Consider the following 141267-nt stretch of genomic DNA (forward strand, 5'->3'; position numbering starts at 1 on the left):
AGATTTACTATGTTTTTACCTATCAATTACTTTGCAATCAATGAATTAATTGCTTTTGAAATTCAGTCACAGTTATTAACTCGGCAAACACAGCAGCCAATAGCACACAGCAAGGCTCACAAACAGCAAGCGAGATGAATGATGAGTAAATCTGTTTATTTTTGGTGGTGTTAGTTGAAGTTGGAATATTGTCCAAGACACCAGGAGAGCCTCAAATAGTGTTTTGGGATCTTTTATAATCACCTGAATATGCAGACAGAGCCTTTGTTAGACAGCACCACACTCGAGTTCTAAGTCTAATCTTTTGTGTCTGTGTTTTAGAATTTTTTTGATCAGCTCAGTCAAGATCCAGACTGTTCAGTTCAAAACTGTGATGGATGAAGACCACTGATTTCATAATCCACTTCAGAGTCCACTCCTGATAAACCAAAGGCATTTTCTGTGCTAAACAGTTTTTGAATTCAGCAACTTTTATAGCACAGTGAATTAAGAATTTAGTGGTAGAAAAGTGAATCATTTGAATTAAGTGACTTTGAACAAAGCGTAAACTGTATCAGGATTTCTGCAAGTAATGTTTTTTATAATGAACTTGGTTCATTTAACCCTTGGGTTTAGCGATCTCTAAGCATTTCCCTCAATTTTACAACTGTGCCAGGATGATACATGGGCACCATGCCTGTGGCCAATGCATAATACTTCTAATTATCTGCTAAAATGCAGGATTCTGCAATTAGTATTTAAATGGGCTTTCAGCGAAAGCTTTGTGAGTTGGGGGCTTAGTCAGCCATCTTGTCACCTCAGCTCTGTGTTGAAGATTTAACATGAGCAGCCATGCTGATCTGGCTTAATTTTATGCATACTAATGTATCACGGTGCTTTGCAATTTCTTGTAAAAATGATTAAGCTGCTAATTAAAGCTGTTTATAACTTGTTTCTCTCGATCTAAGCCATCAGCCACCATGATAATTAACATGCAAATTACCTCAGGGGAGCAAAGTCACAGGGGTCCTCCGCTCTCAAACGTCTGCAAACTGATTTAATTATTGCCTGAATACCAAAACATCACAATTATGAATGGTGGCATTTGTTTTAATGGGCAATCAGATAATTATCCAAATGACATTTTGAAATAAAAAAACTTTTTTAGTTTAATTTTTATAGCTAGTGGCTAAGATGATGAAGTTACATCAAACATTGTGATGTGCAATTTACTTTATCCAATGATGATAAACTTGGTGGTACTAATAATTGGGCTTTAGATAACATCCGAGGGGCATATCTCGATTGAGATTAAAGACAATGCAGCTACATTTGGAACGAAGGGCACTTAACACTCCACCATACACAGGCAGAAGAAAACTACCTAAAGGTTGAGAGTCTGATGACGAGCCCCATAAAAGTGGTGTTGGTGAAATGTGTAAGTAATTAAGGCTTGTGATTTAGTTTGACTTTTTTTTTAAGTCCCTTGCTTTTTTCCTTGAGTCTTAGTGATGTTCAAAATAAAAGAACTGTCTTTTATTGATTATCTCTGAATTTACCCCAGCTTTTTGGGGGGCCTATTTCTCCTCAGTTATTTTCTCCTTTTTTTACACTAAAAATAAAATCTGAAAAAACTCCAAAAATTAGCAACAAAAACTGACTTTAATGAACCTTAAATGTGTGATTGCCTCCAAATTTAAATTTAAATTTGCATCAAAGGGGTACTGTGGATTTTTGGTGTTTGGATTAAAGTGAAGAAAATAAAAAGGTAACTAACCCATAATCCAGAGACAGATCCAACGCAACCTCAGTAAATGCAGAGATATATCCAAACTCAACTCACCAAACTCAAGAGAAACCTAAAATCACCAAACACAGACACAAATCCAGAAACAAACTGGTCTAAGGTTAGTAAGGTGAGAGATAGAGCTGATCTGAGGCTATCAACTCATGCAACTAATGCAAAAATAGAACCAACCCAGGGTCAAAAGCCCAGAGTCAAAACAACCCATTCTCACCATAATGGCTGTTTATCTGGGTAATTGCAATGAGGCTCTGGAACTCCAGAATTACTGTTTATTTGGAAATTAAGTACATGGAATTACATCTACAGCACAGAAATAGACCATGCGGCCCAACTGGTCTATGCCGGTATTTATGCTCCACTCGAGCCTCCTCCCGCCCCTCTTCATCTAACCCTATCAGCATAACCTTCTGTTCCTTTCTCCCTCATCGTCCCCTTAAATGCATCTATGCTATTCACCTCAGCTACTCCTTGTGGTAGTGATTTGCACATTCTTACCACTCTCTGGGTAAAGAAGATTCTCCTGAACTCTCCTTTGGATTTATTGGTGACTATCTTATATTTAAGGTTCCTAGTTCTGGTCTCCCCCACAAGTGGAAACATCTTCTCCACATTTACCTTATCAAACCCTTTCATAATTTTAAAGACCTCTATTAGGTCACCCCTCAGGTTTCTCTTTTCGAACACCAGCCTGTTCAGCGTTTCCTGATAAGTATATCCTCTCAGTTCTGCTATCATCCAAAAGCACAACAGGATACAAGAGATGCAAATTGATGAACTGGCTAAACTTCTAATTTACAGCGGTCAACCAGCATATGAAGGTTAGTTATTGGACTATTTTTCTTCATTGTTTATTGTTTACTTTTCTCAAACATATTGCATTTGACCGTAACAAAAAATTGCCGGAATCACAACTTCCAATGGGATCAGGATTGGCAGTGCCAGTGGAAATGCAGTGAGGGGGAAAAACCTTACTGAAAATCACATTAGCTTTCAGATCGGGTTGAGTGCCTTTGTCACATTGAAATTAGCCCACAACTCTTTCCCCTCCTCAAACTAAGGTTTGCCAAACACTGATTAAGTCACCAACTTTTTAAACTGTGCTTTTTCAACCTGTTTGATAATAGCTGTATAACTTAACGTCACAGGTTTTAATTGTTCCTCCATTGGGTGTAACTATATTGAGAATCAGTTGCAGATTCTAGTTTTTTTTTTCAATTTTCTCTCCTATCAAAGGTACTAACCTTCACTGCAGGACAGTATCATTTGTACTCTGATATCTCACTCAAATAGCCATTCTTCATGTGTGAGCCTAGATAGTAGCAGGTGGCTATTACGGTGGGGGGCATCACTGCCAAACCCCAATCCTATCCTCACCTGATGTCCACACAGGCACACCTCCTGCAGCATTGCGATTAGGAGCATGAGTCCCAGGTGAATCTTTTTTTTCTCCTTCTTAGTCAGGGGAATGAAGGCCAATTGTCGCTCCCTCACTGCCACCCTGGCTGAGATCAACTAAGTCAGCACAGATCAAGACATGAATTCCAGACCTTTGTTTATTCACTGCCATTACCAACTGAGCAATTGGAAGAGCTTGCGAGAATTTATTTAATTAGATAATAAATCCTTCACCTCTGATCAAAACCCATAGCATAAAGGAGTTGCAAGCTCAGTGTAGATAATGATGAAGAGTAGGGTTCCTGCCTCTGACTGACTGTAGGTTTCTCTGGTTTTATGATGCCACATAAAGAAGCCTATGATGTCATCAAGCAAGAGGATTTGGTTCCAATGATGAAACAATCTTACACAGCGACATCATGAACATGTATAAATTGAGATTTTATGTTGTGAGTCACTGCAATTGCCTTTTATTGGACCAGCTCAATGTGATTGTCATTAGATTTTGGGATCATGTAGATCCCTTTCATCAGGTGAGATGAATACCTAATATGGGTAGCGGTGTGTGTAAAGTTTATGCTGTGTTAGATCGGATCATAGCAGCAAAGCTTGGCAACTATTTTTACCTAAAGGGAAAAACCACAGTGGGTTGAGAAAGAAATTGGAGTGGTCAACGATGAAGCTATATCCAAAATGCAATTCATACGTATACAGAAACTGCAAAGACTATCAGTCCCATAAAGATGCTAAGGTTACAGCCAATTCAGAACAATTTAAGATGCTTTAAAAAGGTCAGTTACATCTTTAAAAAGGCATGAATAAAATATTTGGCAATTTTTTTTTGTATTTGGTGTCAAAGAGCCATTGGTCCTTTTGGTCACAATGACATCACACACAATTGTGTAATGTTTCAACGTGTCTTCAGGCCACATGTCATGTGTGTGATCAGAGAAGGTTTGTCAAACTATTTTTACTTAGGTGGTGCACCCTTTAACTGTAAGAACCGCACAATTTCATTTTTGTCAACAGAGAGCTGTGGGACAGATTTGACCAGTTAGCCCTCTCAGCACAGAATGTCACATGGCAGGGGCACGAATCGTAATAATGGGCCCGGAGATCAGTGCACCCAATTCACAGCCTGCCCGACTTTCCATCCAATTAATTTTAATGGGTGAAATATCAAGTGGGTCACAAATTCCTCACCTCCATGCCTAATATGCCAATTCGTGCTTCTGTCACATAGCGCTCCAAGCCTGGAGTGTGAAATGGTAAAATCTACCCCAGAGAATCTGATTGACGAGTACTGCAGGACATAAGAAATAAGAGTGGGGATAAGAAATAATAAGGGTAAGAAGACACTGGTGGGAGTGGTCTACAGGCCCCCAAACAGTAGCCACACCGTAGGACAGAGTATAAATCAAGAAATAATAGAGGCTCGTAAGAAAGGTACGGCTATAATCATGGGAGATATTAATCTTCATATTGATTGGACAAAGCAAATTGGAAAAGGTAGACTTGAGGAAGAGTTCTTAGAGTGTATAAGGGATGGTTTCTTGGAACAATATGTTGTGGAACCAACCAGGGAGAAGACTACTTTAGATCTGGTAATGTGTAGCGAGGCTGGATTAATTAATGATCTCGAAGTGAAGGATCCTCTTGGGAAGAGTGATTATAACATGGTAGAATTTCAAATTCAGTTTGAGGGTGAGAAATTAGGGGGGAGAAATTCAGTATCGCCCCATTTGGGGCGCAATTATCGGCCGGGCGCAAAGATTAGCGCCTGGTGCTAATTATCGCCTCCGACTGCAAACTTGGCTTTTATCGCCCCTGGAGGCGATTGGAGCGCTAAATCAGGTGCCACACACCTGTCTTAAGGCGCAAAGGCTGAGGAGCGAGGCGTTACCTCAGAGCGCTGGCGAAGCTCATGTGATGTCAGTCAGCAATGAAACAGAGACACAATGGCGCCGGCCAGTTCTTAAAGGGGAGGGTCGATCTTGCTCTCCATCCACACCCTGCTCATTGCAGCCTTGAATCTTGGCCTGGAGAGACCTGTACATCAAATCTGTTGGAAAGAACAAAGGAGAGGCTCAGAGTGCAGCCCCCATATTCTCTTTTAAATCGATGCAAGGAAGATCAAATCAGAAAGAACCTGCAAAGTGCTGCTCAGTACCCAAAACTCAACACAGCTTTGAATATCTCCTGCAGTCTCTCTCTCTCACTCAGAATGTGTTGGGAAAAAATTCGCCAACAAAAACAGGCAGGAAGCAGTCGCCTTTAAATAGCGCTCCCCTAGTCCCTTCCTGACTGCAAACGTTCCCCTCAACCTGTCGTTGCTAGTGACAGGTGGTAAGACAAGGGGCGCCACTCAATATCCGGTCCGGGGCGCTACCGGGGCGTTGCACACTCGACTAACGTCACGATTTGCCGGCGCAGGAGATCGTGGCGGTAGTGTTTAGCGCCGCCGCAAAATGTCTAATTAATTTCGTGAGCGGCGCAAACATCGCCGCGCACGGGCGCTAGTTACTTTGCGCCCCATTAGCGCCCTCTTAAGGCATTAATGGGAGGCGCAAACCAACTGAATTTTTCCCCCTAGGTCTCAAACTAGTGTCCTGAACTTAAATAAAGGTAATTACAAAGGTATGAAGGCAGACTTGGTTAAAGTGGACTGGGAAAATAGATTACAGGGTAAGACTGTAGAAAAGCAGTAGCAAACATTTAAGGAGATATTTCATAATTCTCAGCAAAGATATATTTCAGAAAGAAAGAAAGACTCTAAGAGAAGGATGAACCATCCGTGGCTAACTAACGAAGTAAAGGATGGTATCAAATTGAAAACAAAAGCATACAATGTTGTGAGGAATAGTGGAAGGCCAGAGGATTGGGAAATTTTTAAAAACCAGCAAAGGACAACTAAAAAAATGATAGAGAGAAGATAGCTTATGAGAGTAAGCTAGCAAGAAATATAAAAACAGACAGTAAGAGCTTCTACAGGTATATAAAAAGAAAGAGAGTAGCTAAAGTAAACGTTGGTCTCCTAGAGGAAAAGTCTGGGGAATTTCTTCTCTCAGAGGGTCGTGAATCTTTGGAATTCTCTTCCCCAGAGAGCTGTGTAGGCGGAGTCATTGAATATATTTAAGGTGGAGATAGACAGATTTTTGAAAGGTAAGGCAGTCGAGGGTTATGGGGAGCGGGCAGGGAATTGGAGTTGAGGCCAAGATCAGATCAGCCATGATCTTATTGAATGGCGGAGCAGGCTCGAGGGGCCGAATGGCCTACTCCTGCTCCTACGTTTTATGTAATATGACATGGTGATTGGGATAAAACCTATTTAAAATGAAGCAAATCTGTTAGAGTGTGTGGAAATTAGAGTGCAGCCTTTGAAAAGCCTGTTGTGACTGAAGACTGCAGCAGCAGGCTGGTGAATCAGTAGATAAATAAGGAACAATTTATCAGAGTATGATGATGATCAAGAGGAGGAGGAGGTGGAACACAGACACAACTACCTCCTTGTGAACTATGGTGATAATGAGGAAGACGAGGAGGATGATGAACAGGAAAGGTGAATTTGGACTGAAGCCTACCTGTGAGTTCCTGCAGAGACCTCCTGCACTGTGTTCCTCTGACCCAACCGTTTTCAACTTCACCCCTTGCATCACTTACTTCTACACTCCCATGCATCAACTCAGATACTTTCAACTGGGGGAATTAGATAGTGGTACCGGGGGATTAACAGAATATGAGGGGAGAAGAAGTGGGATGTGGGTCAAGATGTGCCATCTTACCAGTGGAGGCTGGAGGAGTAGGCTGCCCATGTCTTCAGAGTTGTGGGACTCAGTACTTATGGGGTCTTACCTAAACGGAAGGATGCAACATTGGTGGCCATATCTTCAGCTGCCTGGAATTCCCTGGTTAAACCTCTCCGCCTCTCTACCTCTCTTTTAAGATGCTGCTTAAAACCTAGCTCTTTGACCAAGTTTTTGATCACCTGTCCTAATATTGCCTTATGTGGTTCGGTGTCAAATTTTGTTTGATAATGTTCCTGTGAAATGCCTTGGGACGTTTTACTACGTTAAAGGTGCTATATAAATATAAGCTGCAACATCGTAGCTACGTGCAGATTCTGAGGTCAGTCTCTGAGGAAGAGCAGCAACAACTTGAGTCCATAGCTCTCATTTCAGGCAACATCTGGGAAGCTTTTTTTTTTACAATGTAGACATCAATGGTATCTTCAGTGGAATCTGCAGCAGATGATCAAATCTGAGAGGTGGTCAAGGACCAATCAGTGCCTGCACCACCATGAAAGCACAGATCACAACTCTGCTGTCAACAGAGAATAGTTACCACCATGCCGACCACGGTGGCCGCAATGCATGCTACTGTCTCTCGGGTCTTTCAGGATCTGATGGTTACCAGATTGAGCAGCCATTCCAATGTTCAGTGGAGACACAGATCCAGGACCTAGTGGAATGGTGATGGCTGGAGTCCATGTGCCCAATACTGTCATCTTCTAGGACAGCAGTACCTGTCAGGCCTCTGGCTTTCCCTCTCAGAGCACCTCACCAGTGGAACACGGGAGGTAATATCAGGCTGGTCATGAACAAATTCCAGAGCTGCAGCTGGCAGCAGCTCCCTGCCAGGAGCAAGCTGCCACAAGAGGAGCCCCATATGCCTTTTGTACAAGGTGAGCAACCTATGAAAAGCACTAAAATGTGAAAGAAAGTCACCTTTAGACACCCAATAGAAGCATGATGTTAGGAAAGAATAGATTGGCTTGTGTTCACTTCGGATTTTCATGTATTAAAATAGAATGTGCAAGGTGGTTAGAGACACACAGGAAAGGGTGCAATTATTGATGCTGGCTTATTCAACCAGGTAATAATAATTGGCACTTTCATGGAGGAATATAAAGGGCTGCCGTGTGGTCATGTTCTAGGCTGCATACTAGATTGAAGGATTGTTCCTTTATTTGAAGGTGGAGAAGAAGGAGGTAATGCACTGGTGTCAAAGGTAGACTGTGTTAAACAGAAGCGAAGACTTTGGGGATGAGATGTGCTCTGATGCCCCTTGCAGTCATCACTGAGGAGAGCCCTCTGTGAAGTCCTCTCCTCCATGTACTTCTGCCTCCCAAGCAGCTAAGGCCACATCCCCAGGATTGTCCATGTCCAGGTCTTTTTATATAGTGAAGTCATGCAGTGCACAGCAGACTTCGCCTATGCAGGACAAGCTGGAGCATACTGCAGAGGCCTTTCTGACCTAGCAAGGCAGCAAAAACACTCTTTTCAGGCCCTGATGGTCCTCTCATTGGCCACTCTTGTAGAGACGTGTGCCTTGGTGTAACACTTCTCTGCTGATATTTGGGCTACTCTTAGCGGCGTCATCAGTCTTTCAGATGAAACGTTAAACCAACACCCCATTTGTCTTCTCAGATGGACGTAAAAGATTCCATGGCACTATTCAAAGGAGAGCCAGGGGAATTCTCCCCCATGTCCTAGTCAACATTTATCTGTTGACCAACATCACTAAAACAGATATTCTAGTCATTAATTATCTACCTATCTATCTATCTCTTTTGCCACTCACTTAACAAAGGTAATTTTCTGACAGTGCTGCTTGGGAGTGGGGGGGAGGGGGCACGAGGAGAGTTTGGACGAACCCCTTGCCCACTGATTTCCTAAGCATTAATGTCAATGCTTAGAAAATCATAGGCAGTGTGCATCCAAATTTCTTACAAACACTGCTGGCATGTGAAGCTCCCACTGGCAAAGTTGGAACATTAGCCCCAGTGCTTATGATTTGTTAATTAGATTTCAACAGCGCAGGCACGATGGGCTGAATGGCCTCCTTCTGTGCTGTATCATTCTATGTGGGGTTGAAGTTCTTTTTATGTTTGTTGCTGTGGTTTATTTTCTTCTCTCTTCTCCAGAAGGAGCTGGAGTATGGCTCACAGGATCTAGCAACCATTTAGTGCCTCGCCCAAGTGCCCATTCACCATGTGTGAGCCAAGACACTTAATGCTAGGATGCTAATCGACCGCGGTGGGTATCAGAGTTGAGCCAATATCATGTGCCCACCATACTTAGATAGTGATGAGGAGTGAGATCCCTGACTAATTTTTCCTCTTCCCTTCCCTAGTCCAGGGACTGAGGCTAATTGCAGTACGATAACTATTGCCCCGAATACGATAACTATTACCTCAATTAGCTCATTTCAAAAAATAGTTCAGTTTATTTTGTTTTCCCCCAATGCTAATCATTCACCATAATTGAATAATGGAGGGCAAGTAAAATACCTGCAAGCACATATCAATGAGGAAATCCCAGTCACGTGACCATTAGTTTGTGATTGGCCCTTAATGGCAGTGTATACTGTACAATAAATATTTATCTGAAACCTAAGTGATCAGTAAGTGGTATGTGTAAGCATTCCTGTGATCTTTCTCATCTAACAATTGGAAAATTTCAGCAAGACACCTGTCACAGAGCCACGTGGTGGAAAAGGGGGACCATTTAAAGGGGGCAAAACTTCAGAAAATGTTTAATTTAAGATCTCAGATTAGATTGAGGCCTTCAAGCAACGAGGGCTGGGAGCCATTGTAGAGGAACAGATGGTCACTACTAACCCCTCTCTCTCCTATCAGTGGACCAGCAACCACTGCCTCAGGGTGTGCTCCCTCCCCGTCTCCTGGTGGTTCTTGGAGTCAGTTGTTGGAGAGATAGGAGACAAGGGGGTCAGCTAGTTTTCCTACTCCTGCCCTCCCCACTGTTGTTAAAGTTCAGTGGGGCGGTCTGGGGTCAGGCAGCATAGTGTAGCCCAATGGTTTTTGATCATTGAGAGGGGAGGAGGGAATGCTGTCTGGACAATAGCAGACCAGGAATAAGTTTTGGGGATGTGAGAATGGATGAATATAGTCTGGATTTTGCTCGATTCCCTTTGAGCATCAGGGATTATTTAAGAAGAAAAATCGCTCAGGAGATTAAGTGGGTGGGGTTGAATCCATGATTGGGTAGATTGTACATGGTGTGTGGAAGAAGCTTGATGTGTCCAATAGGCTTTTCTTGTTGCATCTTTTCTTATATTCTAGATAGAATAATGTTCATATCGTTCTCCCTTTAACCCAATTTACGTGACAAAAGGACATGTTTCCACTGAGAACTATGTTTATTTTCAGGTGAATGGTGGAAAACATGGGAAGTTAAAATCCAGGTGGCGGAAAGAATCATTGAAGCTACAACTACCAACAGGATCATGAGACTACTTCCAATTTTCTACGTATATGCTTTGTACCTGTTGCCGCAGCTCAAAAGCACAAAAGTGGTAAAGATAAATGATATGACTATGATTAGATACAAATCAGTTGTAGGCGTGCAAGAAGGTCACCAGTTTACAGCAATTTGCAATCTCAGTAAGGTTGCATCAGAATCAGGCACCTTTGATATTGAGTGGGTACGAACCACGGATGGCTACACCTTGGAGCGAGTGCTCCATCACACATTCAGTCCTAATGAGGAAGCAGTCCAATATCTGACTGAAAGAGTCAAAGCAAGAGTGCGTGACAGCTATCTCAATGCAAGTGTCTCCATCTTGAACATTAACCCAGCAATAATTGAGGACAGTGGGAAATATTTTTGCTCTGTCAATGGGGTCGAGAGCCTCGCCATTACTCTCTTTGTTTGTATACCATTTAAGGAAATGCTTATAGACTATGAACCTAAAGAAGTAGTGGAAGGAACCAAAGTGGCAATAAACTGTGCGGCTAAGGAAGGATACCCTGAGCCCTATGTTCAGTGGGTTGCTGCAGGTGATGATATTTCGCAAAAGGCAATCACTATTATGGAAAAACTACCCAATGAAACATTTGATGTCAAAAGTTCTCTTGTGGTCAGAGTCAAGAGGGGAGTAAAGTACGTCTGCAGCATTTGGAATAAGTACATTGAAAACTTGTTGGTGGATTGGGTGTTGCCTTTGCCAAGTACCACAGTCTACACACCATATAAGGACATACTAGGAATAGTTGGAAGTAACGTTGAGCTAATTTGTGATGTTTCTATTCCGGAAAGTGATCCGGTCACCATTGCTGAGTTGGGTTTTTACTGGGTCAACAAGGATCCAAACAGCAAGGAGCACTTGGTCTATTCTTTCATAAATGAAGAGGAAAATCTAGTTGGTCAAGATCCAAGATATGTGAACCGGGCTTTCCTGTACTGGGAGGACTTTTTGCATGGGTCTCCAGGCCTGAAGATACAAAACGTCTCGATTGAGGACATGGGAGAGTATATCTGTAGGGTTAAAAATAAAGAGACGTTAGTTGGTGAAGATCTTTTGGAACTTCGAGTAGCAGCACCCTATAGTGATCCAGTAATCACATATGGAAAACACAACACTAACAACTTCCGCAATGTGTTTCTCATCTGCCACACTGAAGGAGGGTTTCCTCTCGGAAACATCAGCTGGCTAGCAAGTAATGGCAAAGATCTCACCTCTCGCTCAACAACAGTCATGAAGGTGTCAAATGGATATTTTGATTTCAGAAGTGGGCTGCATGTTTCAGTGGCCGAGGGAACTCGGTTCACCTGTGTCATATCGAACCCTTGGCTGTCAGACAAACCAAGCTCAACAATAACTTTTGTTGGTTAAGAAATGGTGGCTGCATCTATATTTACTGGCTTGTGGAATATGTGTTTGGAAAAATGTTGTATTATTTGTTATTAAATGATTGAAAATGCTGCCCCTTGTAGAATAAGAGCATTAGCTGTCATGGTTCATTGATGCTTCCATTCACATTGCACTCCTTCAGTGGACACAGCCACAGATTCTCTTGCAATGTACTGGCTGAATCATCACACTTTGATCCTCCTAATGCCCTTCAATGGGCAATGAAAATCTTGTTTCAATTCTCCACAGTGGGGTATATTTTCAGCTTGCCGCCTGAATATAAAACTGGCACTGTGGATCAGCTGCCCGTTATAGCAACCATCCAATTTTAAATTTCAGTGGATGGAAATGAAAATTGGATGGTTTCCATAATATGCGGTCAATCCACCATGTCAGTTTCACTTCCGGATGGCAAGTTGAAAATCTAGCTCAGTTTCTTTGCGTCTCTCACAAGTCTAACCACTGCTCCCATCCCTTAACTTCTGATGGTTCTACTTTTTAATCCTTCGTCAGTTATTGATATTTTTGGCCTCACTATGTCCTCTAACCTCACTTCTTCCATTGCTAAAGCTTGGTTTCCTCTTTTTCCCTCAACATCTCTTAACTCTTTATAAAACCCAAGCCTTAATACTTCTGCCATATATGACTCGCACTCCTGTACAGGATACAAGACAAACTTGTTCTGCTATGATCCCTTTCTCACCCCCAGCCTCCAACCTCTTACTCTCTATTGCAACCTATTCTATTAATGCTACCAGTCAGTGATCTTCTGAATTTCCTTTATTGTTCCTCCTAATCTGCAAATACACCATCTTCCTCCTCCCTACTTCTGAAAATATACTCTTCCTCCTTTGAATACTTTTGTTTAAGAAAGACTTGCATTTATATAGCACCTTTCACGACCTCAGGATGTCCCAAAGTGCTTTACAGCCAATGAAGTACTTTTTAAGTATAGTCACTGTCGTAATGTAGGAATTAATCCTCCCTACATTCTCATTGCATTGAAATCAAGACTCATTGCACCATATCCTAGTCTAACAGTCTTTTCCAGCACCTCAAAACTGTGGAACCTCTAACCTCCCTCATTCTGCCCTTCCTCCTACAATCATTGGGTTTTAAAATACAAGCTTGGGATAACATAATCACTGGATGCTCTTTTATTTCATCACCTCTTTCACTCTTCTCGATGTTGATGATGCACTTGAACCTTCAATCAGGCTTCTCATAATAATTAAAAAAATTATGAATGAAAGAGTTTCCATCATAAAAATTTGTGACATAAAATGGCACCAAGGAAATTAACCTAAGCAGAAAGTAGCAATAAAAGAGAGGACAATAAGCAGGAAGTAACAGAATGATCATGAGGAAGTGATAACCATAGCTGATAGCAAATATTGTCAATAGGAATTGACAACAGGAAGTGACAAAAGAGGACAGAGAGCAGGAAGTGACAACAGAAGAAATTGTAGGTAGCAGTGATAGTAATAAAGAGAGTGGACAGGAAATTACCCCAAAAGGGTGGGCAATAAGAGGGATGTCCCCATTTTTTATAGTGAATAATCCTCAATCCTTCCAAGAATTTACCAGTTTCTCAGAAGTCCAAGATACTGCAATAGTTTATTTGCAAATCCTTCATGACCACTCTGCAACCTCTTCCAACCCTATTTCCCAGTTCTCACTCTCTAGTCTTCTGACTCTGGCCCTCTTTCCATTCCACATTGGTGGCTGAGCCTTCACCTGCCCCAACTCTGCACTCTGGAATTCACTTCCTGAACACTTCCCCCTAACTTCATAAATCTCCTCCAAGTCTACCTCTCCGACCTAGTCTTTGGTCACTTCTTCTAACTCCTGCTTGGTACCTATTTTCCTCATTCATTTGTGAAGCACCTCGGAATAGTTTGCTAGATTAAATATACAAGTTGTTGAAATGTGATGCTGGAACCAGAATACAGTTGCAAGGGTAGACAATCCTGGAATTATCAAGAAGACCCTACTTTAAGTGCCACGTCTATTATTTTTTTTAAAGAATACTGGTTCTGCCTTCATGTTGTAAAAATTGATTCCACATACTCCTACTTTTATGAATGGGGGAATACAAAAGAGACAGCAGTCTGGTGTACTACATTATGTAGCTCCTGGTTATGCTAGGACATACATTTTGTTTCATGGTCTGCACGAAAAATGCAAGGGCTGAGTGGCCAGCACTATCACCCATTAAATCCAATTTAAAAGCAACTTATGTTGCAAGGGTAGCTTGCATCAATTTTTCAGTGGAATAGATCACAGAGGAATTACATTATAAGATATGGTTGCACAAGTATTCCAGTACATAGGATTACATCGGATATACGGCACAGAAACAGGCCATTCGGCCCAACCAGTCCATGCCGGTGTTTATGCTCCACTCGAGCCTCCTCCCGTCTTTCCTCATCTAAATCTATCAGCGTAACCCTCTATTCCCTTCTCCCTTATATGCTTGTCCAGCCTCTCCTTAAATGCATTCATACTATTCGCCTCAACCACTCCTTGTGGTAGCGAGTTCCACATTCTCACCACTCTCTGGGTAAAGAAGTTTCTTCTGAATTCCCTATTGGATTTCTTGGTGACTATCTTATATTGATGGCCCCTAGTTATGCTCTTCCCCACAAGTGGAAACATTCTCTCTGTATCCACTCATCAAAATTTTTCATAATTTTAAAGACCTTTATTAAGTCACCCCTCAGCCTTCTTTTTTCAAGAGGAAAGAGACCCAGTCTGTTCATCCTTTCCTGATATATATATACCCTGGTATCATCCTTGTAAATCTTCTCTGCACCCTCTCCAGTGCCTCTATATCCTTTTTATAATATGGCAACCAGAACTGCAAGCAGTACTCCAAGTGTGGTCTAACCAAGGTTTGATACAGGTTTAGCATAACTTCCCTACTTTTCAATTCTATCCCTCTAGAAATAAACCCTAGTGCTTTTTTTTTTAATGACCTTGCTAACCTATGGTGCAACTTTTAGTGATTTGTGTATTTGTATGGTGTGGAGATGCCGGTGTTGGACTGGGGTGGACAAATGTAAGAAGTCACACAACACCAGGTTATACTCCAACAGTTTTATTTGAAATCACAAGCTTTCGGAGCGCTGCTCCTTCATCAGGTGAAGTGGAGAGATGCCTATAGACACAGATTATATAGTCAGAGAATAATGCCAGATGATTACAGGTAATCTTTCTAACTGCCATTTATCATACCTCGGCAGAGAGATAATCACAGCAATCAAAGGTGTGAATGGTGTCCAAACAGGTCAGTCAGGAAAACATTACATCAAAGAACAATAAGGTGGGGTCACAAGGGGTAAAATGTTGTAGATGCTGGGGTCTGTATGAAAAACAAAAAACAGACAAAAAACATTTTCTTTGCTGGAAATCACAGCCGGTCCAGCCGCATCTGTGTAGCAAGCTTGTGATTTCAAATAAAACTTGGACTATAACCTGGTGTTGTGTGACTTCTTACATTTGTGTATTTGTACTCCAAGATCCCTTTGTTCCTCTACCCCACCCAGACTCGCACCCTCCAAGTGATAAGTGATCTCCCTATTCTTCCTACCAAAATGTAATACCTCACATTTATCTGTGTTGAACTTCATTTGCCAATTATTTGCCCATTCTGCAAGTTTATTTATGTCCTCCTGTAATTTGTTGCAGTCCTCCTCAGTATTGACTATCCCCCCCAATTTGGTATCCTCCGCAAATTTAGAAATTGTGTTTTTGATTCCAAAGTCTAAATCGTTAATGTAAATTGTGAACAGCAATGGTCCCAGCACTGATCCTTGTGGAACACCACTACCCACCTTCTGCCACTGTGAATAGCTACCCTTTACTCCCACTCTCTGCTTTCTGTCTTGAAGCCAGCTAGCAATCCATTCTGCTACTTGTCCCCTGACTCTGCATTCTCTGACCTTATTCATTAGTCTATTATGGGGTACCTTATTGAAAGCCTTTTGAAAATCTAGATAAATTACATCTACTGCGTTACCATTGTCTAGTCTCTCTGTTACCTCTTCAAAAAATTCAATAAGATTGGTCAAGCAAGGTTTTCGCTTTTGAAATCCATGCTGACTATTCATTATTATACTTTTCATTTCTAGATGTTCTTCTATTCCCTCCTTTAGTAGGGATTCCATTATTTTTCCTGCCACCAATGTTAAACTGACTGGTCTATAATTCCCTGGACATGTTCTATCCCCCTTCTTAAATATAGGTATTACGTTAGCTATCTGCCAGTCCTCTAGCACTACACCTTTTTCTAACGAATGATTAAATATGTGTGGTAATGCCTCTGCTATCTCTTCCCTAGATTATTTTAAAATGCGTGGATGCAATCCATCCGGACCAGGGGTTTTATCCTCTTTGAGTTTGATTAGATTATTTAATATATCCTCTTTTTTTATTTTAGATGCACTTATCTCATTACTCATCTCATCATCCAATATCATGTCCACCTGTTCTATCTCCCTGGTAAATACCGAGGCAAAATAATGATTGAATATTTCTGCCATCTCCCTATCATTACCAGTGGTATTGTCCTGCCTATCCCTTAATGGCCCTATTCCCATCCCAACCTTCCTATTTTTTTAAATTGATGTGCCTGTAAAATATTTTACTATTTTGTTTTATGTTCCTTGATAATTTAATTTCATAGTTCCTCTTGGCCTTCCTAATTTTTTTGGACTTCTCTCCTAATCCCTTCATATTCTCCCTTATCATGCACTCCTCTGCTGTCCATGTACTTAATGTATGCCTCTTTCCTCACCATCAATTGTTCCTTTATGTCTTTATTCATCCATGGAGTCTCAATAGTGTTTATTTTGTTCTTTCCTTTTAGCGGAATATATTTTTCCTGCGCTCAGTTGAACACCGTTTTAAATGTTTCCCATTGTCGTTCTACATCGTTGTTTGCAAAATATTGTTGCCCATTTTATCTTCCCAAGTTCTATTCTCAGCCCCTCAAAATCAGCTTTTCTCCAATCTATTAACCTGGTTTTTGTCATACTTATGTCCTTCTCTATTATCATTTTAAAGCGTATTATATTATGGTCACTATTGGTACATGTAACCGAGCACTCAATACTTTGAAAAGAGGAGACTTTAAGATGGCTTAATTGATGTTTTCAAGGGCATATAAAGGAAATTGGCATTTTGTTTTTGCTATAGCAAAGGTTTTGAAATACAATTTGAAAATGAGGATGTTATGAGTGAGAAGGGCTGTCAGGTCAGGCCAATTGTTTTAGCCAAAGGGTACTAGATTTGTCAAGTAAGTTGCAAGGGAAGTGAATGATATAAATGGTTGTGTTTCTGGAGAGAGTGGATTGAGGGATACAGTAAGGAGAAGGGTAGATTGGATTATTCTAAGAAAAATGTCTAATGACCTTTCCTTGGTCCTTAAGTTCTTTGGACTCGCACGCCATAACCAAACAGGATGGGTAAGCCCTCACAACCAAGAGAGATGAGGCCAATATAATGTTTAACAGGAGTTGTAACAGAGTTACATCCACATGCTGCCAACTACATTCGGGCAAGTTGGAGGATCACCTCTGCTCCTGAGCTTGGCCAAGGTGGCCATCTACAGGTCCAGGTTGGACACAGCCCGTGGGGGTGGTCACTCTGGCTGCCTGCCTCTCTTTCGTGGACATCCACACCCGGGTGGCCTTGAAGAAGGAGAATGCGGTTCCCTTGAGGCCTTCCGCGACTGGTGGGCACCACAGGGACTGGAGTGTTTACTGGACACTGGGAATAATATTATTATTTAATTCTATGAGTTTCCTTTGTTTTATGGTTTTGTTCCTCATTAGTTGTGGCCCTCTAAAAAGGGGACACTTTTGTTTGATGACACTGGGGCAACCCAGTGTCTCCTTATTGGTTTATTTAGAAAAGGCATACTTAATTCAGTCTTTCCCACAATGAGCACTATCTGTTGCTTTTTTCATTTCATCACTGTTTTAATATTCAAATGTAATCAACACTTTGTTATTATAAGATGGCAGATTGTTTCATACAGGTCAAAGCTGAAGGTTTTATCTCAAGCCAGACAAAGATGGTGACGTCATTTATTTGACGTTCAGGACATTTTTATGCAGAAAAGCAATTGCTGGCCAAAAGTCTGCAGTGACACAGCCTGGGAGAAGGCTGATCCCTCTGTCTCTGCCTGCTCTCCCAGTTAAAGGAGCCTCTGTGTGTGTGTGTGGCTCTGTCTCTGGTTCCAACTGAATCCTCTGCACTGCAAATCGCTCCAAGTAAGTGACAGTTAGTCTGGTTCAGGATGACAGAACTATGGCGGAGTCTGTGAGAGCCTCGTAGGAGACCTTCAGCAGCACCAAAAGAATCCCACCAAACTGTAACTATTGAAAACGGCTGGGGCAGACTCACTGCGGCTCCCTGCAGTTTTTAATCTGCATGATCACAGTGAGAATCTGTTCAAATTATAAAGTGGTTTTCTGTTATTATCTTAACTTTACCTCACTACAGTGGGCAGAATATTAAACAACCTTAAAGGGATATTGCCATCTTTGTAAAATGGCTGGCATGCAATTCTTTCAGGGTTTGTAAGCAGTAATGCAGTGACACCATTGTAAAGCCAATCATGTTTTCCACTAAACATTTTGCAGTTTTACCCCTTCCCAGTTTCTTGGCCATCCTCTCCTGAAGGCACTGGCTCCTGCTGGGATATGCTTGCGCAGGAGTGGCTATTCTCCCACACCTCAACTAAGAGGCCATTCTTCCCTTGTGAGCTTAGGCAGTGAGTGTGGGCAGGCTATTTGAATGTGGAGGGCATCACAACCAAGCCCAATTCTGTCCTCATCTGCCACATCACAACTTTTCACAGTTGTCCGCAGAGTGCTAAGAGTTAAAGGGGCACTGGCTTCATTGAAAAGCGTTTGGTAAGGCTTTTTTTCCCCCAAAGACAATAATGTGATGATGCAGTTACCTACAAGATTTCAGTCTGGCTCAAAGATATTAGTGCATCAATTGGGGCATGATCTCCTTGCAACACAAATGATATAAAGTGACTCAGGCTCCACTCCCTTACTTCACAATGAATACTGCGTCTTTAATGTCGTGTTACATTGCCCCTTTAATGTCGTGTTACTCTGCCTCTTTAATGTCGTGTTACATTGCCTCTTTAATGTCGTGTTACTCTGCCCCTTTAATGTCGTGTTACATTGCCCCTTTAATGTCGTGTTACTCTGCCTCGTTAATGCCGTGTTACTCTGCCTCTTTAATGTCGTGTTACTCTGCCACTTTAATGTTGTGTTACTCTGCCTCTTTAATGTCGTGTTACTCTGCCACTTTAATGTCGTGTTACTCTGCCCCTTTAATGTCATGTTACTCTGCCTCTTTAATGTTGTGTTACTCTGCCTCTTTAATGTCGTTACTCTGCCTCTTTAATGTCGTGTTACTCTGCCTTTTTAATGTCGTGTTACTCTGCCTCTTTAATGCCGTGTTACTCTGCCTCTTTAATGCCGTGTTACTCTGCCTCTTTAATGTCGTGTTACTCTGCCTCTTTAATGTCGTGTTACTCTGCCTCTTTAATGTCGTGTTACTCTGCCACTTTAATGCCGTGTTACTCTGCCTCTTTAATGTCGTGTTACTCTGCCTCTTTAATGTCGTGTTACTCTGCCTCTTTAATGCCGTGTTACTCTGCCTCTTTAATGTCGTGTTACTCTGCCTCTTTAATGTCGTGTTACTCTGCCTTTTTAATGCCGTGTTACTCTGCCTCTTTAATGCCGTGTTACTCTGCCTCTTTAATGCCGTGTTACTCTGCCTCTTTAATGTCGTGTTACTCTGCCTCTTTAATGTCGTGTTACTCTGCCTCCTTAATGCCGTGTTACTCTGCCTCTTTAATGCCGTGTTACTCTGCCTCTTTAATGCCGTGTTACTCTGCCTCTTTAATGCCGTGTTACTCTGCCTCTTTAATGTCGTGTTACTCTACCTCTTTAATGTTGTGTTACTCTGCCTCTTTAATGTCGTATTATTCTGCCTCTTTAATGTCGTGTTACTCTGCCCCTTTAATGTCGTGTTACTCTACCTCTTTAATGTTGTGTTACTCTGCCTCTTTAATGTCGTATTATTCTGCCTCTTTAATGTCGTGTTACTCTGCCTCTTTAATGTCGTGTTACTCTGCCTCTTTAATGTCGTGTTACTCTGCCCCCTTAATGTCGTGTTACTCTGCCTCTTTAATGTCGTGTTACTCTGCCCCTTTAATGTCGTGTTACTCTGCCTCTTTAATGTCGTGTTACTCTGCCTCTTTAATGTCGTGTTACTCTGCCTCTTTAATGCCGTGTTACTCTGCCTCTTTAATGTCGTGTTACTCTGCCTCTTTAATGTCGTGTTACTCTGCCTCTTTAATGTTGTGTTACTCTGCCTCTTTAATGTCGTGTTACTCTGCCACTTTAATGTCGTGTTACTCTGCCTCTTTAATGTCGTGTTACATTGCCCCCTTAATGTCATGTTACTCTGCCTCTTTAATGTCGTGTTACTCTGCCACTTTAATGTCGTGTTACTCTGCCTCTTTAATGTCGTGTTACTCTGCCACTTTAATGTCGTGTTACATTGCCTCTTTAATGTCGTGTTACTCTACCCCTTTAATGTCGTGTTACATTGCCCCCTTAATGTCGTGTTACTCTGCCTCTTTAATGTCGTGTTACTCTGCCTCTTTAATGTCGTGTTACTCTGCCTCTTTAATGTCGTGTTACTCTGCCACTTTAATGCCGTGTTACTCTGCCTCTTTAATGCCGTGTTACTCTGCCTCTTTAATGCCGTGTTACTCTGCCTCTTTAATGCCGTGTTACTCTGCCTCTTTAATGTTGTATTACTCTGCCACTTTAATGTCGTGTTACTCTGCCTCTTTAATGTCGTGTTACTCTGCCTCTTTAATGTCGTGTTACTCTGCCACTTTAATGTCGTATTACTCTGCCTCTTTAATGTCGTGTTACATTGCCCCTTTAATGTCGTGTTACATTGCCCCTTTAATTTCATGTTACTCTGCCTCTTTAATGTCGTGTTACATTGCCCATTTAATTTCATGTTACTCTGCCTCTTTAATGTCGTGTTACTCTGCCTCTTTAATGTCGTGTTACATTGCCCCTTTAATTTCATGTTACTCTGCCTCTTTAATGTCGTGTTACTCTGCCTCTTTAATGTCGTATTACTCTGCCTCTTTAATGTCGTGTTACTCTGCCTCTTTAATGTCGTGTTACTCTGCCTCTTTAATGTCGTATTACTCTGCCACTTTAATGTCGTGTTACTCCGCCTCTTTAATGTCATGTTACTCTGCCTCTTTAATGTCGTGTTAGTCTGCCACTTTAATGTCGTGTTACTCTGCCTCTTTAATGTCGTGTTACATTGCCTCTTTAATGTCGTGTTACTCTGCCTCTTTAATGCCGTGTTACTCTGCCTCTTTAATGTCGTGTTACTCTGCCCCTTTAATGTCGTGTTACTCTGCCTCTTTAATGTCATGTTACATTGCCCCTTTAATATTGTGTTACATTGCCCATTTAATTTCATGTTACTCTCCCATTTTAATATCACGTAAACCAAAATTATAGGCTTCAAACTCACTTTCTGCTATAATTTGAATGTTTATAATACAGAACTGTATTTTGCTTGATTGTCACATCATTATAACAGGTTTATATTAATGTACAGTGGATTACAGAGAAGCATACACAGCATCGTAATAAACACCTGTCGAGTGATTTATGGGATTGGCACCTGTGTCTATGTTTTGAAAAATTTATTTTTGTTTTCTTCTTTTCTCCTCCCCCCATTTCCCGAAGAGTCGTGCTGCTTCACAGTCCCAGGGGTACTCGCCACTTGCCCTTTCCCAACTGCCCAGTCTTCATGTGTGAACCTGGACAGTGAATGCTGGCAGACTGTGAACATATAGAGCATCTGTGAGCTCAGCTCAGTTGCTTCTGAGTCAGATCATGGGTTCAATCTCCATTCCAGGATTTAAGCGCATAATCTAAGCCGTCATTTCAATGCAATACTGGTGCCTTGTCAGTGTCACCTTTTTGGATGACACATTCCACCGCTGCCCATTTGCCTGTTCAGATGGACGTAAAAGATTCCACGGGCCACGGCACTATTCAAAGAAGAGCAGGCGAGTTCTCCTTATGTCCTGGCCAATGTTTATCCCTCAACCAACACAAGCAAAAACAAATTAACTGCTCAGTTATCTCATTACTGTTTTTAGGACCTTACTGAGTGCAATTTGGCTGCTGCATTTGCCACATATACTAAGACCATAAGAAATAGGAGCAGGAGTAGGCCTGCTCCACCATTCAATAAGATCATGGCTGATCTCCTACCTCAACTCCACCTTCCCGCACTATCCCCATATCCCTTGATTCTCTTAGTATTCAAAAATCTATTGATCTCTGTCTTGAATATAATAATCTCAGTGAATGTACTTCAAAAGTAATTCAAGTGCTGTGAAGCACTTCAGGACATCCTGAGGACAGGAAAGGCACTGAATTCATGTTCTTTCTTTCTTTGTCACAGTCGAGCCTGATTCTGTCCTCACTCGATGTCCACTCACTCAAACTTTCCACAGGGGTTAGTGGATAGTGATCTGGAGTGAGAACCTTGGCCGATTTCCTCTCCTTAGCCCAAGGGCATTGAGCCCGATTGCAGTGACCCAACTACTGCCGCATTAAGATCAGTGTCCAGGTAAAGGCTCCAATTTCCAGCCACAGAAGATGGTATCATTATATGTTGCCAACAATATAATTTCAAATTGACTGAAGATATATATATTACTACTAAATTGCCAGTGGCATTGCCTATGGTAAGTTAATTAATGAATATAAGTTAGTAACAGAGTTGGGAGAGAGACTTCAGAAACCTGTTTCACAGAGCCGCTTTAGTGGACACAACCTACAATTAATTTGTACTGATTGGCATAGCAAGGAAAATGTTGACATAGCAATTCACAGCAATAAATGTTGACCAACAAGCATGGCCAAAAATCAGGATAACAGGAAGTAAGGCTTGTGGATAGGAGGTGCGTTTGTTATACAAGATTGTAATAATAGAGAGAAAGCACACAGGTATATGTAATGTCTTGCACTGTAGCTAGCTTGTGTAATGAGCATTACCTTCTGTGGGCTTTTCTTTGGAGGTGAGTGTTAATGCAGAGTTGTCTACATCAGGGTGTAACATATCAGCAACAACAACTTGTATTTATATAGCACCTTTAACATAGTAAAATGTCCCAAGGCACTTCACATCAGCAGGAATAGCATAAGTTGCACTGGAACACAAGCAGCTGCATTTATTTTTAAGAGTGGCCACTGTTGAAGTAAGTGAACTTCGGGTGAAGGGTTGGTATCGGCTCTGATGCCCCCCACTGTCAAATAGCCTGACATTCAGTCACTTTCTGGCCTCACACATGACACTTGGGTGAGGTGCTGGAAGGCTTCTATGGAACCTATGTCCAACATGAGCCAGCGCCTTCAGGAGATCATAGGGAAGGTAACAAAGCTCAAACCTGCTTCCATCTTTTTAACCAGCATCAGCTGTGGCACAGTTGGTAGTGCTCTCGACTCAGAGTCAAGGGGTTGTGGGTGAGTTCCACGCCAGGGACTTGAGCACAAAATACAGCCTGACACTCCAGTGCAGTACTCGGGGAACGCTGCACTGTCAGAGGTGCTGTCTTTTGGACTGGACATTAAATCAAGGTCCTATCTGCCCTCTTAGGTGGATGTAAAAGATCCGATGGCACTCTTTGGACAAACAGCAGGGGAGTTCTCCCTGGTGTCCTGGCCAATAGTTATCCCTCAGTCAACATCAATGAAACAGATTATCTGGTCATTATGGGCTATGGGCCCCAACAACATCATGGCTATCGTGCTGAAGACTAGTGCTCCAGAACTAGCCGCGCCTCTAGCCAAGTTGTTCCAGTATAGCTACAACATTGGCATCTATCCGACAATATGGAAAACTGCCCAGGTATGTCCTGTCCACAAAAAGCAAGACAAATCCAACCCAGCCAATTACCGCCCTATCAGTCTACTCTCAATCATCAGCAAAGTGATGGAAGGTGTCGTCGACAGTGCTATCAAGCGGCACTTACTCACCAATAACCTGCTCACTGATGCCCAGTTTGAGTTCTGCCAGGACCACTCTGCTCCCTACCTCATTACAGCCTTGGTCCAAACAGGGACAAACGAGCTGAATTCCAGAGGTGAGGTGAGAGTGACTGCCCTTGACATCAAGGCAGCATTTGACCGAGTGTGGCATCAATGAGCCCTAGTAAAACTGAAGTCAATGGGAATCAGGGGGAAAACGCTCCACTGGCTGGAGCCATACCTAGCACAAAGGAAGATGGTTTTGGTGATTGAAGGTCAATCATCTCAGCCCCAGGACATCGCTGCAGGAGTTCCTCAGGGCAGTGTCCTAGGCCCAACCATCTTCAGCTGCTTCATCAATGACCTTCCCTCCAACATAAGGTCAGAAATGGGGATGTTTGCTGATGACTGCACAGTGTTCAGCGTCATTCACAACTCCTCAGATAATGAAGCAGTCCATGCCCGCATGCAACAAGACCTGGACGATGTTCAGGCTTGGACTGATAAGTGGCAGGTAACATTTGCACCACAGAAGTGCCAGGGAATGACTATCTCCAACAAGCGAGAGTCTAACCACCTCCCCTTGACATTCAACAACATTACCATTGCCGAATCCCCCACCATCAATATCCTGGGGGTCACCACTGACCAGAAACTTAACTGAACCAGCCACATAAATACTATGGCAACAAGAGCAGGTCAGAGGCTAGGTATTCTGCGGTGAGTGTCTCACCTCCTGACTCCTCAAAACCTTTCCACCATCTACAAGGCACAAGTAAGGAGTGTGATGGAATAATCTCCACTTGCCTCAAGAAGCTCGGCACCATCCAGGACAAAGCAGCCCATTTGATTGGCACCCCATCCACCACCTTAAACATTCACTCCCTCCACCACCGGCGTACCATGGCTGCAGTGTGTACCATCTATAAGATGCACTGCAGCAACTCGCCAAGGCTTCTTCGGCAGCACCTCCCAAGCCCGCGACCTCCTACACCTAGCAGGACAAGGGCAGCAGGCGCATGGGAACACCACCACCTCCAAGTTCCCCTCCAAGTCACACACCATCCTGACTTAGAAGTATATCAGCGATCCTGCATTGTCACTGGGTCAAAATCCTGGAACTCCTTCCATAACAGCACTGTGGGAGTACCTTCACCACACGGACTGCAGCGGTTCAAGAAGGCAGCTCACCACCACCTTTTCAAGGGCAATTAGGGATGGGCAATAAATGCTGGCCTTGCCAGCGACGCCAGATCCCATAAGCGAATTTTAAAAAAAGATCAAATTGTTGTTTATGAGACCCTGCCGTGTGCAAATTGGCTGTTGCGTTTCCCACATTGCAATGGTGTCCTCACTTCAGAAGTACTTCATTGACTATAAAGTGCTTTGGATCGTCCTGAGGTTGTGAAAGGCGCTATATGTATCCCTCGCCTTTCTTTTCTTTCAAAGTGCCAGACAGCAACACTGAGCAGATCTATCAATGTAACTGTAGAGGAAGATGGGTTGTTATTATTTAATGATGGGGGCGATGATCTTGTTCCCATTGGACTCTAATGGCAAACCTTCAATTTGGCTCAGACAGGAAAGCCAGCGCCGCTTTGTGTTTATTTGCAGCCATGGCAACGGGAGGCACGTGGTGCTGAAATCCATCAGCTGGCTTGTTGCAATTTTGTGTGGAAGCGAGAGGTTCCAACGGGAAGGGGGAAACCCCCGACAGCAAGGCACCTGACATCGAATTGGATCCGAAGACCGCAATTAATAAAAAAAAACGTTGCACGCAGCATAGGAACAAGGCTTAAAAGATAAAGGCGGAGCCTGTTCTAGCAAAGCTTCACGTCCGTCTATGAAATGTAAACGCCCTTAGCTGATCTGCTCGAGAGGTGAGTGTTTTTAAAAAAAAACTTTGTATCAGCAGCCATTGGACGGCAGAAAGGTCACCCTGTTCAACCGATGGTAAAGTGGGGCTTCCGGTGCGGTCATTCGTCAACTCCAACAGTCCCGTTGATGAACTATTCATTGATTCAAAAAGTTCTAATCAGGAATGTGTTACCCGGACATAACTGGAATGTAAATAGTGGAGGGGGAAGGGTTACAGATTTGCTTGCAGTGCAGGCAAGGGAAGCAATGGAATAAGAGGCAATGCTGCCTGGCCTGCTGAATTTTTCGTTATTTTTATATTAATGTATAAACACTGCTGGTGCTCATTGTAATTCGGTGATTTTTTTAATTCGTTCCTGGGATGTGGGCGTCGCTGGCCAGGCCAGCATTTATTACCCAGCTTTATTAAAGGGAGGGGGGTGGCATCAGATCGTGTATTATTCTACTGTTCAACTGGAGCGTGAAATCTGGTCTGTCCCTTTAACAAGGTTCACTTGCTTTGAATAGGCACATCCTGAAGTCAGTTGGCGATTGAACATATCTTGAGGGCAATTGTGCCTCTCTCTAGATCGTCCGGTGCTTATAAATACCCAGCTACGAAAAACTAGCAGGGCTTGTTTGTTTATATAAACACACACATACTTCATGTGACATCTGAAGTGTGACAGCTAGCGAAATTAAAATATTACAGTATGTGTACTTTAGTAAATATTTTACAAACTTTGCCCATGAACAACATGATGAGGTCAAAGCAGTAATTCTGTGATCCCGTGCCCCCTGGCAGAGCTGCAGTATCGATGCTCTTAAAAACATAATGAATGCTGCTTATTTAATTTCTGTGTAATCGTTTAAAAGATTTCAGTCATATGACAACCATTCTGTGCTTATAAAAGGGTTCTATGTAATGCTGCTGCCTGCTGTTTTTGTAAATACTCATTAAAATGGATGAGCTGCAAAGTGGCTCCTGAATTGGAGCCAATTTTGAAACCCTCCTATTTATGTGAATTGGGCCTATTTAAATTAGTCCGATTAGGCACTTCTGACAGACAGGGGCCTGTACAGCTGGTGAAGAGTACAAAGCCTGAAAGCTTGAGTATAAACTATGGGATTATATCGGTAAAGTTTTGCACCCAAGTACAAATCGCCCTTCAGAATTAAGCACCACTACCGTATCCTAATAGTGTAGAGAACGAGCAGGAATAGTACCATCTAAGTGAGCGATTTGGTGAAGGCTGTGGTTCACTGCCCAGAGTAATGACTAACTCTTTCATCAGCCCCCAGATACACTCCTCCCACGAGTACTCTCTCTCAAAATTCCCCACGCCCCCCAGATGATCCTTGCCAATATACTTGTTTCTTGTCCTCCAGTCCGTTGACTTCAAGATTCTTGTCTTTGCCTTCAAATTTCCCCCGTCTCGCTCAACCCTGCATGAGCGCCCTCGTCCAGAGATATGTCCCAACCCTCACCTCCACACCGAATTACTGCTCCTGCCATTTCAGCATTAGTAGCCAATCAGTCACACTGCCCTTGCTCCATTGAACACCCTTCTAAAACCTTTCCTCCTTCAAAAGCCTTTCAAAACCTCTTTGTTTGTGAGTTCAAGTCCTACTACAGAGACTTGAGCACAAAAATCTAGGCTGACACTCCAGTGCAGTATTGAGGGGATGCTGGAGGCCCCGTCTGCTCTCTCGGGTGAACGTAAAAGATTCTATGACACTATTTCGAAGAGTGGGGGGAGTTCTTCCCCGGTGTCCTGGCCAATGTTTATCCCTCAATCAACATCACTAAAACACATTAGCTGGTCAGTATCACATTGCTGTTTGTGGGAGCTTGCTCTGCACAAATTGGCTGCCGGGTTCCCTACATTGTAACAGTGACTACACTTAAGTACTTCATTGGCTGTAAAGCGCTTTGGGACGTCTGATGGTCGTGAAAGGCGGTATATAAATGCAAGTCTGTCATTTTTCTGATTCCCTTGGCCCCATTATAAGGTGAAATACAGTTCCAACTTGGAGTCCAACTGCTTACCCTATTATAATAATGGAGGACAATCCAATCTGGGGGTCCTTGTTGCCAACCTGTTTGTCTAAAATGGAGCATTGAAGCGAGGGAGATTCTTCAGTGAATCTGTTAAAAGCTCTCCACCTGCATTAAAATCAGCTGATTTAAGTTTCTGCGTCATCAGTCAACCTGACTCTCTGAGGGTGAGGGTAATCTTGAATCTACCGATTTCAATGGGTGAGGTCACAGCTGCTGTTAACTGACCCCCCTGAAGAATCCTGCATTCCCTGCCAGTGCAAAAGACAGGATCCTCCCCCAAACAGTAAATTCAATGTATGTCAAGCATCCTCACAACTCCTTTCATTCACAGGAAAGAATATATCAAGGGCTGTCTGTCCTATGAGCCATCTGTTTCTTGTAGAGATTGTTCAGTGATGTCTCGGACGAGTCTGCCATGCTGAAGGGCTTTGTACCTTCGTATACAACACAGGTTTATGTACAGACTAGAGGGGGAGGGTAGAAGTTAATGGTAGGTAACTGAATTAGTGTGTTATGATAATCTGCACACACTCTGGCATATTGTAGAATGTGCTATTTAAGTGCTAACATTTGGATTAAAAAGGGAGTGAAAAATGACAGCATCTGAGCAGAGATGAGTGATAAATCACATGCCCTCATTATTGGGCTTTGCGGTAAAGTGGAGGGCATAGACATTATACACCAGCCTCTCCTGCCGTTTGGGTCCCCTATATTTTTGAAGAAACTGTTGATGGTTTAACCCAAATGTGATTTTATTTTCTTGTAGAATTAAATGCCTTGCATTAGATGGGGTTGATAAAAGTTTAAAATAAGTTGGAAGCGTTCACTTTTTAAACTTTGCTTAATACAGGCTTGCTATTTATTATTAGTCTGTGTTCCATCACATGTAAAAAGTACGTAAAAAGATTAGTGAAGACAAATGTAGATCCCTTAGTCAGAAATGGGAGAATTTATAATGGGGAGCAAGGAAATGGCAGAGCAATTAAACAAATACTTTGGTTCTGTCTTCACGGAAGAGGACACAAATAACTTCCCAGAAATGCTAGGGAACCAAGGGTCTAGTGAGAAGGAGGAATTAAAGGAAATTAGTATTAGTAAAAAAATAGTGCTGGAGAAATTAATGGGCCTGAAAGCTGATAAATCCCCAGAGCCTGATAATCTGCATCCCAGAGTACTAAAAGAGGTAGCCATGGAAATAGTGGATGCTTTGGTTGTCATCTTCCAAAATTCTATAGATTATGGAACAGTTCCTCCAGATTGGAGGGTGGCAAATGTAACCTCACTATTTAAAAAAAGGAGAGAAAATGGGTAACATCAGTAGTAGGGAAAATGCTAGAGTATTATAAAGGATGTGATAACAGGACACTTAGAAAATATCAACAGGATTAGACAAAGTCAACATGGATTTATGAAAGGGAAATCGTGTTTGACAAACCTACTGGAGTTTTTTGAGGATGTAACTGGTAGGATAAGGGAGAACCAGTGGATGTGGTGTATTTGGATGTTCAGAAAGTCTTTGATAAAGTCCCACATAAGAGATTAGTGTGCAAAATTAAAGCACATGGAATTGGGGGTAATATACTGGCATGGATTGAAAATTGGTTAAGTCAGGAAACAGAGAGTAGGAATAAATGGGTCTTTTTCAGGGTGGCAGACGGTGACTAGTGGGGTACCGCAGGGATCCGTGCTTGGGCCCCAGCTATTCACAATATATATCAATGATTTGGACGAGGGAATCAAATGTAATATTTCCAAGTTTGCTGATGACACGAAACTAGGCGGGATTGTGAGTTGTGAGGAGGATGCAAAGAGGCTTCAAGGCGATTTAGACAAGTTGAGTGAGTGGGCAAATATATGGCAGATGCAGTATAACGTGGATAAGTGTACTGTTATCCTCTTCGGTAGGAAAAACAGAAAGGTAGAGAATTACTTAAATGGTAATAGATTGGGAAATGCTGATGTACAAAAGGACCTGGGTGTCCTTGTACACCAGTCACCTGAAAGCAAACATGCAAGTGCAGCAAGCAGTTAGGAAGGCAAATGGTATGTTGGCCTTCATTGCAAGAGGATTTGAGTACAGGAGCAAGGAAGTCTTACTACAGTTATACAGCGCCTTGGTGAGACCACACCTGGAGTACTGTGTGCAGTTTTGGTCTCCTTACCTAGGAAAGGATATACTTGCCATAGAGGGAGTGCAACGAAGGTTCACGAGATTGATTCCTGGGGTAGCAGGACTGTCGTATAAGGCGAGATTGGGTCGACTACGCCTGTATTCTCTTGAATTCAGAAGAATGAGAGGGGATCTCATTGAAGCATACAAAATTATTACAGGGCTTGATAGGATGGATGCTGGGAGGATGTTTCCCTTGGCTGGGGAGTCTAGAACCAGGGGCCACAGCCTGAGGATAAAGGGTAGGCCATTCAGGACTGAGATGAGAAGAAATTTCTTCAGAGGGTGGTGAATCTTTGGAATTCTCTACCACAGAAGGCTGTGGAGGCTCAGTCATTGGGTATATTCAAAACAAGTCGATAGATTTCTGACTAGTAAGGGCATCAAGGGATATGGCAATAGGGCTGGAGAATGGAGTTGAAGTAGAAGATCAGCCATGATCTCATTGAATGGTGGAGCAGGCTCGAAGGGCCGAATGGCCTACTCCTGCTCCTATTTCTTATGTTCCTATTTTTCTATGATCAGGATCAGCCTGATGGAGAACTGGGCACAGACAGTAATATGTAGGTATGCAATAAATGGCAGTCGAGCATCCGTGGAAGTCAATAGAAATGGTGACGGGGCCTCGATCAGTGGGAATGGAAGAGAAAACAGCATTTTGAAAGACCGTCTTTGATAATTGTACTACTGGAGAGTGAGAGAATTGTGCTACCTGTGTTAAGAAGACAACTTGAAGATTTGTCCATATGCTGACACAGCAGCACAATCATTTGCCTTAATCATTGCAGTTTCTTCTCCCCACCCTCCCAAGTGTCAGCTTGGCTCCGTATGTAGCACTATAGCCTCTTAAGTTAGAAGGCTGTGGGGTCTAAACACCACTCCTGATTTGAGCTGGTAGTCTAGGCTGACATTTCAGTGCAGTACTGAGAAGTGCAGCATTGTCGGATGTGCTGTCTTTCAGATTCGAGATTAAACAGATGCCCTGCCTACTGGTTTAAGTGGGTGTTAAGGATCCCATGACCCAATTTGAAGAACAGCAGGGAGTTCTCCTGGGATCCGAGCCAAATAGACGATGAGGACATTGAACTAAGTTAACCAACACTACCCAAAAAACAGATGAAGTAATCTATCTTTCATTCATTCACGTTAAAAACCCCTCCTATTTAGGAATCACGCTTGATAGCACCCCGTCATATTGACAGCATCTCCAGAACCTTGGGAAGAAACTAAAAAGTAGGGTCAACTTGATCCAGAAACTTGCCAGATCCGCATGGGGAGCAGACACTCAAACCCTGTATGGCAGCACTCGCCCTGGTGTACTCTACAGCGGAGTACTGCTCACCTGCATGGCTATCAAGTCCACATGTTAAATGCGTTGATGTCCAGCCGAATTCTAATGAGAATTATCACTGGTGCGCTTTTATCGACACCAACACCTTGGCTGCCTGTGCTTGCAAACGTTGCACCACCACACTGTGAATATGCAGTCTCCAGAGAATACAACCACTACACCAGCAAGACATGCTGACCCAGGCCGAACAACCTGCCACCAACCCATCTCAAATCTAGGTGGCCATTTTGGACTGTCGCAGAAGCCCTTCAGCGATCTCCCCTCAGCCTTGATGACCGATGGCGAAATGCTTGGAAGAACTGTGACATACGGAATGGATTCCTTAGAGGACCCCACAGTATAACCTGAAGGCTCAAACCTTCCTCGCAAACAGTGGACAACCATCAACCGCCTCATAACCGGTCATGGTAGATGCTGACACCTTCTCCATAGATGGAAGATTAAAGCATCCCCATCATGGAATTCCTAATCCGACCCTGGAGCACATCGTTGAGCATTGCCCTCAGGAAATTCGCAGGCAGCCTACAAGAGATCCACGCTGTTGCACCAGAAGCTTTGGCCTGGATATCTGACTTGGATATTGACATTTGCTTTGCTACCATACAAAAGATTATTCAGTGCGCTTCAAAAAGTTGTGCATTGCATGGTGATTTTGAGGTGTTTTGGTGGCGCGATTAGGTGCTAGATTCAAATACTTCGTTGTTATAATCAGTCTCGTCACTTCTCGTTTCTTTTTCCTTCTGTTGTTAGCTCCATGCCCTCCTTGTCCAAATAATTGAAAACTGCACTAATTGTATGGCTGAAGCTGTGAACTCCACTGTTGTGGAATCAGGAGTACAAACTCTGAACCCTGCATGACACACAGCATCAAAATCTGCACGTGTGTGTGTGTGCCATTACACCACCTCACCCCCCTCACATACCTTGCTGGATCAGCCTGACCTGTCATAATCCTTAAAGAATCAGCTCTTCTGTCCAAATTGTCTCCAAGTGTTGGTCACTTTTAAATGCTTATCTGAAAGTGCCTGGGTTTATTTCCTGGAATTATAACTGGAAAGCTTATCGGCAGGAAATTGCACGTCAGAGATTGACAAAATGAGAGAGAAGTGACCGGATTTGGAGGGAAATAAGTCTGAATAGTTTGAAAGTGATGCCAGAGGTGATTTGTTGTATTTATTGTTTGAAGATGTACATTGCTGGCTGTTGCTGAGATCATTTGGAGGTACACTGGCAGCTCTTAATAGGAGTCCATTAAAGAAACGATTGGAAACAGGTTGCTAACTTGCCTAATGGCTAAATATGGTGGTGTACTAGGTCAGACACACAGGGTAGGACACCTGATCTGTGCTGTTAATTGAGCTCATTCATCGGAGCAGTTGGAGGGCTAGACCTGGACTTCATGCCCTCGGCTAGTCGGTCATTGTCCCCGGTCCTGATTATCCACTGACTCCGACTGGAAAGTGTGTGCAGACATCAACTGTGGATTGGATTATGTTGGGCTGTGATGCTCTCCAGTCGAATAGCCTGCTGACAATCGCATTCTAGTGTTTCACATGAGCAGTCACTTGGGTGAGAGTCCGGAGATCTGCTGGTGGATGCAGCACCATTCCTCAAGATAGTGTGTGCCTTTGGGAAAGGAAGGGAAAAATAAGTTGTTTTTTGCTAGCTGGCCATCAAGGAGCTAAGACATAAAAAGTTTTCTTAAACTACATCATTAGTTACAGTTTACATCGGGGGGGGGGGGTCTTAGTATATAGTAAAAATATTAAAGGGGCATGGTCTTTACAAAACATTTCGCAAACTTTTTGATTTTAATTGGAGATGGAGAATAACTGGAAGAAGGTCCATGTGTGTGTGTCGCTTTCAGCACAGTAACAGCAAACAATTTAAAGGGATTGTGTCTGAGCGCGCGTGGAAAAACATTTTCTTGTGACGTGCTGCCAAACAATGACGTGAATCACTGCTTTTCTGGCTCTACCTCGCTGAACAAATAATTTGCCAAACACCTTTTCATGAAAATGTGCTCCTTAAATTGTTTTCTTAAATTAGCAGAATTATTACAATGTTGGTGATTTTACTTTTTAATTGAAGGGTTTGGCTCCTTTTTAACTCTTTCATGAAGATGCTTTGTGTTTATTCAAATGTTATTGCTTCCTTACTGTGGCTGAGAGTCAGTGTGAAGATGTTGTGCAAATGTACATACTAATGGACAATACCGTCATTGCTTTGAGGTTTATTTTGTGCTCATCAAGTTTTGGGGATCTCGCGCTGGAGAAATAAACAAGTTCCTATTTTCAGGTACCTAATCTTGGCATCAAGACATTCCAGATGAGGTAGGGCAAATGTGCCTCATAAGCTCAACCCCCTGCACTAAAGTGACCTTTTTTGTTGCATTTCCTATGGCAGCTATCCAATAGCCTGAGATTACCAATTTAGTGCTGAATTAACAGCAATTTAGGGGCAGATTTAGGCTGCAGATGCAAACTTACTTTATCAAGTGTGTTGCAAGTGCTTTGAGTTTTACTCCAAGCTCGACTGTTCCAGCTCCCCTGGCTGACCTCCCATCATCCACCCTCCATAAATTTGAGTTCATTCAAAACACTTCTGCCCATATCTTAACTTGCACAAAGTCCTGTTCTCGCCATCACCCCTTTGCTTGCTGATCTACATTGGCTCCCGGTCCAGTAATACCTCAATTAAAATTCTCATCCGTGTGTTCAAATCCCTCCATGGCCATGTCCCTGCTTTATCTCTAACCCTACAATCCTCCACGAACTCTGCAGACCTCCAATTTCAGCCTCTTGTGCTTCCCCGATTGCCTTTGCTATACCATTGGCAGCTGTGCCTTCAGCTGTCTGGGCCCCAAGCACGAACTCCCTCCCTAAATTGCTCTGCCTCGCTCCCCTTTAAGACGCTTCTTAAAACCTGCCTCTTTTGATCAAACCTGTCCTAATATCTTATGGCACAGTGTTAAATTATATCTAAACACTCCTGTGAAGTGCCTTGGGATGTTCTACTACAACAACAACTTGTATTTATATAGCGCAGTTAATGTAGTAAAACGTCCCAAGGCGCTTCACAGGAATGTTGAGTCAAAAATTTGACACTGAGCCATGTAAGAAATTAGGGCAGACTTGGTCAAAGAGGCAGGTTTTAAGGAGCGTTTTAAAGGAGGAAAGAGAGGTGGAGAGGTAGAGAGGGTTAGGGAGGGAATTCCAGAGCTTAGGGCCTTGGCAGCTGAAGGCACAGCCACCAATGCTATGGCAAAGGAAATCTGGGAAGCACAAGAGGTGAGAATTGGAGGTATGCAGAGTTCTGAGGATTGTAGGGTTACAGAGATAAAGGAGGGGCAAGGCCATGGAGGGATTTGAACACACGGATGAGAATTTTAATTTTGAGGCGCTGCCTTAACGTTCTACTACGTTCAAGGCACTATATAAATGCGAGTTTTAAAAAAAATAAGTTACATTGTGTTTGAAATTCCACCATCAGTGCCGTTTACACCAGAACGCTAGCCAAAACGAATGGGTTAAGCTGCTGTGCCGATTTATGTTGTGGAAGGTAGGAAGATTACAGCAGTCTCTTGCCTGCAATGTTTTATTTGCAAAAGTGCAGTGGTGTCTGGTGATAGCTTCAACCGTCTGTCACCTGGAGACCGTTCCATTCTCCGTCACTTATGCCTATGTGTGATTGTTGAGCGAGTCTTGAAGTCAACTTTGTCTTTCACGACCTGACTGTTGCCAAGAGACTGCTGATCTTCTGAACGCTTCAGGCTTGCAGCCCTGAGATAAAGTTAGCACGATGATGTAGTTGGGTTTAAAGGACTGTCCAGAATCAAGGAACTCTTCTTAGTTAAGGCCATTGCCTAGTGAGAAACTGAGCTATACAGATAAGGCCTCCATTTCTATCCCAGATCTGTTCAAAATTAGGAACGCTAGTAGAATTCGGCCTCCCAACCCATCCCATGGAGGCGGAGGCCTATGGCAGTGACCCCAAGTTGAGATCAGAGCACTCCTATGCTGGTCTGTATTTAGCTCAGTAGCTTTGAGTTCTAACCTTTAAAATTTGGTTTTGATGGTAAGGCTTCCTCTTTTAAAATAGAGCAGCTTCCTCATTTTAAAAGGTTTGTCAGATAGCTGATTTCCCCCCTCATCTCTTGTCTCCAACATCTCTCACTCTGCTGTAGCCTTTCTTGTCTTTTATGGTCAATGCTCTGAAGTGTAATCTCTTATCCCTTCAAAGCTCCAAACTGCCTTGCATCCCTTCCTCCTCACTAGTTGAAATCCAGAGTCATCAAAAGTCTAACTCCTTTCTTTCCCACGGTCTCACCCCTAATCCTCCTCCAACCTACAGGCTTTTAAAAAACCTAACTTGGCGTCACTTGATCCCTGCTCATTGGGATCTCTGGTACTCTTCAGTGCTGGTGGTGCTATGGGTCTTGCACATAAAATGACTGTTGCTGACTCAGGAAGCAATGGTCACCTAACTGGCGGTGTGGGAAACCGACAGCATCGGGTGGAAAGCCGGTTTTACCCCGCGCCCAAGACTTAAAATTGGGCGGGAGTAAAACCAGCGCTGCATCCGATCCCGGTCTTAAAAACCTGTGGTGATTTATTTCTACAGATCTAATCTGCAGATTTTGCATTTTTCTTTTGCAGGCACGGAATTATTTGCACACATGGAAATCTCTCTGGAATGCCCGTGATGTCGAAGCAGGAGCTGCCGGCCCAGCTCTGCGCCGAGGGGGACCAGTACCTTGCGGGCGGCTGTCCGGCCAAAGCCACCGCCTGTTACACCACAGCTTTCAGCCAGAGCGCCGAGGCGACCGTCCGACACCTGAAAACTCTGGGGGAACGCGGCCTGGGCGACGTCGTGGCCGTGTTGGAGAGCTGGTGCGCCGGCCAGAGCTGGCTCCCGATTCAGCCGGCGGGCAAGGCGCCCGTCAGCGCCGGGGTGGCCGCCGTCTTCCTCTCGACGCTCAGCCCCGGCAACCTGGCGGCCTCGGTGCTGAGGATGGAGGCGCTGCTGAGGAGCGGGCGGCACCTGGAGGTGGTGAGCCGCTGCAACACCTTGCTAAACGCCCACCCGGCGCACTCGCTGGGCCTGCTGCTGACCCGGGCCCTGGCCTGGGTCCTGTCCCGGACACACTCGGGCAACGGGGTGGTCGACTACCTGCAAGCCTTCGTCAAGCGGCGGGAGGAGACCGTGGCGTTCGTCACCACCCGGCAGAAGGGAGACTTGCCGCAAATCGTCCGGGCCTTCGGCGACTACATCTCCCAGCGCGAAGAGGGCGCTGAAAATGGCGGCCGCGACGACGGCCTGCTCCGCGATTGCCGCCGTTTTCTGGCGGCCGTGGCGCCCCGTGACGTCAGCGCGCCAGGGACGTGCGCCGGCGGCTCGTCCCGCGATTGGCGCCGATCGGCCCCTGACGTCAGCGCGTATCGGGCGTGCGCCGCGCGCCTGCTGGGGGAGCGGAGGTTTGCGGAAAGCGCGGCAAAGTGCAGCGCGGCGCTCAAGCTCTTGGCGTGCCTCGTCGCCGAGGCCCAGCCTGAGCCTGAGGAGATCGCTCGGCTCCTCATCGGCCGGGCCGCCGCCCACTTCGCCATGGGCAACCGCCTGAGGGAGGTGATTCACGACCTGGCGACGGCCTTCGAGAGCTGCCCGGGTCTCGCCAGCAAACACTTGGAGCAGTTCTTCAGCGCTGGCGTCGTCGTCGAGCAGGCCAAGCGGTTCATCGAGGTCCAGTTCGCCGAGTACAAGGAGACGGTGCGCTGCCGGGCCGAGCTGAGATCGGACGGCGGGGCCGACCTCCTCCAGCCCGTCCTGGAAGCGCTCCGGTTGGTGCTCCACCTGGAGCCCGAGGCCAGACGGGACCTGCGGATCCGCCTGGCCGACTGCGAGCTGCTCTCGGGCGACGCCGGGGGCGCCCTCCGGCTGTGCCAGCGCCTGCTCGCTTCCGATCCGACCACCTACCACAACACCATCCTGGTGCTGCGCGGCTTCTGCCACCTCCACGCCGGCCAGCACACGCGGGCCCTCGAGGACTTCCAGGCCATCCTGGAGCACGAGCTGCCGCACCCCGGGAGCTGCGTCAAGGCCATGTGCGGCCGAGGCCTGGTGCGAATGCTGGCCGGCAGCCCCTACCTCACGGCTCTGGACTACATCACCGCCAGCCGCCTGCGGCTGGACGAGGCGGCGCTGGTTGTTAAGTCCTACGTTCCCTGGAACCAGCGAGGCCTCCTGTACAAAGTGCTGCAGGAGGAAGGGCAGAAAATCCTGCAGAAAAAACCCTCCAGCCCGTCAGCCAGGAAGAAGAGAAACGCAGAGCGTGGAAACCAAGGCTATTTTTTCAAAGAAGGGTATAGCTTTTTAATAACCAATGTCAATGCATTGATTTTTTAAAAACCTGTATCATTCAAGTTAGATTTCTTCCAGAAAATAACATTTTGGGTTGCAGGATATGAGTACTTTGAGACATGATGTCCAAAGCATGCTACACTTAGCACATGTAAGGTGACTTTGGAACTTGGCTCTCCACCACTAGGGGGTTACCTCACCTCATGTCTGGATCTGTTGTAGAAAAAGAAAGACTTGCATTTATATAGCACCTTTCACATCCTCGGGACGTCCCAAAGCACTTTACAGCCAATGAAGTACTTTTGAATTGTAGTTGCTGTTGTAATGTAGGAAATGCGGTAGCCAATTTGTGTACAGTCAGGTCCCACAAACTGCAACAAGATAATGATCAGATAATCTGTTTTAGTGATGTTAATTGAGGGATAGATATTGGCCAGGACACCAGGGAGAACTCCCCTGCTCTTCTTTGAAATAATGCCATGGGATCTTTTACATCCACCTGAGAGTGAGATGGGGGCTCTGTTTAACGTCTCATTCGAAAGATGCCACCTCTGACAGTGCTGCTGACTGCATGACAACAAGCTGTATTGGGGTCATTCGCACAATGAACACTGCAGTGCTCCACTCCACTGGTCGTTCACTCTCGTCGTTTGAGTACAGACAGAAGCTTCTGCTTTCCACTAACATTAAAAACATTGAGTAAGTTTGAAGTGCCCAGGGGTCTGTCACGCTTGGGTTGAAATGCACTGGATCATCATTGATGCTGGGGTTAGTCTTGCAGGCTAATGTGAAAATCACATTGTTGGCCTGTATGAATCCCATGGCATTACCTAGAAGAATGGAGTCCTCTCGTCAAAAACAGATTAACTGCTCATGTACCTGATTGCTTTTTGTGCAATTTTGCTGCATGCAAAATAATCCTTCAATTTATACTTTCAAATCAATGTGTAACTGGTGATTTTATTTTTCAAAAATCAAAGGGTGTGCAGCCACCAAAAGGCAGCTCAGTGCTTCATTGTGAAATCGCCTTTACTGTACCCCATCCTGTGGAAAAATCTGGAATTGTTTCCAAGTTCTTCACGTAAATTAGTTGCTTTTGGAGAGCAGAATATGTTGCAGCAATTCTGCACCAGCAAGGTCCTACAGACAATAGCCTAGTGGGAATGTCCTGAAGGGAACCTGCCATCCCTACCTAGTCTAGACTACATGTGACTCCAGTCCCACTCTACATGGTCAACTAGCGCTGGGCAATAAATGTGTCCTTGCCAGCGGCGTCCACGTCCCGAGAACAAATCTAACAATAGACTGTCAATGTTGGCTAGATCTCCTGTTTGTCTTCCAGTAGTGCCATATGGGGCTCTATAAAAGCCACTGAACAGGTGGACAAGGCCTCTGCTTAATGTCCCATCAGAAAAATAACACCTTCATACAGCTGTTGGTACTCATTTGGACTTTTGGCCTACATTTAAGGCTTGAACTGGGGCTTGAACCCAGAAACTTCGAACCCAGAGGCACAAGTGTTACCAACTGAGCCAAGCCGATCTCTGAGCTACTTTGATATCAAATGAACTGTATGGAGGATGGGTGGCATTGTGGCTAAACCCCCAGTTACATTGTGAAGTTGCTTCTAGTGACAAATGAATTTGAACTGATTTCTTGCTTTCCAAATTCACTCCATTTGTATTGAATGTGGATTTGGAGATTGACAGCAACACTTTTATTTAATTACTATATAGGTGTAGTTGGTTCAAAATCACACCTTTCCCAATCTGCCTGTGAATCTTCCTCAATGCTGGGGATAGTCCCGCAGGCTGCTAATGTGGAAATCACGTCGTTGGCCTGTATAATTCCCATGGCACTACCTAGAAGAACAGGGCTAATGTGCAAATCACGTTGTTGGCCTGTATAAATCCCATGGCACAACCTAGAAGAACAGGGGGTCCTCTCGTCAAAAACCGATTAACTGCTCGTGCACCTGATTGCACTTTGTGCAATTTTGCTGCATGCAAAATAATTGCTGTGTTTGTCCACACATCAACAGTCCGTGCACTTCAAAGTAATTCCTTGTATGTGAAGTGCTTTCGAATATAGTAAGCTGGAAGAGACCATGGGGTTGATCTAATTCACCTTCTCGCTGTTCTAGAAGTTGTAATAAATGTGTTTCTCTTCCAGGTACTTCTCCAGTTTGACCTTTGGTGAGCTATAAGCTACTTTCCCATGCAACCCTCCTTGTATTCTAGTCCACAAACCAACCACACTCTCAATGAAGTAATGCTTCCTTTCATTCCACCTAATTCTATCTCTCTTCAGCTTAGACTTCTGTTCCCTTGTTCTGATATCCCATATCAAATCGTTCTAATTGACTCTCCAAGTCTTATTAATTTGACTTCCTCAATTGTATCGCTCCTCACTCTTTCTTTCTCTCCAGCAAGGAGACTCATCCTCCTTTGTTTTATTCTCTAGTTCACCAATCATTCTACTCTACTTTATCTTTCCTGCAGTGAGGGTTCCATAGATTCACAATACTCCCAGGTGTGGCCTGACCAATGCTCTATAAAGTGACCAGATTACATCCTTTTAAGAACGTAAGAAGTAGGAGTAGGTCGTACAGTCAACCGCGCATTCATTAATGGCTGAACTTCTACATCAACTCCACCTTCCTGCACTATCCCTTGATTCCTTTAGTGCCCAAAAATCTATCAATCTTAGTCTTGAATATACTCATCGACTGAGCACCCACAGCCCTCTGGGGTAGAGAATTCCAAAGATTCACAACCCTCTGAGTGAAGACATTTCTCCTCATCTTGGTCCTAAATGGCCGACTCCTTATCCTGAGACTATGACCCCTAGTTCTAGACTCTCTAGCCAGGGGAAACAGCCTCTCCACATCTACCCTGTCAAGCCCTCTCAGAATCTTGCATGTTTCAATGAGCTCACCTCTGATTTTTCTAAACTCCAGAGAATATAGGCTCCTTCTACTCGATCTCTGCTCATAAGACATCCCAGGAATCAATCTAGTGAATCTTTGTTGCACCCCCTCTAAGGCAAGTATATCCTTCCTTGGGTAAGGAGACCAAAACTGTGCACAGTACTCCAGGTGTGGTCTCACCAAAGCACTATATAATTGCAGTAAGACTTCTTCACTCTTGCCTCCTGGCAAGGAAGGCTAACGTACCATTTGCCTTCCTAATTGCTTGCTGTACCTGTAACCTTTCTGTGATTCGTGTACAAGGACCCCCAAATCACTGAATTTCTTAGTCTCTCACCTTTTTAAAAATATTCTGCTTTTCCATTCTTCCTACCAAAGCAGACAATTTTACACTTCCCCACATTTATATTCCAACTGCCACCTTGCCCAATCCTTTTGCATCCTCCTCACACCTTACTTTCCCACTTAGCTTTGTATCGTCAGGAAAATTGGATAGATTACACTCCGTCCCTTCATTTAAGTCATTAATATAGATTGTAAATAGCTGAGGCCCAAGCATTGATCCTTGCGGTACTCCACTTGTTACACCCTGCCATCCAGAAAATAGCCCCTTTATTCCTACTCTGTTTTCTGTCTGTTAACCAATCCTCAATCCATGCTAATATATTGCCCCCAGTCCCATGAGCCCTAATCTTGTGTAACAACCTCTCATGTGGTACCTTTGTAGGATGTCTTCTGAAAGTCTAAATTTGATCTACACTTTTTTAAACATACAATCTAATGTATCCCATTTCCTTTCTTGACAGCAGTTGGACGTTGGTTTGATGTCTTTTGTTGATGGATTTATCTGCTAATTTCCCTTTCCTGATTCACCTTTGTCAATATTTCCCCATTAATCCTATGGTCTTTAAGTCCCTAGTCATTTTATGAGAGATGAACAAGTTGCTTTAGTATTTTTCTTTTTTCTCTCTTAGTCCTGAGAATTCAGAACAGACTGGCAGGATGGATAGCCACCATTTGCCATTGGTCTCTGGAATCTGGGATCGAGAGCACCTCACTATAGTATTCCATGCCTCTCGAAGTATATACAATGGCCTAGAAATTCACTATGGCCCCGCCAGCTGCCTAGCGCCCAAAAGTTAGCGCTGGGCGGGAAGCCTATAGCGATCATCAGATATTCATTGTTAGTGCCCCAATTCGGAAGCGGGCGCTATACCAGGGTGTGCCCGCCTCCGCTTGGTGCGCTGACACTGAATATCAGCGCTCTTGGCGCCGCTGCGCCAGGCGCTGCGCAGCGGCAGGCTGCGGTACTGCAGGCCTCCTCCTCTTAAGGGGGAGCTGCCTGCAACGGGGAGTTCGCCGCTGGATAGTGCCGGCAAATGAGCCCGGCACCACGGAGAAGTGCCGGGCTCGCGGAAAGCAGCCGGCAATGCCGCGGGGGGGGGGGGTGGAGGAGGCTAGGGAAGGAGGTGCGGGCAGGCGGCCACCGCAAAAGCGGCCGGCCGCACCTTCCGCTTTAAAGCGCCCCACTAAGGCAGCAGGACGGCCCTGTTTTCTGGTCGCTGTTTGCGGCCGCTTCGGAGGAGGCGGCCGCAACTAAATATGGGGATCGGCGCGGTTTCGGGGCAGAACCGGGGCACTGCGCACACCGATGACGTCATCGGTGCCGGCGCAGCGCTAACGGCTACCGCCGCCAATACCGCTGCGCTGAATATCTGCGCAAACTCATTTTTGGCGCAAAATCACCCTTTAGGCGTTAACTGGGCGCAAAGCTGGCAGCGCCTTAATGAATTTCTAGGCCATTGTCTCCTCTACATATATCATTGCCTCTCGGGGCAGCATTATCTATAGAGGCAGCATTTAATATGAAGTGTTTACCTGGCATAGAGCCTTGCCTGCTGGGAGCACATCGGACAATAGCACGTGTACTGCCCACTATTCGCCATCCATTAAAGAGTAGAAAATGACATGATTGCTCCTATGAAAATCTGATGTATACTCCCAGTCAGTGAGGGTTCACAATCCCGAGTGTGCATTCCAAATATTGGTCTTTTATACTCGATCCAAGGCCAGTAGGTATAAGGCCACAATACAAAAAAATGCTCTGACCTGACTAGTTAGGCTGAATGACCTGTTTCTGTGCTGTATATCCTACATTTGATGAGTTTTAAAGGAAAAAGAGCCTTGATTATTAAATCCCAACACATTTGTTTTCTCCTAGAGATGCATTGGGTGTTCATTACTTGGCCTTGCTGCTGTTGGAACTGGACCCATCAGACGAGGTCTCCCGAATTCTGTCCGCAGACGCCCTCTACCAGCTCGGTCGGACCGAAGAGGCTCATAAGACACTGCTGGTATCGCTCGGCAAGAACTCTCAGCGTTCCTCAGTCCTGGCTCGGCTTGCCCTGCTTCAGCTGAGGAAAGGCTTTCTATATGATGCCAACCAGGTACGGTAACGGGTGCTGTAGGAAGGTGGAATCGGGGTGGTTAGCGTGAGGTGTTGTCCAGCTTGGTATTCCCTGGTAGCAGCAGTTTGTTATTGGGAAAGAGGAAATGCCTCTGGTGGCCTAATCAAAGCTTTCAGAATTTTAAAGCAAATTGTTGATGCACAAACCCGTAGACGTTTACAGCACAGAAGGTGGCCATTCGGCCTATCATATCTGTGCTGGTTCTTGCTAGCGCAATCCAAAAGTAACTGCACTGCCTCACTCTCCCGATGGCCCTGTGACTTCCTCTGCTTCAAATGTTTATCCACTCTTCAACAGTGCTCCCTGCCTTTACCACGCCCTGTGATCCATCTTCAACAAGCATGTGTATGAAAGTTTTTACTAATCCCTCTGCTAAGTCTTTCGAATTCAGATAAGATGTTCGAATCGTAGGGGACACAAATTAAAATGGATTAAAGTTTGGATAAACAAGGGAATTTGGGGGGTGCTGTTTCACCCAAAGGGTAATCGAGTCCTGGAATTGAAGGAGATTGAAGCAGGCGGTATAAATGTGGTCAGAGACAATTAGACGTGTTTGTGGAGAGAAAAGGGATTGACTGATATGGTGAGAAGGGAGGGGTAGGTAGAGGTTGATCTATGACCATTAAACAGACTCATTTGAACCTAATGGTCTTTCCTTATTCTGAAGGTTCTCATGATTTTACTTCTAGCAAGGCTGCTGGTTTGGAGATTTTATGGGAGGAGAATGGATGAATTGTGGAATGGGATCTCCAAATTAAAATCTTGGAATTGCATGTGCTAAAAAAAGGTTGTAATTTATTCATTTATGGTACACCAGTAGCTTTGTTGGGGAGTGGAACGTGAATCTTTTGGCCACAAGATGGCAGCAAACCTCTGGTTATTTCTTCAGGCAGCCAAAGCTATTTTTTTCCCTCAATTGCTTCATCAACTTGAATATTTAACTAACCAATTCTGATTTTTATCAATAAATGCAATGGACATGTGATCATGAGTTTTTGGAACACTTTGGCTGTGAAATAGGTTATAAAGAATTGCACTTGTCTGAATTTTAAGCCTGTTGGGAAGGACTGAGTTAACTGGAGGGAAGGCTCATGGGTGAATTGGGTATGGATTGCAGATTTTCGTCAAAATAGAGGGTGCAGGTAGTTGGCTAGTCTGTCTGAAGGTATGGGTGCCCATAGAATGGTAGAGGGCAGGTTACAATATAGGAGATATGGGCCCTGCAGTAATGGTACCGAGGAGTGGGTATAATCTAGGGCTGTACAAAGAAAGAAAGACTTGCATTTATACAGCACCTTTCACAACTTCGGGACATCCCAAAACGCTTTACAGCCATTGAAGTACATTTGAAATGTTGTCGCTCTTGTACAAGCGAGCATCGAATTGTACTGAGGGGTGTGTAAAATGAGTCCGGGCACCTGTGGAAATGGCATTGCGGGGTGAATTGTACATTCCCTGTCATTTCCAGCAGGAAATCTCTGAGGTTGTGGGGGAAGCGGCGGCAGTGGGGAGCCAGCAGAGTGACTCCTGCAGAATTTCCAGCCCAAGTATGTTTATGTGCAACTCGGGCCACCGACTCCAAGGCTCCATATTGGCCATACTGAAGCTCCAAACTCTACACACCACTGGCTCAGCAACATTAAACTCCAACGGACTGCTCAGGCTGTACCAGATGATGTGCAACAACCTCGGTGTTCTGCTTGACCCGAGCCTGACCTTCCTGCCCCACACCAGGGCAGTCTGTTCTTCCACCTCAGTTACTTGGCTTGTATCTGTCTCTAACTCTTTCCCTCCAGTGATCAATCTAATCTACACCTTCCCTTACACTCTCCTCACTGGCCGCCCTTCTTCCAGCTCATCCAGAATTCTCACTTGCACAAAGTACCAAACCCCATTACTTCCATTCTCTACATAGCATTCCTGTACCAAACCATCAATTTCATCCTCCCTTTCAAATTGCTCCACCATCTAACTGCACCTCATCTGAAGGATCATCTCAATTGAAAGATTGAGGCTGTACCCTATGATTCTGCATTACTACTCCCCTTTAAGGTCACAACTCTGCATGCTCTGTGTAGCTTCCCCACTCAACCCTGTGCTCTCTGCCTTGCTACTTTTCCTTCCCTATCTTAACAACCTTCTTAAAAACTCACCTCTTCAACCAGGCATTCACTCCCACCTCACCACAGACTTTTGCAATGTCCTCCCAACCCTCCACCACAATTTGTAAAGTCCTGCTGAGATGTCCTTTTGCCATGAGGGAAACTGTACAAATACAATTTGGTGCCCTCTGCTGGGAAACCTGTGGAAGTGAGCAATCTGCATGGGTCCAAGGCCTGCTCCAGCGTGTTACACTCTCTATTGTCACAGCATGGCACTCCAACCATATAACTCCATTCAGTGCTGCTGCCAAATCAAAATTGCTGGGACATCGAAGCAGGCTGCCTCAGTCTTGCTTGTCTGGCTATGCTGATTGTGGCTCACCGCTATGAATGTGCAGGCACGGTGGCTCTTTCCCTGCACAGTGTGTAATGGAGCTCTGATTTGTCAGGAAATCTGGAGTGCTTATTGTGTGCAGACTTTTTCAAGTATCCAGTGTCTGCATCAAGCACTCCCAGGTCAGGTGTGGCACAGCTAGAGGCAGAATAAAGCTCTCTCTACTCTGCTCCAACAATGTGCCTCAGAAAAGTGCCCCCTACTGCACCAGTGTGCCATTTTTCCATTTACTGCATCAATCTGCCCGAGTGCCAATGCCAGTTAGTGCCAAATTACAGGCAGTTTTGTGCCCTTGCCTATTGGAAACTAAAATTCACATCGGCCCCTTGGAGCCAACAGACATGGAAGACTTTTATCCCATCAATCAGGGCTGGATTTGAACTCTAATACTGAGGTGAAAGACCAGTGCCTATCAGGAGGAATGCTGACTAGGCCCCTGTGCAAACTGCATGCCGTTCCTTCAAACCGTGCCATGGGGTCTTTAACGTCCACCTGTACCTTCAAACGGGACCTCTCTAACATCTCCAAAGAAAGGCACTCCAACAATGCGGCACTCCCTCATTACTGCACTCGAATGTTGGCCTAGATTCTGTGCTCCACTGATGGAGGAGGGCTTGAACCTACAGCCTTTTAACTCCGAGGCAACAAGTAGGAACTTTTTCCGCTACATTTGGCATAGGAATTGCTGGACGGAGAAAGACCACGGCCCATCTAGTGCGCCTTCTCCCATCCTGGAAGTCGCATGGTACAACAATAATGGAGCTGTTGACTAATTATGGCAATCAATCTCTATCAATTAGTCTACAATGATACCAGGAAAATCTCTGGTGAAATTTGTGAACCATAAGTCCAAAGTCACCTGTTTCTCCCAAGCCTGTCACAAGCACTGTGACCAGAGGTGTTATAATAGTGGTAGTTCATTGTGCTACACCTGCAGCATTAGCAGTGATGACTCCAGGATGCGGGCACATAATATAGGCCGCCCCTCCGATGCAGTACTGAGGGATTGCTACATTGTCAGAGGTGCTGTCTTTGAGCCAAAACATTAAATTGAAATCCTGCCTTCCTGTTCAGATGGATATTAAAGCAGTAATGGGGAAAATGTCGGGTTATTATTCTAGAGATCAAATGGGCCAAAGAAGTGCTCCTCGTCCAAGCCAATTTTACCAATATTTACCCAACCGGCAGCTCCAAGGAAATAACAGACTCTGAACCAAGCTGATATTTTTTGAAGATTTCACCTCCAGTACTATGATGCTGTAAAAATGCTAACGCGAGTTAGATGTCAGGAGGAATTTTATTCCTGCAACACTAGACACAAAAGGCATCAAGGGGTATGGGGAGAGAGCAGGAATATGGTATTGCGCACTTGTGGACCCAACCATGATACAGCGTCTGATGGCCAATGTCTCAGCTTCCATTGCAGCACAAGCAGAAGCTCAGACTGAAGTCATGCAAGCTCACCTTGTTGCCATCAATGGCTACAGTCACCAGTGTTGAAAGGGGCTTACAAGATGTCACAGCAGTCCAGCTATCTGTCCTCCAACAGATTACAGGACGGATTACAGGACGACCGAGGGAGTGGCAATGCCCCCGTGGAGCACGAACCTGATGTCCTTTCTCCGGATGACTGCAGTCGTCCTCCCAACACTGCCACTCTGCCAGTGGCTTTGCTGTTGCCTGTCAGCCAGCCAGCCCAGACTGCTGCCGCCCATATCTAGGTGGTGGTGCAGTCTAAAGCCAGGCCTACTAGACCCAGAGCTGCTCAAAGTCGTCCTGCAAGGCCACCTGCAGTCTCCCCCACTTAAAGTCAGCACCCACCCACCAGCCATGCTGCAGGCACTGGGGTAGCACTGCATAGGAACACTCGGACAGGCAAAGACACACAGAAGACAGGCACTTAGAGAATGCACAAGAGTGATTTGTTGAGTTTTGTATAAAACATTGGAATGTTTTGATTTATAAATTTGGTTTGGAATGCTTGTTTTGTGTTGGCTTTTATTGTGGCCAAGAGGACACTGTAGCGGTCAGTAAGAGAGGGAAGGTAAGGTGTGGGACTGTTGGTGAATGGGGAATTGGGGTTGCGTTCACTGGTACCGAAGTCGGATGAGCCAAGTGGATAACCCTTGTCGCCCAGTAGCCACCCTCTGGTTTGTCGTGGTGGCTCAAATGCAAATGATACACCGGACTGCTGCAGAATGAAGGCATAGTGGCTGCTGTCGGGATACCGAGCATTGACTTGCACGATGCGCTGAGTATGGTTGCACACCAGCTGGACATTGAGGGAGTGGAATCCCTTCCATTTGCGGTACATCTCCGAGTTCACATGCAGCGCCTGCTAAGCAACGTGTGTGCAGTCAATGGCATCCTGCACCATGGGGAAGCCTGTTAGCCTAGTGAAGCCACGCGTTTGCTCCACCTGCTTCTCTCTGGCAAGAGAGAATTAAATGTGTTCACCTCTTTGCATACAGAGCCTCATTGACCTCCTTTATACAACAGTGAACTGAGATGTTGCAAATGTCGCCTGCTCCAGCCTGGAAGGAGCCTGACGCATAAAATTTCATGGCCACGCTCATCTTCACAGCCACTGGCAATGGTGTCTTCGTCCTGCTTTGAGGCTGCAGGTCTGCCTGCAACAGGTGGCAGATTTTAGTGAGCACCTCCTTTAGTGAAGCGGAAATGTTGCATGCACTGTTCCTCACGGGTTGAGGTTGAAGTAGGAAAAGTGCTCCCTGAAGATCCTAGGTGGATATGGCCTCCTGCTGAGAGCCTTTGTCCCCTTCGAGCAGCTTGTCCTCCTGTGTGTCGCCTCTGCTCATTCTCCCTATCGTGCTGCAGGCCAAGGGGGATTCAAAGTACAGCACCCATGCGTGGGAGCAACTGGTCTGAGCAGAAGCCTTGAAGTAACCTGCCACACCATTCCCTTGAGACTTCAGCAACTTCAAATAAGGCACCAAACCAAGAAACACCTCTACAAACTCTCCAAGAACCAGTAGAAATCAATCCGCAACTAACCTGAAATCCCTTTTTAAATAGCACTGGTGGGTGGGTGGTGGTCCTTCCTGCTGCTGAACGCATGTTCAGCTGTGGGAAATTGAGAGGGCGTTAGCTCCAACATCAAGGTCGAAAATGGCGCGATCTGTGTACTCTGCATACTTCCGGCATACGCTCCCTGCATCGACGCAAATGACCTCACCAAAATGGCGTCCAGCACGGCACGCACCAGAAGTGCGTGCGCACTGCGTGGATGCCATTTTGAACACAAAACGGTACTGTAGAGCTGAAAAATTGGGAGCTATGGCACCAAATTTATAGGCCTCAATCTTAGGGTTGCAAGTCCGGTTGTAAACGTCCACTCTACACAATTTAGTCAACTATGTACAGGTAGACTATCCCTTATCCGCAATTCCGAAATTCGAAAACCTCTGAAAACCGAAAGTTTTTTCGTGGAGCGTAACTAGAGTATTTATGGTCTATATTTATCCCACTATTTAATTTACCAAATTATTACTGTACAAATAAACTGTAATACTATTTATAGTCTTTATTTATCCCACTCAGTGTGAATATTAAGGTTCGCTGCAGAAATATTAATGTGTTTGCTTAAGGGGTGCTGCCAGACCCCCGCTAGGGTGTTACATACTGATTCTGAATACCATTCTGAAATCCGAAAAATTCCGAATTCCGAAAAACATCTGGTCCCAAGGGTTTCGGATAAGGGATAGTGCACCTGTATTAGGATTTTCAGAGGGTGAATATGATATGGAAAGGACATACAGAAGGCCCCCACTGCCTCCTTTGGATCAGCAAATTGAAGGAAAGATTTGATAGAGGGGGTATGAGAGGGATCATGGGATTAAATATTTACTCGACGCTGGGACTGGCCAGGTGGTCCTTAGCGGTTTTTTCAGATCCTGTACATTCTTATAATTAATTTGTGTGTTATTTTGGTGATTGTGTCAGGGTCTTCACCAAGTTCTTTGAGGTCTCAAAAAAAAGTTTCTTTTTTTTTTGTAGCTAATAAAGAAAGTTATAGAGATCGGTGATACCTCGTGCCTCCTGCCCATAATGGACATCTTTAAGTCAGAAGATCGAGACCTAATGCAGAGACACTGTCACTCCAGTGCCATGTCAATCCTACAAAATAAGGAAGGCGACACATATGTAAAGGAAGCAGTGGCCTATCTCTCGCTGGCCATCATTTCATCAGGTTAGTGGCAGAGGTCTGATTTTTAAACTAGACCTGATCAATGAGATTACATTTGGAGTAGTAGCCTAATCCTGATCCAAGAATGACTAGATGGTGATGGGGGGCAACTAAAATTCACAAAAAAGGAATCTAAGAATTCTTGTGAATCTAAAGAATAGATTGGAAACTTAATGATCTCAGATGAATATTTTTCAACCAGTTCAAAAACTGAGTCCATAGTGACAAATTTACCCACAATTCTTGGCAAAAAAAAAGGTATTCTTATTGTGTCACCTTGAGCACTGTAAATCGGTGAGGATAGAGTGCATATTAGGAACTTGGGTACAGGGGTAGGCCATTCAGCCCCTCGAGCCTGAACCGCCATTCATTAGTCATGGCTGATTTGTACCTCCACTCCATATCCCTTGATACCATTAGCTAACATAAGTCTATCAATGTCATTCTTGAAAGGACCATTTGTCCCAGCAGCCTCAGCCTTTTGGGGGTGGGGGGGAGAATTCCAGATTTCTACTACTTTGTGTGGAAAAGTGCTTCATTTCCCTCCTAAATGACCTAACTCTAATTTTAAGATTATGTCACCACCCCCACCAGTGAAAATAGTTTCTCTGTATCCACCCTATCAAATCCTTTTAACATTTTAAACACCTTTTTAGGGAGACAAGAAATGGCTGCGAGGCACTCGTAGATTAGAGAGCACAAAATTTAGTGAAAGGACTACCTAGCCTTTCATTCAGTATTTTAAAATTATTATGTATATATAAAATGAGCCATCCAAATCAGATTCATTTCCTGGGCTGTGCTGAGTTAGGTGCCCTAAGCTGAGGAAAGTGGTAGGGGAGCTACCACTAGCTTTGGCGTCCCCTGGCCCAGGCAGAGGAAGAAACATTACCAAGATCTTGCACAGCTAAATCATTTCCCTGTGATTCTTCTCAAAGTGCATGTGCATGTTGGGCAAGGACAAGATTGGACTTGGCTGAGATGCTTTCACGCCCCTCCCAACCCATAAACTAATAATTGCTAGCATTTTCCATGTAGGCTGGCACATGAATAGCAGAACAAGGTACCAGAACTAGAGCTGTATCCCAGTGAGGGTCACTCTCTTCAGAGAGGTTTTAGATCTCTTGTGTTGTTTAAGGTCTTCATAAATAGATATGAATATCCAGACCTGAAATTGCTAATTTAATCGAACATTCTTTTAGCAGTTAGTGTTCATTTGCTTTGAGTAATGGGTTTGCATATGGTTCCAGGCTATCTGCAATTTAAGATTACATTTATAGATGGTAACTGCAGTGTTTGATGTCAAGTCCACCTCTGAAACTGTCTTCTTTCACCTCTGAGACATCACTATCCTTAGCATGCCGCCCTTCCCCACCCCCCCTCACCACTGCTGAAACTCTCATCCATGCTCTTGTCACCTCCAGCCTCTTCCAATATCTCCTTTCCAGTCCTGAGTTCCATCCTACAGAAACTCTTAACTCAAAAGGACTTCCACTGTCCACACATTGTCTTGTTCACCTGTCGCTACTCTTCTTGTCAACCTCCACTGGAACCTCATCTCTCATTGGCTTACTCTCATCTTCAAATCCGTTCAGAAACTCTGCATCTTCAGGAGAGACGGTAATTTCTGTCAGTTTTGCATGAGGGTGTGAAATAACAGATACTTTTTAATATGGAAGAAGTTCTCTTTGGCGCAATGAGTATTTGTTATCTCGTTTCCTTAAGCGAGAGCAGAAAAAGTTCAGCATATATTCTCAAACACACTGAACACATGGGACATCTCTGCTCGTAGCAGGGTTGTGATTAATGGAGTGTGTCTGTTCTCTGTTATTGTTGGACACCATGAAGGTCTGCTCGCCAGGACTCCAAGGCAAAACGAGCTTTGATTTGTAACCGAGTTTGGGAATTCCAGTGTCATAAAGCATGTCTACTGGTGATTTTTAACAAATGTTTTCCTTTTTTGCTGTGTTCCACTCTGTTACCCTTGAAAATGTTCCTCTGAAGCTTGCTTTAAAGGCCACCCAGCGGCCTTAGAGAGAGAGAGGGGCTACATTTTATTAATTCAATCCTTTGCCAAACATTTTAAACTGAGCTTTGTATTTTAAAGAAACGTCAGTGAAGAGCTATGGCTGATTACTGCCAGATTCCACTGAAGTTGAAAAGAGTAGGAGGAAAGATGGGAAAAATCTGGAAGTAGCAATAAAATGATGCCCAGCTTGTGTTTTATCCAAAAGGGAAGTGATGGGGAAGAAAAAAAAGATAAAACTCGAGTGCTTATCAAAATGAGACATTGGGAGGGAAGGTTTAAAATAATATCTGACAACTACAACAGGCAGTGAACATCCTCTGGGAATTAGTATCTGAGGGGTAATCCCGGATGATCCAAGCAGTTAAAGGTATAGAATCCCCTTAACCTCTGACTCTTAAAGCGACTGCTTTTCCTTCTGCAGTACATTTTAGGTTGCATGTAAAGGTAAATTTTGCGAATGCATGTTCCCAACACTGCCCCTTGCCCGCTGGGAGAGCATATTGGGGAATTGTGTGCCCCCCCCCCCCCGCCCATCTCATTCATTCTGATGGCTAGAAAATTGTGGGAGGTGAAAATATGGGCAGATTCCTAATCTGACTCTTGGATGGTGTGACTGCGCACCGGGTATGAATTTGTAATCATCATCTATGAAGGATATTGGCTTTTGCTGCACATCTATAGCATACAAGCCAGCTCATCCCACCCAGAATCTTGGCAATGGATTGTCTTTGTATGAAGTGTTAATTTGAAAGAGCAACATTCCCAGCTTCAAGGAAAATGAACGTACTGCTCTATAATACCCATGGAAGTGAGACTTCTCCAACTGATGGGAAACCAATTCCATCCGATTGAAATTGAGACATTGGTCCACTAAGTGGTCAGCAACACATCAGACCTTACTTAACTGAAGTAAATGAATGCCATTTACTAGTTATTTTTAAAATTGGGAAACTGGTGAAGGGTCAATCCCATGATGCAGGATGCCACGAAGGTTGCAAAGGGAAGACATGAGGTGAATCAAGGAGATGGTGATTAGATGGTGTCAAGTTTGGTTTTATAAAAGCCTGAAGGAAGTAAGGGCTCCCATAGTTTTGGAGTAGAAGATAGTGTGATGAGTCATTTCAATACAGTGAAGATGCAGGAAATATGTGTTGGATGATGTATCTGGAACATAAGAGGAAACAGAAGGGCCATTAATAATGGTTTCAAGAAAATAGCGGAAGAGAGAGGCACATCTTTTAGTCTCCAGTGTGTGTCACTTGTGTCGTTTTTCCCCCTATCTCTTTTTTTCTCTCATCCTCTCCCCCTCCCTTCCTCTGTCCTTTCATCACAACCTTTCTCTATTTTATGAAAATACTTCTGTGGTCTGTTTTGGAGGTGGGAGCAACTCCCAAAAAATCAGAAGATCAGCCAAGTAAACTTGTCAACAGTCCATAGAGCAGGAGCGTCACTGGCCCAATAACTCATTCATTCACATCCCACTATGGGTTAAATTACAAGAATGGCATGTATACTAAATTCCCCACCTGACTCGAGCCCTGAGTGGCACTGGGTGTTCCTTTCCTCCAGGAAAAGGCATCAAATTCACATTGGTATTTGTCAACCTGACCTTGTGTTTTATAACCAGTTGATTTTACTCTAGCCTGGAGTTAGACTCATGCACTGTATGACCTTTGAGTTTTGAAGTATACAACATCAATACAAAGAACTGTGACCTATGTTTATCTGCCTGTCCAGTGTTTTGCCCCCTCAATGGAATGCTGTTCCACAGTCACACTGAGACCTCACCAAATAGGCATTCTTCCTGCAGGAGCCTAGATGGTAACTGCCAGCATGCTATTCACCTGAGAATCACAACAACCAAGCTCAATTCTGTCCTTACTCTGTCCTCACATGTTGGGAGTAATTCCGTGCTCCAGGCGGTGAGTTGTACTGACAGAGCGCAGGTCAGAGAATCAGGGCTGCTGTGTTGTAGCCCTCCCTCTGATCGTTGATACCAGTGAGTACCACTCCCACTAGGACAGTAGGATCAGGGAAGATACTATTGTTTCCAGTAGGAGTTGCTGGGTAGTTAACAGAAGCAGGGCCCCAGATATTTTTTTTTTAACCCCACCCTGTAAAGGGGACTAAGACTAATTATAGGGCCATCAACATTGCGCCCCTGCCTTAGGTTAGCAAATTCCACACAGACAAAGGATTGAGTCTAGAACCTCCTTAGAGTGCATGTACTGCGGTGAGTTTACCAAGTGAATCTAGTTCAGTATAAATGTCTGTCTTATCTATAAACCCTACCTACCTATTTATGCTGTGCCCTTGTGTGTGCCCATAACTAGTTAAACTCTAGTGCTAAGTTATACTGTTTAATCAATCATACTATTACCTCTGTAAAATAGCTGCGTTGTTATGGCTGACCTGTTTGATCTGGCAGATTGCCGGACTAATTTAATCCCCTTCTAATTGATGTGTTTATATAAATACAAAAGCAACAACTGAATTCTAAGTAGATCAGAGAAGATTAACCTTGGCACCCTCATACTGGAGGTAGGCAGCAAAATGAAAGCTGTCAGCATTTGTTTAAAAGAGGAATGATGGACACAAATGGAAAGTGTGTCCTATACAAGGCTGCTCTAGAGCGTGCAGAGATATTGATATCTCTGCTTCACACTAAAGGATTGTGAGAATGTTGAATTCACTGCCTCAAGGTACCAAATACAGAATCATTTGAGATGTTTAAAAGAGAAATAGACAGTTGCTTGGGAAGTAAAGGTTTTAAGGGATCAAGAGAGGGTGGGAACTGGGACTAACCAATAAATAGATGCGGGTTTGAAGGGCTGTAGAAGTTTGCAATACCGAAGGAGACCATTTATCCCATTATCTTTGTACCAGCTGTTTTTAACAGAGTAATCTGGAGCTAATCCATTGCCCTGATCTTCCTCTGCATCAAATATTATTGCACTTTTCTCTTAAGATGCAATGGTCTCTGCCTCAACCATTCCCTGTGGCAAAGCATTCTGTGCCCCAGCAACCTTCTGCATAAGAAAAAAAAATCCCTTAACCTCTCTCCTCGCTCCCTTAGTGATGGTTAATTAAAATTGATTACCATTTGTCACACTCCCCAACCAGAGGAAGTAGTCTCCGCCTCCCCACCCCCATCTAAAGCCGCCTTATAATTTGTTAATCCTCGTAGTCCCAGTATCTCAACAGCTATTATCTCTGATCCCTGGTATCACCCTGGTGAGTTTTCATTGTATGCTGCCTTGAATGGTCTACTTGACACTGTCTGGGCTCAAACATGAAGTATATCTACTTTAGAGAGACACAGGAAGGCAATCGGTTGCCTGTGGAGCCACTCCCAGTATGTTTGATTTGCTCTCTGGATGTGGGCAATGCTCGCAAGGCGGTGTTTATTTCCCATCCCTAGTTACCCCCGATATGATGGTGGTGGTGGTGGGCCTTCTTGACCCAGTGACAAAGGAATGGCAGATACATGTCTAAGCCGGGATGGTGTGTAACTTGAACAGGAAGTTGGCAGGTGATGGTATTCCCATGACGTTGCTGTTTTTGTCTTTCTCGGTAGTAGAGGTCATAGAGCTGGGAGATGCTGTTGAAGTAAGCTTAGCGAATTGCTGCTCAGCATCCTGTAGGTAGTACATACTGCAGCCGCTGTGTGCTGGTAGTGGATGTTGAATTCAATTGTTGGGGTACTGATCAAGCAGATCATTTGACGTGAATGGTGTCAAGCTTCTCGAGGATTCCTGTGTCTGCACAGTCCATGCCTTTGAGAAATGGGAAGACTAATTGGGATGAGAAAACAAAATTTTAAATAATGAAAGGATGGGCAACAGGGAGTTAATAGAAATTTCTATGACCAACTAACCATAAATTAATTGTAATTTTATTGCTGTTATGTAATGCAGCCAGACTTCCTTGTGGAGGTACGTATTGCATCTTGGTATATTTAGCACTTTTTTTATAAAAGAAAATATGACCTCATCAAATCAAGGAATGTTGATGCCAGGAAATGAAACACTTTGCTATTTCAGGCACCCAATATCGGCATCAAGCACTCCCAGGTCAGCTCCTTGAAGCAATTCTCATTGTGTTAAAGTTAAAACTTACTGCACTATTCTTTCCCAGGACCTCAAAACTGGATCTTTTCGCCTCCCTTAATCTTCTCTTCCTTATATAACCTGCGCACTTTTTGACGCCAAGCTTGCTGTCATCTGACTACTATTTCTTGATTTAGCTTACCTTCTCGCCAACTTTTTTCAACCTGGGTGGTTCCTGCACTTTTTTTAATTGCATATATCCCAACCAACTGCAAAGTAAGGCTTCCTCTGCTCTGTTCCAGCCCCACAAGAGAACCCTCACTTCACCAGTGTAAAATTTCTATTAGTGAACACTTGTTCTTGTGATGTCTCTAATTGTGATTAGTATAAAATTAGTGGCTGTTTTGTTGTGGCCACTGATTGCCTAAAGTCCCCTACAACCAGCAGAAAGAAGAGCCTTTCATCCTATTGGACTGGATTTTAACCTAGGTCCTAGGGATGGAAGATTTTGGGCTAAAAATTCCATTGCGTAGCGCTTGTTGTTTGGGTGCAGTTTTTTGTCGAACATGGCGTCCAAGCCACATGCGCACAATTCTGGTGTGGGCTGTGCCAGGCGCCATCTTAGTGAGGGTGTTGGCGCTGGGAACGTGTGCCAGAAGTATGTAGAGTGGGCAGATCGTGACGTCAACCAGCACTGCCATTTTTGTCCTCAACGTTGGAAGTAACACCTCGCACAGCTGAACATGCTGCAAGGACCCCCTACCAGTGATATTTAAAGGGATCAACCACCATTCTCCAGTCAATTGCTGATCAATTTCTACTGGCTGTGTAAGTTTGTGGAAGCGTTTGCAACTTTCAAGAGTTTGGTGAGGTGACTGGAGTGGTGCTGCTTGTGGAGAAGGACTTGCTTCTGACTTCAAGGGTTCTGGTCAGACCACTTGCTCCCAGTCATGGGTGCTCTAGTTATCATCCCCCTTGGCCTGCAGCATGACCGGAAGATATAGTAAAGGCAGTGAAGAGGAGCAAAAGCTGCTCGTAAAACGAGGAGAAGGAGAAAGGCTCTTGGCAGGAGGCTTTACTCACCTAGGCTCTTACCTCAACCTGAGCCAGGAGCAATGTGTGAGGCATCTGCGCTTTACAAAGGAGGTGCTCACCGAACTCTGCCACCTATTGCAACCAGACCTGCATTCTCACACCAGGGCAAGGACAGTGCTGCCAGTGGCCGTGACAGTGACATGGCCTTGAATTACATCACGTTGGGATCCTTCCAGGTTGGATAGGCGACATGTCCCAGTTCGCTGTCCACTGCTGCATAAGAGAGGTGACAGATGCTCTTTATGCCAGGAGAGGGGAGTTCATTGTCTTCTCTCTAACCAGAGAGAAGCAGGCAGAGCGTGGATGTGGCTTTGCCAGGATAGCAGGCTTCCCAATGGTGCAGGGCGCCATCGACTGCACGCACGTGGCTTTGCGGGCACTGCATCTAAATGCTGATATGAACCGCAAAGGTTACCACTCGCTGAATGTGCAGTTGGTGTGTGACCATGCTCAGCACATGATGGCGAATGCCTGGTATCCTGGCAGCAGTCGTGATGCTTTCATTCTGTGCCAGTCTGCTGTTCCCTCAGTCTTTGAGCCACCATGACAAACCAGAGGGTGGCTACTGGACAACGAGGGCTATCTGCTGACCATCTGCCGCATGACTCCACTCTGTAACCCAACCACACGTGGGCAGCATGCGTAAAATGAGAGTTATACTGCCATATGGAATCTGATACAGAAGACCATTGTAGTCCTTGAGCAACGCTTCCGCTACCTGAACCGCTATGGAGGAGCCCCGCAGTACTTGCCAGTCTCCAGATTCGTCGTGGTGTGCTGCATGCTCCACAACCTCAGCATCATGAGGGCACAGCCCTTGCCACTAGGTATACGGCAACCAGCTGAGGAGGAAGCAACCCACACTGCCCCTTTCTGCCCGAGCTGTTCGTGATCAACACATCCGGCGGTACGAGTGAACACAGCCCCAATTCCCCATTCAATAATAGTCCCACACCTTACCTTCCCTTTATTACTGACCATCACAGCATCCTATTGGCCACTATGCTAAAATAAAAGCCACCACAAAAGAAACATTCCAATCCAACTTTATCCATCAATCCATCCAATGGAGCCTAACAAAGTCAACTAATCACCCTTGTGCATTTGCTTTAGTGCCTGTCTTCAGCGTGACCTTTGTCTCCTACAATGTGCTACCCCCAATGGCAGCAGCATGGCTGGTGGAAGGCTGCTGACTTTCAGTGGAGGAGACTGCAGATGGCCTTGCAGGACAACCTCGAGCAGCTATGGGCCTAGAAGGCCTGGCTGCGGACTGCACCACCTCGGCATCGGCGGCAGCAGTCTGGTCAGGCTGGCTGACAGGCAAGGAGAGTGGCAGTGGTGGGAGGATGAATGCTGTCATCCTGAGAGAGGACAGCAATTTTGAACTCCACGGAGCCACTGCCACTCTTCCCTCTTTCCCCCCCCCAGGGCAGGGCCTCGGCATCCCTAGTCGAAGGACAGATTGCTGTGGCACCCTACAAGCCCCTTTCCACATTGGTAAACCCAGCCACGATGGCAGCAAGCTGAGCCTGCATGAGAGCAGTCTGAGCTTGCATGACTTCAGCCTGAGCTTCTACTGTAGCACTTGTACGTAGGGTGGCTTCTGCTTGTGCTGCAATGGAAGCTGGACATCAGCCATCAGATGCTGCAAGATGGTTGGGTCCACAGGTGCACTAATGGATCTGCCCACCCCTTCCATGCTGGAAAGGATGGGCTCCAAGCTCTGCGCAAAACCCTGTGTAAGGTTGGTGCCGGACTCCTCCATGCTCCTTGACATTGCACTCGGGCTCTCTGGCAGGCCTGCTAATGCACCAAACATTTTGTAGTGCACACCCATCAGCGTTCTTCTGTAGGCCACCTCATCGAAGTTCTCATCTGAGTCCTCTGCAACAGAACTCATGTGTGACCTTACTCTCCGGGGAGCTGGTACCTGCACTACCCTTTCCCCCTGCCTGACTGAAGCTCACTCGTGCCCGGTGACTCAGCACATGCCAATCCCACCTCTAAATCAGCGCAGTGCCAGTATCTGTTGGATCGTGTAACTTCTTCACCACTCTCCTCCCTCTTCTACAGCTACTGGCTGAGCAGGTTGGATTTCTTGGGTAGCTGAAATGAGAAAGGCACAAGGTGAGGAGAGTGGGGGGAAGCAAGAGGTGCATGTTTACACCATGTGCAGCTTGTAAATCAGAAGAGATTGTGGGATGAGGGGGAAGTGCGATGTGAGAGAGGATAACGTATGAGGATACTGGCATCTTGTACTCTTTCAGCCCCACCGCTGGCCACAGGCTCAGCCATACCCCTCCCAAGAATGGCCAGCACCGTCTCCTCCAAAGGGGTGAGGTGATGCAGGCGCGCTTGTCCCCTGCCGACTATGTACCACCTTTTCCTGTAAGAGAAAGGGAAGTGTCAGTGAGTCACGGAGTGTGGTGCAATGTGTTTGGGTGATGCAGCTGTCATGGTTGAATAGTTGACAGTGTGTGTGAGATGTGGGTGTAAGGTTTACAGCAGTGGCAAGTGTGTGAAGGTGAGGTGAAGCTATGAGTGTGAGTTGTGTTTGGTAGAGATTGTTGGTAGCTGTGTGATGGGGGTATGATGCATTGAGCAGTGTGAGAGGCTCGTGGTGCAGATGGTCGGATATGGCAATTGGTGATGAATTTACTGACCTTGACCACTCGTGTGAGGTCATTAAACCTTCCTGCACTGCCTCCAGATCCTTGGCTACACTGCTGGCATTCACCACAGTGGCTATCTGCTGCCATTGCACTTTGCACTGTTGCCAGGAGGGCCTCCTGGTCTTCTATGGAAAGAGGACACCTCTCCTCCTATTGATCTCCTGCACCAAGGCCTCCAGTGCTGCATCGGAGCACCTTGGTGCACGCTCCCTCCACTGCTGTGCCATCATTAATTGATTTTTTGCACAGTCTTCCTCTGCCAGTTGACTGATGATCTGCAGGCAGAATGCACCTGCCCTTTAAGAGGTGCAGATTGCTTTTAAGTAGTGTAGGCTAGCTTTAATTGGTGCTAGCCTCGCACAAACTTGGGCCCCCTGCTGAGTGTTCAGCCCCTCAACAACGCGTTCAGCGCTGGGCTGAATGCCCCAATCATGCAAACGAGCAGGCCGCATGAAGATCGCGTGCTACCTGCTGTCCTCCAAACGGGCACCGGTTATTGGCACATTGCGATCCCCGCGGCGATTTTCGGGGGCAAACTAATTTCTAGGCCTTTGTTTTTAAAACTTAATTTCTACCCATCTTTCCACGTTAACTCCCCCACCCCCAAGCCAAAGAGGGCAAATGGCAAATATATCACTTGTTACCCAGCACCTGCCAATATCTCTGCTTATCCTTCAATTCTACTTCTGGGTAATGCCTAGCATCCGCTTGGCACCTGTTGCCTCCGCCTCCTCCCTGCCAGAGATCAAGTATAAGATCAAGGCTTTATCGTAAGTCTGACTATTCTGTTGTACAGTCCTTTTGTAGCCTAACACAACACCCTACTATGGAGAAGGGAGGGTGCTGTAGTTAATCGTTGATGTGCAATCAAATAACTGAGCCAGAATCGTTTCTTAAATTAACCCTTTGTGCATTGACCAACCTACTCATGTCTCAAAAACCCTTGCATAATGAGGATGATCTGTATTTAAAAACTGTTTATAAAAAGAACAAGAGAAGGTTTCATAATTTGTGGTGTTAAAATTGGTTAGAAGGTGAAAAGTTCAATTTTTTTGATGCCAGACTGCTACAAGAATCGTTATTGGACCCCCTGAAAGGATCTGCTACTGGATTGAGAAGCACCTGGACATAGGTTGCTACAGGCCTTAGCAAATGAGGCTAGCCATATGAAAACATACAGCCTGTAGTTTCATTTAAGATGCCATCTGCTACAAAGCCTGTTAAATATTCAAGTCTGCAGTATATTGATAACCGCAGAAATTATTGCAAATAATCACCTCACTACTGGGAGCATACCCTGGTGTTGCCCAACATCCGCGCCCCCCCCCCCCCCCCCCCAAGGATAGTGCATTATATTGGGCCTCTGTTCAGTGTTCAGACTTGGGTCAATCATAAGACAAATTCCTGATATCTGAGAGGGAGGGAGGCTGGGAAGATGAAGTGTCAAATTAATGCAACATTCTTAATATCAGGAGGCAAAAAGGGTCTTCCAACTTTGCACAGCTTCACTGGAACTATAGACCAGTTAGCCTAACATCTGTTGTTAGGAAGGTACTTGATATACCTATCAATTCGTCCAATAAAAAGCGACGAGTTAGGAACGTAACTAAAGGTTTTTATTGACTAAATAACAGAGCCCACCCTCGTGGGTGATCGGGTCCAACAAGGAGGAATACCAGCCAGTCGACTACCTTTATACCTGGGCAGGTAGGTGGAGCCATGGGCGGAGTCGGAGGTGGTCAGCCCAGGTATAACAGCGCGACAAGAGGCGACCTCGTATCGTGATACAACAGTGATAACGGTGATAACAATACAACAGTGATAACTATAGTGTAACGATAAAAGTGGTTTACCACATTCACCCCTTGTTTAGATTTGAGTCCGGCGGGGTGAAGTGTACTACCAGTTCTGGTATGTCAGTCTGTCCGGAGGCCTCGTAAGCCTCTCCGATCGTCGCAGTGGCGGTGCTGCATTATCCGGTGTTAGTGCTGGTGTCTGCGTGGTCGGCGAAGGCTCGTGGGGTTCCGGCATGCCGTCTACCTGGGCTGGAATTGGGGGGGTGGTGGGGGGGGGGTAAAGGTGGTGTCTCCGGAGTGCCCGAGGGTACAAGGTCTCGTAAGGAGACAGTGTCCTCCCGCCCGTCTGGGTAAGCCACGTAGGCGTACTGGGGGTTGGCGTGCAGGAGGTTCACCCTCTCGACCAGGGGGTCTGTTTTATGGGCCCTCACGTGCTTTCGCAGCAAGACGGGCCCCGGAGAGGTCAGCCAGGTTGGTAGAGTGGTTCCCGTAGTCGACTTCCTGGGGAAAACAAACATTCGTTCATGGGGGGTGGCGTTAACGGCAGTGCAAAGTAGTGACCGGATGGAGTGCAGCGCTGTCGGGAGGACTTCCTGCCAGCGGGAGGTTGGGAAGCCCTTAGACTTTAAGGCTAAGAGGACGGCCTTCCATACCGTCGCGTTCTCTCTTTCCACCTGGCCGTTCCCTCGGGGGTTGTAGCTGGTGGTCCTACTTGCTGCAATACCTCTCGCTAGTAGGAACTGACGGAGTTCCTCGCTCATGAAAGAGGAGCCCCGGTCACTATGTATATAGTTTGGGAACCCGAACAAGGCGAAGAGGTCGTTCAGGCATTTAATGACCGTGGTACTGGTCATGTCTGGGCAGGGGAAGGCAAAGGGGAAACGGGAGTACTCATCAACAATGTTGAGGAAGTACACATTACGGTCAGAGGACGGGAGGGGCCCCTTAAAGTCGATGCTCAGGCGCTCGAAGGGGCGGGTGGCCTTGATCAGGCTTGCTCTGTCCGGCCTAAAGAAGTGCGGTTTGCACTCGGCACAGGTCTGGCAGTTCCTGGTTATGGTCCTGACCTCCTCGATGGAGTAGGGCAGGTTGCGGGCCTTAATGAAGTGGTAAAGTCTGGTGACCCCGGGGTGGCAGAGGTCGTTGTGGAGGGTCTGAAGTCTATCACTTTGCGCGCTGGCGCATGTAATTCGTGACAGAGCATCGGGGGGTTCGTTCAGCTTACCTGGCCGGTACAAGATATCATAATCGTAGGTGGAGAGCTCGATTCTCCACCTCAAGATCTTGTCATTCTTGATTTTGCCCCTCAGCTTGTTATTAAACATAAAAGCGACCGAACGTTGGTCGGTAAGGAGGGTAAATCGTTTGCCTGCCAGGTAGTGCCTCCAGCGTCGTACCGCCTCCACAATCGCCTGGGCCTCCTTCTCGACCGACGAGTGTCGGATCTCAGGGCCCTGTAGGGTCCTTGAGAAGAAGGCCACCGGTCTCCCCTCCTGGTTAAGGGTGGCGGCTAGGGCGAAGTCGGATGCATCGCTCTCGACTTGGAAGGGGATGGACTCATCCACAAGTGGCCTTGGCAATGTCTCCCTTAATGAGGGAGAAGGCTGCGCACGCTTCCTCCGTAAGGGGGAAGGATGTGGACTTCATGAGGGGTCTGGCTTTGTCCGCATAATTGGGCACCCATTGGGCATAGTAGGCGAAGAGCCCCAGGGTTCTCTTAAGTGCCTTAGGGCAGTGGGGGAGGGGTAGCTCCATGAGGGGGCGCATTCTTTCGGGGTCGGGGCCGATGAGTCCGTTCTCTACTACACAGCCAAGGATGGCAAGGCGCGAGGTGTTAAACACACATTTCTCCTTATTGTAGGTGAGGTTCAGCCGTTGGGCTGTACGGAGGAATTTCTCCAGATTCACGTCGTGGTCCTGCCGGTCGTGGCCGCAGATGGTGACGTTATCTAGGTAGGGGAATGTGGCCTGCAGTCCGTTCTGGTCAACCATCCGGTCCATCTCCCTTTGGAAGACCGAGACCCCGTTGGTGACACCGAAGGGGACCCTAAGGAAGTGGTATAGGCGCCCATTCGCCTCGAAGGCGGTGTACTGGCGGTCCTCGGGGTGGATAGGGAGTTGGTGGTAGGCCGACTTAAGGTCGATGGTCGAGAATACGCGGTATTGTGCAATCTGATTGACCATGTCAGATATGCGGGGAAGGGGGTATGCGTCCCGCTGGGTGTATCTGTTTATGGTCTGGCTGTAGTCGATGACCAGGCGATTTTTATCGCCGGTCTTAACGACCACGACCTGGGCACGCCAGGGGCTGTTGCTCCCCTCGATGATGCCCTCCTTCAGGAGACGCTGCACCTCAGAGCTAATGAAAGCTCTGTCCCCAGCGCTGTACCGCCTGTTCTTGGTAGCGACGGGTTTGCAGTCGGGGGTGAGGTTAGCGAACAGGGAAGGTGGCGGCACCTTGAGGGTGGATAGGCTGCAGGTGTTACGCGGTGGGCGGTTTAACCTTTGCTGGTTGTCGACTGTGAGTGGGGGGAGGGGTCCACCGTATGCTAGGGTTACACTTTGGAGGTGGGATTGGAAGTCCAGCCCTGGTAGGACGGCAGCGCAGAGCTGGGGGAGGACGAGGAGTTTAAAGTTTTTATACTCTGTACCCTTAACCGACAAGGTCACAGCACAGTAGCCGCTAATGTCCGTGGCGTGGGACCTCGATGCCATCGAGATTCGGTTGCGCGTTGGCAGGACAGGGAGGGAGTAGTGGCTCACCGTGTCTGGGTGGATGAAGCTCTCCGTGCTTCCGCTGTCGAACAGGCAGGTCGTGGCGTGGCCGTTTACTTTGATGTCCATCATCGACTTGGACAGGTGGTGTGGGCGAGCTTGATCCAGAGTGACGGAGGCTAGTGTGTAGGTAAGCGAGTCGTTGTCGTCTGCGGGTGAGGCGGTCGTCGGGTCCGGGGGCCCGGTGGCAGTCGGGCGTGGTGGGTAAAATGGCGTCTCCCACGAGGTAGGACAAAATGGCGGAGAAGATGGCTGCCCCCATAACTCACATGAGGCACTATTGGGGTCGGTTGCCTTGATCAAAGATGGCCGCCCCCATGACTCACGTGTGGGGATACTGGCCTCAGTTGCCGTGAAAGAAGATGGCCGCCCCCACAGTTCGCATGAGGCACTGCTGGCCTCTGAAGATCCGCTCCTGCAGGCCTTAGAGAAGTGGCCTTTCTTCCTGCAGGTTGCACAGGTAGAGTTCCTGGCTGGGCAGCGCGACCTCGGGTGCTTCTCCTGGCCGCAAAAGAAGCAGCCGGCGGCCCGATCGCGGGTGCCCGATGTCGGAGCCGGTACCGGGGGTGGCGGGCCCGGTCGGGTCCGGGACGCCGACGCTGAGGTAGGTCCCGGGGGCGGCGCTGCGAAGGGTATTGCGGTAGGGGTCGGGCCCGAGTCCCAGGGTCGCGAGCAGTACCTGGAAAACGCCTCCTGGTCCTGATGGGCCACCTCCAGGGAGAGAGCGAGGGCTTCAGCTTTGTCCAGGTCGAGGTCTTTAGCTTCAAGCAGTCTTTGCCGTGAGTAGTCGGACCGTAGGCCTTTCACAAAGGCATCGCGGATATTATCTTCCGTATTTTCAACAGCCGTCACCGCTTTAAAGTCACAGTTCCTGCCGAGTGCTCTTAGCGCCCGTAAAAATTCAGCTACAGACTCTCCTGGCTGTTGCGGGCGGGATCTTAGGAGGTGCCTGGTGTACATGTAATTTACCGGGCTGCGGTACTGCTGTTTCAGTAGGTTGATAGCGGCCTCGTATGTAGTCGTATCCTGGATGAGTGCGTATACTCTCGGGCTCGCTTGGGCGTTCAGAAGTCTTAGTTTGGATCTCTGCGGGGCGCCGGATTCTTCCAGGTAGGATTCGAAGCAGTCCAGCCAGTGTTTGAAGTTGAGGGCTGAGTTTGCTGCCTGTGGGTTTAGATCCAGGTACGGTGGTTTGAGGGCTTGCAGCCAAGCCGGCTGGCGTGGCTGGTGTAGCCCGGTGTCTGAAAGCTGCTGTGGCTGTGCTTCTGGGAGGGCTTCTGGCTGGCCAGTAGTAGACATCTTTAAAATTTAGTCAATAAAATTGATATACCTATCAATTCGTCCAATAAAAAGCGACGAGTTAGGAACGTAACTAAAGGTTTTTATTGACTAAATAACAGAGCCCACCCTCGTGGGTGATCGGGTCCAACAAGGAAGAATACCAGCCAGTCGACTACCTTTATACCTGGGCAGGTAGGTGGAGCCATGGGCGGAGTCGGAGGTGGTCAGCCCAGGTATAACAGCGCGACAAGAGGCGACCTCGTATCGTGATACAACAGTGATAACGGTGATAACAATACAACAGTGATAACTATAGTGTAACGATAAAAGTGGTTTACCACAGTACTAGAGTATAATTAAGGATAAAGTGACTGAACACTGAGAATTTTCAGCTGATCAGAGAGAGCCAGCATGGATTTGTAAAAGGTAGATCATGCCTGACGATCCTGATTGAATTTTTTGAAGAGCTGACTTAAAGTAGTGGACAGGGGAATGTCTAACTCAAAGGGTTAAATTATGAGGAGAGATTACACAAACTAGGATTGTATTCCCTGGAATTTAGAAGGTCAAGGGGTGATTTGATTGAAGTTTTCCAGATATTAAGGAAAACTGATTGGGTAGATAGAGAGAAACTATGTCTGCTGGTTAGGGAGTCTAGGACTAGGGGACATAACCTAAAAATTAAAGCCAGATCTATGTGCAAAGGGTGGTAGAAGTTTGAAATTCTTCCACAAACAGTTGTTGATACTAGGTCCATTGTTAATTTTAAATCTGAGATTGATAGATTTTTGTTAACCAAAGGTATTAAGGGATATGGGGCAAAGGCGGGTGTTGGAGTTAGGTCACAGATCAGCCATGACCTCAGTGAATGGTGGAACAGGCTCAAGAGGCTAAGTCGCCTCCTCCTGTTCCTATGTTCCTAACTGGACTTTCAGACCAAGCTACAATATGGATGAGGACTGACATCTACCAGTGCATTGAGGTAATTCCAAGGCAGGAAGCATTGTTTGTAATGTTATTTAGAATCCAGTTATGGTGTATAACATAAAATGGAAAGTAACAGTGAATTCAGAAGCTATTCTTTCGATCATTGTTTCAAACAATATTTTGGAGCTATGGAGTTGAAGATCACTATTGCGTATCTATTGTTAGAAGTGGGAGCACCATTACCCCATTGGCAATTTCATTTTCCATTTTGTAGCCCATTCATCATTTTTAATACTGTGAGCAAAGCTGAGATCAGGTGGAGGGTGACCACATCTTTACCATCACCATAAATTATCTGTAAGAAGTCACACAACACCAGGTTATAGTCCAACAGTTTTATTTGAGATCACAAGCTTTCGGAGCGCTGCTCCTTAGTCAGGTGAAGTGGAGAGATGCATAAAGACACAGCTTATATAGTCAGAGAATAATGCCAGATGATTACAGGTAATCTTTCTAACTGCCATTTATCACACCTCGGCAGAGAGATAATCACAGCAATCAAAGGTGTGAATGGTTAGTCTGGAAAACATTACATCAAAGCACAATGAGGTGGGGTCACAAGGGGTCAAATGTTGCAGATGCTGGGGTCTGGGGAAAAAAAAAATTTTTTTTTGCTGGAAATCACAGCAGGTCCGGCCGCATCTGTGTAGAAAGAACAAGCCAACGACGACTCGAATCTGGGTGACCCTACGTCGGGTGGTGTTACATGTAGCGTGACATGAACCCAAGATCCCGGTTGAGGCCGCAACATCGTCATCAAACCAGCAGACACAGGAGGAGCCATCGTCATACAGAACAGAACGGACTATTGCAAAGAAGCATACCGACAACTGGACAACCAGGAACACTACAGACAGTTACCCGCAGATCCAACCAAAGAACACACCCGCCAACTCAACAGACTGATCAAGACCTTCGATCCAGACCTTCAAAGCATCCTACGCACTCTCATCCCACGTACTCCCCGCGTGGGAGACTTCTACTGCCTCCCAAAGATACACAAAGCCAACACACCCGGACGTCCTATCGTATCAAGCAACGGAACCCTGTGTGAGAACCTCTCGGGATACGTCGAGGGCATCCTGAAACCCATCGTACAGGGAACCCCCAGCTTCTGTCGCGACACTACAGACTTCTTACAGAAACTCAGCACCCACGGACCAGTTGAACCAGGAACACTCCTCGCCACGATGGACGTCTCGGCACTCTACACCAGTATCCCCCACGATGACTGCATCGCTGCGACAGCCTCAGTACTCGACACCAACAACAGCCAATCTCCAGACGCCATCCTACAACTAATCCGCTTCATCCTTGACCACAATGTCTTCACCTTCGACAACCAGTTCTTTACCCAAACACACGGAACAGCCATGGGGACCAAATTCGCACCCCAATACGCCAACATCTTCATGCACAAGTTCGAGCAAGACTTATTCACTGCATAGGACCTCCAACCAACGCTATACACCAGATACATCGACGACATTTTCTTCCTATGGACCCACGGTGAAGAATCACTGAAAAGACTACACGATAACATCAAGTTCCATCCCACCATCAAACTCACCATGGACTACTCCGAATCGGTTTCATTCTTGGACACACGAATCTCCATCAAAGACGGACACCTCAGCACTTCACTCTACCGCAAGCCCACGGACAACCTCAGGATGTTCCACTTCTCCAGCTTCCACCCTAACCACGTTAAAGAAGCCATCCCCTATGGACAAGCCCTGCGAATACACAGGATCTGCTCAGACGAGGAGGAACGCGATGGACACTGAAAGATGCTGAAAGATGCCCTCGTAAGAACGGGATATGACTCTCGACTCGTCGATCGACAGTTCCGACGGGCCACAGCAAAAAATCGCATAGACCTCCTCAGAAGACAAACACGGGACACAACCAACAGAGTACCCTTCGTCGTCCAGTACTTCCCCGGAGCGGAGAAACTACGCCATGTTCTTCGCAGCCTTCAACATGTCATCGATGACGACGAACACCTCGCTAAGGCCATCCCCACTCCTCCACTACCCGCCTTCAAACAGCCGCCTAACCTCAAACAGGCCATCGTTCGCAGCAAATTACCCAGCTTTCAGGAGAACAGCGACCACGACACCACACAACCCTGCCACGGCAACCTCCAAGACATGCCAGATCATCAACACAAATACCATCATCACACGTGAGGACACCACCCACCAGGTACATGGTACATACTCATGTGACTTGGCCAACGTTGTCTACCTCATACGTTGCAGGAAAGGATGCCCCGGAGCATGGTACATCGGCAAGACCATGCAGACACTGCGACAACGGATGAACGGACACCGCGCAACAATCGCCAGGCAGGAGTGTTCCCTCCCAGTCGGGGAACACTTCAGCAGTCAAGGACATTCGGCCTCCGATCTTCGGGTAAGCATTCTCCAAGGCGGCCTTCGAGACACACGACAACGCAAAATCGTAGAGCAGAAACTGATAGCCAAGTTCCGCACTCATGAGGACGGCCTCAACCGGGATCTTGGGTTCATGTCACGCTACATGTAACCCCACCTGACGTAGGGTCACCCAGACTCGAGTCGTCATTGGCTTGTGTTCTCTACTCTATGCGGCCGAACCTGCTGTGATTTCCAGCAAAATTCTTTTGTTTTTCATACAGACCCCAGCATCTGCAACATTTGACCCCTTGTGACCCCACCTCATTGTTCTTTGATGTAATGTTTTCCGGACTAACCTGTTTGGACACCATTCACACCTTTGATTGCTGTGATTATCTCTCTGCCGAGGTGTGATAAATGGCAGTTAGAAAGATTACCTGTAATCATCTGGCATTATTCTCTGACTATATAAGTTGTGTCTTTATGCATCTCTCCACTTCACCTGACGAAGGAGCAGCGCTCCGAAAGCTTGTGATTTCAAATAAAACTGTTGGACTATAACCTGGTGTTGTGTGACTTCTTACATTTGTCCACCCATGTCCAACACCGGCATCTCCACACCATAAATTATCTGCGGCAAGGAAGCCAGAATTAAAGTCTAAGCGTGACTAATATTCAAAAAGGAGCTGGCTAAATATTCTACAGGTTAAAGGGATAAATATGGACTGAGATGATCAAATACTCGTGGGATAAGATAGTTCTTTGCAGCTGGGGCCAGGAGAGTAGGAAGTGGTGGGGGGGGGTGGTTGGTGCAGTCTAGGTTTGAATGGTGGAGATGTGAGAATGGATGAATACCTGCAATGGGGCAAAATCAGGAATATTTTTCCTTGGGAGATTGAATGGGTGGGATGAAATTCACAACTCAGGAGGTGTCCTAAACTATTTAAGTTGTTATTTCTAAACTAAGCTGAATTGTGTATTGAAATCTAAAGTAGACTTGGGTGGACATTTGCTTGTTCCAATCCCTTTTAACACGCTGAGGTTCTGTCAAAGTATCTCGCATCCCCACAATAATTTTGTTTATTCTCTTTTTTCATTCCTCCCCGTGCCAATTCTCTCCTCCTTTCCCAGGGTACAGTTCCACAAGTGCTGACTACCCTTTCATGCCTCACTATCTTTGCGTGAGCCTATTTAAGCATTGAGGAAAGGAGGAACCGTTAGAAGCCGCTTTCTGTTTGCGCCCGACATCCACGCATTCTAGCAGTGGTCACTTGGTTGCAATCAGACGCAGAAACCCTGGTTAGTATCACCCCTCCCCGCCCCCCACCCCCAGTAGTACTGAGGTGAATTGTGGCACGCAAACTGCTTTCCTGCTGAAATTGTCTACTTCGAATCAGACCGGAGATCAAATCCGGGACCTCCTTGGTCTGAATGGCTCCGTTCCACGTTTACTAACTGGGCCAACGGATGAGCCAAAAATTGTGTATATTTAACATTACCCATCCTTAATGCATTGGCATTTGAAGGTTTGTTGCGTGGTATCCCTGGGTGGTGATCCAACCTTAGGAAGGAAAGAATTTTCTTTCATTCATTATTAAATGAGACTATTCATCTGAAAACATTCCTTCTCGCTGTACACATGCGTGCGCACAATTGCAAACTGTAACAATTTCGAATTGTAACAACACTGGCTGAAGCTCAGCCTCTTGCTGCTTCTGGGAGTACTCGCTCTCCCTTTCTCTTTCAGCCTCCGCGGCCTGCTGAGCATTATCATTCAGGTTATTTCCAGTAACACTGCATAAATAATTCAGGCCTGCGATGCTATCCAGGTTGGAAACAGCTTCTAAGATGTGGGCATTCTCTCTCTTCCTGCATCTGCACTTACAATTAATGAATAAGAATGTGCTTCACAACACCAATGGTGGGTCTGCTAAGGGCAGCCTTTTAATCTATTGAAATACGGCTGCTTTCTTAAAACACGGTGTGGATTTGGACTGTGAGGGGGGGGGGGGTGAGATTTCGTCTTTTGCACTGTGTGACATAATTGTACATGCATTTATAAAGACGTGGTTTACTTCGGCTACACACAAAGGAAACCTTCACTTCAGGTGATTGGTGCATTTTCTGCCATTCACTAATTTTAGCAGTTGCCTAGACTTAACCATGAACTCGTTTACTTTTATCACTAAAATTAGCGAAGTGCGGTGAATATTTATTTCTGTACCGGTAAATTTATGGTGGCCTTGCGCACAGTTTAGTCAGACAAAGTGGCATGTCATTTGGCTGTGGTTGTTGTAATAGGCCAGCCCACCTCTGGAGCAAGTAAGAGTAATGGGTATTACTGTTCATCAACAACAACAACTTGCATTTATATAGCACCTTTAATGTAGTAAAACATCCCAAGATGCTTCATAGGGGCATTACCAAATAAAATCTGACCCCAAACCATATAAGGAGATACAGGTGAGGTGGGGAGGGGCGAGGCCAAGGAGGGATCTGAAAATAAGGATCGGATTTTTTAAATCAAGGTGTTGCTGGACCGGGAGCTAATGTAAGTCAGTGAGTACAGGGGTGATAGGTGAACGGGACTTGGTGCAAGTTAGGCTACGGCCAGCAGAGTTTTGGGTAAGTTCAAGTTGGTGGGAGGCCATTGAGAACATTGGAATAGTCAAGTCTCGAGGTAACAAAGGCATGGATGAGGGTTTCCGCATCGGATCAGCTGAGGCGGAGATGGGCAATGTTAAGGAAGTAGACTGTCTTGGTGATGGAGCGGGTATGGGGCTGGGGTTGGAAGCTCATCCCATGGCAAATAGGGTGCCACGGGTTGCAAATGGTCTGTTTCAGCCTCAAATTGTGGCCAGGAGAGAAATGGAGTTGGTGGTGAGGGAACGGAGTGTGTGGTGGGGACTGAAGACAATGACTACCGTCTTCTTTGGAGGAAATTTCTGCTCATGCCGTACTGGCTGTCTGACTAGGAGCGTAACAAATCTGAGGCATTGGAGAGGTCAAGAGAGGTGGTGGTGAAAGAGCTGGGTGTCGTCAGCATACATGTGGAACCTGACGTGTTTACCGATGATGTCACTAAGGCCAGCATGTAGACTAGACCAATAACCATTGGTGTCCAACTCAAGGATGTTAATATCTCGATGTATGGGAATGGAGGGCCAGCGGCATAAATTGCTCTTAACCAAAAAAGAACATACCTGGTTTTTTTTCCGTAATTAATGGCCTGCCAATGAAATTGGAGGAAAGCGAGACATTAAAGTTTGAGATTTTGTTTATCAGTGATTAACTATGTGGGGAGTGGAGTGGAGAGAGCATGCTCCTGCTTTTCATTGAGCGTTTGGAGTCTGACCTCAATGTCAAATTACCTGGGTCATCCTGATACAGCAACTCAACAATAATGCACTTTACTTAATACCAACAGTAGAAAGGTTCAAATATTGTCTTTTTTTTTTCATTCAAGTCAATCTAATTTTTACTTTTCAATTTTATCCATAAGAATTTTTTAAAGCTCCACTTCTAATATTTCTTTTAAAATTTGCAGGTTGTGTGGCTCACAAATGGAAGTTGCTGCATGTAACATGCTCCAACCTGTCAAAGTCTTCCATTGCCAATTATTCCCACCTGAATTCATGTGCAAGTGTGCAGATACACACCACAAACTGCCTATTTTTCACTTGTCCACTCTGGTGCCCAGTGCCCAATTGCACCATAGTTATGCCCACTGGCAGAAATAAGGCACTATATCATTATTATATAATCCTTATATAACACATCATGGAATCATACAGCACAGAAGGAGGCCATTTGGCCCATTGTGCTCTTTTGAAAGAGCTATCCCATTCGTCCCACTCCCCTGCTCTTTCCACATAGCCCTGCAATTTTTTCCATTTCAAGTGTATACCCAATTCCCTTTTGCAAGTTATAATTGACCCAGCTTCCATCACCCTTTCAGGCAGTGTATTCCAGATCATCATAACTTGCTGCAAAAACATTCTCCTCCTCTCCCCTCTGGTTCTTTGCCAATATCTTAAATCTGTGTCCTCCCTCGTTACCAACCCTTCTGCCAGTGGAAACAGTTTCTCCTTATTTACTCATACACCTGATTATAAATATTGATGATCACAGTTATAGTAGCCTTAATATAAGAAATGTCCCAGAGCTTTGCCGATTTAAGAGTGGGGAAAATAGGCACTGAGCAGAAAGACCAAGATTAGGAAGAGTGAATGAAAGCTTGGTGAAAATGATGGGTTTTGAGGTTTTTGAACGTGGAGAGGTTTAGGGAGGGAGTGCCAAGTGTATGATGGAGTGGGTCAAAGCTCTGCCACCAATAGTGGGGTAAAGGGAAGGCGAGTTGAACAGAACACCAGAGGAATGGGTTGGGGATATCGGGCTGGTGGAGATTGCAGAAGTAAGTGGGACAATGCCATGGGGTAAATTATAGATGAGGACCAGGATTTTAAATGTAATGCATTGGTGGACCAGGAGCCAGTGTAGAAAAGCGAGACTTGGTGCGGGATAGAGTACATGTGGCAGAGTTTTTGACAAGTTGGAGTTTGTGATGGATTGCAGATTGGCAAACAGTAGCTGAGTCAGGAGGTGGCAAAGGATTTCCGTAGCAGAGTCGGGAGGTGGCAAAGGATTTCCGTAGCAGAGGTGGGAAATGTTGCAGATGTGGAAGGAAGTGGTCTTGATGGATAGGAAGCTCAACTCGGGGTCAAATAGAAGGCCAAGATTACAACAGTTTGCTTCAGCCCGACGGAGTGATAAGGGAGATGGATGGAATTAATGGCAAGAAAGTGGAGTTTGTGGTGAGGGCTGAAGATGATAGCTGTAGTCTTCTGGGCTAGAGGAAGTTGTGACTCATCCAAGATTGCATGTTAGAAGTCTGACACCACAGAGGCGATCGAGAAAGGTAGAGCTGGGTATCATCAGCATACGTGTGAAAATTGACCCCATGCTTGTAGGTAATGTCACCGGGACAGTATGTAGATGGGGAAAGGGCTCTGGCGGTGATGGAAATACACTGGCTGCATTTAGATAAGTACGGTTAGAACCATGCAAAGACAGTACCATGTTGCTGGGCAACGGAGGACAGGTGTTGAAGGATGGCAGTGAACAATGCCAAACACTGTGTAGGGATAGAGTTACAGAGGATATAATAATTTGTGACTGCCACAGCCATTTCAGTATGGAGATGGCTGAAAGCCAGATTGACAGGATTTGAAGAGCATTTCAGAAGACATGGTCACAGACCTGGGAGGTGACAACACATTCGAAGGCTTTAAAGAGTAAAGTGAGACCAGAGATATGATGGTGGTTTAGAGAGGATAAGTGGGTCAAAGGTGTTTTTTTTTGAGGGGCAGTGCCTGAGGAAGGGGAGCCATTGGTGATGTCAGCTAGCATAGGGTCCAGCTAGAGGAACTAAGTGGACCGAAGTTGAGTGAGGAGGTGGTCCAGGCAGCAGAAAATGGATTGTGTGGACAAGAAAAGCTTTGAGGGGGCAGAGATGGGCAAGAGACTGCAAAGACCTGGGAGACCCTTGGCTAAAGTGAGTAGAAGAATGGAAAAGATGGGAGTGGTGGCAGGAGGAAGAGTGGAGACAATCTCAGATTGTCTATCTTGGGGGGGACACAAGTCTGTGAACTCCTCAGGGGTTGAGGGGAGAGGGGTTTGAAGAGACGGTTTGTTGTGGGGAAAAATGGTGCCTGGGATGGTCCTTGCCATCTAGCTCAGGAGATTGAAGCATGGTAATGCTTGAACATACCTGGTTGTGCTGCAGATACATTTGAGTTTCTATCCCTTTTAACTTGAGGAAGCAAATACGGGAGCTCTAACAAGTTGGGAAACAAGAGTGGGAGATGGGACTAATTTGCTGGGGACAAGAGCATTGAAGGCAGAAGCGACAGTGCCATTAAGCAGGCTAACAGCAGCAGAGATGTCATGGCAAGTGGAAGGCCATAGGCAAGGGAGCTAGTAATTTGTGAGGGAGCTGGAGGGGAGTCTTTTTCCCTCGGGTGAATGCTGAGAATAGTGGAATTGGAGCATGTAGGGAATGTGAATAGTAAAGGAGCTGGTGAACTTGCTAGTCAGTGATTGAGACCTTGGGTGCAGAGAGACCATGAAAGATGTTGAGGAGGCACCCAACAGTGAGGTTTGTTGTATGGAGGCCAAGATTGAGGGAGAACAGAAGGGTGGTGATGTCAGAGAAATTGGGGTTAGGAGATTTGAGATGCAAATTGAAATTACAGAGGATGATGCGGAGGCTGACGGAAGATGAGTTGATGGAATTAAGATACAGATCAGCCATGATCTAATTAAATGGCGGAACAGGCTCAAGGGGCTGAATAGCTTGGAGGCAAAACATCTCCGTATGGATTGAGGGGCAGTAAAACAATGAGGATTTTTAGAGGCCTAAAAGATGGAAGAGAGTGAGGTGCTCAAAGGAGAAGGTGCAAAAGGATTCGGGGGTACAGGACAAGGTGACAGTGATGAAGGCCATGCTGCCACCATGATAGTTTGGGTGATGCTGGTTCTGAAAAATACCAGGTGGGGAGGCTTCTGTAACTATGAAGGAGCTGCTAGGAAGGAGCTATATTTCTGTCTGTACAATGTCTGTCTTTGCAAAATGCATATTGGCATTCAGCATAAATGCTAAAAACAGCCACAAGAGCACAGCATTACCTTGAACAGTGGTGCTCTTTACACTTGCGGCAGTAATTAAGTCAAATAAGCACATGGATCTCAAATGCTTCCTGATTTTCAACCTGTTCTCAATAGTGTTTCCTGCCAATCAACATCTATTATATCCATGTCTAGAATGGGTTTTATCACCAGATTTCTGAATGACCTGATCCAGTCACCCATTCCCCTCCATCTCTAATGTTGAAGAGACTGGGAGGGGGAAAAGAGCTTATTGCGCACATTGCCAGTAATGTTTCTCATTGACCTCTGGGCCAAGGTGCCACGTAAATGACCATGTGCCAGTGGGTATGAAGGTCACTGTGTCAGAGGTACTTGAGCTGCTCATTACATACAACATGCAACAACATGTTCTTATATTCATAAAAGTAATGATTTGAGAAAATTAAAGTACATGCCTTGAATAAGCGGAAGATAATGTCAATCGTGGTTTTGTTTGTCAATAAAGGCCAGATAGTCACAGGTGACTGTCAATCCTCATCCTTATCAGCTTTCCCACATGTTCCTCCCAATCGTAAAAAATATTCAACTGCACCAGAATATTTTTTTGTTGTTAAAAGAACAGCTTTTACTTTTTTGTCAGATTTGCAAGTCCCTGTGGATAACAGGATTTGATTCTGCTAAATCGGTGAGATTCCATATTTATTCAAATTAAATTTAAATACTGCTGTTTGCCAGGCATGCAAGTTTAGATATCCTTTCTGAGCTTCATACCAAGGGGCAGAAAACGTTAGTGAGAGTGGTATATAGACCCCCAAACAGTAATGCGGAGGTTGGGGATGGCATTAAAAGGGAAATTAGAGAAGCGTGCAATAAGGGCACAGCAGTTATCATGGGTGACTTTAATCTCCATAGATTGGGCTAACCAAATTAGTAACATTACTGTGGAGGAGGAATTCCTGGAGTGTATACAGGATGGTTTCCTGGACCAATATGTCAAGGAACCAACTAGAGATCAGGCCATCTTAGACTGGGTATTATGTAATGAGAAAGGATTAATTAGCAATCTTGTGTGAGGCCCCTTGGGTCGGAGTGATCATAATATGATAGAATTCTTCATTAAGATGGAGAGTGAAGTAGTTGACTCGGAGACTAGGGTCCTGAATTTAAATAAAGGAAACTACGATGGTATGAGGTGCGAGTTGGGTAGGATTGATTGGGGAATGTCACTCAAAGGGTTGACGGTGGATAGGCAATGGCAAATATTCAAAGATCGCATGGATGAACTACAGAATTTGTTCATCCCAGTTTGGCATAAAAATAAAACAAAAAAGGTGACTCAACCGTGGCTAACAAGGGAAATTAGGGATAGCATAAGATCCAAGGAGAGGACATATAAATTGGCCAGAAAAAGCAGTAAACCTGAGGATTGGGAGCAGTTTAAGATTCAGCAAAGGAGGACAAAGGGATTAATTAGAGGGGGGGAAATAGAGTATGAGAATAAGCTTGCAGGGAACATAAAAACTGACTCAAAGCTTTTATAGATAGGTGAAGAGAAAAAGAATGGTGAAGTCAAGCGTAGGTCCCTTGCAGTCAGAATCAGGGGAATTTATAATGGGGAACAAAGAAATGGTAGACCAATTAAATACATACTTTGATTCTGTCTTCACACAGGAGGACACAAATAACCTCCCAGAGATGTCGGGGAACATAGGGTCTAATGGGAGGGAGGAACTGAATGAAATCAGTATTTGTAGGGAAATGGTGTTAGGGAAATTGACGGGATTGAAGGCCAATAAATCCCCAGGGCCTGATAATCTACATCCTAAAGTACTTAAGGAAGTGGCCCTAGAAATAGTAGATGCATTGCTGGTCATCTTCCAAAATTCGATAGACTCTGGAACAGTACCCATGGATTGGAGGGTAGCTAATGTTACCCCACTATTCAAAAAAGGTGGTAGAGAGAAAACAGGAAATTATAGACTGGTAAGCCTGACATCGGTAGTGGGGGAAATGCTAGAGTCCATTATAAAAGATGTAATAGCAGAGCACTTGGAAAACAGTGACCGGATCAGACAAAGTCAACATGGATTTACAAAAGGTAAATCGTACTTGACTAATCTACTGGAATTTTTTGAGGATGTAACTGGTAAAATAAATAAGGGAGAACCAGTAGATGTGGTGTATTTGGACTTTCAGAAGGCTTTCGATAAGGTCCCACACAAGAGATTAGCGTGTAAAGTTAAGGCACATGGGATTGGGGGCAAGGTATTGAATTGGATAGAGAACTGGTTGGCAGACAGAAAGCAAAGAGTTGGAATAAATGGATCTTTTTCCGAGTGGCAGGCAGTGACTAGTGGGGTACCGCAGGGCTCAGTCCTAGGATCTCGGCTATTCACAATATACTATATATTAATGATCTAGACAAGGGAACTAGATGTAATATCTCCAAGTTTGCAGACGACACAAAGCTGGGTGGGCGTGTGTGCTGCGAGGAGGATGCCGAGAAACTCCAGTATGATTTGGACAGGTTGGGTGATTGGGCAGAAGCATGGCAGATGCAATATAACGTGGATAAATGCGAGGTTATCCACTTCGGTGTCAAAAACAGGAAGGCAGATTATTATCTGAATGGCAATAGATTGGGAGATGGGGAAGTGCAACGAGACCTGGGTGTCCTTGTGCACCAGTCGCTGAAAGTAAGCATGCAGGTGCAGCAGGCGGTTAAGAAGGCAAATGGTATGTTGGCCTTCGTAGCGAGAGGGTTCGAGTACAGGAACAAGGATGTCTTGCTGCAGTTGTACAGGGCCTTGGTGAGACCACATCTTGAGCATTGTATGCAGTTTTGGTCGCCTTATCTGAGGAAGGATGTTCTTGCCATGGAGGGAGTGCAGCGAAGATTCACCAGGCTGATACCTGGGATGGCAGGAATGACGTATGAGGAGAGATTGGGTCGATTGGGCTTATACTCGCTGGAGTTTAGAAGAATGAGAGGGGAATCTCATTGAAACTTATAAAATTCTAACAGGACTAGACAGACTAGATGCAGGAAGGATGTTCCCGATGGCCGGGGAGTCCAGAACCAGGGGTCACAGTCTAAAGATAAGGGGTAAGCCATTTAGGACAGAGATGAGGAGGAATTTCTTAACCCAGAGAGTGGTGAACCTGTGGAATTCTCTACCACAGAAGGCAGTAGAGGCCAATTCATTAAATATATTCAAGAAGGAGTTAGATATATTTCTTAAGGCTAAAGGGATCAAGGGATATGGAGAGAAGGCAGGGACAGGGTACTGAATTTGGATGATCAGCCATGATCTCGTTGAATGGCGGAGCAGGCTCGAGGGGCCATTCGGCCCCCTCCTGCTCCTATCTTCTATGTTTATAAGAGGGCTGTGTGACAAATCAAGTCAATGGTTAAAATTAGAAATGAGCTCCTAGTATAGCTAAAAGGAGAGGAAAAAAAACTGCACGTGACCTCTGTGTTGGTGAGGCTTGGTTGGGTGGTACTAGAGGCACTTGCTTTACACAGTTAGCACCTGCAGTTACCTATTCAGCTCACTGGGCTGTAGATGTCTTCACTACTGCTAGTTATTGCTGCATGTGTTGTATTCAAAGGGGCAAGAGAAGGGAAAAATGTAGGGAATCCAGCACTATCACTCTCCATTACAAGCCAAACATTTTCACAAGGATATCCTGCATTGCTTCTGCTTTCATCTTAGTACAGCAGCATAAGTGTGTGTGTGTCTCTACCTCATTTGTTTCCGTGTGTTGCCATCTAGCTCTGCTTACTTTTTTCTCCGTCTCTTTTTTTTCTCTCTCTCCTTCTCCACACTATCAAGAGTCAGACACATATGGTTCAAAAAGAGCTACTTTCATTTGCCACCAAAGTGGTTTCTTCAAGGTCCAGCTAACACTACAGCTATTGACTTTTTTTATATTAAACACATTCAGCAAACTGCAAGTTACAGGTTTTAAATGATCTGCATTACAGTTCCTTCTCGGTCTCCTGCATGATTAGAAGTACAAAATATAATGTTCTGAGCAAAAGCGATACAAATTACATTAAGTTTCAAAGCTCAACAGGGCAGACAATTAAATGCAGCATGGTTATCTAGTGTTAATGTATTACAGACTGTTCCATTGGGCTGGGAATAGGAAGCATTCCTACACTACTGTCAACGACCGTGGAGTTGATTTTAACCTGCTGAAATCGGTGTTAATGGGCAGTAATGGCCTCAAAATGGGTTAGTAGCCTTACCACCCCATTAACTCCAATGATCAGCCTTTTGTGACTTTAAATAGGGCCTACCACTGGGTGGCTGAAGCATTTGCCTCTTCCAAGCATACATAGGACCCCGATTGCCATTTTAGGATAGAACTGGTGAGAAGATTTGTTGTGCACACTCTGACCGATTTCAATGGCGACAGAGCCAAAGAGGACCCGGAAAGGTAGGTTTTAAATTAGTTTTGTGGGGCCTGGACGAGCAGAACAGAATTCCAGAGCTTGGGCCTAGAAGGCTGAAGGCACGGCTGCCAGTGGTGAGGCGAAGGAAGTAGGGAATGCACACGACGAACACAGAGTTCTGAGGGTTGTAGGAGGTTAGAGATAGGGAGGGTGGGGTGAGGCCATGGAGGGATTTGAACACCAGGATAAGCATTTAAAAATTGAGGCATTGGTGGACTAGGAGCCAATGTTGGCCAGTGAGCACGGGTGATGGATGAACGGATCTTGGTTCCAGTCAGGATAGGGGCAGAAGAATGTTGGATGAGCTCCAGTTTATGGTGGAAGATGGAAGGCCAGCCAGTAGAGCAGTGGAATTGTCAGGTCATCATCCCTTAATTCTCTAATCAACTCCGTGGTAGAGCAATAAATCGCCCAATCTCTAGTGACTGTGCCACAATCTTTCTGCTGCCTGAACATAGCATTTGAATTGAAAGCATTTAATCAAAAGAAAACAGAAGCAAACATTATGGAAATGGAATTGTTCTCTTGTCTGCCAGTGTCAATGATTATGGCCTTGTTTCAATTTAAGTAATTTTTAACAGCTGGCTAATGGGAGCGATGCCTTAGTTTTCCAAAATGTATCTCAGCTGCCCTGAATGCTTCCAAAACTGATGAATGCAATAAATTAGTTGCATTGAATTATGGAAATATTAAACTAGCAATTTCTATATAGCTCCAGGTTTGATGAGCAGAATGTTAGTGTAAGTATATGATTAACTCTCTCATATTTGATCCATTATCTTTGGTAATTCAGATCCTTTTATAATAGATTCTGTGTTGCTATAATGAAGATTCAGAAGTTGGCATTCTGAAATTCACTGAATCTGCTGTTCAATTGCAGAAGCAAAGTAGTAGAAACATAGAAAAATAGGAGCAGGAGTAGGCCATTCGGACCTTCAAGCCTGCTCTGCCATTCAATATGATCATGGCTGATCCTCTATCTCAAACCATATTCCCGCTCTTTCTCCATACCCCTTGATGCCTTTTGTGTTTAGAAATCTGTCTATCTCCTTAAATATATTCAGTGACTTGGCTGCCACAGCCTTCTGTGGTAGAGAATTCCACAGGTTCACCACCCTCAGTGAAGAAATTTCTCCTCATCTCAGTCCTAAAATGTCCTACCCCGTATCCTGAGAATATGACCCCTCGTTCTAGACCCCCCAGCCAGGGGAAACATCTTCCCTGCATCCAGTCTGTCTAGCCCTGTCAGAATTTTATACCTTTCAATGAGATCCCCTCTCATTCTTCTAAACTCTAGTGAATACAGGCCTAGTCGACCCAATCTCTCATACGACAGTCCTGCCATCCCAGGAATCAGTCTGGTGAACCTTCACTACACTCCCTCTATGGCAAGTATATCCTTTCTTGGGTAAGGAGACCAAAACTGCACACAGTACTCCAGGTGTGGTCTCACCAAGGCCCTGTATAACTGTAGTAAGACATCCTTGCTCCTGTACTCAAATCCTCTTGCAATGAAGGCCAACATAACATTTGCCTTCCTAACTGCTTGTTTGCTTTGTGACTGGTGTACAAGGACACCCAGGTCCCTTTTGTACATCAGCATTTCCCAATCTATTACCATTTAAATAATACTCTACCTTTCTGCTTTCCCTACCGAAGTGGATAACTTCACATTTATCCACATTATACTGCATCTGCCATGTATTTGCCCGCCCACTCACTCAACTTGTCTAAATCGCCTTGAAGCCTCTTTGCATCCTACTCAAAATCCCACCTAGTTTCGTGTCGTCGGCAAACTTGGAAATATTACATTTGATTCCCTCATCCAAATCATTGATATATATTGTGAATAGCTGGGGCCCAAGCACTGATCCCTGCGGTACCCCACTAGTCACCGTCTGCCACCCTGAAAAAGACCCATTTATTCCTATTCTCTGTTTCCTGTCTGTTAACCAATTTTCAATCCATGCCAGTATATTACCCCCAATCCCATGTGTTTTAATTTTGCACACTAACCTCTTATGTGGGACTTTATCAAAGGCCTTCTGAAAATCCAAACACGCCACATCCACTGGTTCTCCCTTATCTATTCTACCAGTTACATCCTCAAAAAAAAAAAAAAAACTCCATTAGGTTTGTCAAACACGATTTCCCCTTCATAAATCCATGTTGACTTTGTCTAATCCTGTTGATATTTTCTAATCCTGTTGATATTTTCTAAGTGTCCTGTTATCACATCCTTTATAATAGACTCTAGCATTTTCCCTACTACTGATGTTAGGCTAACCAGTCTGTAGTTCCCTGTTTTCTCTCCCTCCTTTTTTAAGTAGTGAGGTTACATTTGCCACCCTCCAATCTGCAGGAACTGTTCCATAATCTATAGAATTTTGGAAGATGACAACCAATGAATCCACTATTTCCATGGCTACCTTTTAGTACTCTGGGATGCAGATTATCAGGCCATGGGGATTTATTAGCCTTCAGTCCCATTAATTTCTCCAGCACTTTTTTTACTAAGACTAATTTCCTTTAATTCCTCCTTCTCACTAGACCCTTGGTTACCTAGCATTTCTGGGAAGTTATTTGTGTCCTCTTCGGTGAAGACAGAACCAAAGTATTTGTTTAATTGCTCTGCCATTTCCTTGTTCCCCATTATAAATTCTCCTGTTTCTGACTAAGGGACCTACATTTGCCTTCTAATCTTTTTTCTTTTTACATACTTGTAGAAGCTTTTACAATCCGCTTTTATGTTCCTTGCAAGTTTACTCTCGTACTCTCTTTTTCCCCTCTTAATCAATCTCTTAGTCCTTTTTTGCTGAACTCTAAACTGCTCCCAATCCGCAGGCTTGCTACTTTTCTAGCAACTTTAAATGACGACTCTTTGGATCTAATACTATCCTTAATTTCTTTTGTTAGCCATGGTTGTGCCGCTTTTCCTTTTGTGTTTTTGCACCAGAAAGGAATGTATAACTGTTGCAATTCATGTAGTGTGATGGCAATGTGGGTGGACCATATCATTTGGTAGTTCTTAACTGCAAACTGTGTCCATTTAACACAACGACTGAAGGTGAATCTAGAACACTACATCAAATTAAACTAAAACAGTACAAGATGCCACAGGTTCAAACTGGTGTCCGTAATTTGTTCTCCAAAGTAATCAACACTTGAAATTAACTTTCGGGTAGGATAATGAAGGCAAAAAACTTTAGATTAATTAGACCCTTGTAGTCTCGTAATATGTCTTTCTGTAAGTGTGGGACCGTTGAATTGACCCTACCATATACAGGTATGAGCACTCTACCTTCAAAGCAACACTGATGTATCGGAGAAGCTTGAGAGCAGAGCAGAAAGGAGCCTGAGTTTCAAACATACTGTTGACAGACTGATTAAAATCTCCAAATTTGTTTCCACTGCGAAAAGGAAAATTTGAGAGGAGACATGATCCAATCCTTTAAAATGATGTAACACATAGAAGACGTAGCTGTAAACAAGCAAACTCACCACAAACTAGGTTGGGACAAAAATGGCAGGTCTAAAGTGAGCTTGAACAATACATTTCAAATTCAGTACTATTCAATGAAGAGCAGAGTGCTCCCCCCGTGTCCTCACCAAAATTCCCCCCTCAACCAATTCCATTAAAAAAAATTAATTGGTGATGCTCTTCACACCACCTTGAATATCCATTTTCTCTACCATCGGCACACCATTGCTACAGTGTGTACTATCCACAGGTTGCAATTCACCAAGGCTTCTTCAACAGCATTTCTAAACCTGCGGCCTCAACCACAATAAATGCTGACCTTGCTAGCAGCGTCCATATCCTGAGAATTAATTAAAAAAACATTTGCTAGAATTCAAAAGTAATTCATAGCGTGAACCTCTCTGAATTTTATTTTTATATTATTCTAGGGGGCACTGATGAAGCCTCGCTCCTCACTAGAGCTCGATGCTATGCACATCTTAATCAGAAGAAAACAGCCATCTTTGATTTTGGCACCATTTTAAAGGCAAACCCAGCCCATGTGCAGGCACGATGTGGACGAGCCTTCATGTATGCGGTCCTTAATAAACAAAAGGTAAATTTGCATTCCCTTGTCGCTGGTGACTGCATTGCCTAATTCTAGGGTTGAGAATAATCCCGACCAATTGAAACAGTTCATGTTTCCTAAGGCTTGTGCCATAGTTCCTAACAGCCGATTTGAAATCAAGAGATCTTGAGGTGCGGTGTAGATTTAACAATCCACGCCTGCTCTGAGCGACCACTTGCACCATATTCCTGCTAGCTATTTTAGAGCAGGCCGATTAATGGAGCTAAAGGCTTGTAAATTTTATACTTTTTATATATTCCAATGCTCATTGTTCAGGTTTATCTATCTTTTGTTATTTTAAAAACCTTAATCATGTCTGCCTCTATTTTCTCCAGTTATGAAGAAAGACTCGAGCAACTACATTTTCACAAGTCTCCCAAAGCTTGTAAGCGTTCTCGCTTCTCTGACCCCTTGCTGCTGCATTTACATCCTTTTTGGCCTAGGATGAACAAAACTGCATGCCACACTCCAGAACTGGTCTCATCAGAGATTGTGTATGCCTGTGCTCAGATAGCATACACATCAGGGATTGCATATACCTGTGATATATACATCGAGAACTGTGAATGACTGTGGTATAACCGGTGTACACGTCACAAACTGCATATACAAGTGCACACACTCTTTGATATGCACCCGATTTTTAATGCAGCTGATCCGGGGCTGTTTATACCTGTTATAAATCGATGCGCACAGAAACTGTATACTTGCTGTATGAATGAGATGCAGATCAAGAATTGTGTATACTTATTATGCAAATGGCATACACATCAAGGATTGTGTATCCCTTTTGTATAAATTAATATACTTAGCGGCAACTGCATTTTATTTGTTGTATAAATATGCGTATCAGGGGCTGTGTATACCCATTGTGCAGATTGTCTACACATCAAGAACTGCATAACCTGTTATGTATATGGTGTGCACCTCAGAGACTGGGGCCTAGAAATTCAGTTGGGCGCTGCAAGCTTTGCGCCCAGTTGGCGCCTAAAGAGGGTTTCTGCGCCAGTATAAGAGGTTGCGCTGATATTCAGCGCTGCGGTAATGGCGGCGGTAGCCGGTAGCGCTGCGCCGACACCGATGACGTCATCGGTGTGCGCAGTGCCCCGGTACCGCCCCGCTTCCGGCCCAAACCCCATATTTAGTTGCGTCCGCCTCTTCTGCAGCGGCCGCAAACAACGTTCGTGAAACGGGGCCGTACTGCTGCACTACTGGGGCGCTTTAAGGTGGAGGTGCGGCCGGCCGCTTTTTCGGCGGCCGCCTGCCCGCACCTCCCTCCCCGGCCTCCTCCACCACCCCCCCCCGCGGCATTGGTGGCTGATTCCCGTGAGTCCGGCACTTCTCCGTGGTGCTGGGCTCATTTGCTGGCAGAATCCAGCGGCGATCTCACGGCTGCAGGCAGCTCCTCCTTAAGAGAAGGAGGAGGCCTGCAGTACCCCAGCCTGCCGCACCGCATCGGGTGGCGCAGCGGCAGCTGGAGCGCTGAAATTCACTTTCAGCGCCCCAAGCGGAGGCGGGCACACCCTGGAACAGCGCCCGGTTCCGAATTGGGGCGCTAAAAGTGAATTTCTGGCGGTCGCAATGGGCTCCGCGCGCAGCGCTAACTTTTGGGCGTTAGCCTGCTGGCGGGCCTTAACTGAATTTCTAGGCCTGGTGGTTTATAATGTGACCGCTGACAGAACCCAATAGTGTGCGTGGCATTCGTGAGATGCGGTCCCCAAACTGTATCCTATTTGCAAATACTTGCATCCCAACAACCTAAAGAACATTATGTTGTGCTGTGTAACAAAAAATTCAAATAGCCACTGTGCTTATTAAAACATTGCTGTATTTGACACACGATATTGGGTAGAGTAGGAATTATAATCTTCATTGTTCCAAGCCTGCACATCTGGACACCGCCTGCTCTGGTCCTGCATACCAGGCTTTTTCCTCAAACTTCAAACGTCAGTGTAATTTAAGTTTGGACACGATTACTCTGAACTAATCTCTGTTTCAGTCACTAATTATTCTTCAATACTTCAAACCTTTCCGAGGTGCAGATAGCTGTAGTTGCCATGACAAATGTTTTAAAACCCAGACTGCAGCTGGAGCAAATGATAGAAAAGTGACCCTGCTGCTAAAGGCATTGATTAAACATTCAGGCAAAGTAATAGCACTGACACCTTGACGGCTTCTTTAATCCATCTCCTGAGCCAACTTCTTCATAATCTTCTTTTGTAAAGAATAATTGAGAAGGGCATGAAGACCTGGCTTTTTCCACACTATTTGTTTCCTGTGGATAGAAATGAATGCTTTATTTTGACCTTGTTACCACCCCATCTCCACCAATTTTCTCCCTGGCTTTTGGTGGGGTACAGTTTCACAGACACTGACTGGTACCTCAGTCAATCTTTTTTATATACAGGTCAGCTGGCTGAAGAATCCCCAAACCAAGAGATGGAGAAATCCAGGTGAAGTTTCTGTTTTGTTTGATATTGAATCCGCCTTTATCCCTACCCCCCCCCCCCCCCCCCAAAGTTAGCCCAGAGAGCTTCGGCACAGGATGGCAACACTCGAGGCTCAGTAATCCTCACAAGTATGCGTAGGTGTACTACTGGGGTTTAACCAAGTAAAACCGCACAGTTTACCAGCATGGAGCACTGATAACTTTTCCATTACTTGTCCAGTTAAGATTACTCTACCTGTTAGGACATTGGTCCGAAGGGTTAGCTGAAGCAGAGTTAGAAGAATTCCAGACCAAGGACAGGGCTAACCTTCGAGGTCCCATTAATGAGTTAGAATGGTTGGTCACTAGTTAACAGTACCCTGGAGTACTGTTAACTGCCTGGTACAGGTATTAGATTGCTGAGTCTGCCATAGATGTTTGACTTTGTTCCAACCTTCCATCACTGTGTGTCGCCTTGGAGACACTGTGACCCCAAAGAAACGACACTTGCCTCTTTTCCCCTTCCTCCCCCTCCCCCAAATCGGTAAGGAGGAGAGTCACTAGTTGGTCATTAAGCAACTGAGAATTGTGAATTTTAGCCTTTGCTATGTGAACAGTGGATTGTTAAGAGCAACACAACACTCCATGAACTGTGTCAGTGTATTGCCACCATCATCCTGACCACAACATAAGCACATACTATACAGGAGACTTTGGTTTATCCGGAGGTTATATGTCCAGAATACTCGATCTAACGGCAAAAATCAGGAGCCGTTTTCTATAAGTTTTTTTTAGTTCTTGTTGCTTTTTTTTTCCCAGTCAGGCACTGCAAGGTCTGTAGCTATAGCAACAGCTTCAGCTAGAGACGCTTGCAGCTGCAGCCGACTGTTTTGAAGCGGTTTGTTGATTCACACGGAGCTTTTCAGTTCCGTATCTCTCAACATTAACACTGGTATGTCCGGCACTTTTGATGGTACGGCACCAGCTCGGTCCCGTCAGTGCCGGATATCAGAAAGTTTCCTGTACCTCACTGAATTGTAATTCTTGGAGTTGGAGTACCTCAGGAACATTCAGTTGCCTCCCTGCAACTCCTATCCAGTCTCCAGGTAACATCGTCCAGTAGTTTCTTGCCAAGCCTCGAGTTTCCTCATCAGTTATATGATGGGCAGCTGCCTCAGCCTAGTGGAAGGACCTATCTGCAAGACAGGTTACAATCTGGCAGCCACCTTGATGTACTAAGTCCAATGTCACATACCACTTGTCACCAACTGCTTAAACCAAATCTTTACGTGAGGGGCTTTGGCAAAGTAGCATGCTTGCTGTGAGGCTGACTCCTCCGTAACAGTTACTAACTAGGCCAATTCTAACAGCTCCTACACACATTGGGCATCAAACATGGGGCCTACCTAGCCTGTGTAGCTCCGTTTCACACTAGGAGTCACTCAACAGCTGAGCTATCGGGAACTCCATATCCTATTTTAAAGAAAATCTTTGCAGTAAAGAGGCAGTCATGAGCATTCTCAACAAAAGTAATTGGTAGAAGGAGTGGAGTTGAGAATCTTTTTACCCTGAGGGTGGTGGGGGTCTGGAACTCTGCTGAGTGATAGAGACAGAAACCCTCGTGCATTTAAAAAGTACAGTAAACTCTTGTTTAAACGGCACTTTATCATCCGGAATACTTTAATAACCAACAAAATAGATATCTCAATACAAAACAACATCTCAATAACTGGTAATCTTGCCGAATCCATCCAGCACTCGTTTTGCTGAGTCCAAGTCTCCCGCGGTGGTCGAGTTAGTCAGTGGTGATGGTGAGTGGAAAAGCAGCACCGTGGTAGGTATACCTCTGTTATCCAGAATTTTTCATTAACCGGCACCATCCTGGTCCAATAGGTGTCGGATAAGAAAGAGTTTACTGTACTTGGATATGCACTTGAAGTGCTGTAACCTACAAGGCTATGAACCAAGAGCTGGAAAGTGGGATTAGGCTGGATAACTCTTTTTTCAGCCAGCACACAGACGATGGGCTAAATGGCGGCCTCCTGTGCTGTAAATTTACGCTGGCATATTAGGATATTAATTTTCAGATTTAAAAGTAGGACATGTGCTTGAGAAAACAACATATCTGCTATTTTTAAGCAGCAAGGTAATCCTCAACTTCATAAGTCATGACACCTAACGATTCTTCACTATCTCTCCTCCTCTTGCTTTCGCTCAGATCTAATTATATGCTCCCTGCTCTCTGGAGCCTGCATTAGCTGGAAGTCTAAGCAGCAAAGGATTGAAATGAAAGCAAATAAGATTTTTTTTTTTAAAACACAAATACATTCCCTTTTTCTATCGTATTTTATGTTGTTAAGGATCTTTTAAGTGGTAACCTTGAGTACCATCTGAAAGTCCAAATCAAATGTATGTTGACTGTTGTCAGAAATAACTGAATTAATTCAGATCGAATGAGTTGGCCTTAATGACCAGAAATCTCATCTAACAAGCCTACTGAAAACCAAGAGGAATTTTAACAAAACCGTTTCTCTTTCACAACATTGACACAAGTTGCTTAATAATTGCAAGGCCGCTGCCGTGAAGTTGCTCGAGGTTACAGTTAATGATAGGCTGGTGGGTGCCTGATTGTGTGCACAGATTCAAATACGAAGTAATGAATTGTGATCATTGTTTTGAGCTGGGCTTCACGCATATTTGAATGATCAGAAATGATACCCTGATAGAGGAAAGCATAGATCATTAAAGTAAGAGTGTTTCAGAGAGTAGCAATTTGCTTTAAACTAAACTTATCTAATGTCCATTTTACTCAAACCCTTCGGTGCATTCAGGTAAGAACATGGAAGGAAGAATTTCTGCTCTGTTAACATTTTAATTGAGGTCGGCTAGGTTTAAGAAGTGCCCAGGAGGTCCAATGAAGGTGCATTTAAATTGCAAGTTTAGCACCTGTGCAAAACAATTTTAACTTCACATCAACACTATAGACTTGCAGCATAAATCTGAAGTTGGGACTCAACCTGACTCCAGAGCAAGACTTACTGGAGGTGGTAGTTTACCACCACACAGAGTGTAAAGCCATGTGCGGTGTCAAAGCAGGTTTACAAAGTACTCTGGGAGGGGTTTATTGCAGCTCATGGACACTTTTTAAACTTGCCTGTCCTCAATTGAAATGTTTAGAAACCAAGTATTGTCCCTTCTCTGCTCTCAACATTTAAACTTATCTAGAACCTCTCTCTTAAACCGGACAGTTACAGATGCGTGGGAACATAGTTCTGCCTGGCTGGTATTTGAACTTCAGTTGTTGGTTTCCAATAGCTGCAGTGTAAATTCACCCTAAAATATAAAGACTGATCCCATGGATGCTGAACCACCTAGGGCTCAAAATGAAGATCATTATCACCAGCAAGGAGTAGAAGTTAATTAAACATGCCTTTGTATATTGAGGCCACACTGGTTATAATTATTTGCCTTTATATATATTTTTTATAAGGGTTATTTTCCTAATCCCTATACTGCTCTGTGCTCTGTCTGGTCCCAGACTGGAGATGGCAGGGAGGGGAAATGGAGTGAGTTGGAGGAAAGTAAGGTTGATACTTTTTTTTTTAATAAGTTTGGATTTAGACTTGGTTAAAGTGTCAACCATACTTCCCTCATTTTCCACTTTCGCCCTAGTTTGGGACCAAACTTTCCATTGTGGAAAAACTGCAATGGAGACAAGGAAACAATGGCTTCTTGGAACTCTAGCCAAAGAATACTGTTCTCTCGTGTGCAGGTTTATGGCAGATTAACACACCAGAGACTAGGATCAGGAATGGAACTTCAGATTCAACTTCATAACACCCAGTACTTACAGATGGTGTCTCTAACCAGTGACACCCTTTCTTGAAAAAGCACAGATTTTAAAAGTATTGTACTGGATTTGATTTTTCTGAGACTCCCTCCCATTCTTTACCTGTGATGGGGATGTGTCCTAAGAATGAAGTCAGCAGTCAAATTCAATGCTGAGAAAGGAAAAAGTGTTGGTGCTAATGAAATCATGAAGGCTTATATAAACAAAACAAACTTATCGGGACCGCAGGCCCAGAGATGGCTCATTAAGGTGGACATAAAGATGCCCTGCCTTATCGGGACCTGTGTTAACCCCTTTGTTGTAAAAGACCCGAGAAGCTAGAGTGTAAATATACACAATCTGGCATGTCTAGATGCTGGAGCTTCATTGATTTGAAGGTCATCAAGGCTATCGAGAGGGCTTTGAGGTAATTGACACCAGAGGGGCTTACTCTTCCAAAGTGTCACTCAGATTGGTCAATAGAATTGAAGAGGTTGCTTTAAAAATGAAGGCTATGTAGGATAGTGGGACAGTTTACTTGAGATCTAGGGAGGTGAGATTTAAGCCAGCTAGTTCCGCTAGGTGCTGCCTGACCAGCTGAGTATTTCCAGCATTTTCTGTTTTTATTCCAATGCTCTCCCGGCCGGCCTCCCATCTTCCCTCCTCCATAAACTTGAACTCATCCAAAACTCTGCTGTCCGTATCCTAACCGGCACCAAGTCCTGTACACCCATCACCCCTGTGCTCACTAACTCCCGGTCTGACAACACCTCCGTTTTAAAATTCTCATCCTTGTTTTCAAATCCCTCCATGGCCTCGCACCCACTATCTCCGTAACCTCCTACAACCCTCCAAGATCTCTGCGCCCCTCCAATTCTGGCCTCTTGCGCATCCCCAATTTTAATCCCTCCGTCATTGGTGACCGTGCTTTCAGCTACCTAGGCCCTAAGCTCTGGAATTTCCTCCCTAAACCTCTCTGTGCCTCTCTCCTTTTAAAAGATGCTCCTTAAAACCTACCTTTCACCAAGCTTTTGGTCATCTGTTCTAATATCGCCTTGTGTGGCTCGGTATCCAATTTTGTTTGATACCACTCCTGTGAAATGCCTTGCGATGTTTTACTACATTAAAGATGCTATATAAATGCAAGTTGTTGTTGTAGTGACAGTTACACCAACAGAGACTTATTGGCCCAGAAATTCGGGTCGGGGGCTTCCCGCGGGTGCAAGCCCCCAATCTGCACTTACCTTGCGCGCCGGCCATTGAGCTGTAGGGCCCTGTGGAATTCCGATTCGGGGCCTGGTCCAGCTGCCGGCGCGCAGTGCTTGCGTATCCCAGGGGTGCAGTTATTTTGATGCGTCCCCTGGGATCACGTGGGCCATGGGCAGCCAATCGGAGCAGGGAATGCTCCATTCATAAGTCTGACAGGAAGTGCTGTCAAGACTTATAAATACTACGGCCCCAAAATAGCACTAAACGTTCAACTAATTTTTTTTTTTAATCACTTTTTAAATAAACTATAAATTACATGAAATAACTATTTTAAACAATTTAAATTTTTGAAAAAAATAATTTTATTCTAACGGGGCTAAAAATAAACTTACCTTGCTTTAAAGTATTTTAAAATAATAAACCTGTGGAAAAAATGTTTTAATTTTAATTAATTCACCACTTACCTTGTAAAAAGCAGGCCTCACGCCTGCTTTTTATATTTCTAAATTCTGCAGGCTTACCCTCACGGAAAAACCTGTGGGGAAAAAAAAACGAAGTTTGATGCACACGCGCAGCCTCCCCCGCGCATGCGTTCGACCTCTGAACCTCTTCGTTCAGAGGAACGGAAGTGTCGGTTTCCCGTGCATGCAGGAAACCGGCACTTCCATCGGGCCTACGGGTGAGTACCCCGTGCATACTCACCCGTGGAGACCCAAATTTCTGGGCCATTGTCAGAATTCTGCATGTTAACGTTTCCATTTTCCAAACTTTTGGATCTGGTGGATTTATCATTCTGTTCCCATTCTTTTTGCTAACAGGAAGCGGTACAGGACATTGCATCAGCCCTACAGACTGACCAAAAGTTGGCAATCCAAGAAATCTCATCTCTGAAGGATGAAGCTCAAAATCTAATTAGTCACTGGCTGCACGATCATTGTATTAGCATTCTAACTGGAATGGCAGAAACCAAGGAAAAGGTCTTCAGTGAAGAACTTGTTAGTCTTCCTGCAATTGGTCAATCTCTACTCCTGATCAATGGGAAAGATTCAATCTGGCACATCCTGTATGTTGATATATTGATTGCAAAAGGTAAAATTCAAATGCTTACAGTAGCTTTTTACTTCAAAGAATTCTTGATTCTTTGTTCTCTATACAGTCAAACACTGATGAGACTCAATTTATGTAAAGATAAAATAGGACTGGGCAGGGACCAAATGGATAAGTAGAGAACTGCTTTCGAAGTTTTTGTGTATTTTGTGTTTTTCCTCCTCAATATTCTTAGAGGAAAAGTTAGCTTGAGTATAAAGTGGGGATCAAAATCAGCTTTTTCCTTAAAATTATCATTGAGAGGAATTTTAGTCACTCAAGTGTCAGCATCAAACACTCCCACGTCAGCCTAAATTATGAGTCCAAGTACTGGAGTGGGGCTTGTACAAAGCCTCCGTGATGAGAAAATGCTACAATTACACCAAGCTAACACAATGGTATACAAATTCAGTTTACATCTAATGTACTGCAGATGTTCCTTGGAACCTCTGATTATTTCTAAAATTGGGGTTTTAGAACAGGCTGTTTACAGGAACTAAACCTGACTGAAATGTCCCTGATTGGGATGCTGCCTCTTTAATTAAATGACTATAAATGCCTGTATTTGAGCATGATGTAAACTATTATCCCAAATGTTGGAAACAACATCTCATACAAATGTCCTTTCTGCAGAAATGTATGATGATGCCTTGAAACATCTGCAGGAAATTTTTGGACAAGTTCCTAATGATGTTGCTGCCACGGCCAGGTATGGACTCATTCAGATGAAGAGGAGGAATGCCCAGCTTGCTGTGCAGAATCTAAGCATTCTCGCTGAAAAGGACAACAAAGACTTGGAGTTTCTATTACAGTTCCTGGATAACAAACCACGTCACCATGTGGCTCAGGTAGTGGTTTTTACTCATGAAAACAAGAGTGTAGAATTGAGGAGTTGAACGTTCCCTTCCACCTTAATTGAGAAGTCTAGGTCTAGAGAAGTCTCAGAGCTGTACACTAAGTAGCACAAGCAAAGCAGATTTTAACAGCTAGTGCCTGTACAATAATATAGACTAAATCAGTGCTATTTGGTTCAAGTTTAAAATGAATTATTTATATGTGGCCTTTATTCTTGTTTAACCTATTTGGGGTAGTATCCAAGATGGAGTCATTGACCCAGAACTGGGCCCTTGGGAAATTTGAACTTTAAATGCAATCCCAACTTAGTCAACTGTTATCTAACATTGGTTAACTCCTCTTAGCTAGCTGATGGGTTGACTGTGATTCACTATACACAGGAAAAATCTTTTCTCCTCCAGGTTCTAATACTTGATAATGAACCCTACTCAGTCCTAAGTTTCAGTCCTTTTTATTAGACTACTAGTTGATACTGATGGAATGCCAAATTTTCTGTACGCATTGACTGTCTGCTATCTATTTGTAAATATGCATGATCTATCTCCATCCTTAAAAATAGTGATATGTAAGCACCAAGATTGATGGTGACGTAGTTAGAATATTTTCCTTTTACCCCTGGAACTTGCCCGTGGTTCAGATTCAGTCCAGCCTCATGGCTAAAACCACCCTTTTTAATATTTTTAAACATCTAAGGAAATTGGTTTGGTGCAGTCTCAACCTAGTTAATAATCAACATGAATGATATTATGTTAGTAATGGCCGAGAAGGTTGCAGTTGTTTGGCCCTGCTGAGGGGTCAGGATTGTAAGAACAGGCACTGTTCTAAGCAGAATAGTTTATGAACACTCCCTTTTATAATCAGAAGTTGGCATTAAACAATTATTGATATTCCTTGGTAATGGCAAGAACTGTGCAGAACTCCTGTGGTACATGGTGGCCAATGGGATACGGGAAGACTCAAATCAATAATGTGCAAATCTTAACGATTATCCTTGGACTATAACTTGCATATAAACAGTAAGTGTATGGGAAGGAGAGGTGGGCTGGTATTCAGGGAAAACATTTAAATGATGATTTGAAGAATGTTGCAGATTGAAATGATTATTAGACTTAAATACAATGCCAAGAAACTTGATAAAGCATCTAGTGCCAGTATGAACTAATAATGTTCTGTTAGTTAAAATTGTGCGTGACATTTTTTTGGGGTGAGGTTATGGGTGAGGAATCTACAGCCCAATTGCCTGCCAGTCCCATCACCTGATCCAACTATTTGCTGGTAGATGCATCCAGTTGAATGAAGTTATAGCTGACCAGTGTGTTACTCATATTGGTAGATCAAAAAATCTTTGACGATACTTTTTAGATATGGATTAAACCAATAAAATGAATGAACTGATCATTGGCCTGTTTAACACAGACCTTTTAACAACTTATCACGCAGGACTGTGAGGAAAATGGAGACTAATAATAATGACCAAAAGGTCTAGCTGCATTTAATCACTGGTTAGTCATATTGATTTCTCCATTACATTTAACCACTAGAGCAAAACATACCCGATTGTTTTAAGTTTTTTCTTTCCCCTGTGTTAAATGGGAATGCTGTTAATCCATTCCAAAAATAAGATTACATAGTTGAAATGTTGCCACATTGCCGATCATAAATGCCTTCCAGCAATTTTTCTTACTATAAACATTTTCTTCTTTATCACAAAAATCAGGCCCTGTATTGGGTTGACTAGATAGTAGCTTCAAGTAATGTTGAATCCTTAAGTCAGTAACCAGCGAAAAGCCCTTTCTGGCTGTATTGACAGAAATCTCATCTTGCTGTACACACTGTCCTATCATGACATTGAACACGAACACAAAGAACAACCTATGTGGGCCTCTCCTTCGTCATAACAAAGTCTGAAGCTGGTGCTTTAACCGTAGACTGAGATGCTTTTGTATTCGCTCTCATCCCAGTGCTTTCCGTCAACAGCTTGTAATAAACAGAAATAATGAAAAGTGCATTATCTGGCACAGTGGCTCAGCGCATTAATGGAAAAGCTGGCACAGGCTTGGTTTCAATAACTGCGGTAACTCTTTAAGAGCTGTGTTCCATTATCAAATCGCAGCCACTCCAGCTTTTTCACCGTTGTTGAAGCTAACTGAGTTTAACTATATTCCATGTCTCCTTTATGTCGCTGGAATGGTGGTTTGCAAGCAGTTGTCTCGATGACATTGATGAGTGTTGTACTTTGCCTAAGAGGCACTAGCTGTGAGGTAAAATGGACAATCGTAGTTTGTCAAAGATAGGGTGCTATGTCCACAATGTGTTGCGGCTCAAGAATTAAATCAGTCATGTTCAAGCCAACAGGACCCATGATATGTGACTTGTGGAGCTAAATGGTATCTATTTTGCTTCTTTTTCATAAATAATTGATTGTGAAGAGTGAGGGAGGAGAAAAGAAAGACTTGGATTTATTTAGAGCCTTACCATTGTCACTTAGCAATGTTTCGTATTTAAGCTCCAGATGGTTGTGCATTGAAGTCGATATCTAAGCTGCTGCTTCAGCCCAGCAATTCATCTTGCTATACTATCCAAGACTTCAGTTGAAGATTGTCACCTCTGGGCTAAGCCATGAAAATGGATCAAATGTAGTCCTTATCTTGGGGAAGAATTTTCACTAACTGTAATATTAAGTAATAACCCCGAACCCTCTCCATCAACCATCACAGAGGCTTAAAATCAAGCTTTTGGTCACCTGTCCTAATATCTCCTGATGTAGCTTGGTGTTAAATTTTGTTTGATAACACTCCTAAGGCCTACCTAAAAATGAGGTTCCAACCTGGGGAAGCTGCAACACCGGACTACATGCATGCTAAAAAGCAGAAGTAGCATGCTATAGACAGGGCTAAGCGATCCCACAATCAATGGATCAGATCAAAGCTCTGCAGTCCTGCCACACCCAGTCGTGAATGGTGGTGGACCATTAAACAACTAACTGGAGGAGGAGGCTCCAAGAATATCCCCATCCTCAATGATGGTGGAGCCCAGCACGTGAGTGCAAAAGACAAGGCTGAAACGTTTGCAACAAACTTCAGCCAGAAGTTCCGAGTGGATGATCCATATTAGCCGACTCCCGAGGTCCCCACCGTCACAGAAGCCAGTCTTCAGCCAATTTGATTCACTCCGTGATATCAAGAAACGGCTGAGCGCACTGGATACAGCAAAGGCTATGGGCCCCGACAACATCCCGGCTATCGAGCTGAAAACTTGTGCTCCAGAACTAGCTGCACCTCTAGCCAAGCTGTTCCAGTACAACTACAACACTGGCATCTATCTGACAATGTGGAAAACTGCCCAGGTATCTCCTGTCCACAAAAAGCAGGACAAATCCAACCCGGCCAATTACCGCCCCATCAGTCTACTCTCAATCATCAGCAAAGTGATGGAAGGTGTCATCGACAGTGCTATCAAGCGGCACTTACTCACCAATAATCTGCTCACTGATGCCCAGTTTGGGTTCCGCCAAGACCACTCTGCTCCAGACCTCATTACAGCCTTGGTTCAAACATGGACAAACGAGCTGAATTCTAGAGGTGAGGTGAGAGTGATTGCCCCTGACATCAAGGCAGCATTTGACCAAGTGTGGCATCAATGAGCCCTAGTAAAACTGAAGTCAGTGGGAATCGGGGGCGGGGGGGGAAACGCTCCACTGGCTGGAGTCATACCTAGCACAAAGGAAGATGGTGGTGGTGGTGGTTGAAGGTCAATCATCACAGCCCCAGGACATTGCTGCAGGAGTTCCTCAGGGCAGTGTCCTAGGCCCAACCATCTTCAGCTGCTTCATCAATGACCTTCCCTCCAACATAAGGTCAGAAATGGGCATGTTCACTGATGACTGCACAATGTTCAGCACCATTCACAACTCCACAGATAATGAAGCAGTCCATGTCCGCATGTAACAAGACCTGGACGACGTTCAGGCTTGGGCTGATAAGTGGTAGGTAACATTCACGCCACACAAGTGCCAGGCAATGACTATCTCCAACAAACAAGGGTCTAATCACCTCCCCATGACATTCAACGGCATTACCATCGCTGAATCCCCCACTATCAACATCCTGGGGGTCACCATTAACCAGAAACTTAACTGGACCAGCCACACACATACTGTGGCAACGAGAGCAGGTCAGAGGCTGGGTATTCTGTGGCGAGTGTCTCACCTCCTGACTCCCCAAAGCCTTTCCACCATCTACAAGGCACAAGTAAGGAGTGTGATGGAATACTCTCCACTTGCCTGGATGAGTGCAGCTCCAACAACACTCAAGAAGCTCGACACCATCCAAGACAAAGCAGCCCGCTTGATTGGCACCCCATCCACCATCTTAAACATTCACTCCCTCCACCACCAGCGTACCGTGGCTGCAGTGTGTACCATCTACAAGATGCACTGCAGCAACTCGCCAAGGCTTCTTCGGCAGCACCTCCCAAACCCGCGACCTCTTCCACCTAGGAGGACAAGGGCAGCAGGCGCATGGGAACACCACCACCTCCAAGTTCCCCTCCAAGTCACACACCATCCTGACTTAGAAGTATATTGCCGATCCTTCATCGTCGCTGGGTCAAAATCTTGGAACTCCCTCCCTAACAGCACTGTGGGAGTACCTTCACCACACGGACTGCAGCGGTTCAAGAAGGCGGCTCACCACCACCTTCTCGAGGGCAATTAGGGATGGGCAATAAATGCTGGCCTTGCCAGCGATGCCCACATCCCATAAACAAATTTAAAACTCCTGTGCAGCGCCTTGGGAAGTTTTACTCTGTTAAAGGCACTATATAAATGCAAGTTGTTGTTGTATAGAACCCTGTTGCATAAAGGATGACGGCTGTAAACTCCTTAATGGTGTCAAAAACAACTTGTCTTCTGTTCCTTGTGTAGTGCAAGATGTGTGTTTGTGGAGAGCTGGAGAATGGGTCCTTCTCTACACGGTGTGATACTTCCTATAAGGATACAAAAGCAAAATACTGTGGATGCTGGAAATATGAAATAAAAACAGAAAATGCTGGAAATACTCAGCAGGTCAGGCAGCACCTGTGGAGAGAGAAACAGAGTTAAAGTTGCAGGTCGATGACCTTTTGTCAGAACTCTGATGAAAGGTCATCGACCTGAAATATTAACTCTTTCTCCACAGATGCTGCCTGACCTGCTGAGTGTTTCCAGCATTTTCTGTTTTTATTTCCTATAAGGATTGTAGTTCTTGTACTTTGTGTTGAACACCGCTGCTAAGACTCAAGGAAAATTAGACATTTAAGCCATTTGATTCATTTCAAAACGCTTCTGATACTTTTAACAGTCCACACAAATCATGTTCTACATGCTGTGTAATAATTTATCTGTATCAGCCCAAGTCATAATGATAGAGAACAGGACACGTGAGAAGGTTCTTAGCTTTGGTATCATGGATCCACAAAGGGAAAATAATTCACATAATTTTAATACCTTGGTCATCGTAACAAAACTGGTTTGGATCCTATCAAAATATTTGGACAATCTTGGCTCCTGTTTGCCACTATAAACATAGTGAGAGGTCCTTGAACTAGCACAAGAGAGAGAAATGATGAGAAAACTGACTGCATACATTATTTGGGAGACATTAGGGTTGTTATTGTCTGGAAAGGTTGATAATTGAGGCAGGCAAATAAAAATGTAGCGATGATGTAATGGAATAGGCAAATATAATTCACTTGTGCAGACACCAGAAAGTATGGGGTGTTCTGCTTGGCAGCCTCGAGAATTTAGTAGGCAAAGAGCATGATAGAATGTCTCAATCTAGATTTTGAGTATTCGGAGACATTAGGTGTGCATTCACGTTGCTTTACTTCCATTATAAACAATAATTTATAAAGCAAATTTAAGAGAGGTTAAGAGAACATAGCTGTAGTTTCATTACCCCTCCAGTCTTTCCATTGTCACAATCACAACTAAAAAATAAAAATAAAAATTCCAATTGGACCTATCGGGCACTGGGCTCCTCTGTATACAAGCGGAAAGTGAACGCTGAAAAGATGCAAGGCCAACCATTTTCTTTACCATAATTTCTCCTATGCCAATACAGTGTGAACACACTTTTTAACCTCCCTGTTTTCATTTATATAACATAGAGCCATGTAACAGCAGTCCCTAGTTATTAAAAAAACTGTCAGTCATGGTTGGGTCTGGAATCACAGAATAGTACAACACAGAAGGAGGCCATTCGGCCCATCGAGTCTGTGCCGGCTCTTTCGAAGAGCAATCCCGTTAGTCTCACTCCCCTGCTCTTTCCCCATATCCCGGCAATTTTTTCTCCAAGTATTTATCCAATTCCTTTATGAAGACTACTGTAGAATCTGTTTCCACCACCCTAAAAAAGTTTTTCCTCATGTCACCTCTGGTTCTTTTGCCAATTACTTTAAATCTTTGCCCTCTGGTTATCGACAATTCAGCCATTGGAAACAGTTTCTCTTTATTTAGTCTATCTAAACCCTTCTTGATTTTAAACACCTCTATCAAATTTCCTCTTGGCCTTCTCTGCTGTAAGGAGAAAGGATGAGATGGGCTGGGGCAGTCCAGCTCAGGCCTTTCAGTCTCTTGGTGAAAGCACCCTTTGGTGTGAAAGGGGTAGATTCACCAACAGGAGGCAGAAACTTTTAAAAGAGGAGTAGAATTTTCCAATGCCACTATAGAATAAACCAAACATTAGTGCTGCCATGGGTGTGTGGCTCAGTTAATTATACATGCAGGAGTTTTGGCTTGGTGTATTTATATAACAGAAATATAGTCTTCTTTAAAATGCTTTTAATGGGGTAAAATCCTGAAATGAAATCATGGTTTATTGAGGGTTTGACACAGGAGAGCAGGCTTTTTAACACCACTGGGCTTTCTGCCAGTGATTTGAGTCTCGATGTTCTAGTGCTGGTGAATGCTGGCCATCAATCATGAGATATGTGGTAATGCCACGATCTCATGTTCTGTGGGGAGCTGCATTGGCATGGATCTGAGAATTAAGGCTCCAATATTGGAGCCTTGTCGCTGACCGCACTCATTGTCAGCACAGCTTCCCCACTGGGACAGTGTGATCATGGAATAATTCCTATAATCCTTCAGCTGTAACACATGGGATATAACCATGGGTTGTAATCCACTGCATATAAACCACGGTCTCTTTCCACTGGTGATAGTCTATGTCCTTTCTCTAATTTAGTATCATGTAGACATGTATTTATCAGTAACAGTCTCTCGTAGAACAATAAGCTGCAGAATTTCTTCTACCCAGAAGTAACAAATTTACCTGTCACTCGAGTTCTCCTCCCGGGGTTGCTGAATACCTGAGTTGCAAGACTGCACCTATATCTAGAGGTGCTCTTCTACTGCAGCAATGTATTTATATTGAGTCTTTCATGTAGAAAAGTATCTCAAACCACTTCACAAAATATGGGCATCACGCCAAAGGAGAGCCAACCAAAGATTTTGTCAGAGGTGGGTTTTACCAAGGATATTAAAGTAGGAGAGAGTTGGAGAGGCATCAGGGTTTAGGTAGAGTATTGTAGAGTGTGGGGCTTAGGCTGCTAAAAGCATGAAAGTTGGAAATGGTACAGTGAAAGTAAGTGGTCTTTGTGATGAAGAGGATATGGGGTCAGAAGATTAGTTAATGGTAGAACATGGCGATGAGCTTGAAGAGTTTGGTGCAGCTTAAGACATTGGTTGGAGAGTGGGATGAAGTTGGTGGCGAGGGTATGTGATTTATGGTGGGGGTCAAAGACCATGGCGTCAAATATTTCCAATATTTAGCTAGAGGAAATTACAGCTCATTCAAGACTGTAAGTTAGAACAAAACCAAAAAAAAGACTAAGTTAGACAAGCAGTCTGACACCATAGAGGGATCGAGAGGGGTGCCATCAGAATACATGTGAAAGCTGACCCCATGTCTGCGGATGATGTCACCAAGGCATTGCATGTAGATGAGGAGGCCAGGGATAGATCCTTGGGGGACTTTGACGGTTACGATGCAGATATGAGAATAGAAGCCATTGCTGGTGGTGCTCTGGCTATCAGTGTAGGTGAGAAAGGAACCAAGTGAGGGCTATGTAACCAAGCTGGACAACAGTATTGTAGAAGATTGGTGTGGTCAACGGTGTTGAAAGTTGCAGAGAAAACGGGGAGCGATAATCTACCATGGTCACAGTCATTGAGAATTTAATTTGACTTTGGTATGGGTTGTTGTAGTGCTGTTGCAAAACTGGGAGTCACAGGAGACAGATTTACAGATTTGTGAGGCAGCCTTCCTCAGCCTGTACTTTCTGCTACAGTCCACAGACTTTGAAAACTCAAGCTTGGCATCATCTTTGTACCACTAGGATTAGAAGACTTATTTCATGGAAACACTTGGGTCAATTAGCTTCTGTGGCAAGAACAGACAAGTCAGTGAATTTCAGGTGTAACCATTCATCAGAACCTGACCACTCTATTCCACACTGAGGGGAAACCTGCCATCCTTTTGATTCTGTAACCCCTTCACGGTTCTCTAGATATATGTGAGATGTGGTCTCTGTTGTAGACAGTATTCTATAGTCCAGTAAGGAGATCACTACTACAATGGCTTAATTCTAATTATCTTACTTTATAGTTTTAACGTCAGACAGTATAAGAAGATTACGGGTCAATGACCTAAATTAGACATTTGCATACATTAGAATGAATCTAGACATAATAAACATACATTCTCCATTTATATGGATTCAAAGGAGAATCTGTCCCTGTGTCCAAATTCGAGTGCACTCTTTCGTTGGCGCGCTTAAGTTGGAGCTCATGGTATGTATAATGTCTGCAAGACTTACGACTCCGAACCCCTTCGTTGAATTCTCTTCACGATCACTGAATCCCACTGAGTTCTGGATGCAGAGCTACTAATACGAAGGGCGGCGGCCGAGTTTGGAAGCCCGGGACGGGATGCGGCAGCCATTTGCCTCCTGAGCCCTCTTTTCAGAGCTCCTGCCCTCTTCTCTTCCAGTCGCTCTCTTTTTTTCCCGCTCGAAAAACCCGACTCCACCCCTTCCTCCTGGGGTTTCTGCCTGGAGACTGCGCAGCCTCACTGTCTGCAACAGTTGATACTGGTGCAGAATTATGGAAAGTCTGCTCTTAGTCACATTGTGTCCTTAAAATTTCTTGCCGTACCTTCACATGGGCAACCTTAACCCAGGGATTTATAACAATGATAATAGTGTCTAAGTTAAAGATTGATAACCATACTTGGCATACATAACATTTCCAGTGGGTATTACACTCCTCCCCCCCCCCCCCCCCCACCAAATATAGGCATGTCCCCATGACTAATGAACTTTACACATAAGTGGTTGCATGCTTCCCAACCATGTATAAAGGGAGGTAACATATCGAACCGTAGGGGCTATCATTACACTTGGCACTCCTAGTGTACTGTGTGTCAATCTTTCAGGAACCTTCTTAACTCGCTGTGAGCTCCTTATTTCGGATACCCGGTCTTCAGTTCCTTCAACTACGTTGGAGGCGTTGGTTCCTTTGTTATCATGCCTTTCAGTCTCTTTTATCTCCTTCTCGGAAGCATCTGGTTCTTCCCAGACCATGTCCAAGTCTGAGCTAAATGGTTCAGACAATTCATCCAGATTCTGTCTTATGCGTCTTTCTGGGAGGTCGTACCATAGATCCCATTCTTCATCTTCCGACTCATCAGGTTCCTCATGATCCACACACTGTGTCATGGGTTTTCTGTCTTCTGGAACAGTTTTCCTGGTTTCTCGTTTTTTTCCTCCTTCTCTGCAGGGTTCTCCTACTAGGTGTCGGCTCATTATCCGCTGGCGGATCCAGACGCACTTGCTGTCCCAATGGCAGGATATGATTCCGGTGCAGTATTTTTATGGGTCCATTCCCACCTGCAGGTTTTAGCCGAAACACAGGTAGTTGTGACATTTGACTTTCAACAATGTAAGGTGTAGAAGCCCAGCGGTCTGCTAACTTATGTTTCCCTTGAAGTCCTAGGTTCCGTATGAGAACTCGGTCACCAGGCATGAGTTGGGAAAACCGGATCTTCTGGTCATACCTCTGCTTATTTCCTTTATTCTGTTTGGCAGAAACAGACTCAGCAAGTTCATAAGCAGCTTGCAATTCCTTTCTCATGTCAGATACATACTTGAGGTAAGTTCTCTGTGATGTGCCATCACTGGATACTCCGAAACACACATCCACCGGCATCCTCGCTTCACGTCCAAACATGAGGTAGTACGGTGAAAAACCAGTAGCGTCATTTCGGGTACAATTATAAGAATGAACAAGATGTCCAATGTGCCGACTCCACTTGTTCTTTCGCTTTGAATCCAGCGTTCCAAGCATGTCTAACAAAGTACGGTTAAACCGCTCAGGTTGAGGATCTCCCTGAGGATGGTATGGAGTTGTTCTTGACTTCTCAATCCCGAGCATGGACAACAACTCATGTATAAGTCTACTTTCAAAGTCTCTACCTTGATCACTGTGTATTCGCTTTGGCAGTCCATAGTGGATGAAGTATTTCTCCCACAACACTTTGGCAACGGTGGATGCTTTCTGATCCTTTGTGGGAAAAGCTTGGGCGTAGCGAGTATAATGATCTGTAATGACCAAGACATTTGCGGTATTGCTGGAATCGGGTTCGATGGACAGAAAATCCATACAGACAAGGTCTAGAGGTCCATCACTTTGCATGTGAAACAGAGGAGCAACTCTTTTAGGTAAAGTCTTTCTCTGGACACAACGTGCACAGGACTTGCAGAACTCCTCAACCGCAGACTTCATACGCGGCCAATAGAATCTGTCCTTGACCAACGCATAGGTCTTATCTACTCCCAGATGACCTGCGTCATCATGCAAAGACTTCATCACTATTTCCCTGTACTTTTCAGGCAGGACCAACTGTGAATGACATGGTTTAGTGGGTGGGTGAGTGATTCTACACAACACTCCCTCTTTAATTTCCAAGTGGTCCCATTCTCTTAGGAGCAGACGACAGTCAGGATGTTTTGATTTGTCGATCTGTGTAATATCACCCAGACGGAGAGCTGAAAACACCTCATGAATACAGGGATCCTCCTGTTGTGCTTTGGATATTTCAGATGAACACAACATGGGTAAGTTTTGTACATCCAAACTGGAAAGGTTGCAAAATGCCTGAGGAACAGCATGCATTGACGCTCCCAAGTGGTCAATCTCTCGGGCATGAAATGAATTCTTTGGTCCAGATACCACGGACATCTGACACATTACTTTCACATCTGCTGAAGCAACATCTTTCCACTCTGGTTTCTGGTAGTGTGGGCGACGAGACAGAGCATCTGCGTCAATGTTCTGGTTCCCAGGTCTGTACCTGAGACTAAAGTCGTAAGCAGATAGTGCAGCAAGCCAGCGGTGGCCGGTGGCATCAAGTTTTGCCGAAGTCAACACATAGGTTAATGGATTATTGTCTGTCCTCACTTCAAACTTCGCTCCATACAGATAATCCTGCAGCTTATCCACCACCCCCCACTTCAACGCCAAGAATTCTAGCTTATGAGCTGGGTAGTTACGCTCTGATGGCGTAAGACTGCGACTGATGAACGCTACGGGTCTCAGCCCTGCTCCTTGGTCCTGATACAACACACCACCCAACCCTTCTTGACTGGCATCCACGTGTAGCACATATGGCAGCTGTGGGTTTGCAAAAGCCAACACGGGGGCTTGAGTAAGACTTTGCTTTAAGGTGTGGAAGGCCTCTTCGCATTTCTCATCCCATCTAACACCAAAAGGCTCAGAGAGTTTGAAGTAGTCCTTGTTCTCTTTACCTTTAGCCTTTTTCTTCCTCTCGGCTGGTGGGAGGTAACCAGCCAGCAGCTGATTCAGAGGATGGGCCACTTTGGAGTAATCCTGCACAAAGCGCCTGTAATATCCGCAGAACCCAAGAAATGACCGCAAGGCAGTCACTGTGTTCGGTTTGGGCCATGTGGTAACAGCTTCGATCTGTGGATCTTGGATGGATCTGTGGCTACTCCATCCTGTGATACAATATGCCCCACATAGGACACGGATGTTTGGCAAAACTGACACTTGTCCAATGATCGCTTGAGACCTTCATCCTCCAGGCGACCAAGCACTTTCAGCAACCGAGCTTCGTGTTCTTCAAGGGTTGCCCCAAACACAATGATATCATCCAAGTACACCAATACTTCGAGCAAGTTCATGTCCCCAACTGTTTGTTCCATTATTCTTTGAAAAGTTGCTGGAGCGCCTGAAACTCCCTGTGGTATCCTTTCAAATTGGTAGAACCCAACTGGACATATAAAGGCTGTCTTTTCTTTGTCCGATTCACTCATCGGTATTTGGTAGTATCCACTTCTGAGATCCAACACACTGAACCACTTGCTTCCATTAAGACAAGCCAGTGCATCCTCAATTCTTGGAACGGTGTATTGGTCGGGAATAGTACGTCTGTTAAGCGTCCTAAAGTCCACACACATCCGAATCTTTCCGTTCTTTTTCCTCACCACCACTATAGGAGATGCATAAGGACTCCTGGACTCGGTAATGATCTCAGCTTTTAACTGCGACAGGTGCTGTCTCACTGCTTCGATGTCAGCTGGTGCCAGCCGTCGAGACCTCTCCCGAAAGGGTTTATCCTCGGTAATTCTGATAGAATGGCGAGTACTCTTACTACAACCAACATCAAACTCATGAGTAGAGAAAACTCCTCTCCGCTCCATCATCTTCCTGACTAATCGGTCCTTCCATTCTTTAGGAACGAATGAATCTCAAGTTGAAGGAGGAGGGTGTCAGATCTCCGGTTGAGTTAACTTTGGACTCTTCCTTCACATGTGACGACAGTACATTTACAGGAAACAGATGCGCAATCGGCATTCCTTTCCTCAATGTGATTCCTTTGCCTGACATATTCCTCACGGTCACTGTAACTCTCCTTGACATCACAGCTGTCGGGGTCTGCAACTCTGGTCTCACCAGAAGCTCATTTGGAAACCGTGACTCTTCTGCAGGATCATCAGGTGACTATCAGAATGGCTTCAGTACCTGGCGTTCCAGGGAATTTTGGTATCCCAGGGATTCTAGCCACTCCTCCAGGACGCAGGGTGATAGGTTTGGCTCGAACGTACCACACAGTTCCTCTTTTGCTATCATCTACGTCGGAAGAAAGTTCAGGCAGTTTCTCAAAAGCCTTTTTGAAAACAGGGTGAATGTGTCTGGTGCTCAAGAAGTTTTCACCTCCCTGCTCTTTGCAGCTTGTCAGGAGTCGTCTCACTATGGGTGTATTACTGCCGACCAGTATGGAAACCTCACCTTTCACCATGGGGTCAGGGCAAACCAACACAAGTGCATCAATGGTCTCAGTGGTCCCTACATCAGCTTCCAAGAACTCCAACCTCAGCGACAAATAGCCATCATATGGGTAATCAGCAGGACCAAGGCCCCAGATCTGCAGAAGACTGATTGGGGTTAACGGCAAATGCGTCAGGTATCGGTCATAGAAGGATCTGTACAGTATGGTAACCTGAGAACCTGTGTCGAGGATAGCTTTAGTATAAATGCCTTCAATCTGTATTGATACAGCAGAACTCGGCCCTACTAAACCTTCAGGTATGATGTCTTTCATATCCCCTCGTCTATTATTGCACTTAGTGGAACGTGTCTTAACTACAGGGACAGCAGGCCGTTCCGTTACTGTGCCCCTTTGTAGTTTCCCGACTTCTTGGTAAGTTTTATGAGACGGTCATTTACTTTTTTTAGATTTTCCTCACCTCTACATTCTCGCTTGAAATGTCCATCCTTTCCACAGTTATAACAAAAGACTCCAGGTCTATCTCCTTCATGGGGATATCCTTTAGAGGAATCATTCATTTTGCTGTTAGACTTCGCAGGGTGTTCAACCTTTTGCACCCGTGCGTCATCCCTTTCTGTGTTGGGCTTAGACCGAAAATATGCCATCTCGGCTCTCATGACATTTATTTCCTCCTTCAGCTGCTCCATCTCAGGGTTGACATCACCCTTAGGAGTAGGAACTGTAACAGGAGTCACAAGCTTGGACATCACAGCACTCTTTGCTACATTCCGGGCCTGAAGCATATCCTCCTCCTCTCTGACTTCCCTTAGCAGCTCAGTGAAGGTAGGTGGATCTTGCAACTTATGGGTCATGCGTATGCGAAGAGCAGTCACTTCTTCGAGCAATGCACCTCGCACAACCTGTTCAATGCGGAATCGATTCATTTCGGGCAACTCAATCCCTCTTTTCCGTAACATACAATGCAGCAGTTTGTCTATTCTCAGCAGATAACTGGACAGCTTCTCTCCCTCACACTGGAATGTGCTTCTGAACCTGACCATCAAATCTGAAATGGTTTCAGTAGTTCCAAAGGCAGTTTCTAGAGCCTGCATGTAGTCAAAGGAAGTAGCAGAGGTGTTCTGCGCCTTTAAGAATCTTACAATGTCAGCAGCAGGACCCTTAAGGCTTTCTACTATTCTCTGCCTCTTCACATTGTCACTGCACTGCCATTCCTCTAGCAGAGGCAGGGTCTGCTCAGCCCAGGCGTCGTACTCCTCTTCCCCACTGGGAGTTGGTCTCACTCCTGAGAACATACGGAGCTTACAGTATCCCTGAGCCTCGAAGGGCAGATTGGTGCATTTATCCACCAGAGAACTAATGGCATTGACCAACTGAGTGTTCATATCCAGGGCCGAAGGACCTATCAGACCTTTGACATCAGCAACAGTCTTTCCTTCTTGTCTCAAGAATGACAACAACTTGGTCTGAAACCCTTCTTCTTCCTTAGTAGTAATAGGGACAAACTGAACTGGCCAGGGACCAGCCTCTTCAGAAAACCCAACTACCTCAGGTAAACCATGACCTCTCAAGTTCTCTGATGTCTGGATCAACACAAACTGCTTCTTGGTAGCTGTATCCAAGCAGCGCTCAACTATCCTAACCTTTCCAAAGGCTTTGACACAATTCAGAGCCCTTAGCAAGACATCATCAGGGTCATCGTTAGCAACACCATTCAGCACAATGGCATGGGTAGTAGCTATCTGCTTCTGTTTGCACCAAGCTTCAACCTCAATAACATCCATCTTTTATGCTCAAACAGCCCAGTAGAAACCACAAACCACTCTCTTAGCAATGAGCATTCAATACTGTTAGTTTACTGACATAAATAGACCACAATCCCGGATGAGCCCCCAAAATGTAACCTCTTCACGGTTCTCTAGATATATGTGAGATGTGGTCTCTGTTGTAGACAGTATTCTATAGTCCAGTAAGGAGATCACTACCACAATGGCTTAATTCTAATTATCTTACTTTATAGTTTTAACGTCAGACAGTATAAGAAGATTACGGGTCAATGACCTAAATTAGACATTTGCATACATTGGAATGAATCTAGACATAATAAACATACATTCTCCATTTATATGGATTCAAAGGAGAATCTGTCCCTGTGTCCAAATTCGAGTGCACTCTTTCGTTGGCACGCTTAAGTTGGAGCTCATGGTATGTATAATGTCTGCAAGACTTACGACTCCGAACCCCTTCGTTGAATTCTCTTCACGATCACTGAATCCCACTGAGTTCTGGATGCAGAGCTACTAATACGAAGGGCGGCGGCCGAGTTTGGAAGCCCGGGACGGGATGCGGCAGCCATTTGCCTCCTGAGCCCTCTTTTCAGAGCTCCTGCCCTCTTTTCTTCCAGTCCCTTGCGTTTCCCGCTCGAAAAACCCGACTCCACCCCTTCCTCCTGGGGTTTCTGCCTGGAGACTGCGCAGCCTCACTGTCTGCAACAGTTGATACTGGTGCAGAATTATGGAAAGTCTGCTCTTAGTCACATTGTGTCCTTAAAAGTTCTTGCTGTACCTTCACATGGGCAACCTTAACCCAGGGATTTATAACAATGATAATACAGTGTCTAAGTTAAAGATTGATAACCATACTTAGCGTACATAACATTTCCAGTGGGTATTACAGTTCTTTGAGTTATTGAGGAGAAAATACTGCTGCAGTTAAAAACACCACCCCTCCCCCCCCCCGGCCAAATCCCTGGGGTGGATAGTGGAAATTGGGAGATACTCAAGAGGACCCCCAAATTTTGGCCTTGCAGTTTGTCACGGCAATACTCCAAAGATGAGAGTGAAGACCAGAACAATACAAATAATAAAATACACATTGCGTAGCGTCAACATTTGTGGAAGGTTTTGTCTCCCAAACATTCTGGTAAATAATCACAGCAATGAATAGTTGGAATAGAGTGCACAAGTAAGGAGTGTGATAGAATATTCTCCACTTGCCTGGATGAGAACACCTCCGAGAACACCTCCAACAACACTCAAGAAGCTTGACCCATCCAGGACAAAGCAGCCCACTTGATTGACACCCCATCCACCACCTTGAACATTCACTCCCTGCACCACCGGCGTACCATGGCTGCAGTGTGTACCATCTACAAGATGCACTGCATAAACTCGCCAAGGCTTCTTCGGCAGCGCCTCCCAAACCAGTGACCACCTAGAAGGGCATGGGCAGCAGGCGCGTGGGAACACCATCGTCTGCAAGTTCCCCTCCAAGTTACATGCCATTCTGACTTGGAAATATATCGCTGTTCCTTCATTGTCGCTGGGTCAAAATCTTGGAACTTCCTCCCTAACAGCACTGTGGGAGTACCTTCACCACAAGGACTGCAGCGGTCGAAGACGACGACTCACCACCACCTTCTCGAGGGCAATTATGAATGGGCAGTAAATGCTGGCCTTGCCAGCGACGCCCACATCCCAGGTACGGAAAAAAAATAGAAGCAATAGAGATTCCCTTACACAATCTCTGCTATACTAACTTTTTTTTTACACATCAAGTTTCTTCCCACCTCCACCCAAAACTGGCATGTATCATCCATTTTCAGGACTAAAGTGAAATTTTGATGTGCACAAGCACAGTATGGGTACATTTTCAGTGCCCAATGCCCCAACAGCAAGAACAGGATTAATCCAGTCCCATTTGCAGACCTTTTTCAGGGCAGCTGGAGGAGGGAACTTGATAATTGCACATCTGGCAGATGGGCACTTCCAGCTTCCCCTCACCCCACCCCTACTCCTGGAATCACATTACAATTTTATAGCAAACACATGAATGATTTGGGTGGTAACAAAAATGTTTTATTAAATTACGCATTAAACAACATATTGAAGAACAGGCCCATGGCAGTTTTAGTGTGCTTGTCAGTATTACATCATTCTTATTTCACAGTCACATTCCAGGCAATAAATCCGCTTCAGAAAAGTTTAGGAACAAATGTGTTAACCTTATTTAGTGCGATGTACAAGTCTCTTCATAGAGGAGCACTGGCTCAATTTCATTTTCATGAATATCTTTGATCTCCCACTTACTGTTGAGACACATACCAGAGAGATTCTTGGGTTGTATACTTGTTCATGCACTCGTGCGTGTGCTTCCTCAAAATTTACTTCCCTCCTCTCTCGAAGATGCCACCTCTTGCGGAGGTTAGGTCTCATGGGCACCAGACAACTATGCCTAAATTACTATTCTTTGTGTAAGCCAAGACAGTGAGAGTCAGCAGGCTATTCAAATATGTAATGAACACCAGCTGAGCCCCACCTGTTCTCACCTCTCATGCTCACGTGCAATTTCCAACAGGGGTCACTGTCTATTGACCAGGAGTCGTAGGCCTGGCTAACTTTTTTCCCCCTAGTTGCATTTTGCCAATTGAGATGGAGAGTGAGAAGTTAAAAGGGTGTTTACACTAGGGACCTGTATCTTTGGGGTGATATTTATCAATGGGGACATGATGGAGGCGGGACTGCTGCTGGTCGGGTTTTAATCCCGCCTCCATCGACATCCAGCCATCCCACGCTATTTTCCCTTGATTGACCTTGTTAAGCCCGCCCAGCGGGCTTAGCAGGCCAATTAAGGGAAAGCTGGTGACAGAACGTCAGCGTATGACGTTTCATCTGTCTGACCGATGAATTGTCATCGTTTGACAGCTCTGAAGCTGTCAAACACTGACAATCTGTCTTCTAAGTTGAGTCCTTTACTCACGACTCAAATAGAAAGCCTTCCTGAGCAGAAAGCAGAAGGCTGCTGCATATAAGAATGCAGCGGCCATTCTGCTTTCTCTGCCAGTGAGATGAGGCAACTCCGCAGCCTAAAGGGATGAAGCCTGGAGGAAGAAGCAAAGGTAAGTAATCTTATTAAAACACTCTACTCTCGCCTCGCACTTGCACTCATCACTCACCTGCACAGCGCACTTTTCGGCTCCTCCGACCCCCGCAGACCCACAGCTCACCTCGCTGACCCTGGCGAGGTTCGGAGCGGTCAGGAAGCCCACACTTTAGGTGGCAAAATAGGGATTAGCCAAAAAACTGCTTGTTAACAGGCAGTTAATTGGCACTAATCCCCTTCCCGCCTCGGAGACGGGACCCGGCGCGGGTCGGGTACTTGCCTCCTGGGAAGATGGCTTGGGGGCGGGATGGGTACCCGCTTCCAGATTCTGCCATTTTCCCGGCAGTCTCGCCTCCCCAGGGCTGGCAAAATCGCCCCCTACGCCCCAACATCCACAGGGTTTACGAACCTCCTGTATTTCGCAGCAAGTTGTTACGATCTGGATTGCACTGCCTTAAAAGGTAGTAGAAACACATTCAATAGTAACATTCAAAAGGGAATTGGATAAATACTTGGAGAAAAAAATTACAGGGCTACGGGGAAATGGGACTAATTGGATAGCTCGAATCAGGAATGTTATCTATCCAATGATGGTATTTTTAAAACATAGTTTTGTTGTCGATGCTAACCCCACATTACACTCTTAATTACTGTTGCCATTTCATTTTTATTCATTCTACTCTTATTCTTTTAAATGCAGAGGCGCCAATCGTTTACATATTGTTGACAGACACAAAGAATAAATTGTTGCCCAGAGCAAAAAAAACAAGCAGCACTGGAAGAGTTATGAAGGCTTCTCCTTGTTTGGAGAAATTTAATCTTTATTCTCTTGAATTCTTAAACAGGATAGGATCCCTTTGGCAGGAAGATGCGAGACTATTGGATTAATTGCTCCCTAAGCAGTAATTACTGCTGCTCTGTGCAATTCGTGATGTGGTAATGGACTGTGGACAATTGTAACTTTTGTAAATATTGGAATAGAGCACCAGCTGGGTGCTGTGTGATTTGAAATGTTTATAAATAAGCTGAACACATATATAATGGGCGGAATTTGTGCTGGTGGCCAGACTCCTATATATTGCACAAGCAGCCATTTTTCATCTGTTAGCCTAGGCAGAGCGATGGCAGGTGATTCAATTTTGGGTTTTATCCAATATCCACTCACTTGCACACCCGTTCCCTGTTCCCCTCCCCCACTATCCTGCTTCTCTGAGGCAACTTGTAGGGCAAGCTTCCGAGATGAAGGCTGTTACAGTAGAGCAATAGACGACTTCTCTAAAGATTTTGTGCTCCATTGACCATTATAGGCTTCCATTCAGATGACCTACTGGGGTAGAGCAACAGCTAGCCATTCTGCTAACCTATCAGGGAACACCAGGTCTTCACTCCGAGACCAAGACAGGATTCTAATTGGGAGAGAGTTCGAACCCCGACCTCCAATATCACTTCAGCTTAATTTCTGTTTGAGCTTAACCATGGGTTGAGCCTTTATGGTGGCAGACTGCACCACCAGGATCATCCATGCCTTATGGAAATAGTTAACACTATAGCCAGCTGGCAGAAAACCAGTGTCCATGGAGAGGTCTATGTCCTGATCATCCCACTGTAGCATGGAAAGGGAAGACTGCAGCAGTAGAGTTCCAATGGAAAGGCAGCTGGAATAAAGAATAGTTTTGCCCTTTGTGGGGGGGAAGGGTTTAGCAAAAAGCCAATTCAATGGTGGATGTTTTCTTTGAGAAATGGAAAAGGATTGTGCTTTATATGTTCTAAAAGCTGTAACTTTGGAAATGAGTGTTTTTCCTCTTCTACCTTTTAACACAAGCAATGTCCGTAATGAGAATTGGACCACCTTGCTGTTTCAGGCACCCACAATGGCATCCTGCACTCGCAGGTCAGGTATAAGACAACTGCTGCAGAGTAATGTTCCTTCTTGGTTTCGTGCACAACATTCCCCTCTCAAACACTACCAAAAAAAACACATCAACTGGCCATTTATCGCATTCCTGTTTGTGGGATTCTGTGCATGAATGTTTGCCTGCATAATGAGTTACTGCACTCCAAAGTAATTTATTACATGTTAAGTGCGTTGAGATATTTTAGACAGAAGGTGCTTTATAAATGCTGGTCTGTTGCACCGTCATTCAGTATTTCTCATTCCCTTTCTGTACCAACTGCCTTAATACCAACCTTGAAGAGCACCCCCAATTGTACCAGTGTGACATTTTCATTTATCGCACAAGCAACCTTCTGGGCTCTTGAGTGAGATTGGCAATAAAGAAGCACACTGCCCATTTTTCAGGCACTAAATGGGTGCCTAAGCCTCCAATATGACAGGCAGAATTTATATCCCAAGATTTTTATCCATCAGTTTGGGCTGATTCAACGCAGATCCTCCAGGTGAAGTGACAGTGTGCCACCCTTTCCCCTCCAACCTGCCAGTAATTTATCTTTATTAATAAAAACTCACGGGAAACTAATGGTGCCTTGTTTGCCATTTTCTTTTATAGGTAGCCTCACAGGAAGCTGGTACCTTAGCTAAAGAGAATCAGCAGGAGAAAGCTCTGAGGTACTACACACTGGCTGTCCTTGCAAGTAAAAACAAAGCCAAGTATGTCCGCTCACGTGCAAAGTGTCTGACCAGACTGAAGCAGTATGAGAGGGCACTAAAGGACCTGCGTGAGGTCATCAAAAGGAGCATCTCCAGTAATTCCCCAGAGCTGGTAGAAGATTACTGCTCCACCGGGCACATCCAACTCCTTATCCTGAAGGATGAAGAGGCTTGTAAGGACTATATAAAAGCCCTGCAGTTAGACCAGTCTGTGGCACTAACCAACATCTCCAGTAGACCAGGGCGGCTCAGCTTGTCTCGACACTTCCAGCGAATTGCTCTCCGTTACTTTGAACAGCAACTTTACGAAGAAGCGTGGAATTTAGCAGAATACGGACTGATAATTGATGAAAGCAATACTAAGTTAAAGAAACTGAGAGCTAGGATCAAACGAGAGGTATCGGGATGTGTTGTTCATTAGTATTGTAGGTCACAGATTGGTACAATATGAGCGCTTAAGAAATGACATGGACAATGTGCATTGCATACAGTGAGGGTCCGAGGCAATGTTCCCCCTAAAGTGCGCAGCCATGCACCAACCGGCCATGCAGGCCACTCACCAGCTGCTGCCGCTGGAAGATACCGCACATGCACAACTGCGCGGCAAATTTACAGAAACCGTGCACTTAGACTGCAAATTAGAGGGAACATTGGTTAGCGGTCAAAAACTGAACTATATTGTCTGGCACAGTTGCTGAGTAGCCTAGGGCTGACAGTAGTAGAGAGACAGTACTGGGAATATGGACTGAGGAAAAGGAGAAATATTTAAAGGGGCATTGTCTTTGTGTAAAGTGCCTAACAAACCTTTCCTTTTGGCAAACATCGTGACCCAGATGTGCCTCAGAGCTGCTATCACACTGCTGCTGTATCTGAACCGTATTTCTGCTACACTTCTGGTGAAGTTATGGCGGTAGAGCTCCAAGGAAATTTTCAATAATGTTTCAACAGAGTACAGTTCAGCATGTTTTTAATCTTCGTTAACAGACAAATGTGTTTGTATTGAAGTCAAAACTACTGTATGGCCTTGGTACTCCTAAGTGGCCCATGGGCTATTTGGCTGCCTCTGCCCCTTGGCAGACCTGCTGCTCTATGTGCCTCTGGGCCGCCATTCATGGCCTATTGATTTGTCAGATATTGACCAAAGTGAGATCCAGTGCTGTTCTCCTTTGCTTCGCAGCAAAAGTAAGCAAGGGAATGCTGTAAGCAGACAGGGCTACACTAGCCTTTATAGAGTACATGGAAGGGTTTTTTTTAATTATTGGTCTTGTAATTTTAATTTTTCTTCCTCTGTTGAAATGCCTGGCCTCCACTTTACAAGGGCTCCACTGGGATGATTGAAGTCAGGGAACTCTGTGGTGAAATACGCAACCTTCTAAGAGAATGGCTCTTGAGCAAGTCAGTGGTTGGGATTGAGTCCATGACTATAATTTGATGAGTAACATTAGTGTATGCAGATGGACCCCTTCATTAAAACTGTTGCTATGCGATTACTGTATATTTTAGCCCTTTGCATGTGCGGCACTTCATGGGAATCCGACACTCACTCGCCAACCTTTTTTTTTTGGATAGGGAAGAGATTGTGGATATTGCTATTATATAAATGCAAGTTCCTTTTTTTTTTCTTAAATTATATCTGCAGAATGTGCTTTATTTTGTATTAAATTATAATTTGTACAGGATTTGTAGTTGGATTCTGAAATCCAACAAAAGTAATAATAAATACGATCTGACAAAATTAATTTAACTGCTGGCAATCAAGTTACTAGAAGTTACAAGTGGTTTAAGTGAAAAATTGAGGTGTCAAGATGGCTGTTGATTATCTTGTGTTAGATGTTAAAAAATAACCCATTTATCACCCCAGAATCTTGGTTATTTTCCATTTTTCTCCTTATAGTTTCCCTCTCTCTTTACTGACCTCTGGTGGGGTTTAATTCCACAGGTAGCAGCAGCACTCATGAACTCTACCATGTGGTCATTCTTCATGTGTGCCCAGACATTTAGCATTGGCAGGATGTTCAATCATGGGGGGATATTGCAGCCAGGCTTGATCCCAGCCTTGCCAGGGTGTTCACCCGCACACACTTACCAGCAGGCCTCACCGGACAGCAATCAGTTGCTCAGTTGGCACGCTGGAATTTTCACCGATCTTGGCAACAGGGAGAAAGTTCAAAGTACTTTTACCTTGAAAGATTTATCCATAACTGATTCCCTATCTTGAGAGTACAAATAAATATGGTGGAATCCACATTGGGAAAATTGTACTGTAAATGGTCAGCAGAAGAAATGGTTTTAATGGACCCAATAGTTTCTTGTCTTAGATTGGCATCCCGTACAGCTGTGCCTGGCAGCAGGTTTCGGGAGCGTGGCTTTCGTCCCCCTAACCACCACTCCCCATTTACGTTTCCACCTGACCTGTTCTTCAGACAGAAGTGCAGTGACTACGCCAGCGGCAGTTCTCAAAACCCACGGAAAAGTGGGTTTCCGCTGTCCCAGAGCAAGGCGAGTTGGGCTGGTTACGTTCCTAAATGTAGCTGGCAGGAGAATGGGGAGATGCTGTTGGCTATACTTAGAAATGTAAAAAACTCACCCTATGACAACAGATTTATTTCGCTGGCCTGCTGTCAGCCTAGAATTAAATGTTTTCAGCCTAGTATATCATTTTTTTAACCTCAAGCCCTGTCTTAGCCCCTGCTCTCTCTCTACCTTTCCAACTGTGAGCTCCTCTGCATTCCACCCTCTCCATGTTCCTCAGTTTTCTTGGCTCCATCTTTGAATTCTCTCTCAAAGTCTTTGCCTTGATTACTTCCCTTGCAGGATTTAAAAAACCTATCTTTTTGACTTTGTCTTTGGTCAACTCGCCTGAACCTTTTACTGCTCGGTCTGTCGCTCTCCTGGATCCTCTACTGCTCATTCTGTCACTCCCAGATCCTCTACTGATCAGTCTGCTGCTCTCCGAGATGCCTTTGGATGTTTTATGTTGAAGTCGCTACACAAATCTAAGCTCTTGTTTTAGCTAGAAAATTAACTGAGAAAAGCTATGTTTGCATAATATCCCAAATGTTTGAACAGTAATCTTGTCAAAACATAGCTGCAATACAGCGCACACTTACTATAATGAACCATCATTCGAGGATCAGATCAAATTTGCCCAAGTTCTTCATTAGAGCCTATTTGATTTAAATGACTTCTGCAGAGAAATAACATCTAGCTCCAGCTAAAGTGACCTTGAAATGCAACCAAAAAGCAAGTTTGACAATTTGATCTCATTTAAAATAAAGGTCTAGCTTTCACAATAATAGTACACTGGTGCATTATGTGCACCAATGTTTGGTATTTTGTTACAATTTTAAAAATAAAGTGACCTGGGTAATGGGATGGAGCAGCTCATAGAATGATACAGCACAGAAGGAGGCCATTCAGCGCAGTGTGCCTATGCTGGCTCTTTGAAAGAGCTCTTCAATTACAGACGAACAGGTAAAAGACCATCTGGTCCATTGAGCTTGTCCCACACAATTGCGATACCTTGTGTATCACAACATATACACTCAACCCCACCCAAAACCATGTGACCTCCTGGGAGGCAAAAAACCCAGGCCAATTTGGGGGGGGAAATTTCCCCATAGACCTGCATTTTTTTTCCCCTTTAAGTCTGGATTAAATGTATTTTTGAAAGTTACTATTGAATCTGCTTTCACCGCCCTTTCAGCCTGCTTTGCAGACCATCATAACTCACTTTGGAAAAACTCTCCTCTCCCCTCTGGTTCTTTTTGCCAATGATCTTAAATTGGTCCCCTGATCCATCTTGCAGTGGAAATAGTTTTTCCTTATTTACTCTCATCAAACCCCCTCATAATTTTGAACACCTCTTAAATCTCCCCTTAACCATCTCTGCTCTAAGGAGAATAATCCCAGTTTCTCTAATCTCTCCACATAACTGAAGTCCCTCATCCCTGGTATCATTCTGGTAAATGTCAACACCGTCCAGATTTAGGCACATTGCCCGAAGACTTCAGTTTATATCCAGCCAGACTGATGCGATAAAAGTCTCTTTTACTGCCTGTAAGGCTCTTGTGTGAAATGAATTTGGCATCTGAACTCCGTTACCACGACATGAGTCCATAACATGAAATTGCCTCTAGTTTGACAATCTCGGGCTACAGGATGGCTAATGTGGGGAAATAGAAAATGGACATTAGTGCACTAGGTATGCAACTCTGAAGTGGGGCAGAGTAATGTGCAGCCAGCCAACCATCCCATGCCTGGCTTAGGAATGGATCATGGAGGATGCATTGTAATTAGCCATCACTTAACAAGAACATTACACTTATACTGATCCAGAAATCAAGACTGCAACTATAATGGAAAAGAGACACCGCAATATTGGACACTAAAGTCAAACGGTACAGGCAATAAGTTATAAATGGGCTAATGTTTTCATTTAAAAAAATTACAGGTTTTCTAGGGCATTGAAAGAATTTGCTACACTAAAGTTCTACAGAGAGGAATTCCTCCTCCCCACATCCTCACAGTTGAAAACAAGCTCATCTATTCCAAGTCATTCTTTCACAGGATCTCAGTACTGAATCTCCTTGCTCTCCTCAACCTTCCCTTCCTCCACCAATCTACTGTTCAATGAAAATCGGGAGGTTTTTAATAATGAGTGATTGATCCATAACGCCAGATTTATGCCCATGTGCCAAGTTGAAAATCTACCCCATTGTGTCCAAACTTTAATTGTAATTAAGAAATCTACATCTATTAACCAATCAGAACCCCCCCCCCTTGACGAAGAAAATTGAGTCCCGAGATTTTGGTTTTACATGGGTTACAGCAATACGCTAGAGATGGGAATTCGGACGAGTACAAGAGAAACATGGTTTTGCGCATCAAGAGAGAGATGAGTGCAGTATTGTCAAAGGTACTAGCTTTCAGATAAGCTATTAAAACAAGATTCAAGTGAAGGTAAAAGATGCCATGGCATTATTTTCACAAGACCAGGGGAGCAGTGTCCTTGTTAACACTTAGCCCTCAACCAGCGCCCCTAAAACACAATACCTACTCATCTGTCTCATTGCTGGTTGTGGGACCTTGCTATGTGCAAATCATCTGCCATATTTGCCTATAAGCCAGCAGTAAATACATTTTTAAAATACCTCATTGGCTGTGAAACGCTTTTCAAAATCCTGAGGATGTGAAAGACACTATATAATTACAAGTTTTTACTTTTGCTTTTGCAATTTAGTTTGAAGTAATTTGCTGGATTTTCCATTTCCATACTGTTTATATTTATATAAGATCACATCTCCTTTGTCTCCTTCCAAGGCTGAGAAGCCCACATTTTTCCATCTTTCTAGATTCTCGGGATCAGCCTTATGGATCTTGAAGCTGCCTTCAGTGTTTGTGTCTCCCTTGTGTCTCAGTGACGAGAACTGGACACAGTACTCAGTGTAGTCTGACCAGAGCACTAAACAGTTGGAGAAAGACTACCTATGACTTGTACTCTACTGTTTTGGTTATGTGGTTCAACATTCTACTGGCATGGAATTGAAGTGAGCCTGCAGTCTGCAACCTGCATCTATTTTGCAACTTTTTGAAAATAGATACATTAGCCCGTATCCAATCCACTAACCCCCGCCCTTTTTGCTGGTGTTTAATAACTCCCTCATAATCACCATCAGTGCCTCACAAATCTTCTGTTTTTCTTGGTACTCTGGGACGGAAATGATCCATCCCTGGGATTTGTTTGTTTTGAGCACATTTTTGCCCGTCTCGGACTTCCATCTCATTTAGAACAAAATTGTTAATTCTACTTCGAGAGGGGATGCTGCTCATTGCTTCCTCCAAGTATTCACAATGGAAGACATCATTAAGAATATTAACTATATTTTCCTCATCCTCTGCTTCAGCCCAGTTTTGCATCTTTTATGGTTCTCACCTCTTCTCTGACTGCTCTTTTATGAGTACTGGAAGAATTTTTTATGTTCTGTATCTGCAGCTGTCCTTTTCCAGGTCTCACTTTGCCCCTTTTACCACCCTTTTAACATGTTCCTATATCCAGTGAACTGCTTAACCTTTCCCCTGCAGGATTTGTAGAGGTTATTTTTACTCCTTATTTAAGGTCACAATTGTTTGGTATGTGCATGCTGATTTTAGGTATGTATTCTGCATATTCAGCATTATGCCTTTAAAGGTTTTCCACTTATCCTCTACTGAAGTGCTGTTGAATAAATCCCCAACCAGTTTGCTTAACCTATTCCCTCATTTATTTGGTTAGCTCTTTTAAAATTATATACATGGCTCCTGGTTCTCTGTTTTGGAGTTCCAAATCATTGTCTGTGATTCCTCCAGCCAAGGTAGCCCTGATTTCACCCACAGTCACAAATAATGGCTCACCCCAAATTTCTCTGGCACAACACCATCTGTATGTGCATAGTCTAGACAAGACACTCTCAAATCATACCACATAAGCCTTTCAGGCTGCATTCTGCCTCCTGTTTCTATTTCACTTTAATTGACTTGGTAACTGCCATTCTATTAGGCAGCAGCCCCCTCTATCTCCTTTGCTTCATTCGTACCTCAGTGGAGGACAGATGCTGGAGTCTGACCTGGTGCTCCAGTAATTATTCAATGACATGCCAGACTAAATGAATCATCACTTTCACTGCACAGCACCATCAACATGGACACTAATAAACAAAGTCAGCCAGAACTGATAGAAATGTGATTTACAGCCGACATGCAGTGACAGCTGTGTGAAACATCTGCCATCTTTCATCTCCCTGATGGAAGCTTTCAATAACAATAACTTCTCCTTTAAAATCAGTTGAACCTCAGAGCTAATGCTGTCTTGTCACAACATTGTCTTGACAGGGCAACCTTAAAGTATAAAATGTCAGCTTGGTTCAGTTGAGAACACTCTTGCTTCTGCATCAGAGGTTTGTGGGTTCGAGTTTCATTCCAGGACTTGAGCATGTAATCTTCAATGCAATACTGAGGGCGGGCTGCACTGTCGGAGGTGGGGGTCTATCTGATCGGACAGCCGTCTGCTTGTTCAGGTGGAAAGCGAAAGATCTCATGGTGCTATTTGAGCAGGAGTGAGTTCTGCTGTCCTGCCCAACGCTTCACCCTCAACTAACACCATGTAAAAACAGTTTCTGCTCGTTCATTCTCGGTTATTGTTTCTGGGATCTTGCTGTGCACAAATTGGCTGCCATGTTTGCCTGCAAAACTGCCGTGCCTGCACTTCAAAATTAATTCATTGGATGTGAAGTGTAATGTCCGTGTGTAATTGAGACACGGACTGCAGAAGTTGGTTATAACAGGTGTTTACTGAATGGAGACAAAACTGGAACTACTATACAAAGTTACTGCACAGGCTTATATACAGGGGTGGTCACTACTGGTACTGCAGTATACAGGGGCTGCAGAATATAGTTCCTTCTTCAAGGTACATACACTACAATTCCTCCCCTTTTAGCTAAACAGTACATAACATTCGATTAATAATTAAATAACATATTTACAATTACAGTTGCTATATACATTAGCTGAAGTTAAGCAATTATAAATTCAGTCTTTGAGGAGGCTTCCTGATTCTGTCCGGATAACGCCTCTTTGGGGTATCGGGTTCTTCTGGCAAAGTTGATTCGGGATCAACGTCGTTTGGTTCGTCTGCTTCCAATATCACCGATTCTGAGGTAGATGCAATTGGTACTTCGGTTTCATCACCAGGTGTATAGGATCATGGTGTAGATTTGACGTTTTCCAGTGACTAGAATCTGGTCAGCATGGCGTCTTACAATGCTCTCTCCAACGTCCACGGTATACATTAGAGGTCCTTGCCGTGTGCAGATCGTTCCTGGCTGCCATTTCTCTGTGCGGTAGTCCCGGGCCAAAACTGGTTGACCTATCTTGAAACTCCTGGTTGGCCTTTCATTCATATTCTGAAACTGCCTGTTCTCCACATCTCTTCTGATGTTTGGCTTAACCAAATCCAAGCGGCATCTTAGTCTTCGATTGAAGAACATCATGGCTGGAGTTTGGTTGGTAACCGCATGTGTCGCATTCCAGTAGGCAAACAAGAAGTTATCCACCTTGTGTTGTAGGGGTACGTCTTCATTACACATTGCCTTGATAGCCTTCTTGAATGTTTGAACGAACCTCTCAGCCAATCCATTGGTGGCTGGATGATATGGGGCGGATGTGTAATGCTTAACACCATTGTTCTTTAAGAACCTCCGGAACTCTTCAGACACAAACTGTGGTCCATTGTCGGAGCAAATCTGTTCAGGCAGCCCATTTCTGGCGAATATGGTTCGTAAGACTGTGATAGTTTTTTCTGTGGTGGTTGAGGACATTTTTATTACCTCTGGCCACTTTGAATGTGCATCCACCGCATTTAAAAACATCGAGTCCATAAATGGACCAGCAAAATCAATGTGTACCCTTTGCCATGGAGATGAGGGCCACTCCCATGGATGTAGAGGGGCTTGTGGTGGGGCGTTTTGGACCTTCTGGCATCCTGTACAGCTCTTGGTCATCTCTTCGATTTCTCTATCGATTCCCGGCCACCACACAAATGCTCTGGCTAAGTTCTTCATTTTTACCCCTCCCAGATGACCCTCATGAAGTTCATTGAGCACTCTATCCTTCAATTTGGGTGGAATTACTACTCTGGATCCACACATCAAGGTTCCTCGGCACACTGACAGCTGTTCTCTTCTCGGCGAGAATGCTGGCAACAATGGTTCACCATGTGCTGGCCATCCCTTCACCGTTAAATCATAGACCCTGGAGAGTGTCGGGTCATTTCGTGTTTCCTTTTCTATGTTTGCATTCGTCACAGGTAGACATTCGACTATGGTCGAGTGGAATATCTCCACAGGATCCACTGCAGGTGCTTCTTCCACCATCGGCAATGGTAGGCGCGACAATCCATCAGCATTCCCATGCTGTTTAGTTCCTTTGTACTCGATGTCATATTGGTGTGCCCCTAGGAAAAGGGATCACCTCTGTAGCCGTTGTGCTGTCATTATCGGGACGCCCTTCTTAGGGTTGAAAATGGAGACAAGAGGTTGATGATCAGTTAGTAGAGTAAATTTCTGTCCGTGCAGGTAGTGATTGAACTTCTTCACCCCCCACACCAGGCTGAGGGCCTCTCTGTCAATCTGGGCATAGTTACGCTCGGCTGAAGTTAACGAGCATGACGCAAAAGCTATCGGCCTCTCTGAACCATCAAGGAATTTATGTGACAGTACCGCTCCAACGCCGTAGGGAGACACATCACACGCCAGTCTTATCGGTAGTGATGGGTTGTAGTGAGCCAATACTTCTCTTGAAGTGATCAGGTCTTTACACTTCTGAAAGGCCCGCTTACATTCATCGCTCCATTTCCATGCTACTCCAGTTTGTAGCAGGGCGTTCAGTGGGTGCAGAATTGTGGACAAATTCGGCAAAAACTTATGGTAGTAATTCACCAATCCGAGGAATGACCTCAGTTGCGACACATTTTCAGGCACTGGAGCCTTAACTACCGCTTCAATTTTGTCAGGGGACTTATGTAACCCCTCTTCATCAATCACGTGGCCACAATACGATATTTGTTTCTTAAAAAACTCGCACTTGGGGCGATTGGCTCATAGCCCATGTTCTCTTAGTCTAGTGAGCACCTGCTCTAGGTTGGCAAGGTGTTCACTGTCATTTTCACCTGTCACTAGGATGTCGTCCAAGTAACACTGAGTCCCCGGAATCCCTTGCAGGACTTGTTCCATCGTTCTTTGCCATATAGCCGGAGCTGATGCTACTCCGAATACCAGTCGATTATACTGGTAAAGACCTTTGTGAGTGTTTATCGTGAGATATTTCCTAGAAGATTCTTCAACCTCCATCTGCAAATATGCTTGCGCCAAGTCAATTTTTGTAAAACGTTTCCCTCCAGATAGTGAGGCGAAAATATCTTCTATCCTCGGAAGAGGATACTGTACTGTGTGTAGGACTGGGTTCACAGTCACCTTGAAGTCCCCACAGATGCGAACCTTCCTTGGCTCCTCAGACTTATTGTTTAACGTTTTCTTCATGGCAGGAACGATGGGTGTCGCCCACTCGCTCCAGTCTACCTTAGATAACACGCCTGCATTCTCCAGCTCTGCCTCGACGGCTGGGCGAATTGCACACGGTACCGGTCTTGCTTTGAAAAACTTGGGAATTGCATTCTCTTCTATTTTTATAGAGGCGGTTATGCCTTTAAGAGTTCCCAGTCCTTGTTGAAATACCTCTTTAGCGTTAGCTAAGATTTTTTGACAATCGTCCAGGTGTGACGTCGTCATCCTTTTTACCAGCCACAGTCAGTGCCTGAATGGAGTGCCAGTCTAAACTTATCTTTCTGATCCATTCACATCCCAATAACGGTGGTCCACCATCTTGCAGTATGTACAGATACAATTTCTGTATTTCCTTGCTGTTGTATTCGACAGGCACCCTTATTTTCCCTCTGGGGTATACTTTCTGCCCCGTATATGTCTTCAAGACAATGGATGTGTCTTTCAAGGGTATGTGTGAGAATAGCCGCTCGTAGTCTCGTCGATTCATGACGGTCAGGGCTGATCCTGTATCCAATTCCATTTTGACTTGGGACCCTGCTATCGTGAGGGTGACCCAAATGGTTCGGTGATCCTCTTTTGCGATTACGTTGTGTAGTTTGAGACAGTTTAGTCTCTTGTTCCCGGATTCACTATCGCTCTTCTGGTCTTCGGAACTACTGTCTGTCATCTTTTGTACTTTCCTGTACTTTTCCTTAGTAGTCTTTTTGTTGTCGTTAGTCTTCTTCCCGGACCTGCAAACTCGTGCAATGTGTCCCATCTTTCCGCATTGCCTGCATGTTTTGTCCTTGAACCAGCAGTCCTTCTGGTCATGGGTTGTTCTGCCGCAGTGATAACATTTTTCAAATCCCTGTGTCATTTCATGGGTGCCGTATTCCTGTGGCTTTTGCTGTATTTCCGCAGCTCCCCTTGCTGCTGCTTCATACGATACTGCCACGCTGAAAGCCTTATCTAGCGTCAGCTCTTTCTCTGAGAGTAACCTCTTCTGGGTTCCTTCGCTCAGGAGTCCACAGACAAATTTGTCCCGTAGGGTATCTGCCAGTCCTGCTCCGAACTGGCAGTGCTTTGATAGCTTGCGTAGTTCCGTAAGGTAATCAGCATTGCTCTCATCTTTATGCTGATTTCTCTTGTGGAATTTAAATCTTTCTGCGATCAGCAGCGGTGTAGGATTTAGGTGTTCCTGTAGGATATCAACAATTTCGTTAAAACTCTTCTCCATCGGTTTGACTGGAGTGATCAGGTTCCGCAATAGGCCGTACGTTCTTGCGCCCATTAAGTTTTGTAGGACCGATGCCTTTTTCTCATCGGCTACTTCATTTGCCTTGCAATATACTTCGACTCTTTCCACATACGTGGTCCAGTCTTCTATTTCATTATCGAAGGCAGTGATATTGCTAGTCTTCGGCATCTTGGAGATCCAAGGTGGCGCTTCCCACGCTTTGCCTTCTTCCCCGACTGAACAAAATGGAGCCTCCCGTGCTTTTCCTTCTTCCCCGCTGGATTTAGATGGCGCCTCCCGCGCTTTCTGTCTTTTCCGCTGCTGCCAACGCTGTTGCTGGCGTTTTTATGCCTTGATGACGACGCCCTATGGTCTTCGCGCGCTTCCCCCCCGCGCTGCTGCCAACGCCGCTCTCCGCGGTCCCCGTGGCAAACTGCAGCTCCTCGCGGCTTTCTGCGCTTCTAATTTCTTTTTCTTTTATTTTAATTACTGTTCCCGTCATCAGAGCAGACCCTATGGGACACTTTCCTCCCTCTTCTCGGGTCTGTACGCTGCCCGGCTTCGTAGCACCGGCCGCGCCCTGTGTGCTCCACCCTCTCTCTCTTCCCGACAACGCTGCCTGGCCCCGTTGAAAAGCCACCCGATCGAGCTCTAGCCCGCCGCAGCCCAGGAAGGATCAGTGTACTACCTGCCACCAGCCCGATTAGCTGGAACACCATAGACTGGAGAACCAAGCCCAGCTCTCGACAGCCTCTCCTGCAAATCTTCGAATTCGATGAATCAGAGGGCGGTTGCCCACGGTCAACGCCCGTTTCTTCTGTTTGTTTTTTCTTTTTGGATTTCTTCCTTCTGGCTTCGACCTCTAATAACTTCGCTTTAGGGATGGATCCCCGTGAGGTGGTGCAGAACTGTAGGTAAGTTCGGATCTGTTCGTCGCCAATGTAATGTCCGTGTGTAATTGAGACACGGACTGCAGAAGTTGGTTATAACAGGTGTTTACTGAATGGAGACAAAACTGGAACTACTATACAAAGTTACTACACAGGCTTATATACAGGGGTGGTCACTACTGGTACTGCAGTATACAGGGGCTGCAGAATATAGTTCCTTCTTCAAGGTACATACACTACATGAAGTATTTTTGGGACATCATGAGGATGTGATCAGGTGCTATATTTTTTTTAATTCTTTCATGGGATGTGGGTGTCACTGGTAAGGTCAGCATTTATTGCCCTCGAGAAGGTGGTGGTGAGCCGCCTTCTTGAACCGCTGCAGTCCGTGTGGTGAAGGTTCTCCCACAGTGCTGTTAGGGAGGGAGTTCCAGGATTTTGACCCAGCGACGATGAAGGATCGGCGATATACTTCCAAGTCAGGATGGTGTGTGACTTGGAGGGGAACTTGGAGGTGGTGGTGTTCCCATGCGCCTGCTGCCCTTGTCCTTCTAGGTGGAAGAGGTCGCGGGTTTGGGAGGGGCTGCTGAAGAAGCCTTGGCGAGTTGCTGCAGTGCATCTTGTAGATGGTACACACTGCCGGTGGTGGAGGGAGTGAATGTTTATGGTGGTGGATAGGGTGCCAATCAAGTGGGTTGCTTTGTCCTGGATGGGTCAAGCTTCTTGAGTGTTGTTGGAGCTGCACTCATCAAGGCAAGTGGAGAGTATTCCATCACACTCCTTACTTGTGCCTTGTAGCTGGTGGAAAGGCTTTGGGGAGTCAGGAGGAGAGACACTCGCCGCAGAATACCTAGCCTCTGACCTGCTCTTGTTGCCACAATATTTATGTGGCTGGTCCAGTTAAGTTTCTGGTCAATGGTGACCCCCAGGATGTTGATGGTGGGGGATTCGGCAATGGTAATGCCGTTGAATGTCAAGGGGCAGTGGTTAGACTCTCGCTTGTTGGAGATAGTCATTGCCTGGCACTTGTGTGGCGCGAATGTTACCTGCCACTTATCAGCCTAATGTCATCCACGTCTTGTTGCATGTGGACATGGACTGCTTCATTATTTCAGGAATTGTGAATGACACTGAACACTGTGCAGTCATCAGCGAACATCCCCATTTCTGACCTTATGTTGGAGGGAAGGTCATTGATGAAGCAGCTGAAGATGGTTGGGCCTAGGACACTGCCCTGATGAACTCCTGCCGCGATGTCCTAGGGCTGTGATGATTGACCTTCAACCACAACCATCTTCCTTTGTGCTAGGTATGACTCCAACCAGTGGAGAGTTTTCCCCCCGATTCCCATTGACTTCAGCCTGATGGGGTGGTAATTAGCTGGATTGGATTTGTCCTGCTTTCTGTGGACAGGAGATACCCGGGCAGTTTTCCATATTGTCGGATAGATGCCAGCGTTGTAGCTGTACTGGAACAGCTTGGCTAGAGGCGCGGCTAGTTCTGCAGCACAAGTCTTCAACATGACAACCAGGATGTTGTTGGGGCCCATAGCATTTGCTGTATCCAGTGCGCTCAGCCATTTCTTGACATCATGTGGAGTGAATCGAATTGACTGAAGACTGGCTTCTGTGATGGTGAGGACCTCAGGAGGAGGCAGATATGGATCATCCACTCGGCACTTCTGGCTGAAGATAATTGCAAATGCTTCAGCCTGGTCTTTTGCACTCACGTGCTGGGCTACCCCATCATTGAGGATGGGGATATTCATGGAGCCTCCTCCTCCCGTTAGTTGTTTAATGGTCCACCACCATTCACAACTGAATGTGGCAGGACTGTAAAGCTTTGATCTAATCCGTTGATTGTGGGTTCTCTTAGCCCTGTCTATAGCATGCTACTTCCGCTTTTTAGCATGCATGTAGTCCTGTGTTGCAGATGTCCCAGGTTGGCATCTTATTTTTAGGTATGCCTGGTGCTGCTCCTGGCATGCTCTTCTACACTCCTTATTGAACCAGGGTTGGTCCCCTGGCTTGATGGTAATGGTAGAGTGAGGGATATGCCGGGCCATGAGGTTACAGATTGTGGTGGAATACAATTCTGCTGCTGCTGATGGCCCACAATGTCTCATGGATGCCCAGATTTGAGCTGCTAGATCTGATCTGAATCAATCCCATTTAACACGGTGGTAGTGCCACACAACACAATGGAGGGTGTCCTCAGTGTGTAGATGGGACTTTGTCTGCACAATGACTGTGCGCTGATCACTGCTACCAATACTGTCACGGACAGATGCATCTGCGACAGGTAGATTGGTGAGGATGAGGTCAAGTAGGTTTTTCCCTCGTGTTGGTTCTCTCACCACCTGTCGCAGGCCCAGACTGGCAGCTATATCCTTCAGGACTCGGCTAGCTCGGTCAGTAGTGGTGCTACCGAGCCACTCTTGGTGATGGACATTGAAGTCCCGCACCCCAGAGTACATTCTGTGCCCTTGCTACCCTCAGTGCTTCTTCCAAATGGTATTCAACATGGAGGAGTACTGATTCATCAGCTGAGGGAGGGTGGTAGGTGGTAATCAGCAGGAGGTTTCCTTGCCCATGCTTGACCTGAAGTCATGAGACTTATAAATGCAAGATCTATCTTTCTTCCTTAGCCACAAATCAAGGCTCAAGTGATTTTAAAATCCCTCACGTTGCATTGCTCCCCTTCCCGATGCTTTGGCCGGTAAGGAAGTATGTAACAAACCAGAAAAGGTCCCAGGTTCAATTCCCTGTCTACATTGCAGTAGTTGATTTCAGCCAGTAAGGATCCTCTACAACTGGCCTCAAAGGACATGGGCTAGAGGGAGGAGCTATAGCAAGGGTTTCACTTCCTGGTCACTATCTGGTGACCCTTACTGCTTATATGTGGACCTCAGGGTCATTCTCTACTATGATAACTCACTTGATAGAGTAGCCTCCCAACTCTCAGTTTTTTTTTAAAATTCATGCTTGTGATATTGACTTCACTATCAAGGCCAGCATTTATTGCCCATCCTAGTTGCCCTCAAGAAGATGGTGGTGAGCCACCTTCTCGCACTGCTGCAGTCCATCTGGTGAAGGTACTCCCACAGTGCCATTAGGGAGGGAGTTCCAGGATTTTGACCCACCAACGATGAAGGAACAGCGATATATTTCCAAATCTGGGCAATTAGGGATGGGCAATAAATGCTGGCCTTGCCAGCGATGCCCACATCCCATAAATGAATTCAAATTTTTTTTTTTTTAAATATCAGGATGATGTGTGACTTAAAGAGGAACTTGGAGGTGGTGGCGTTCCCATGCGCCTGTTGACCTTGTCCTTCTAGTTAGTGGAGGTCACCGGTTTGGGAGGTACTGTCAAAGAAGCTTTGGCAAGTTGCCTCAGTGCACCCTATAGATAGTAGATACTGCAGCCATGGTACGCCAGTGATGGAGGGAGTGGATGTTTAAGGTGGTGCACGGGCTGCCGATCAAGCGGACTGCTTTGTGCTGGATGGTTTTGAACTTCTTGAGTGTTGTTGGAGCTGCACACTTCTGCCTGAAGAACAATCATTTGCATGAAGTGCCTATGAAACAGTATGCTCGAGGCCCTTTCACTGGCTGATATATGGGAATCTAGAGTTTAATATGGAAAATTAAGCCAACAAGTGTGATGCGCTATCAATTACTCATAAAAGACTGAGAGTTAGAAGAGTAACTAAAGGCTTTTATTAACAACAGAATGGAGCTCTGCCTCGAGTGGTCGACCGGTCCAGAAATACAAAGGGCTGGGGAGCAGTCACCTTTATACTAGGACCTGTGGGAGGAGTCAGCCGAGGCATGTCCAGGCATGTACACAGTGGAATACAAACAGGACAAACAGGAATACAAACAGTGGTTTACCACAAAGTGTAGGCTGCAGGGTCAGAAAATCAACACCGCTAACGTATGTATAATAGGACAGAGACAGACAGAATCATTTATGGAAGTCACTTCCTGCAGTAAAATTGCACATTGAGTGAATTACAGATCACGAGAATCCACCAATTGTTCTTTTAATGATCGGAGCTTTCGAAGAGCCTGAAATTCATCTTGCGGTAAGATTTACAAACTCGTGCTCCCGACGCACAAATTCACATAGCAGGAGCATGTATTGGCATGTTAGACTCAGAGGTAAACGTGCCCATCAGGATTTTCCATCCATTAAAATTAAAGGACAGAAAATAAGGCGGGCAAGCTGACCTTTGCGCCGGCATTTCTCACATCTGTGCCTGTTACACAGTGCTCTGCATCGGATTTGTAAAATTTTAGCCCCCTTTTAACGGAAAATAAATGACAGAGCACCCACTAACAAACCCACAGGAGCACAAGAATTTGAAACATGCTCTTTCTGAGAATGTAATTTTGTTAGTGGGCTGTTAATTACAGAGAAAAACCTGTATAAAACATTGGTTCAGCCCCAACTGGAGTACTGTGTCCTATTCTGGGCACCACACTTTAGGAAGGATGTGAAGGCCTTAGAGAAGGTGCAGAAAAGATTTACTAGAATGATTCCAGGAATGAGGGACTTCAGTTACATTGATAGACTGGAGAAGCTGGGGTTGTTCTCCTTGGAGCAGAGAAGATTTGATAGAAGTGTTCAAAATCCTGAGGGGTCTGGACAGAGTAGATAGAGAGAAACTGTTCCCATTGGCCGAAGGGTCAAGAACCAGAGGACACAGATTTAAGGTGATTGGCAAAAGAACCAAAGGCGACGTAAGAAAAAACTTTTTTACGCAGCGAGTGGTTAAGATCTGGAATGCACTGCCTGAATGGGTGGTGAAGGCAGATTCAATCTTATCTTTCAAAAGGGAGTTGGATAAGTATCGGAAGGAAAAAAATTTGCAGGGCTATGAGCAAAGGGCGGGGGAGTGGGACTTGTTAAATCCGTGAATCTTGAGGTATGGTGTTCTTCAATAAATAGACGGAGACTGCAGATGAACAATCAACAGGTGTTTACTGGATGAGGGTATTCTAAAAACTAACAGTACAGATCCCTACTCAGGGTTTATATACAGGTGTGGTCACTGCTGGTACTACAGTATACAGGAGCTGTAAAAGTAGTTCTCCTCTTAAAAGGTACATAATCTAAAAGGGGAGGAATTGTAGTGTAACAGTACCAAAACATTCATTTAACAGTTAACACTTTTAACGTGCACATTAACTGAAATAGCCCATTTATAAATGCAGTCTTTGGGGCGGCTTCCTGATCCTTTCTGGATAGCGCCTTTCCTGAGTGTCTTGCTCTTGGTGCAGAGGCGATTCTGGCCCCCTGTCGTCGGTTAGTTCATCAGCTTCCGATGCTACTGTTTCTGGGGTAGATGCTACCGGTATGTCGGGTTCATCACCAGGTACGCGAGACATGGGGTTGACTCGTTCCTGTGACGTTAGGATCTGGTCGACATGGCGTCTCACAATGTTCTCCCCAACATCCACTGTGTACATTAGTGGCCCCTGCCGTGTGCATATCGTTCCTGGTTGCCATTTCTCTGTTCGGTAGTCGCGGGCCAAGACTGGTTGAATTCATTTATGGGATATGGGCATCGCTGGCAAGGCCAGCATTTATTGCCCATCCCTAATTGCCCTGATTTGGAAATATAATCGCTGTTCCTTCATCGTTGGTGGGTCAAAATCCTTGTTGGCTTCTCATTGATGTGCTGGAATTGCTTATTCTCAACATTTCTTTGTACATTTGGTCTGAGCAAATCCAGACAAGATCTCAACCTTCGGTTAAAGAACATCATGGCCGGGGTCTGGTTGGTAACTGCAGGTGTCGCATTTCTGTAGGCTAACAGGAAATTGTCCACCTTATGCTGCAGTGGAATGTCGTCATCGCACATGGCCCTTACTGCCTTTTTAAAGGTTTGTACGAACCTCTCAGCCAATCCATTTGTGGCTGGATGATACGGGGCGGATGTGTAATGCCTTACCCCATTCCTTCTCATAAATTTCCAAAACTCTTCGGACACAAACTGTGGTCCGTTATCAGAGCAAATCTGCTCTGGCAAGCCGTTCCTGGCAAATATGGTCCGTAGGACTGCAATCGTTTTCTCCGTAGTGGTGGAGGACATTTTGATCACCTCAGGCCATTTCGAGTGCGCATCCACTGCTATTAAGAACATTGAGTCCATGAATGGAACAGCAAAATCAATATGCACCCGTTGCCATGGAGAGGAGGGCCACTCCCATGGGTGTAGAGGGGCATGTGGTGGTGCATTTTGGACCTTCTGGCATCCTGAGCAGCTCTTTGTTAGGTCCTCGATTTGTTGATCGATCCCCGGCCACCACACATAAGCCCTAGCAAGGCTTTTCATTTTCACCCCTCCCAGATGGCCTTCGTGAAGCTCATTGAGCACTCTCTCCCTTAACTTGGGTGGAATTACCACTCGGGATCCACACATCAATGTCCCCTGGCATACTGACAGCTGTTCTCTTCTGGATGAGAATGCTGGCAACAGTGAGTCACCATGTGTTGGCCATCCCTTCACCGTCAAATCATATACCCGAGACAGTGTCGGATCATTTCGGGTCTCCTTCTCTATATCCGCGTTAGTTACTGGCAAGCGCTCAATTATATTGGAATAAAATATTTCGACAGGGTCCACTGCTGGTCCTTCCTCCGCAGTAGGCAGTGGCAGGCGTGATAGCCCATCAGCGTTTCCATGCTGTTTCGTGCCCTTATACTCTATTTCATATTGGTTCGCCCCTAGAAAAAGGGACCATCTTTGTAGCCGTTGCGCAGTCATCACCGGAACGCCCTTCTTTGGATTAAAGATGGAGATAAGTGGTTGGTGGTCAGTCAGCAAGGTGGATTTCTGCCCGTGCAGATAGTGGTTGAACTTTTTCACTCCCCACACTAGGCTGAGGGCCTCCCTGTCAATCTGGGCGTAGTTGCGCTCGGCTGAGGTTAGTGACCGAGACGCAAAGGCTACTGGCCTCTCCAAACCGTCCGGGAATTTGTGTAACAGCACCGCTCCAATACCATAGGGTGATGCATCACACGCCAACCGAATTGGTAGTGCTGGGTTGAAATGAGCCAACACCTCTTTTGATGTGATCAATTCTTTGCACTTCGGGAAAGCTCGTTTACATTCGTCATTCCACTTCCATGGTACCCCCGTTTGCAGTAGGGTGTTCAGTGGGTGTAATACTGTAGACAAATTTGGCAAGAACTTATGGTAGTAGTTCACCAGCCCGAGGAACGACCTCAGTTGTGACACATTTTCCGGTGCTGGAGCCTTGACTACTGCCTCAATCTTTTCAGGGGACTTATGTAACCCCTCTTCATCAATAACGAGGCCACAATACGAGATCTGCTTCTGGAAAAACTCGCATTTGTGGCGATTAGCTCGGAGTCCATATTCCTTCAATCTAGTGAGCACCTGCTCCAGGTTGGCGAGGTGATCACTGTCATTTTCGCCCGTGACCAGGATGTCGTCCAAATAACACTGGGTCCCTGGAATCCCTTGCAGGACTTGATCCATTGCCCTTTGCCAAATAGCCGAAGCTGATGCTACCCCGAACACCAGCCCGTTGTATTGGTAGAGACCTTTATGAGTGTTGATCGTGAGGTACTGTTTCGAGGCTTCTTCTACCTCCATTTGCAGGTACGCCTGGGCCAGATCAATCTTGGCGAAAATATCTTCAATCCGCGGAAGCGGATATTGTACCGTGTGAAGGACTGGGTTCACTGTCACCTTAAAATCCCCACAGATGCGAACCTTCTTTGGTTCCCCAGGCGTATTACTCAACGACCTCTTCATTACAGGAACGATGGGTGTAGCCCACTCGCTCCAGTCCACTTTGGACAGTACTCCTGAACGTTCCAAACCTTCCAGCTCTGCTTCGACGGCTGGGCGGATCGCGTAAGGCACCGGTCTGGCCTTAAAAAACTTTGGGCTTGCATTTTCCTCTATTTTGATCGTCGCTGTTATGCCTTTTAGTGTTACGAGTCCCTCCTGGAACACTTCTTGTGCGTCAGTTAGCATTTTTGACAGTCGTCCAGGTGTGACGTCGTCATCCTTTTTGGCCTCTACCGTCAGTGCTTGTATGGAATGCCAATCTAACTCTATCTTCCAGATCCATTCACGTCCTAGTAGTGGTGGTCCTCCATCTGGCAATACATATAGGTCCATTTTTGGTGTTTCCTTGCCGTTGTATATCACGTTCACCCTTATTTTTCCTTTGGGGTAGACTTTTTGCCCCGTGTACGTCTTCAAGACAATCTCTGTATCTCTCAAGAGTATATGTGAGAATAGCCACTTGTAGTCCCTTCGGTTTATGACTGTTAGTGTAGTGTCCGTGTGTTGATAAAGACACTGAAGACAGGAGTTGGTTCATAGGTATTTACTAAGCAAAGTCTGGGGGGTGTTTCTAACGGATATACACAATATACAGGCTTATATAGCCCGAGTGGCAATTACCAGCATTACAGCACACCTGGGGCTCTTAAAAGGCACATACACTACAATTCCTCCCCTTTTAGCTAACCAGTACATCATATTTTAAGTAATTATTAATTACATGTTATAAGCAAAATAATATACATTGCTGTAGTTAATTAATTATAAGTCAGTCTCTCAGGAGGCTTCCTGACTCGGTCCGGATAACGCCTCGGGGGTGTAGTAGTTTCTGGTGGTGTAGTAGGTTCTTCTGGCAAGGCTGATTCGGCTTGAATGCCAGTGTCGGGTTCATCGGGTTCCAGTATCACCGGATCGGAGGTAGATATGGGTATCTCTACTTCATCGTTAGATGTATAGAGTTGTGGTGTAGGTTGTCCCTTTTCGGATGACTTTATGATTTGGTCAGCATGGCGCCTTATTATGCTTTCGCCGATGTCCACGGTATACATCAGTGGTCCTCGTCATGTGCAGATAGTTCCAGGCTGCCATTTCTCGGTACGGTAGTCCCGGGCCAAAACTTGTTGACCTATCTGGAAGGTTCTAGTTGGCCTTTCATTCATGCCTTGAAACTGCCAGTTCTCCACGTCCCTTCTGATGTTGGGCTTGACCAAATCCAGCCGGCATCTTAGGTTTCTATTGAAGAACATCATGGCGGGAGTTTGGTTGGTAACCATATGTGTTGCATTCCTGTATGCGAATAAGAAGTTATCCACCTTGTGCTGAAGTTTTATGTCTTCATTACCCATGGCCTTTATGGCCTTCTTGAAGGTCTGGACAAACCTTTCAGCCAATCCATTGGTGGCGGGATGGTATGGGGCGGACGTGTAGTGCTTAACCCCATTGTTTTTTTAAGAACTTTCTGAATTCTTCGGACACAAATTGCGGTCCATTATCAGAACAGATCTGTTCCGGTAGCCCATTCCTGGCAAATATGGTCCTTAATACTGTGATGGTTTTTTCCGTGGTGGTGGAGGACATCTTTATTACCTCCGGCCACTTGGAGTGTGCATCAACCGCGATTAAGAACATTGAGTCCATAAATGGACCAGCAAAGTCGATGTGTACCCTTTGCCAGGGAGATGAGGGCCACTCCCATGGATGTAAAGGGGCTTGTGGTGGAGCGTTTTGGACCTTCTGGCATCCTAGGCAGCTCTTGGTCATTTCTTCGATGTCTCCATCGATACCTGGCCACCATACAAACGCCCTGGCTAGGTTCTTCATTTTCACTCCACCCAGATGCCCCTCGTGAAGCTCCTTTAGCACTTTATCCTGGAGTTTGGGTGGAATCACCACTCTGGATCCACACATCAAGGTTCCTCGGCACACTGACAGCTGTTCTCTTCTTTGCGAGAATGCTGGCAACAGTGGTTCGCCATGTGCTGGCCATCCCTTCACTGTTAAATCGTAGACCCGTGAAAGAGTCGGGTCATTTCTCGTTTCCCTTTCAATGGCAGAATTTGTTACTGGTAGACATTCCACTATGGTAGAGTGTAACATCTCCATTGGGTCTACTGTAGGTACCTCTTCTACCGTTGGCAACGGTAGGCGCGATAAACCGTCAGCATTCCCATGCTGTTTTGACCCTTTGTATTCTATGTTGTATTGGTGTGCCCCTAGAAAAAGGGACCACCTCTGTAGCCTTTGCGCTGTCATAATGGGAACACCCTTTTTAGGGTTGAATATGGAGATGAGGGGTTGATGGTCAGTCAACAAGGTAAATTTTTGTCCGTGTAGGTAATGGTTGAATTTCTTCACTCCCCATACCAGGCTGAGTGCTTCCCTGTCGATTTGGGCATAGTTACGCTCAGCTGAGTTCAATGAGCGTGACGCAAAAGCTATCGGCCGTTCCGAGCCATCAGGGAATTTATGCGATAATACTGCTCCTATGCCGTAAGGGGATGCATCGCACGCCAGTCTGATTGGCAGTGATGGGTTGTAATGAGCCAAAACTTCTTTGGATGTGATTAAGTCTTTGCATTTATGGAAGGCACGTTTACAGTCTTCGCTCCATTTCCAAATTACTCCTGTTTGTAGCAGTTTATTAAGAGGGTGGAGAAGAGTTGATAAGTTCGGTAAAAATTTATGATAGTAATTTATTAATCCCAGGAACGACCTTAATTGTGAAACATTTTCAGGTGCTGGGGCTTTTATGACCGCTTCAATTTTTTCAGGTGACTTATGCAACCCTTCATTATTAATTATGTGGCCACAATATGATATTTGATTTCGGAAAAATTCGCACTTGGGGCGATTTGCTCGTAGGCCCCGTTCTCTCAGCCTAGTGAGCACCTGCTCTAAATTGGCAAGGTGCTCGTTGTCGTTTTCTCCTGTTACAAGGATGTCGTCTAGGTAGCATTGAGTCGCCGGAATCTCTTGGAGGACTTGCTCCATAGCTCTTTGCCAGATAGCTGGAGCGGATGCTACTCCGAAAACCAGTCGATTGTACGGGTACAGACCTTTGTGTGTATTTATCGTGAGATATTTTTTAGAGGCCTCTTCAACCTTCATCTGTAGATATGCCTGTGCCAAGTCAATTTTGGTGAAACGTTTCCCTCCGGATAGTGAGGCGAAAATATCTTCTATCCTCGGAAGAGGATACTGTACCATGTGAAGGACTGGGTTTACAGTCACCTTGAAGTCCCCACGGATGCGAATTTTTCTCTGTTCTTCAGATTTATCATTCTTCAGTGCTTTTTTCATGACTGGGACGATGGGTGTTGCCCACTCGCTCCAATCTATTTTAGATAATACGCCTGCCTTTTCCAAATTCTCCAGCTCTGCCTTGACTGCTGGACGAATTGCGTATGGCACCGGTCTTGCCTTAAAAAACTTGGGAATTGCTGCATCTTCCACTTTTATTGAGGCGGTGATGCCTTTCAAGGTTCCTAGTTTCTCTTGAAACACTTCCTTGGCGTTGGCCAAGATGTCTTTTAATCGTTCAGGTATGACGTCATCATCATTTTTTTCCTTACTGGTCACCGTCAGTGCCTGAATGGAGTGCCAGTCTAAACGTATTTTTCTGATCCATTCACATCCCAACAGCGGTGGACCACCATCTTGTAGAACGTATAAATACAACTTCGGTATTTCCTTGCCGTTGTATACAACAGGCACCCTTATTTTTCCTTTGGGGTATACTTTTTGCCCCGTATATGTTTTCAAGATAATGGATGTGTCTTTTAAAGGTATATGCGGAAATAGCCGCTCGTAATCCCGTCGATTTATGACGGTCAGAGCTGATCCTGTATCTAGCTCCATTTTAACTGGGGACCCTGCTATTGTGAGGGTAACCCAAATGGTCTGGTAATCTTCTTTGGCAATTACATTATGTAATTTGAGAGAGCTTAGTCTCTTGTTCCCGGAGTCGCTATCGCTCTTCTGGTCTGCGGAGCTACTGTCCGTCATCATTTGTACCTTTCTGTGCTTTTCCTTATTGATTCTTTTCCTGTTAGTGGATTTTTTGTTTCCAGATCGGCACACACGTGGAATGTGTCCCATCTTTCCGCATTGCCTGCATGCTTTGTCCTTGAACCAGCAGTCCCTCTGGTCATGGGTGGATCTGCCGCAGCGATAACATCTCTCGAAACCCCGTGTCATTTCATGGGTGCCGAAGTCTTGTGGCCTTTGCTGTATCTCTGCAGCTCCTATTGCACTGAAAGCCTTGTCCAGTATTAAATCTTTCTCAGAAAATAGCCTTTTTTGTGTTTCTACACTTAGGGGATCGCAGATGAATTTGTCTCGCAGAGAATCTGCCAGTCCTGCCTCGAATTGGCAGTGTAGGGTATCAAAAATCTCCTTAAAATTCTTGTCCATCGGTTCGGCTGGAGTGATTAAGTTTCGTAACAGCTTGTATGTCTTTGCGCCCATTAGATCCAGAAGTACTGAAGCTTTTTTTTCATCTTCTATTCCATTTGCGGTGCAATATATCTCCACTCTTTCCACATATGTGGTCCAATCCTGTATCTCGTTATCAAAAGCATCAATATTGCCAGAATTAGGCATCTTAGAAAAGATATGGCGCTTCCCGTGCTTTTCTTTCTTTTCTGTAGAAAAGATATGGTGCTTCCCGTGCTTTCCTGCCACTGCTGCCGATGACAACGCTGTTTCCCGCGGTTTCCGTTCTTTTTTTTTTTTTTTAAATTTATTTACAGTTGGAGACTCGTTCCCGCCGGACTCTCCCTGTAGGTCTGAACGCCGACCTGCTTGCAGCCGCGCCGGCCATCTCCCGAGTGCTCCCTCCCAGTCCGTTATGGCTTGCCTCCGATTTCGCTGCCTGTCTCAGCTGTAGAGCCAGCCGCTGGAGCCCCAGCCTGACGCCCAGGAAGGATTAGCGCAGTACCTGCCACCAGCTTGGCCAGCTGGTGAAACCACAGCTTCTCTCACTTCCTTGAGTCTTCTGGACGCCCGAGGAATCGATGTCCTTGAGGTGCTGCCGAATTGCAGGTAAGTCCGTTTCCACTTCGTCGCCACTGTAGTGTCCGTGTGTTGATAAAGACACTGAAGACAGGAGTTGGTTCATAGGTATTTACTAAGCAAAGTCTGGGGGGGGGGTGTTCTAACGGATATACACAATATACAGGCTTATATAGCCCGAGTGGCAATTACCGGCATTACAGCACACCTGGGGCTCTTAAAGGCACATACACTACAATTAGGGCTGATCCTGTGTCCAATTCCATTTTCACTTGGACTCCGTCTATCTTGAGCGTGACCCAGATAGTTTGGTGATCCTCCATTTTGATTACATTATGTAGTTTCAGACAACCCAGCTCCTTGCTTCCGGAGTCTGTATCACTTTTCTGTTCGTCTGAACTACTCTCCGTCACCTTATGTACCTTTTTGTACTTCTCCTGTGGAGATTTCTTGCTGCTGGTTTTCTTTCCCGACCTGCAGACTCTTGCTTTGTGTCCTGCTTTTCCACACTGTCTTCACACTTGGTCCTTGAACCAACAATCCTTCTGGTCGTGTGTTGTTCTGCCGCAGCGATAACACTTCACTGCTCCATATGACATTTCATTGGTGCCATATTCTTGCGGTTTCCGTTGTATCTCTGCAGCGCCCCATGCGGCTGCTTCGTGTGATACTGCCATGCTGAAAGCCTTGTCCAGCGTAAGATCCTTTTCTGATAGAAGCCGTTTCTGGGTTCCATTTCTGGGTTCCTTCCCTTTGAAGCCCACACACAAACTTGTCCCTTAACGTATCTGCTAGTCCCATTCCAAACTGGCAGTGTTTCGATAGCTTGCGCAGTTCCATTAAATACTCAGCATTACTTTTGTCTTTATGCTGGTTCCTTTTGTGAAACTTAAATCTTTCTGCTATCAGCAGCGGTGTGGGGTTCAAGTGGTCCTGTAGGATTGCCACTATGCTTTCAAAATCCTTATCCACTGGCTTCTCTGGGGTTACTAGGTTTCGCTGTAAGCCATACATTTTTGCACCCATGGAATTCAACAATACCAGTGCTTTCCTGGCATCTGGCACTTCATTCGCCTTGCAGTACACTTCAATGCGTTCTACATATGTCGCCCAATCTTCGACTTCATTGTCGAACGCTGTGACACTGCCACTCTTCGGCATCCCTGGGTGTGGTTAGACTGGCTAAAATGGCGTCTCCCGTGCTCTCCCTTCTTCTCCGCTGGCTCAAAATGGCGTCTCCCGCGCTTCCCTTTCTTCCCGCGCTCGCCCTTCTTCTCCGCTGCGGCTCAAATGGCGTCTCCCGCGCTTCCTTTCTTCCCCCGCGGAAGCTGCTCAGCCCTTGAGCACTGGCTGCGCTCTGCGCGTTTTCCTGCACGCCTCTCTCGTTGACGCCGCTTGGTCCTGAACCCCAGCTGTGCTTTACCCTCGCTCTCTTTTTGTTTTCCGTCGATGCCACTCGGTCTTCAACCCCCGGCTGCGCCCTGTGCGCTTTACCCTCTCTCTTACCCCGTCGACGCTGCTCGGCCTTTTCTGTGCCATCGGTCGGCTCCAGCCGCCGCTGTCCGGGAAGGGTCTGCGCCGTACCTGTTGCCAGCCTGTTGCGCTGGATCGTCGTGACTGGAGAACCAAGCCCAGCTCTCCACAGCCTCCCCTGCGATGCTCAAACTCTGCTGGATGACTGGGCGGTTGCTCGTGGTCGACGCCCGTGCTTCTGGCCTCGACTTTCTTCCACTGTCCTCCATGAGCGAATCCCTGGGAGGAAATGCAGAGTTGCAGATAGGTTCGAATCTGCCTCGTCGCCACTGTTAAATCCGTGAATCTTTAGGTATGGTGTTCTTCAATAAATAGACGGAGACTGCA

At 45.2% G+C, this 141267-nt stretch overlaps 2 protein-coding genes and 1 long non-coding RNA gene across 3 annotated transcripts; 2 read left to right on the forward strand and 1 right to left on the reverse strand.

Moving 5' to 3' along the window:
• Nucleotides 1-10293: 10293 nt before the first annotated feature.
• On the forward strand, nt 10294-11906 carry LOC147100739 (CD276 antigen-like). Its single transcript, XM_085967578.1, has one exon. The coding sequence runs from the start codon at nt 10427-10429 to the stop codon at nt 11813-11815; it is 1389 nt and encodes a 462-aa protein (XP_085823704.1). The 5' UTR covers nt 10294-10426; the 3' UTR covers nt 11816-11906.
• Nucleotides 11907-25561: 13655 nt separating this feature from the next.
• Nucleotides 25562-116093, forward strand: ttc34 (tetratricopeptide repeat domain 34). The gene is made up of 8 exons (XM_085967285.1): nt 25562-25829; nt 36048-37748; nt 42897-43122; nt 49657-49849; nt 83931-84097; nt 92394-92664; nt 93295-93509; nt 114254-116093. Exons 2-8 carry the CDS (start codon nt 36085-36087, stop codon nt 114773-114775), a joined length of 3258 nt encoding a protein of 1085 aa, XP_085823411.1. The 5' UTR covers nt 25562-25829; nt 36048-36084; the 3' UTR covers nt 114776-116093.
• On the reverse strand, nt 32152-36800 carry LOC147100741 (uncharacterized). The gene is made up of 2 exons (XR_015073555.1): nt 36562-36800; nt 32152-33015 (listed from the first exon to the last, which is right to left on the reverse strand). It is a non-coding gene; the product is annotated as an uncharacterized LOC147100741 (long non-coding RNA).
• Nucleotides 116094-141267: the final 25174 nt, after the last annotated feature.

Source organism: Somniosus microcephalus, chromosome 25 (assembly GCF_052327205.1).
Source record: "Somniosus microcephalus isolate GS21.2 chromosome 25, FLI_Smic_1.0, whole genome shotgun sequence".
Classification (NCBI taxonomy): Eukaryota; Metazoa; Chordata; class Chondrichthyes; order Squaliformes; family Somniosidae; genus Somniosus; species Somniosus microcephalus.

Coding starts and splice junctions, on each gene's coding strand:
- LOC147100739 (XM_085967578.1), top strand. CDS start 10,427: ATGAGACTACTTCCAATTTTCTACGTATATGCTTTGTACCTGTTGCCG.
- ttc34 (XM_085967285.1), top strand. CDS start 36,085: ATGCCCGTGATGTCGAAGCAGGAGCTGCCGGCCCAGCTCTGCGCCGAG. Junction 37,749..42,896: donor GGCTATTTTTTCAAAGAAGG/GTATAGCTTTTT, acceptor GTTTTCTCCTAG/AGATGCATTGGGTGTTCATT. Junction 49,850..83,930: donor GCTGGCCATCATTTCATCAG/GTTAGTGGCAGA, acceptor ATATTATTCTAG/GGGGCACTGATGAAGCCTCG.